Source organism: Centroberyx gerrardi, chromosome 2 (assembly GCF_048128805.1).
Source record: "Centroberyx gerrardi isolate f3 chromosome 2, fCenGer3.hap1.cur.20231027, whole genome shotgun sequence".
NCBI lineage: Eukaryota > Metazoa > Chordata > Actinopteri > Beryciformes > Berycidae > Centroberyx > Centroberyx gerrardi.
The window spans coordinates 29990861-30134045 of record NC_135998.1 but is presented as its reverse complement, the minus strand read 5'-3'; the positions used below and the strand labels follow the sequence as shown (position 1 = coordinate 30134045).

The following is a 143185-nucleotide window of genomic DNA, read 5'->3' as shown; positions in this document are numbered from 1 at the left end:
AGACCTGAACCTGGTGATTGGAAAGCAAACTGAGAGCTTATTGGAGCGTCTCCATCTGGACGAGCCAAATAATTCTAGTGCTATTGCTTTGCAAAAGGAAACGCAATTGTGTACAAAGTGCCACCGATATTCTGTTTTTTCTGAAGGAGTGAAGCAATGTTTACTTTCCGTTGGATGTAGTATCCATCACTCCTACATTGTCACTCAGACATCTGTCTGCCAGACAAAAAAAAAAATACAAATTAAAAAAATTAATAAATAAAATGATGAAAACATTTTCTTTTATAGCCAAAAATAGTTGGTATCTGCACTTTAACTGCACTTTAAAATGACAAGAAATAAACTATAATGAAATCACTATCCAATTAATTTGGGTACAAGTACAATCAAGCTCCTGCAACATGTAGTTTAACTACTAGTGTAATTATATGTAGTGAAGTTACTCCCCAACACTGACTACCAGTACACAGGATCTCATACAACAATTCCTTTTACAATTAAACTGAGTGGATACACTTCCGTTTAAATCCAGCGACTCGGTTTCAATCCACAACTCACCCAAAGAAGTTTTCAGCAGTGAATAAAGTTTTCATTATTCTGATTTAACTATGACCAAAACCTTACCCTGACCAAATTGAAACCTTAACCAAAGTTGCTTTAGTTGCCTAACGTCAGCCGAAGTACCTTTACTTGATTTTTGAGTATTTTGATGAGGTTTTGGCACACTCTCAGTAATAGATAATGTGGCTGGCCATGTGTACGTATACGAATCAAGGAATCATGTTGGGAAATGGCAATGCAACAATAATCAGAGACTAAAGGGACAGCTGACCCTTCAGCCCACTCAACAGTTCAGAACCTGCATTGTACCAACTGTTACAGGCTAAGAGAATGGATGAGGCTTCTTGCTTGATATAGCCCACTCAGCACTTCAGAAACCACACTGTATCAGCAAACAATAGACCTGTATTCTGTACTCATACTTAGTGTTTCCCCCATGATGAAATTTGAAATGGATCTGTCTCTGTCCTTTTAGTTGTTTGAACATTACATGTGATATCTCACACACCACTGATCATAGTTTGATGAAACTTGGGGGAATGATGTATCTCACTATAACATTCCAGTACTTTCAAAATGGCACTGACTGGCCCAAGGGGGATGTTATAATAACAGGTCAAAACAAGGTGACATATTTGCCCAGAGGGGGCTGTATCATTCCTGGGCGCCAACATTTGCTGTTGCCTTGTTTGTGGTTAACACCCAGAGAAGCCTGCTATTCCTGATTTTTGTCAATTAGCCTGTAGCCTAGTTTGCCAACCTTTGGATTATCACGTTAAAGAAAATCTTTCTTTCTACAATGAGGAAGCACATGGGCTTAAAGAGCTGTATGTCTTGTAAATGTGGAATTAGAATTCCTGATGTACGGCTGGGGATTATCTGCTTCTCCACTGCTATTTTATATTTCCACAAAAATCTCTTGACATCTGATGCACTTTTGTATACCTGATAAGAGGACCCTATTAATCCTCTATCACTCCTGCACTTCTTACTGCATTTTCCATCTCTTTCCATTTGAGCTACCTAACATCCATTTGGTGTTCAATTAGTGGGACATCTGCTGGAAGCGTGTTCTTCCCTATCGTTTTTCATTTTTTTCTATGATTCTCTACCCTCCTCAGTGTTATCAAAGGATTCTTCAAGTTTACATTCATGCTTTCATTGATATTTTTTTTCTCATCTTTGGATGCCTTTCTCCATTGCCTTTTGAGCAGCCTCTTCTCCTGCATTTACTGTTCAATTTCTTGCAATGACCTAAATTTCTATGGTTTTGAGAACACCTGCTCCCTTTTTCTACAAAACTCAAAAAATATTTGGACCCCATAGTCATAGGGAATATCCCTATTTACTGATGTCCTACAAACTGTGGTTCACCTTCCATGAAGTACTAGTCTATTACTGAAGTAATAGACTCCCTTTATCAAGCCCCTCTTCTTTCCTTGGTGTATATCAAGGCCCTTTAAAGTTAAATTCTGCCAACCAGAAGAGCAAGACTAAGGCTTCTTTCCACTCACTATTCTACTTGCTACTATCCCAAGTTGTAGACATTTCCATGTTATGTCTGTTGCCATGTTATCTGCCTGTGAATCATCTCCCACCCCTCAAGGGAGTCAAGGGATGTTCTTCCTCTTCCTCTTTAACTATATAATCATCTATCCTCTCAGCTGTCTCTCCAAATTGTCATATGGTTTTTCCCTGGTTATCAGTTGTTCTACTCACAGCAGACAATAGACAAGTCTAACAGCGACATTTACCAGTACACAGGTTCTAATGTAGCTGTCTTGTCCGAGGAAATTGTCTTGTCTTGTCTTGACTGCCCATATATTTGTTTCTTTGGTTAGTTGGTTGGTTGACTCAGGACAGACAGTCGGCATGAACCCTCTACAGAAAACAATGCTGTATTTGAGAGTTAAACTTCCAATGTGAACATCTAAGATAAAATATAATATTTTTACTTTGAGGAGACACTGAGGACTCTGAGGTAGCGAATGAGAGGTATTATAGGCAACTGTCTCAAGTGAATCAGCCCTATTGAACTTGAAGCTAGCAAGAGACAAGACTCTTTTTGCCGGTAGCTAGTAGCTAGTAGCTACCCTTGTGAGCCTTCAGTCTTCAAGTAGCAAGAGTGGCAGTGATGAGGACGAATCGTTTTGGGGATACCTTTTGGTGTAAATGTAAGGCCAAGTGATTTATTTTTAAAGAGGTCTTTACATGTAATTGGCTTTTATTTGTACTGGGTATATATATCTGGTGTTAAGTGCCCATGTCCATACATGCATGCACTGCAGCGATAATACCACCCATCAGTGACCAATATGAAATAGATATGCTGTGAACTTAACTGGGTAAGATGGGAGTGGGAGGCAGGGTTTTTTTGTGGGTGAGAAGGAGGGGGGGGTTGGGATAGCAATTTCATCCAATCAGAGCACTTTGAATAATTAAACTGATCAACTTAATTAGCTCAATTAAGTTGATTTGACCACGGAACATTGCCATATGGCGCAAGGAAACAAAAGAGGGGGGAACTAATTAAAAGTAAAATAATGAGGATTTTAATTAACTGGTTCCCCAGACGTCAGCAAGCGGGGATGTGGAGTTGTAATTAAAAAGTCCTGTAGTGCTGGCAACATTCTCTCCCTCCCTGTTTTAATAACGGCAAGGGCTCCATCCATCTAATTAAATCTGTAAATGAATTAGCAACATTGAGGGTCCCTGCTTGATTTCTACACCCCACCTCTCACACCACAACTTCTAAATAATTCTCGTAATTCTGTAATAATGATAATAAGAAGAATAGTAATAACTAGAGCACTTTTCTCAACAAAGACCCACAAACACACTCACTCGCACACACATGCAAACAGATAAACATTCCCTCTCGCTGACACCCAAACACATGCACACCTTTATATTCCAATGCATTCACTGTTGATGAAGTAGCTGATGAAACAGATCATATCTGATACACTGTCAGAGGGCTTTAGCAGGTACAAATGCATCCTAAAAAAGCTTGGGATGGAGCGGTGCATGCTGGATGATAAAAGGAGTCGAGGTGTTTGTGTGCCTGGAAAGGTTCAGTTTGTTTTCTACCTGGCCATTCCTTCTGTGTTTGAGGAAATTAAAAAACAGCCTGGGTTTTGTGCCAACTCTGCTTCATTATTTTGTATACAGCGGAGAGAGACGAGAAAGATGGGAGAGAAAGAGTCATTGATATGCGACAAAGGCTGCCAGCCAGATTTGAATCTGTGACGTTGCACAAACTCGCAAACATTAAAAAAAAAAATGAAAAGAGTTACATGCCAATGATAGGAGGAAGCCGTTGCTAGATGCAGCCAAGCATTTAGACCTGACACGTGTTTTCTGATTCCCCCAGTGGCTCTGATTTCTTATCCTGTCTCTATCACTTCCTTTTTGCTGAATATCCCCCCAGAGCAAACCTTCTGCCCTATCCTGCCTTGCCAGCTTCATCTGGGGATATGTGGAAATAATTAAGAGAAATCACACCGGCTGACAAGGTAGTCATTTACAAATTAAATGAATTGGCTCTTTGCTCCGTTCTCTGGATAGTTGGCTGTATTGCCAATTAAGAGCTGGAGGGGAGGAGTGTATACACACATTTCCTCTAAGATATGTATATACATATACAGAATAGCTCTAGTCAATAAGTTGTTTTATGCAATGAGATGACATGAGATATACTTTATTAATCCCAAAGAAAAAGAGAAAGAAGTCTCAGAAACATACATGTACATTCAACACAGTAGCAAAAAAGACAGCAACATAGAGAGAACAGAATAGAAGAGATGCATCTGCTTCAATTTATTCCTAGGCAGTTGTGGTTGAATTGTGTTCAAGGCACAGGAGAAATCAATGAATATCACCCTCACTCATTACCCCATATTCTTGAGGTGAGAGTAGGTCTTGCATAGGCACAACAGAATGGCACTTTCCCATCCATGTGGGCCTGGAGGGTGAAATGCATTTGGTCACACTCTGCCTTCCAGAGGTTGGAACTTGTTTCCAGAGGAAAAAGACAACTGGCAGCAGAAAAAAGAAGTCCCAACATTTTTGGGGTGAGGCTGAAACTGTCCCCATGCTCAGGATTTTGAGGGAAATGGATATCATCTGTCCATCAACTGTCCATGTCTCCAGTGATTCTCCTTTGTCCTGTTAATGGGACTTTTCTCCATAGCATGTTAACAGGAATATGAATGGAATGGTTCTATAAGCAACTCATGTAAACAGCTTAATCGGAGTGAGTTTCATCCTGTATCCCTCAATGCCCTCTCCATGACAAACTGGAGTTGCTACGGAGAGATTTTAGCTTGGACCTAGCATGGACCGGGGGCACATTTCATTTCAGTTCCATGTATTAATTGTATGTGGAAGTGTTCTGTTTCTTCAGTAGGGAGGGACAGAGTCAACCACCTCTAGGGGTTCAGAGGGTTGGTTATTTTAGACTCAATGGAGCAGATCTGTGTATTGTAGTGGGCTTTCAGACCAATACATCTGCAAATTGAAGCTGGTTCATTACCAAGACCTCACTTCTGTATCACTTCTGGATGGGATGGTATACCAGTGATTTACACAAAACTTTGTGGAAATGTTGGTCATGGGACAAGGAAGAAGTGATTAGCTTTTCACACTGATTGGTTAGAGGGGGTGTGGCGGTGGGCGTGGCTTCATACCAAAAGGCATATAACTTCCAAACAGATTCACCATCAAACTCGGTGGCCTATCAGCAGATATTTACAGCAGCCATGTGTTGTTCTGATAATTGGCTGAAATACTTAGAAGTGGCAGGAATTTGAACAGGCAGATCTCATGTCACATTTTAGGTCTAGTCATGAAAATGTGTGTATCTCTTAATATGAAACAAGTTGGTAATTTGGCATGGAAGAAAATGGAAGAATTGTGAAGCCAATAAGGAAGTGGCGGCAGGCGATGATTCCCCTAACGTTTGCTAGGGGCCGGCTCCAAAAAGACTCCAAACCGCCCAACTCCATGCAAGTCAATGGGACCACAACCCAACTTCTCACTCAAAATATAAAGTCAATACATTTTTTTCCACAAGAGGTTATGGTCTCAGTAGCTAATTTCACTTCTTCTAATGTGTCCCTATGGCGATTTTCAAAATAATTGTGTCAAACTGGGTAGTTTTCCTAGTGATTGACAGGTCGCCTGTCCAGTGATCGTCAGGTCGCTGATTATGGACCAATAGCAGGCTGAGCTGCGGCTCTGTGGACGACCCTCAGCCTCGTTTTGGCTGCACTGGCTCCAAAAAATGTCAACATGGCAGCAATCGTAAACCCAATCTTTTGGCTTCAAAACGACCCTTCAGAAACCTATGGGTGACGTCACACTCACTACGTCCATCTTTTTTTACAGTCTATGTTTAAGGCCTTTCAAAGTTAGAAATATTGACCGTTAATTCAAGCGTCCCCATTAGGCCAATCAATTTCATTACGTGGGGTCAAATACTTGCATTGGTTCTTAGTTATTTTGTTTACTGTTTTATTCATGGTCTAAAGAATCATACAAACAAAATTATTATTATCACTTACATTTTGACTTACATTGTTATCCATAACAGACTAAAAGGTGTAGCATCTAATGTCCAAATAACAAATTATCTCAACTGAGTATCTGTACTGTGAAAAGATGAATGCAATCCCTCAGCAAATGTGCACTGCATAATTGTGCAATGAATATAAGTAACACACTAGTACACTACTTACAAATCCTGGCTGTGCATTTTGCTCCTCAGGGATTTATGTAGACTAACTTTTTAGAGCACCACACCCTTTCATTGCATGACGACAACTGCAATGCTGTCTTCTGTTGATTTTAGCTACTGGTGGTGACCAGCGAAGTGTTGCAGCATGCTCATTTTCATATGCTGGAGGACAACACAGAAAAGTGGTTTGAGCAACATTGATCATTTGGAGAACATGAATAAAAATGCCTGGAAATTGATTTGGATTCCCTCAGAGATGCATGCTGCTGCAGCCTTACCACCCCCAAACACACACACACACACACACACACACACACAAACGCATGAACAGGTCCTGTGCTCAAACGTATTTCTACAGTGCAGATATAGAGGACGTGAGGTGGAAAAAAGAGTGAAAAGAGGAAGGGGTGATGGGAGGGAGAAGGGGCAGGGGACATAGGGAGGGGCGGAAGGAGACCAGCTCAATCTAATCAAGTTCACATATGGACCCAAACAGTGTGTGTGCGCCTTGGTAGCAGGGGAGTGACAGAAGGAGGGGTTCAGTTTCAAAGCAGAAAGGACGAGCTGAAGAAGCTGAGGGAGACAGAGCTGGATGCAGTGAAATTGAAAGGGAAAATGACACAAATATATAGATATTTGTTCTGTCCATCCGTCCTTTTAAGTCTTCCCCATTGCCTGTTTTACAAGTTTCCATGTGTGTGTTAGTAGAGGACACAAGCTGAACACGGTGTATGAACCAGGGCATAGGTATGTGTCGGTGGTTCCATGTACAGAATGTGCGCATGAGTGTCCGTGTGTATAGGTTCTTGTGTGTGCCGGTGTGTGAGTTGAGCGCCGTGCTGCAAATTGCATCTGTTCCTAATTACAGAGTGCTAATGAAAGTCTGTATTCCTGGCGGGCCTACTGAGAACCAGCTTGGCACCCAGCCTTTGTCACCCAGAAGAGGGGGGGGGGGGGGGGAGGTAGTGACGACACACACACAGAGACACACACATACACTCTCTCTCTCTTCGGAAAAACTGAGTACAGAGAAGTCGATTGATAATGGCAAGGTGTTGTGGTAGGGCAGCTGCCATACTTGCCATACTGCGGCCCTCCGGTCATCATCGCACAGCTCGTCTTCGTCCCGGAACTCTTGGCTGCTCTCCATCATAATTCCAAAATAGAATAGGCTTACCAAGTGCAGCTAGCAACAGCCACATGTATTTCTAGCAGTGTACACAGATACTTGAAAGTCTAGCATGGACAACGAAAGTGTTCTCTACTGTCTCCAAGATCTTATTCAAGCAATTTATGCACATCGGGTTGGTTTGAATTGTGGGGGAGCAGCGTGGTTGCCAAGGCAGAAAGGGCCTTTGGTGCCTTCGGGCTAAAATAATGACACCTGGCCGACGTTGAACAAGGTGGCGGCATGCTTACAATGAAGGCAAACTCGCCCCAAAATGGAACCACAGTCAAACACATCACCTCATAGAAATGTTTGTATACTTGCAATGGCTTCATGTTGTTCAGTTACTGACTCTCCACACCAGTGGGGTGACATGGAGATTAAGATGTAACCATAACCCGTGGAAACCAGAAAAAGCGATGACCAAAACTACGAGAACAACAACAACAATGGCTGCGATGGAAAAGAGTCAAAGGTGGCTGAGGGAATATGAGGATTTATTTTATAGATATTCAGTGTCTTAATCTTAGGGTTAGGGTTAGGGTTAGAAATGCTGAAATTAAATGAAAATGACACGAACATTATTAACATTTGGCAATATTAATAATGTTGTTGTCATTTTAATTGAACAGTACAGGGATAATCAAGACTGGATAATGAACTGCAGCATCTTCAGTTCAAGCTTTGGGTAAGAATGGATAGGCCCACTGATAACAGAGATCGAGGCAAATCAATCCTCTGAGTCTGAACACAAAAACATTGTTTTAGTGATGTTGGTGAAAAAGTGATCTTACACCTACACCTATTTCCTCATTTCCCTTATTGTACAGTTCCTTTTGATCTGTACAATAGCCAACACTGCCATGTTAAACAATCACCTAGTGGCTTACGTAGTTGTCAGAGGACATGAGTAAATTCATCTTTTATTTGCAAGAGGTTGTTGCACATTTACCCTTACACAGGATCTGACATATCTACCCATTGAACATAAACAGGTTAAAGAGATTGCTGACATTTCTGGCTTGAAAGAGTCCGCTTAGGGTCGTAGCTGCTGTAACGCTGCAATTTCCCCTTCAGGATCAATAAAGTACTGTCCTATCCTTCTGTTAGCAGCTCAGAAACTTCTGTCTACCGTCAGAAACGTTTGAGATTACTAACTGTTCTGGCTTGTTCAGCAAGTTACCATAACAGAGTCTAAAGTCCCAACAGTAAGAGTGCAGTGCTTACTTTAGAAACTGGGTGGAAACGCACTCCTTAAGCAGCAGTTCAGCAAGCATATCAGTCATTTAAACAGGGGGATATTGTAGGGCAAGTCAAACAGGGTCATGGAGGCCTTGGTCTTGGCACAAGCAAATCCTCATGGAACAAAGCAACCCCCTTAGAAAAGAGGAAGCTGGCAGTGGAGCAGATATATTGCCGGGAGGAAACGGCGCGATGTGCCAGGGACAATGAGTGAACTGGGGAAGTGCAGACAGGAAGAAGCTCGGTTGGAGAGAGCTGTGGAATATGGAGGCTGGTAGGATGAGATTCATTAGTTTCAGCAGCACTTGATATTCTGCCATCAACCCAAAACCTACTGGCAGAGTTAGTGTTAGTGTAGTTAGTGTTTCTCAAGTGTGTAAACAAGTGTATGTAACTGAGTGTAAACAAACTGAACAAAATGAATTCTTCTATTAGAGGAAACAAACCTATCCGATGAAGTTGTTCCATATTACATCAATCTAGTTAGTCAGTTGTTGCCCCTACAGCTCTGGACCTGGTATCCCATTAGCCTGATGTTAGCCAGTCTACTTTTAATTAGCTATTAGTCTACGGAGACCAGACGTCCCGGTTTGTCCGGGATTGTCCCGGTTTCAAGATGGGTGTCCCGAGTCCCGACAAATATCTGAAAAAAAACACAAAAATGTCCTGGCAACGACATGCTGCGTTCTGCACACACTGCAGTGAGTACATTTTCGGTCGCACGCGGTGGAAATGCTGTCATGGTGGATTTTTGGAGACAAAGGCTGCGGTCAAATAGTCAAAAAAATACGTCCTAACTCCTGTTCCTAACCACTTTTCCTTGACCTCGTTGAAAAACGTCATGAGGTCAAGGAAAGATGTGAAGGAGAATTCATAAGGACTTAGGAAAAGACAACCGCGGTGCTAAGAGAATCCGACTGCACTTACACTAGGCTACGTAATTATGCGACGGCGGATGTTAATGACGTGAGTCTGCCGTGGTGAAACTACAATGTTCCGGAGATGGACTACTAAAAGCGCATCTTCGATACTTCGCCCCGTGCGTTCTTACCGTGTTGTTTCATGCAGGCTATATAAACGTGGACAACCCAGTGAAAAATATTACTTCATCACCAAGGTTGGAATTGAAATAAAAAAGGAATATAGGCTACCAGTCACAAAAGTGAAACAGAATGGTTGCTCACGCTCACCCTCCTGTCCACTCATATTTATCGACATGAATCCCAATTAGTATGATTGTATGAAAATTATTGTTAAATTCATGCAAGATAGGCATAACTTGTTAGGCCTACAAATCTGCTACTGTACATATCATCATTCTTAAGTTTCAAACATGTTGAATTAAAAACATCATCTGGCTAAAAACGTCTCATATCCCTTTTTCTTGAAAGACAGACTTCTGTGTTATGGTTAATATGCTGATTATGATCAGATTATAAGCCTATGCATATAATAGCTTAAGAACCACCACACAACTCAGTAAACCTTGAAATGTTGACTTGATTGTGCTTTGAAGTTGTTATGGCTGATACAGGCCTTTATTAAGGCAAGGGTTTCAGCATCTGTGACTGAAGTAAAATTAATTAATGATATTCCTAAAGGCTGGCAATACAACAACGCTCAGATTGAAGAAATAACTAATGCAAACTGAGCAGGTTACGCTACAACGTTAACTTCACTTTGATCATTTTACGACAGCAGCGTAACGTTCATAGTTCGCCTCTATGGGTTTAACATATTGTTGACAGTTCAAAACATATAAGCATATTAGCAAGTCATGGCATAAGATGGAACATGCTTAATAAGCAACAGTAACTTGCATGATGATCTGCGTCCCTTGTCGGTCATGATCGTTTGTTTTCGTGAACGGCCGAATGGTGCGTGGCTTTAAATGTTGCTGCCGCAAGGAATTGTGGGACGGCATTATCTCCTTTCCTTTCGTAAAGGATGGTCCAGTGTATCCTATGCTAAAGGAGCTAAGTAAGGAAGCATTGCAGCACCTTTCCTTAGCATGTAGAGAATTCGAACAGCTCTTATCATGGCTGCCACTTAGGTACTTCCGGGTCATTTCACTCAGTTAGGAACCTTCCTAAGCAAAAAAGACTATTCGACCGCAGCCAAAACATCATTTTTCGTTTGCTGAGGCGCTGTCCATGGTGTTGAAAGGTGCAGTCACTAGGTGTGCTAAGCGCTGAAATAATTGTCCCCCATCCTGATGAAAACGCCTATGGTGCGTGCATAAGCGCATGTGCACGTGCATGAACGTGCGGTACACTTAAGGGTCCTGGTTTGGGGGTTTGAAAATGTGGTCACCCTATATTAGTCCAACTATTGACCTTATACACGGCAGCCATTTTGAACACTCGAGGTGGGAAACTACTTGGAAGACTGGCATACCGGTAGCTTATATTAAAAAAGTTAGTTAGCTAGCTTACTAGTAACTAAGCTAATAGTTAGCTAAGGCTAGACTCTGGTAGCTAGCGATAATGGACCAAATATATTAAATGTAAACCTGTATCCTGCTGAATTAATTTGTTTCAAATATGTTTTTCAGTGTGGAATCTATGAAGTGATAAATATTCATATGACCCCAAGTGTTCAAAATGGACGCCATGCAATAAGGTCACTTAATTTCCAGTGACAGTGGATTTGTCACTATACTGACTGCCTTTCTTCAGCTAAAGTTGGTGGCAATGGAACATTTCTACTACAGAGCGGTCATTTCAGTATTACAAAAAAAGTAAATTTTGTTTATGCAATCAGTTTGCTGATTGATTTTGCCCTTGTTGTCACAAACATTTAGCCACAGAGGAGTATTTTCTGATTTGAGGTTAGTCTTATATCTCTGCCCAATCTGTCACTTTTTCAGTGGAGCAGATGGGAGATGGTTGAAACTTTCATCAGGGGCAGACATGTAGACGCTGACGCAGACACAGAGCATGGTGAAGCACTTACCATGCCACATAGGCTACGTATTTAAAAAAACTGCAAAAAGAAAGAAATACCTCTCAAAAAAGGACACACTCACTTTCATAGGTAATTGGGTAGGTGTTCAATCACTAGCTGGGTGTTATTGTTAGACAAAGCTTGTGGGTTGGGTGAAACCTATTCTCCTGCTGCTATTTTAAGTTCATATCTACAAGCAGAGCAGGTTCGTTCCATCTTAGTGTTTGTCTTTAGCATTGTTCCTCAAAAAAGACACACAAACACAACTTATCCTCAGTTAATGTACCTGTGTTGAATACGTTCTTATTTGCACTGCAATATACCAGGTCTTCGCTCCTTCTGTGTGTTTGTGTGTGTGTGTGTGTGTGTGTGTGTGTGTGTGTGTGTGTGTGTGTGTGTATGTGTGTATGTGTGTGTGTGTGTGTACATGAACCCTGATGAAAACAGCGGGTGTAATTAGCAGGGATTTTTTCAGCTAATGAGTTTTCTCCTGCAGTCAGGAGTAGGTTTGTCAGGGCGGGCCATGTCCGACATTCCCAAAGCCTGCTGGGAGGTCACATGACCCCAGCACCCAGCCGACTTCCCCTCCCAACTCCGCTTTCCTCCTTTTCCTCTCTCTTACCATCCTCACCTCCTCTCTTACCTCCTCCAGGTTGGAAACTAGGTAGTGGCAAGCAGTGTTGGGAAGGTTACTGTTACACAATACTGATTACCTGCTGCAACATCATAATCTGCAACATGATCTACTGAAAAACTCAAACTCAGCAGCATAGTCTGATTGCTTTAAATTACTTTTGGCTTTTGCCTCCAAGAGCCAAAGAATTCATAGCATTCCCATGATGTCACATGCATTTCCTACCAATAGGGTGCTTTATAATACACACAGCTCATTGGCTGTGGCTGTCTTTTGATTACAATCACCTGTTCATTTATGACAATCACCTGCCAAGATGGCTGTGTGGTGATGTAACAGAATACTATGAATATGCAAATATGCAGACCATCACTTCAATAGTATTAACTATTAACTACAAACTATTATTAGTCATTTCAAGTTGCACAAAAGTATGTTATGTCTATAATCTCACAATCTAAATTTTTTTCCCATGGCTTTTTCCCATTAAATGTGTTTCTCAAATTCTAATTTTTTGTAATTGGAGTACTAAAATTCTTTTGCATGTAATCCATTTCTCCTCAACCATAGAGACAATGCCGTGTCTCAGGATTTGATATATTATTTGAGTTTTATTTACCTTTGCGCTGTACTGTAGTCTGTCTGTCTGTCTGTCTGTCTGTCTGTCTGTCTGCCTGCCTGCCTGTCATCCTCATCTCTCCTTCTATCCACCCCTTCATCCATCCCCCTCTCTCTCCTTCTCTCTCAGGATCAGCTGTCATGCTCCTTTGATCAGGAGCCCCAACCTATTAATGCTGTTATCTTTAGCCTTAATTAGCTGTCAGGGTCACAGTGGCCTCTGGAACCGGCCTGGGACACGATGCGCTGAGCCTCGTCCTCCACCACCGCTGGCTTTGATCCCACACAGGTGGCTGCAGGGTCGCTCACCTTGGGACAGTGGAGGACGCGAGGCTGGTCCCAACGCTCACTGCTGGGAGAACACATGCGTTACTCACACTGATCAAGGATCTCTGAGAGTTCCACAGTCAATCCTAGGCCAGTTTATGATGTCATTCCCTCAGACCTCCATGCCAACATCACCTTCGTCACTGTTCTTCATGACACATCAGCAAGTTGAGCAGTCTTCATCACTGAAGATCTGGTCAAACATGCCCCAACAGTCAGCCCTTTGTCAAAGTCACTGAGATGTCTTCTTCCAAACATTATGGGCAGCTGGTCTACCCAGTAGTTTTATACATGACCCTATAGTATGATGGGATGTTAATTAATTATCTTAGGGACCACACCCAAGTGGAAGTGCCTGCTTTCAATATACTTTGTATCCCTCACTGCAGTTTAAGGTCTTAATTTAGGTAGTTCTAGCAATTTGCGTTCATTCTTCTTCCACTCCTGTGAAACCACATGCACGTAAACTTGTCATTGAATTTGTTGCTGGACTCTGGAGTCATTTTGCTCTTGTTATCTTTTGGAAAGCAGTCTTTGGATCCTCTTATTGAACTGACAGAGCCTGATATTAAAGCCCTGCCTTTTAGTTGGTGTCAAGAAGTGGGATACATTGCCTTTTCCTGTCAAATAACAAGGTAGCAAAAATGACTGTTTAATAAGTAAGTAATAGAAGTGCTTATATATCGTGTGATTGCATGCTCCTAGGCTGCAACCACATTTTTCTTGTGAAATATAGAAAGAAATAGAACGAAAGAGTGAATGTTGTTCCCTGTTAGAGCTTTTCAGCAGTCAGTAACCAATAGTCAAAGGGAAAATATTGATGCATCCCTCATTGCTGTGGGATTGTGTGGAATCTGTACTTGTTGTGTTGTAGCCTAATTATTTCAAAGCAAACAGTAATGAAGCAGCACTGCATTCGCCTGACAATGCAACCAAGAGAGGAGGAGAATCAATTCTTCAGTGGCTTGACTACCATACTTGTGTCAGAATGGATTCCTTCTCCTGTACTGACAACTAATGTGAACCCGAACTAATATTGTGATGGCTTTAGAAATTATATGAAGAAATTGTAATGCAATTATATGCAATAATAGCAGGTGTGGAAAAAGAGACTCCATAGGCCCAATAAGCAATCATAGTAACATGACAACATGTCATGAGGCCTGCAGAGAATGCAAAGTCGACATAAAATATTTTTTCTACAGCCTCTATTTTCAAAAGCAAAGTTTCAAAAGCAAAACTTTAAATGCAAAGACTTTTACAACTCACTTTGACAGTACACTCATGTCTTCAAATGTGGCTTTGATAAGATAATACTTGTCAAGTCAACAATATAACAGCTTTGGGGAGGCTATTGCAATTAAGCAATAGCCTATTATTGCCGATGGGCGTCTATTTAATTAAGCATTTGACAGTATATAGTAATCCAAGATTGGCTGTACATTATTACTTTTTCTGCGAGACCACATAATTGCTTTTGACCTCTCTATTCAGAGACGTCAGTCAAAGTACTTTAACAACCAGTCCACATACACTTAAGACAGCCACCGCAGACACAGAGAAGTGTCTGCTTCAGTTGTTACAGGAAGGGAACAGCTATTGGAGCATATAAATTGCGGGCTGTATTAAAACATTTGGGTTGCAGGGTGATGTAGCGCGCAGGGAGAGCGTTCTTCAATCAGAGGTGCTAGGTTCAAACCCCATGTTGGTGTCAAGTGTCTTTAGTGACAGTGAAGACACTGAATCTGACCTCTGACCTCCCTGTGGAGGGGGGCAAGAGAAAAGACTATTTCCTTTGTATTTGTGGTTTAAAAACGTGAATGCATAAGCACACACAGGGTCCTCAAACTCAGTAGTGTAATGTAATTTCATTATTTTCAATTAAATGTGGGGTTTTTTTTGCCTCCAAATCCAGAGAACATGACATTAAATGGTTAATTTATTAAAACCTAGACTGTAATTTTAGTAGGGTTTTTATCATCATCTACAATATTGATTAATCATTATTTCAAATAGTTTAATGTTAGTATTTTCTGTCTCTAAACAATGATCTTTTTCTCTAAATGTCTTTTTCAAACTTATTACATACTAGTCCAAAAATCTAAAATATATACAGTGTATAGCCTACATGGAGAAGCTATATGGAAAAGCTTTCATGAACTGGCTTAAGATATAAAACCAGTTCATGAAAGCGTTTCCATTTGCTGTTCTAAACACTCAGTGTCTGGTAGCTCTTTCCTGAGAAAAATCCTCTGCCGCACAGGAAGTGATGCGTTTGACATTTCCGGTTTGTTTGGAATAAACTGAAGAAGAAGAAGAACTGGGTAGTTAGCATGAGCAGTGATAGCCACCATGGCTGAACAGACAAAGAAAAGTCCAGTTGCTGTCCAGTCCCACAGCACCTAGCTAGGTGTGCAGTATCAACTGTTGCTGTAGTTGAAGTTACTACAGTCTGGAATAATCAGGAAAACCACATCATTCTCCAATTGGTGAATGATGTGGTGAATGATGTGGTTTTCTAGTATATATTGCTACACTTGATTAGCTGACTTTCAGACTTTCAATAGCCTGTTAGCCAAAATGTTTCGTTAGCTGCCCAAACATAACAAACTCCACTGCTTTGCTAGCTCAGTATAGTTCTAAAATATTCACCACCAAAAAAATACTGTCAGGTCTAGATTAGCCACTGCACTTGCAAAGCTTACACACATTAGTGAGACAGTAACAGCAAGGCGAGCGAGCATCAATACACCATATCAGACGAAACATATTCCTGCAACGGGGCAGGAGCGGGTTCCACTCTTTAGCATTTCACTAGTGGAACCCAATGGAGCCACGATTAGCATCGTAGCAAGACAACAATCATTTTTTTCATCGATGAAAGCTATTCTGAATGTGCAGTGTGAGAACATTGTGTTTACATGGTGCAGTTAAATAGATGTGGTGGGGCACAGTGGAGAGTTCGGGGAATCAAAGGGGGTCAGTGCTTTTCAGGGGGGGCGGGTGCCATCCTAATTGGCATAAAGGGGTTAACACTTCCACAAATTCAGTGTCACAGGGCTGTTAGACTCTTAGTCCTGTTTTAAGAAAGAAACAACTTTTCTGAACGTGTTTGGAAATTGAAAAAAAAAAAAAAAGTTGAGTCTTTTATCTCTGAAGCCCAAAATGTATAATTCACTTTTCACATAAATTTCTCTAACTATTCACACAACCTGGACTGGGCTGGTGTTTCCCTCCCAAACCTTTTTTTTTTTTTTAACAAAAGGCCGTTCCCGGAGCCTGTACCAACATGTCTGTAACCCTACACTCCTGCCCTCTCACTGCTCCCCCGCTGTCCCCCTCAAATCTCCTGATAGTCCAGATAGTCCAGATACAATATCACTAATATCCCTAATTGCCTCATTAAGTTGACATACAAGCCAGGACGAAAGCCAAGCCAAGTACCCTAATTAGACACCTTAAAATAAAGGCAAGGGCACTTTATGGAGGGGCAGGGGCAGTTTGGGGAATGTTTTAATGAGGACACGGTGCTGAGAATAGCATTAGAGTCATTTGTTGACGCAGGAGCTGCACCCGGCGGCCAACACTGCCCAACTCTATTCAGATGTGCGCACACACACACACACACACACACACATCCTGCTTTTAAGACAACAAAGCGGCCCTGGGTCCTTCATCATTTTGCATTTCTATTCTTGCTTTACACTAAAATTAGTATTTAAAAATAAAAGTAGATCCGTTCTCCCAAACAGGAACTATCTCTCCTAAATGGTATCCCTCCGCTATGTTCTCTTCTATCGATAAAAATGCTATTTGCCGAAATGATGTTCTAAAACGTTGGACCAACAGTCAGTTGAAAATCACAGCTTGAATCTGTTCACCAACGTGTTAAGTGTCAGTTTTCAGTCTATTTTCTCATTCAAATGAATGGGAAGTAAAAATCTGAACACTATAAACTCGTCCAACTGCGTCTGATCTTGGTGATTAGTTTATATTCTGGTTTTCATGGTGGTCAAGAGCCGAATAACCCCCATGTTAAAACTAAGTGGAGTATTGCTTTATGTCTGTGTTTTGTTAAGATAAAAAGTGAATCTCAGCTGATCTACATTTCATTCATTTTCATTTATTTATTGATATAGCACTTATTTAGACATAGAACATGAGATATCAAGGTATCAAACTTGATCTAAAGGACAATTACATTTCTCATCTGATCTCTTGAAATACACTTGGCTCTCCCATTACATTCTGAATACCCTTCTAAGTGCAAGGCCTGTGTTACAGACAGGCACTGAAAGAGAGATTTGTTTCCCCTTTAGCATTCAGTGCCCTCATCTGTTGCCATCACCCCGCTTAAAGCATTTGTGGTCGGGTTAGTCCCTCGTTGGCTCTTGGGTGTTCACTGTGGCTCCTGCTACTTTGGACAGCTGTTCCACACAACTTTCTATAAGCAGTGAAGGAGGAATAACTAGTTCTGTCTTTACCTAGCTAGACTCCATTTTGTGGGCAATTCCTCAGACAGAATCCAGGCCTGAACTCAGGATCCTTCAGAGAGCGAGACAGATCCAGTGTGACCGCAGCAGAGCAAGTGGCACAAAGAGCGCATTCACAAAACGGGGACAGGAAACAGACATACATCATGCTTCCTTATGTAACCCTCTAACTCGTCCTGATCCCAGTTCTGCAACATATTTTAAAGTGTAGCCTTGGGATCGCTAATGAAACCAAACCCCTTAATTTTATCCCTGAAATGTCCTTAATTTCTCCATTGCATAAACATTAATACCAAAGTAAGGTTAGTATCATGTGTTTATAAGGGATTTATTCATGGGTTGGTTCACAGAAACACTAGTAATTAAGGGATTTTTCATGCCTTTTGTGCAGGTTTACAGGGTTATTAATAAGTTATTAATGGAAAAGTTCCTGTCTCCCTGAATTTTTCATGAAATTACAAAGTAAGGAGTCAAGATTAAGGGGGTGTTTAAGGAGGTTTTGATCTCCTCCATTAATAACTCCTTTAATTAATTTTAAGGGGATTTTGCATGAATTGTGGGGTGAATTAATGTAAATTCATGAAAATGTAAGGTTATTTTAGGGGATTACTGGTTCGTAGAGGATTGGATTGTACACTAAATCTTACATTTCTCAAACAACTGAATGGTGATGGTACAGGATCGTACAGTACAGCTGTTTTTGTATTCTTTGTATTGTATTGTATTCTGCGCCTTATATATGTATTAATCAAAATATCATACATCGATTCATCCTCACCCACATGGCTTAGTGCTGAATTTCCATGTGACTGCTTATTTGGTGCTAATCTGTTAGTTATTAGTAACCTTTTTCAGCTGAAAACATCTTGTTCGCGAACGCATAGAGTTACACAAATGGTTCCAATTTGTCATATTTAGTGGTGACGCTGCCATGTACGACCCATTCCGGACAGGAAATCACTTCATATCGCATGAAAGCATCGCAAGTTCAAACTCCAAAAGTTCAGGAGTCCAATTTTATACTTAATAAGTCCTCCAAAATACTTTCCATCTTCGCCGCAGCATGTAATTACTGTTACTTAACCTTCAGGCTCAAGTTTAGCGCATTGCCTTTGAAGCCGCGCGACCCGGCCTGACTCTTCTTAAATAAAAGCTATTAAAAATGAGCAAACTTGCATGATCCAAAGAGGTGCGTTTCATATTTCCCCGGGATAAGGCCGCCATCTGTTGAGTAAATAAACCTCTTCATTGGGTGTGAGGTAATGCAATTTGATTTGATGTAATGTGATATTCATCTGTAGGAAATTGCTTGTGAGCATCAAAAGCCACGAAGGCATTATGAGGAAAAGCAGCTGGGTGACCAGATGAGTTTGCAGCTCCAAAAAAAAAAAAAAAAAAAAAAGCATTAAATCCGTATTAAGTATCCCATCTTAGGTTTTTACCAATCAGCAGGGCGAGGCTGTGTACTTCAAGTTTCAAACCTTTTAAAGATTCCTCCGTTTGCCTCAGGTTTCATCAATATTTGAGGCTGTAAAATATTGAAATGAAGGAGCTTTCACATAGATGTCCTCATGTTTTCAATATCCTACAGTTTTGGAGAAGTTATTTTCATAATGTAATGATTTTATTGTTGCAGGAGAGGCTGACTCTGGTTAACTTTATGCTCAGGAGTAGTAAGTGGAGGGCAGAATTCAGAAACCTTCTCGGTAGGCAGGAGTCATGTGGTTAGTGGCTTGTTGTGTTGAAGGCTTGCCAATTCATTTGCTCTCCACCTCGTTCCTGTGCTTTATCATTGCCCTCTTTTTGTTTTCCCACCATACTTGAATTTCTCTGCTGAATCATGGTTTGTTTTTACAGCATATAGGCCCAGCTTTGTACGGAGGTACATGTTCTCTGCAAAATGAATGTAGATTTTCACAGTCTCCTGAAGGTTTTGGAGGCAGGAAATCAGGTTATAATCTGATTGGTCCAGAGGAGCTTGAACCACTGCATGTTATGCATCAGGGTTGAATAACAATTATCTCAGATTTGCAGATTTGGAAAGCAAGGACAAGAGGAATCAGATAACTATGTTTCTATTGCAGATAATTTATTTAAATTACTTTGTAAAATGCACTTTTGTAGACTTATTTGCATGTAATGTCCTGTTCTGTATAACATGATCTCACAGGCTAGTAGTAATAAGTAATGATAGTAGTAGTACCAATTTCAGTAGTAGTAGTAGCAGTAGTATGCTTCATATTCCTGCTAGCTTCATGTAGAGGTGAAAATGTAAGTAATGTCGCCTGTAAGATCTTTGCTAAGAGATTCATTCTTTCTAATGTGACCTTCTCACTGGATGCACCATTGTTGTGCCAAGGATGCTGGGATGTAACACAAGGACTTAGAGTTTAAGTTTAATGCCACTGTCATTAACGTTTTCCACACACATTAAAGAAATATCAGTATTTACTTTGGGAAATGTGTACATTTACCACTCAACTGTAAATGTGCACATTGAATGGTAAATGTGCACATGTACCATTTTCCTACATTTCCCATAAGATTTATAGCCTACAATCCACAGTCATAGTGTAACCTGGATTTCTATACATACATATATCATAATAAAATTAAAAAATAATGCATTTAGCTCAGAAGGTTTTTGTTATGGAAAGCCCAAGTATAGCGAGTTCTAGTGCGAACCTGATTTGAGAAGTTCAACAAACAAACTCGACTCCAGCACATGAGCTATACAGACAATGGAGTTAATCTGCTCTCATAACAAACACTGTCAAGACGTCAGAGCCGTTGAACACACAGAACGCCCCCTCCGCTCAGCACCCAGCCCCGCCGCACTCTGGGCAGGACAGACATGTTGTTTTCCATCGGAGAGAAGCGGACCATCACGGAGGAGAGAAGGAGAAATAAAGGACAAAAGGTAAAATGTGGTGAACCCGGCTTTGCTCGCTCGCCCTTCCCTGACGACAGCTAATCTCTCTCGGTTTTTAAAGCAGTGTCGCCTTTCTTGTGCTTTAAATCTCTCCGACCGACGACTCAGCTAAACCGACCATCGTTATTAGAACCATAAGCATGAAAAACGTTGAGAGAACGTTGGAGAATGCCGTTATTGACTGATTGAAGATTAAAAAAGTTTTGTCGAACAGACAGAGAGCGCTCCTGTGGTTCAGTAAGGGGGGGCAACCAAAAAAAATAAATAAAAATGAATCTGACCATGTGGTTCTAGTTATGGGATGGCACAAAATAAACCAACACAGGCCATTCCAGACACATAAAAACACACGAACAAACATCGAGTCCAGACTCATGGCCATGTAATTATAGACTGATAGCGTCCTGATGAAAAAGCTGGCCTGTAGCCATGTGGCCAGCTGACTCCCTCTAACGGGCCACACACACACACACACACACACACACACACACACACACACACACACACTTCAGGCCACCCTTGGCCTTCTAGCAGTTCACTTCATAAACTCACATTTCCTTCAGCATTTCATCACCAAATTCAATTAAGTTCAAAGATGCTTTATTGGCATGAAACACAAAAGCACTTACTGCCAAAGATTTATGCTCAGTAACCATGACCAATGTGACAAAACTAATGATAAATGGTTCATAAATATCATTCTAATCAATCACAAAATCAATAGACAAGTTTATTTAAAGGACATATGATATGTATCTTTTTTTTCTTCCCTCCTCTCTGAAGTTGTGACAGGTTAACACATATTTTATTGCAAGTGCGGCATGCTCTTTTTCTTCCTAGAATATACTGTAATTTTTAATTTGGGGAAAGGTTTTCAAAATGTACTGCATATTATTTATATAATTCTCTCTCTCTCTCTCTCTCTCTCTCTCTCTCTCTCTCTCTCTCTCTCTCTCACACACACACACACACACACAGACCCACACCCACACACTTATGCATAATTATGTACATGTAACCAGGTGCATGCACACACACACACACACTCCAACTCTGTCAAATGTGTGTCTGTTTTTCATTGCCCCTATATCCTCTCCAACACTTTTTATTTTCCACATCTTGCTTAGACTGATGCTATCTGCTCCCAGTCTCTATGGGACACACACACACACACACACACACACACACACACACACACACACACACTCAGCTGGCCATTGCCCACATAGCATGGAGAAGGAAAAAAGGAACCCAGGAGAAAGCCTCCTTGAGGGAATTTTAAATGAGCATCCCCGAAGGATTTACGCCACGTGTTCTCAGCTTTATACCCACCGTTTTCCCACCGTTTAATAGCCAAGGTGTAAAGTTGATTGAACATGTGTTGAAGGCAGGCCAGTGTCTGTCACACTGAGCCCACCTCTTGCTAAACAACTCTAGTTTGAAGTGAAGTTGTATGTTGCTTAGTTAAAAAATCCCCATTTCATCTCTACAAGTCTCTAAAGTGGAGTTTTCACTTTAAGAAGACAAGGACAGTCCGCTCCCCGCTGCTCGCTGCCAGACCTTGAGACCAGCACAATTTCCAGTTACAGGTTTTCCTCTCTGTGTGGGGCCAGATTGGGTTTTGTATGATTTTGGGGGTCATGCTTTTAAGTAACAGACAAATCTCAAGGCATTAGATTGGGATTACCCCAGCTTCTCTCTTCCTTCTCTCCAAGGTGCCTTCAATGTACTTTTGAGCATGAGGCTGCAGGGCCGGCTCTAAACTGCTGGAGGCCCTGGGCAAAATGTTCTGTGGAGGCCCCCCTTTTAAGACAAATCCCACCCGCCATCAAGCAATAAAGACTGAGGGAAAATGTAGTGTTTGAAGCATTTGTTACCTGTTATAAGATACAGCACATGAATATCAAAATAAAATGTAACAAATACAAAGGTGAATGTGACTCTCTCCACTTGTGTGGACATGAGCTAAAAATGAAGATTTTCAAGGGGGCCTCAGCCAACAAGATCCATCTTTTGCTGGGGGGTGGGCCAGAATTCTCACCAGGGTCGGCATTGCCAAAAATATTAAAATTCTAGGTAAAAAAAAAAAAAAAAATGTGTTTGTGATTAATATCAGTGATCACCTGGCCCTCTCCTGCCAACCAATGTTCAGTATAATACACAGCTGAGGTAATTAACAGTCCTTCGCTCTGCGCACTGAGTCACCAACTTTGACCTTGAGGGGCTTTTCTAATTTATTCCTGGAGCTGAACAATATGGACTCTATTATCAGACATCCACCTGTTAACAATTAGTAGTGCTGCACTCAGTGAACTTCCTACTGTGCTTTGATTTCGCTGTGATGAACGTGGTGCAAAATCATCTGCATATAGAAAAAGTTGTGAACCTACTGAACTTGGGTCATGAAAAGTAAAGACAGTGGTCCAAGAACACTTCAATTAGTAGGCCGTGTGGGTAGGCTGATATTAATTATTAGCTATTAATATGCCTACCAATCGACTTGCAGAATTTGAAAACTCTCTGAAACTAATGTAAGTCCATCAGATGACCAAATTCATCACAATAATATGGCTCATTCATCAGCCATAAGCATTATCAATAATCCCTAGTCAAATGCATTGTAATATACAGTATTGTATTGTATTGTATTTTCAGATATAGCTCTGGTGTTGCCAAATAATTTGTGGAAGAATTAATAATGTAATTTGTAATGTCACCACTTGTGAAGTATTATAGAGACATAACATTATTTTATGTGTGACTGGCAAAGTTGAACTTTTTATTGGCATTTGCATACATCTCACTATACTTGATTACTTTTCTAAACAAATATTCTCACTCCGCCTTGAGTGAAAATTAACTGAACTGAACTGAAATTAATTAATTTGACGTTGCACTCTGGAAGTGAGAAGCTGAATTGCCAACAAATTATTATAATTTCCTTGAAGAAAACCATCAAATAGATTGTGATTTTCCTGGCAGCAGTTTTGTAAAATTTATTTATAAAAAATGTCTGCAGTGCCACCGTTATTAGGACATTTGTGAATCAAAAATGGATTTCACATGGCATGCATTAGGATGCCTTTTATCGTCAGTAGAGCTTTGACTTCCACCAGATCCACAGCAGTGTCCTTGAAGTTACTGAGGAAAACCATCTGCAACATCATCCAATAGAGAGCCTAAGTCCCTCCCCTTCCGCTGTCCCCCATGGGACCTTATTTCGGAAAAAATATGTACGGTAGTCAACGGCGAGAGACAAATAATTGTTTGATCCCGTTTGAATTGTGCCATGAATTACACATATGATGTTTTGTCAATTTAAAAGATAATTTTGCAAGTCAAGAAAGTCGCAGTTTGTCATAAAACAGTAAAGTAACGTTTAGTTTTGTGTGAAACCGCTCAGTGAACTACATCTCTCGTCTCGCACAATATACGTCACCAACACCAACATGGAACGAAACATACGAAACACACAGGCATCGTGTTAACGTTAGCCCCCACTGTACTAAAACTATCCTAAACCAGTTTAAATCCATTCTTACTGTCTACCTTCCAGGTTGTGTATAATACTCCTGCTATCTGAGAGGGACTTAGCTTCAGCGGCTCTGGGTAGCTTGTGGAGAGAGGAAGTTATGACGTCACTTACGCGACTTTTGGGTGTGTAGTCTTTCTAATTACGTATTTTCACAGTCTTATACTTCAACAGTTTTACGACAAACTGCGACTTTCTTGACTTGAAAATTATCTTTTAAATTGACAAAACATCATATGTGTAATTCATGGCACAATTCAAACGGGATCAAACAATTATTTGTCTCTCGCCGTTGACTACCGTACATATTTTTTCTGAAATAAGGTCCCATGGTGGTGAAGGGGAGGGACTTAGGCTCTCTATGGAATGAGAACATCTCCAGTCTAATCAATAAGACCTGACAGAGAGTTTTTTTTCTGTATCAACCTCAGCAATTCATACTAATAACATACTTTTAAATTGTCTTGAAAAATACATTGGTATTTAAGGATCGGCTTTCATGGTTTAGGTCCTATCTATTAGAAAGAACACATTGCGAATGACCGCAGGGTATTCTAACGTGGTCTTTGGTGTACCACAAGGCTCCGTTCTGGGCCCGCTACTATTCTCTATCTACATGCTACTGTTAGGTGAAATTATCCGTACATTTGGCTTTCATTTTCATTGCTGCGCTGATGACCCTGGTGTGATTCTTTCACACGATAACACTGTTTTAAGCCAGTGGGCTAGGAAGAGATGGGTCCCATTAGCCTATTGCTGTTGAGACTGAGGGTGAAGTCAGAAATACTTGCATGTGATGTTTTGAGCAAATGTGAGTGCATTACGTTCAATGTTGTGTAGAAAACAAGTCTGAGTATCTGAGAATTTACTGTTGTTCGTTCATTCATTCATTCATTCATGTTCTCTGCCCACTTATTCCTCTTCAGGGTCACAGGGGGCTGGAGCCTATCCCAGCATGCCTTGGGTGGAAGGCATTGAGACACCCTGGACAGGTTGCCAGTCCATCACAGGGTGAACACAGAGAGACTGAATCCCAATGACTGGACTCTGTGCATGAGTGCAAGAGGGTGAGCGGGCTTGAAATGGTATCAAACAGAGAAATGATGAGAAAGGCTTGATGACATCACACGTTGCCTTGGATACAGAAACGCTGCTGTTTCGTGGAAAGCATCGATCGGATGATGCCACGCTTGATTACATTTTTTGGACGCTTCCCCAGTGTCCTCATTTATCGACGTCACTAGCTGATGCTATGAATTATGGGCAATGCCCTCTGAAAAGTCTGCAGGGTTGCAGACTTGCTGAAAGAACGCATAGAAAGCTCCAACAGTTATAAGTCCATAAAGCCAACACAGTCTCATAAAATGTTATATAATGAGCACGAACTCTGAAACGCAGATTACGTGTTATGGACACAAATTATGTAGCAGAGTAATTGTTATAGTTAGCATATGTTTGCATTCTAATACATCATGCTCATTTCACATTTTGTGGATTGCAAAATCCATACATTAACATTTTCGGTACTACTCAATATTGGAAGATGGCTCCGGTTCATCACTGGCCGCACCATATGTGCATGCACACACACACGCGCACACACACGCACACACACACACACACACACACAGCAGCTGCAGCAGGCTCTAGATAAATGATTCTGAAAGACTGGCCCTGGGCATTTGCTTCTTTAATAATTATCGCTCACTACAATCTAAATGCTGAATTACAGCATCAAAAAATACTTGTTTGAACAAAAATAGCAAACCAACAATATCTCTTGTTGTAGCTGCCCATCCTTCCTCCATGTCTTTTCTATCTAGATGAAAAAGAGAAAGATGATACTATCTTCTTACTCTCTTTTTACCAAATCCTGAACCCAGTGCACAGAAATGTCCACAGATCTTTGGAGGAGTGGATGCTTAATCCATAGAAAGCCCCAACAACCATAAATTTGCTGCGCTTGAGTATCACTGTGTGTAATCAGAAACAATTTCCACATTTTTAACCACGTTAAGCATTGCAGTTGCAGATTGATTTCTGTATTTAAGGGGAGTATAGAGTTAGAAATGCATTTTTTATGTCAACATTTAAAACATACAGTATGTTTCAGTTCTTCAAATGACACAAAACCTCCAAAAGACCTGGAATAATGTCCAGTAAATCTTTTTCAGACTGAGAAATCTACAATCTAAATCATCCACAGATTTCCCAATTTCTCCCAAATAACTCTCTAACATGTAAATGCATGATCCTTGTATACTTGCTTTGAATCAGTAGATCCTGCATATGATATGACTGATTATCCATAAGAAATCATAAGGCCAGAAAGAATTTAATGGTTAAGGCGAGAATAAGAAGAGGGAAATAGGTGAGGTGACTGTGGAGGGTTACGGGTTTAGTTTAGTTTAGTTTATTTGCACATATGAAAACAAACAAGAAGCGAAAAATATGCATAATAATAAAACATAATAATAATACATTAAGAGAATTAAAGAAAGAAAGGGAAAGAAATGTACATGTGCAGGTGAGGTAAAAAGCCCAAGATGAGTTTATATCAAAACCTCACTGAGGTTTATACTAATTAAGTTACAAACAATGAGAGTTAATTTAAAGTAGTTACAATAATGAAAAATACAATTACTGAAATATAGTTACATAATAGTATTTAGTAAACTGGTACAACAAATATGAATGAATATGTGCTCATCCCATAGAGATGTATATAAACCCAAATCAAAGATAAGCTTATCTTACCAACAATACTGAATGCGTACATATTGAGCGTTCAAATGCATTCCCCAAATTCTGGCTCAAACGGTCTGAAAAGTCATGCCCCGACAAAAGGCCAGTCGTCCTGTCGGCTGGCACAGCCGGCCACCAAGGGGGCACTCCGGCCGATAAAAATCTGCACTGACATTTCCCTCACTCTTCTATCTGAAAGAGCCCAGGACTGACATTACAGCCGAGCGTTTCAAAGGCCCCAGTCAAATAGCTCCTCTTTACATTCGGCCGGGCCCCGGCTCTCTCGGGACGCCGGCTTGGGGGAATCGTATAAAGAAGGAGATGACAAGGAGCGTCTGAGACCCAGACGCGTTTCAACAAAAGCGGGGGAAGAGGTCGCAATAAAGAGGGAGCTGCGATATAGAAAAGGCGTGACCTCTGTGAACTTCTTGTAAACTCAATAATCGCAAACCTGTGTCGTTGGATAGGGAACGTCCAAAATAGCCCGAGGTAAAAAGGCTTTTAAAGATTTAAAGTTTGTATTCAGGAGGAGTCGAGTGGCAGAATTCAGAAACCTGGTTAAGCCGTGCCCACAAAGCAATATGTTTGGTCATATTTTCAGCGTGTGTGGCAGAGGCTCTAACCTTGCTGTAATTGGCAATACTGACCTCAACACAAAGCTTTACCTTTACCCACATGACACTCAGACTATAGCAGGCTCTCTCTGTTCTTCTCTGTTTGCTCCATGCTGCTCCCTGCTGGTAGAACACCAAGGAGTCAATCCAACTGAGATCACCATTAAACTTGTCATCGTCCACATGTTCATGTCAGCTATGTATAATCCTAAAAATATATGAGATGTTTGACATAATCAGAAACTGTGGGATCTCTTCGCTCATTTTATATTCAGTGAGTTTAAAAAATATATGTGTTGTTGAGTTTTACGCTTACGTTATCGCTGTTATTGTTCTACTACTTCAGACCCATCTGGACTGTGTCACATATCTAATTCCACATGTATAATTTAAAGTAGCATTAAATCTTATATGCTGTTTATATGATTAGCCATTTGATCATCTATCAAATAACCTGTTGACAGACATCCTGGTCAGTCAACTAATCCATCAAGCAATTCAACTTTGTATAAAATTCCCTTCCATGTTTCTGCCAGGCAATCACTTTTCGATGCATCATCTGTTTTTTGTTGTCATGGCAGATCTGTTTAGTACGGAAGAGGATTAGGGACACGTGAAAAATGGATTTGAGTTGTTAGTTTAAAGTCAGACTTTTTTCGGAGAATTCTGACTTTAAAGTAAGAACTCAAATACATTTTTCACATGTGGCCCTAATCCTCTTCCGTAGATTTAGAAATGTCAAAACTGTCTGATGATTGGCTGTTTGTACAAAATTGAATCATCTGTCCCGCACTTGCCAACTCCCACCAAGACACACTGAGGCCATCGGCCGCAGCCTCGTTGTCAATCTCATTTGGCCTTTACTTCTTACAAGCTGTGATGACTTCTCGGTGTTAACAAAAACAACTTTGTAAACAGCGTGTTAATTCAATTTCTAGTGTTGGTAATTATCTTTGTGATGGCCTGATGCAAAATCTGGACAAAGTTTCAGCTAACTTTATTCAGTTATGGTGGACATGAAATGAGTCACTCCCTACATTCAAAGGGACCCCATTGTAGAAATTCCAATTGTATGGTCCATGTAAGCCATATTTGTTTGAGTGGTTGGATTTAAAGTTATACCATCCATCCATTTTCACAGCCTGTTTCAGATTAGCATAACACTACTGGACTTGGCATTGCTTGGCACCCTTCTCTTCCCTAAACAGCTGCAGACATTTACTCGAAAACATCATGAAGCGCATTATTCATATCCTGAGACCTCATACTTTTGAAAAGAAAAATCATAAAAAGCTAATAATATTGTTTTATGGCACAAAGGGAGATTGCTTTACGGCACAAAACAGAAAGTGGGCGCTGTTCTTCTGGTGCAAACAGATCTAAAGCCTTCAGAGTTCCTGGCAATGGAAAATGGTAGAAGTAGTTAAAGGCGGATGGAAAAATAATTTCCAACATTTAACGTTTATCCTTTTCAGTAAAGCCAGACAGAAAACCTTTGACCAAAGAAGCAATTTTTTTTTTTTGCAACAGGAAACAGCAGGGGTTATGGGAAATGTGGTCTTCATTTTGAAAAACTGACAATGCCACTGGTGTGAGATAGAGGCGACCAATCATCTCCACCATGGTCTCATTTGTTTATGGCAAATATACCAAGATATCACAATTATTATTATGACAATGATAAATTGATGTTTATAATGCTACATGTAGCACCTTTAAGAATAAAGAATATACCACTGCTTTCTACTAATTTATTAGTCTAAGCATTGTGTGTTGGTCAGGTGGAGCGATGGGCTGTGGCCCTCTGACCCCCTCCACACAGAGCAGATGGAGCGCTCAATAAGAGTTTATAACAGCAGGGGGCAGCGCAGGGAGAGAGAGAGGCAAGAGAAGGAGAGGAAAGAGAGAGGTGAGGACAGAGAGAAGCAAGAAAAAGAAAAAAATATGTGAAATATGTTTAACCTAAGAAAACGAAAGAGATTGATTAGTATTACCTTTCCAAGATCAGTCTGAGCATGACAAATCATTTTTGCTATAACATCAATTTAAAAGACGTGGTGTAATATTTCAAATTTGTCTGAAAGGGCAAAGGTGTAAATAATACATAAAATACAAATCATATACAGACAATGTAGGGGAATATACAGTATAGAATAAAGTGGTCAATGACCGAAATATGAAAGAACAGAGCAACGATTGACTAGTGAAGTTAGGGGAGAGCGGGGTCAGATGAGCCAGTGGGTAAGTCGAGCCACACCTGTATCCTGGCAATGGTAAGCAATACAAGAAAATGTTAAGTCATGAAATATTGAGTTGTTGGGTAATATTGTTTACGAAACACATTTGCATTTAGTTTGCAGCAATGTCCATTTCGAAAAAATCTGGCTTTGAATCTTTTATTTTCAAGACTTTTCAAGTAATGTCACATTTAACTCAGGTTGGTTTGCAAGATGACATGCAAGAAGATTTTAATACTGTTCTAGTTCACTATTAATGTTATGAGAAAAATTATTGGAAAAAATGAGCCAAAATAGTTTTAATAAAGATGTTTTAAAGTGACAACATTTTGTTCAATCTCATTTGACATAGAAATCGTTTATTTGTATTTTATCCAGACTCCAACATGAATAATTCAGTGGCTCAATTTACCCCCATTTACCCGCCAAGGGACCACTTTTTTTTTTTTTGTATTTTCATTCTTCTTTCGTTTCGTTTTGTCAACATCCTGAAATATGGGTAGAAGCATTTGTTTTAGTTCTCTCTTAGTTCTCCCATTTTTCAACATTTTAGCAAAAATCTTCTTACCCCACTCTCCCCTATATTGGATTCCAGTTTCTTTAAATAATGTAAAGAGTTATAAGTAATGTTATGAGTTTTTCAGAGTTACTCCATTAAAATACCCTTTTACCTATAATACACTGGTTTGACTGGACTAGTAAGTAAACTGGAAACCAGGGGCAGAGACTGGGACCATATTAAACAAGTCGAGTGTCCCTCTAAGTCTTTGAAGTTTCATGTTAGTTTGATCTAACTTTATCTTTTGAGTTTTAGCATGTCAAACATATAGTGACTTTGCTGTTCAGATATTTCAACTATTATCAAATTCAAGTTTGTACAGTATGTGCTTGTGTGTTTATCTAAATCTGTGTGAGGGACAACTCACACACACACACACACACACACACAGAGAGCGCCCCAGGAATTTGACAGCTCCGGAGTGTCTGGCCTTTGATTGATGAGCCCCGTTCCCAATGTTTTTTCATCCAAATCAGTGGGAGTTTAACTGCCTCGTGCATTTTAATAGCAAACAAAACATTATCCGGAGCAGTCCCATCGCTGACTCCCTCTCCCCTGATTTCATCACTCATCTCTCCGCGGCGCCACATGACTCCAAGAGACACAGAGGGGTAGAGATGGAGGGATGAGAAAGGAGGGAGGGGAACCCAAGGATGGAGGGCAGAGGCCATTAGAGGATGGTAATCTTACACACGGATGCATGGCTGCTGGGAAATTCCCAGGAGTTTTATGGAAACGGTCGTCTTATCTGTTCTTGGGCTAGCATCTCTGAATTTGTCTTGAAGTCTTGACTTTTGGTGTTTAGATTTTGTGTTGTTTCACCTCTGAGTCGCTGTGAAATGGTAACTGATGCAATATTTACCACCAAAATATGAAAAAAATTAAGAAAAATACCCACATAAGGTGTTAATATGGATATAAACTGGAATGTAATAAAGGATAAATCTGCCTAAACTCAGTTTATGCACATTTTTATTTGCAGTTTACCACCTTTTTAAGCCTGACATGAATCTATATCAGATAAACTCATAGTATGCATCTTATTAAGTAGTATCAAACTGATTAGAATATAGATAGAATAAGGTGCTTTAAAGGAACAAAAGCATGAATTAATGCTTTTCACAGGCACAGCTCCAGAATCTCTCAGAAATATTGAATCAATGTAAGCTCTAACTGATTTTTTTCTACAGGCAAAAAAGATAGAAAAGATAATTAACTTGTTCCCTCGTTACCATAATATCTGGCATATTAACCAGTTCTATTTTTGATAGATAACTGTCAGATATTGCTAGGCTGAAACTACTGTCACTCTTTCATTTCTTCAAGTTTTTCCTTTATTTTGGCAGACACCTCATGCTGCGACTCTGTTGGTCGTCTTCTCAACATGGTCTGTCTGTAATATCAAACCAGGGAAGTTCTCTCTAGGATTTCATTAAGTCAGTGGTTCTCAACGTGGGGTCCGGGGACCACCAGGGGTCCTTGAGGGGGTTCCAGGGGGTCCCCAGCAAATTGATGAATTGTTAAACTTCTCCATTATTTCATTTACAAGAAGTTAACACAATTAGAGAATGTAGAAGAATGACTGTTTTGATCATAGTTTCACTGTTATCTCTCTACCTACAATACAGATAGTCATGGAATTCTGGACAAAATCATATCTGACAATAAAAATATTCTCAGATTTGGGTGTGAGAGACAAAATCTCATCAAATGGGGGTCTGTGGCTCTAATGTGGACTAAATTAGAGGTCCTTGATAGTACTAAAAAGCCCTAGGTTTTTGGTATTCATGTGGTTTTTTTTCCGTTGTGGTGAATACACAGATCGCGGTTCACTCTGAAAACCCGTCTCGGCTCGAGTCTCACCGCTCCACTTCAAAGCCAGCCTCTCAAACCCTGCAGAAAGGCGTCCGGGCGAGGACGGCATCAGTAACCGTAAGCTGCCATTAGCTCCCAGCAGCTCTCTCTGCCGCGTGGGGAAGCAGCAGATGAAGTCCGCCCTCAGGAGTGAAAGCAGAGGAGAAAAGGCTGGAGTGCCACTAATGGCTCGATGTGGCCCCCTGACTGTGTTCATTTCAGAGCAACCCGAGCTCATCCTCTCCCTACTGGGCGGCTAATGCAATTACACCCCCGCATCTGCAGGGGGCTCCCTCTGTCTCCATCCCGCTCCCTACGTGACTTCATATGTATTTGTGTGAGCGTGTACAAGTCCATATGCACATGCGTGTCTGCACGGGTGTGTGTGTGTACGTGTGAGTGTGTTGGTGTGCAGAGGGAGAGGTAGGCATTGGGATTGGTAGGTCTTATGCTCACGATTTACGGTTAATCAATCATCGCGCCGCCTTAATGACACCCTGCTGCTTCCCTAATGTCTTCTGGCAGAGGCGGCCCGCCGCTGGCACGGAGCTCACGCAGGCACACATATGGCCGCCTCGAGTGAGTGACAGGACCCCTTTCGCGTGTGGTGCCCCGCGCGCCGGATGCCATCAGCCACATACAGCCGCCGCTGGCTAGGATTAAAAGGGGTGTGGGGGTGGGGAGTGGGGGGAGAAAGAGAGGGAAAAGAGAGTGATGGAGAGAGTACGAGAGTCTCTCCTGCCTGCCAAAAGTGAATTTGTCAAGATTGACGCAAGTAGGATATGTGAAGAAAGTGTTACCATGCTGGCAAACACCTCCTGCCAAAATATAGTGTGAAAGCAAGTTCATTATCTTGTTTCAAAATTAGCATTTGGAATTGGATGCTGTGTTGAATTAGCTGTGTTTCCTGCAAGCATGAGTGACACCTGTACTTGCTGTTTGTGTGTATGGTGGTACAATTATTATTACTCTAAAGCAGTGATTCTCAACCCTTTTCATATCAAGGACCCCTAATTTAGTCCACATTAGAGCCACAGACCCCCATTTGATGAGATTTTGTCTCTCGGACCCAAATCTGAGAATATTTTTATTGTCAGATATGATTTTGTCCAGAATTCCATGACTATCTGTATTGTAGGTAGAGAGATAACAGTGAAACTATGATCAAAACAGTCATTCTTCTACATTCTCTAACTGTGTTAACAAATGAAATAATGGAGAAGTTTAACAATTCATCAATTTGCTGGGGACCCCCTGGAACCCCCTCAAGGACCCCTGGAGGTCCCCGGACCCCTCGTTGAGAACCACTGCTCTAAATGAAGGACGAAACTTTGTGATTTTCAGTTTTCAGAAGCAGGGTTAATTATGACTACAGCATTGAGCACCAACACCTTAACCTACTCCACTAACATCAAAACTGATTACACATGATATTTGTTCATATGTCACTTAAACCTTGGCATATGTTACAGTATATCATAATATGTTGTAGTCAATATCAGTATCAGTCCACTTCAGTAGCGATTATTACCGGTCTAGTTGAGACCAACACTTAAAGGTCCAACCTGTAATTACTTTATGGTAATCTACTACTGGCTTCATTTACATATTTATTTAATGGATTAAAGGCATTTTTCCACTCTAAAATTAATTAGTTGACAATACGTGACAGCAAATGATGGGTTTTACATGAACTTTTAGGCTGCAAAAGTTTTGTTTTCATTTGTAATATTAGTACACACTGGGCTATTGAATGATGATGAGTTACAAAAACATTATTTTCCATGTAAAATACATATTCTTCAAGAACATATTTGAATGTACACGAAATTTAGATGGTCAATAAAGTCCCAAATTGTATTTTAAAGGAGCCTACCTGCAAAACCACAGTTTCATTACATTACATCCTGTGCATAAAAACCATGTGACAACTAGCAAAGACAGCTGACAGAGGGGAATAGATCCCACCTGAGCTATCTAGCAGTAGTATCTGAGGCTGGTCCAGCATGTCGGTTACACCCTCAAATGCTTAGAATAGGCATTAGAGGAAGAAAAGCCCTTAACTTTGAGGGAGCAGGGGTGGAAGACGACTCGCAGGCAGATAACAAGGTAACAACCAGGGAGAGCACATTACTAGAAGGTGGTAGAAGAATAGCGGAGGGGAAGGAGCTCCAGGTGTGATAACAACTTCACAGACAGAAGAGGTGCTTTATCGAAGCCGTGCAGGGACTGGCTTTATCATCTATATTCCCTATTGATTTGCATTGTGAACACGGTTGTGTGACACTCCTGTCCCCTGACCCTACAACGACCTGTGAACACTGTGCGGTACACATGTAGCTGTCACGGAAGCATTGTAACTGTGTGTGTAACCACATCCCATTTGCTCAGAGGCAGGCATTTGCGGTCCGGCCACCAAGGAAACTCCATACCATGACAAAGTGAGGAGTCTTAACTATGATAGCATATCTTTGGTAGCAGAAAAGTCAGTCACCCTAGTAGTGTGTGATTGTTTGTACAGTACAGTTTCTGAACATCTGACCATATGAATGGATGTTTAAATGAACTGATATTCCCCTGTAAGTTTGTTCAGACAAGACTGAATCAAGGACCAACTCTGATCAAAATTTGTCAAACCTTGTAATTGTGGTCATGTTCACTTTATTTGTTTATTTCTTCTATTTTGTGCACAACAAAAGCTGCACTGAATTTCTACCCCTTACAGTTAAAAGGAAAACACACAGTAATGCTAACATTAGTGTCTTCTGTAGCCTGCATGTATGATGATTATTAATAAACTGCAAGTATGATCATCGTCGTGGCATCTGTGTTTCTTTTAAATATCATTACTGTTCCTGGAGTATCTCAATCATTGTCAGTGACATAAAATGAAAAAAATATATTGTTTTAAAGTATGTTTCATACATCAATATCACAACCCATGATATATAGAAATATTAAAACATATAACAGTTAATGAGAAGTAATAGAAATCCACACAGCAGAGCAAAAGCATCAAATGCATCAAAATACAAAAACAGAAAAGTGTGTGTCTGTGTGTGTGTGTGTGTGTGGGTATGACTTAAGTCACTTTCAGGGACACACACCAGACTTAAGACCAGTTGATTGGGGACGGCTTGTGCAACTGGGGACAAAAGCCGTGTCCCCAATTGGTAAAAAGCAGATTTTTGGGTCAGTGGTTAGGGTAGGGTTAAGGTTAGGGTTAGGGTTAGGGTTAGGGTAAGTCTCCAGGAAATGAATGTAAGTCTATGTCAATACCCCAAAAGTGACTTAAGTAAGACTGTGTGTGTGTGTGTGTGTGTGTGTGTAGATCTCAAGTACAAAGAATTGGGGGTGGGGGTTTTGGCTCCACTTTACTCTGCACAAATGCAAAGTATGCGGCAAACTGTTCAGATATAAAAAAAATCACCTTCTACCTAACAGAACTTCACACAACATGGCAGAGATTTTTTTTCATGCCCTGCAATGTCCTAGAGAGGAAATCTAGATTTAGGCCCTTGTGAATCTAAACTGCCGTGGCACTTGATCCTAAACAAACCCTGAGCGCCCCCACCTCAGCCTGTCAAAACCCTGAGCCAGTTCACAACCTCGGCCCAACTTAAACACGCCATCATTTCGCATCTTTGGCCTCTCCTTTGCACAGATAATCAATAGTGCCGTTTCTATGGCGAAGGAGCTGGAAGTCCATTTGCATGCAGGCGGCTGCGACCAGAGGCCCATCTGTCCGCCGGAGCGCTTCCTAATTTATGTTCGTTGTTGTTGTCGTCGTTGTCACCGCACAGCACATCCAGCACCCCCCCCCACCCCCTCTCTCTCTCTCTCCCCCCCCTCCCCCCTCTTCAGTAGAAGTGACAGCAGAGTAGCTCTGGAACTAAAAGAGCAATCCATCATCTGTTTAGAGCTCCAGTTTGACACCGGCACACAGGCTGGGAGGAATAAAACGACGGGCCTGAGGTGATCCATGTGACATACGTGCACTTAACAGATACATGCATATTGACAAATGAGTCTACAAGCCGACTGTTCATATGATTTTCAAATGTTTTCACTGCTGCAGATTTAGTAGGATGGGATAATTAAGGCTTTCTGTTTCATTGCAGCAAGGATTATTCCTTTTCTCTAGTCCGTCATACAAAATACATGATTTGATTAATGCCCCCCTCTCCTTTCTGCTTCTAAAATCAGTTCAATACTCCCTCAAAGTTCCATGAAATTTGGCCATAGTGGCACGTACCTTTAATTAATGCGGTTTCTGTCACGTAGAAGTGGCATTCAGTGTAATTATTTCTCTTTCATGAGTGGGAAGAAGGCAAATCAGCACTAGACGTTTTGTGACTAGTCATTTGTGAATGACAGATGACACACCGCCCCTGAACATGTTTTAAACATTCGCTACGCCTGCTAATAGGGATAAAGAGCTAAAATATGCGGATAGAATGTCTAAAGCTTTTCCCTTCATTTTATTCTTGCTAGAACTCAAGCAGCTATTTTCCTATGAGATTTGTTAAGGGTGTTGACAAGTAGCGATAAGTATGGCTCCTATTTAATAGGATACTGCCATCTACTGGTGGGAGTTCATCAATGTTTCATACACTCCAGAATAGTCTCATGTTGCATCTACAGGGCGTCCAATATACCCACAACAGTGACACGTTTGTCTCTGGCTTCAGTGAAGTTTATTTTCCTATCAGATGTAGAATACAAAAATAGTCGACACCATTATGATCATACAAAGGAAATGTGAAAAAAAAAAAAAAAAAATTCAGCCACATTACAAAACCTCAAGACAGTTTTAACTGACTGTTGTGTAGGGCGCAGTACTTTTCAAAGAATAATTCTAGGTACTTGGTGTTTTAAACTTTTGGACATGTGTCCATGGCGTCCTCAGCTGCATATCAGCAAGCTGGATTTTCCACTGAGTTTTATCAAAATTTAAATATTAGTTTCATTCCCCATTCCAGAGCCAGAACTAACAATCTAAAGTCACTGAACTTGAATCTTGCTTTTACTTTTTAGGATGTGCATCCCATATGCTCCGTTTCATAGTAATCAGAAAAAAACACTATGTGAATGAAGAACAATTTAAAGAACTTATTCCTTCAAATATTCAAAACATTGGTCCAGTGTGCGAGGCTGAAATCACCACTCCATGTTATGCAAATGCAACAGTATTAAATAGAGATGCATCAATGGTTTTTGACTGCTGATGATAATTCTGAGCATTATGGTCAAGTTTTTTATAACATGTTACATGTGTGGGATTTCTGTATTGGGGAAATTCTCAGACCCTTATTTAGTCTGGTTTTATCCCACATCAGTACTGGTATCGGTGTATCCTTCACTTTAAATCCTGTTATATCAATGGATAGAGGATTAGGATGCAGGCTCAGAAAAGAAGCAAAACATTTATTTTCTATATATAGATATATATATATATATATATGATATACACAAGTTTTCTTATATTTTTAGCCTCTGCAGTCAACACTCATGCCTGGCAGGCAGACCTCAGTGTTAACGTAGCAGGTGGGCAAATGGCTAGGCTGAAAACTCATGAATATCAATTCAAGTCAGAATATTCACAACTACTGATTACTGCTTTTTAATAAGGAGCTGGAGTTGAATATTTGTCTCTGCTTCAGTAACTTCTCTAGAACGAAGCAAAGGAGAGTCAGAATGGTATATTTTGGTATGTAGCTGAACAGCAGGGTGGCACAGTGAGTAGGGAGACATCCACCACCCAAAAGTCCCTAGTTCAAACCCCTGTCATCCACCCTGCTGAAGCTTCCTCCAGCAAGACTGAATCCCTACCAGCTCCAGGCTGCTGTCCTGTAGCTGAGCCTGACCTCTGACCTCCCACTGGAGGAGAAATGTGAAGAGAGAATTTCCCTACTGGGTGCAATAAGATATCACATCACTGTTATTATTACCTGCTAGAAAAAAAAGTGTGCATAACACTGAAATACTGACTGCACATGTTGTGCTCCAAATTATATTGTCCTCTCCTTGTTTAACCCCGAGCAACATCCATCCTCTTTCAGACAGGATCGGCCGTGCAAACAAACATACAAGCGGCCAAACAAAAACAAATGAGGGGAACACGCTATTGAAATAGTCCTAAGTCCAAGCTCTACCAGAACACTCTGAGTGGTCAGAGCAACATAACAGTGCAGAGCAAGGTAGGAACAGTGAACAAAAAGCCTGTAGAGACATCCCCGCCTCAACCAGGAATGAACGCCACAGCTCCCCTCCACATCAGGCCGGCTGGATGACGGAGTTTGTCATTTGTGGCGGAGCAAATGTCTGATGAGCCGAACTGTTCGCCCACGTCTTTCCTTACTGTTCCGCTAAAACACGCGATCAAACTCAGTCTGACTTGTGGTGGCCGGGTTTCTGTTCTGATTGGGCTGCTGCTGGGGCATGTGGCCTCTCCGTCGGGGCGGGGCCAGATATTCGAACATGGAGGTGTTGTGGGTGGAGAGCATGTTCTTTAGGTCGGACGGCATGGGGTCGGACCAGAAGAAGTCGTGGTTGAGTGCGTCGTCGCTGTCTGTGCGCTGCGATGGGTCCAGGACCAGGAGCTTGTCGATCAGGTCTAGGGCGTAGGGGTCTTTGACGTAGGCTTTGAGACGATCCTTCACTTTCCGCTTCTGGCCTTTAGGCAACTCCATTTTCTGGTAGAGCTCGTATTTCTTGTCCACACCAGGCCAAACCTTACAGAAGGAGAACACGGTTCAGGATACAGTTAAGAAAGAACAGATTTCAATTTTAAAAAGGATGTTATTTGTAAGCACATAGTCATTTCTAAGGAAAAGTAATGCAACTTCAACTTAAAATTTAGTTTTCGCTTATGACCACATCTTACCTCAGCGGTGATGGAACCACAAAGCTGGCTGATCAGAGTAAGCTGGTGCTGCTCTGTGTTCCCCTGCATGATGGGACTTCTGGTCCACATCTCCGCCATGATACAGCCTGCGCCCCACAGGTCAATGGGGGGACCATAGTCTCGCTCGCCTACCAAAAAAAAAAAAAAAAAACAGGCTTTATTAGGGACCACATTCAAATAAATCTGCACAAGGGTTGATCTAGGCTGCACCAAACCCTAACCCCAAAAATGGGATCTGGGGACTATCTGGGGAGAATATACAGTGGCCAGCAGAAACAAAGTCTGGGAACAGGTAAAGACCAAAGACTGTATGTAAACCAAGGCATTCAAATGTTATAATCTTGAAGTTACTGCCAATTTTACATGCATTTGGAGGTTAGCGTGTGTTAATATCAGACCCTGTTGTAGAAAATACAGCAAAGATTCTGTGTTGATAATCAAGTGGCTCCTTGATTACTCAACTACAATCATTTCTATTCTACAAGTGCAATGGAAAGAGTGGTCAAAGAGATATTCTCCTTGAAATCATTTTGCAACCAGGAAAGACCACAGTGAGCTAACGGACCATGGTGATTCTGCCAGGCTACATGTGAAATTAGCTGCCGGACCGAGTCCAAGTCGTCTCTTACCTAGCAGCAGCTCTGGCGGTCTGTACCAGAGCGTGACCACGCGGTTGGTGTAGCGGTTACCCTGGCTGTTTTTAGCCAGGCTGAAGGCTCGCGCCAAGCCAAAGTCAGCCAGCTTCAGCACACCGTCTCTGGTGATGAGCACGTTGGCTGCCTTCATGTCTCTGTGGAGGATCTGGTCCAAGAGAGAGGCGACAAGTCATTTATTCTGCTTTAAAGAAACTGACACGAGCTCAAATACAAGCGCTGCTTTATGGTGCATCAGGGCTCAAAAGTAGAAGCATCCTGGTGTCCGGGGGATTTTAACCAGTTCTGTGTTAGAAAGTTTAAAATCCTCCATAGAGATGATTTGGGAGCGAGAGGATAACCTGTCTCGTTAAATTTGGGATGCCGACTTGATGTTGAGTAGGAGATGCAGTATGCCACCAAACGGAGCCATATTCTGGCAAATCCCAAATAATTAACACTTATTTCAGTTGTGAGTAAAACAGATGGCATCCTTCTGCACCAATGAGAACAACTGAATAGAGTTCAGCAAGTTCAGTGTGAGCTTTATCCTTGCACAAGCATCAATGCCTTTCTCACTTCAGCGCACTGGTGTACACCGCAGTAGTGTCATATGTATATTGTTGTTGCAAATCTTAAAACTATCAAAGGCCTCAGTGACAAAACAAAACTCATTCCTCCGTCGGTAATGCCTCACCTTGTTTCTGTGGATGTAGTACAGTCCGTTGAGCAGCATCTGCATCACCTTCTTGATCTCTGCCAAGGTGAACTTGACGTTGGCGTTGCTCAGCAGCCCGGCCAGGTCGTGCTCACAGAAGTCAAACACCAGGTAGATGCTGCCTTTGTATCTGTTGAACTGAGTGGCTGGTAGAAGGATAGAGGGGAGATGAATGAATGAACAGGTCTACAGACTAAACTGATGAGAGACATGTACACATTCACGAGTCGAAAGTTACAATACATTTTTTTAAATAGAGAATATATACATGGATAGAATTTATATCAGTGTCTTCAGTGCTGCTACCAGCTCACAGGTGTGAATATCAGTGTGTATAACAGTGTTGGTGCTTAAAGAGTAACTAAACCCCAGAGTTTGCATGGTCGATGAACCGCTGTAAATAAAGGCTGAAAAACAATTTACCTTATTCTGAGGACTGCACACACATACACACACAAATGACACTGTCATAACGTCAATGTTAACACTTCCTTTGTTAGTTTATGCTTATAAATGACCCTTGACAGTGATATGTCTGATGAAGGTCCAAATGACCACAGTGTCACATTTAACTCTAGTAGCACGTCTGCAACAATACATCGGATTGCTTTTGTTATTTCTTGGTTTCTCTGAAAATTAAGAGTGTCAAAAGTTGGAAAAACCATCCTAACATTTTTTGGCACTCAGTTTTGATATTATTTGGTTAAACCTAAAAAGCACAGAATACAAAGACTGAGCTCGGTTCCATTTTTGAATCAGTAGAGCCAAAACTAAGGAGAAAGTAGACTGAAGTGTCTGGTTAAAAAGTAATCTAGTCATTGTGTTTGTGCAACAATGCATAACAGTGTACTTTGATCTAAAAGTTGTACATGGTAAGCAAAATGCATGCAGGTAGGAGGGTGTAGACACACACACACACCAAAAAAAAAAAAAAATCGGTCTGTGCGATGAATGAATTTACCGCAGTAGCACCCGTGCGATACAGTTTTGCGTGTGTGTGTGGAGCCGCTTGTTTGTGTGAAGTGAGGGTTTGTGTGCTTGTTTGTGTGTGAGGTGAATCGATGGCGCATCGCTGTTCTACTTGGTAGTTGTAGTCTATCGTGCGATTAAAAATCATGTCCCCGGCTGCGTAGAGTCCATACATCCAACACCAATTCCCACAATTCCTAGGGAACAATCCCATAATTCCTATGCGGTTGCCTCTACGCCGTTTCCTCCGAGGGCAGTGCAGCACCCGGACAGTCTACAGCGCGCACACGCTAGAGTTATATTGTAGTTCATCTTCAAAAAAGGCAAGCGGTTGCAAACATGTTTTGATCTAATGACTAAATAATTACCTTTGCGAGAAGAACGTGAAGTATATTGTGAACTTTCTACGCCGTCACTCAGAGACTAACGTTAGCAGAGCAGAGCAGCGATCAGCAGTAACAAACGAGACCGGCTGACCAACACACACTGCAGCATTAAACAACTTAAACCAACTCTGAGGTGAAGAAAATAACTCTGTGCTCAGTCTGTTTCACCTCAGAAACCCTGCGCCCGCTCAGCGTCTTGGACAGCGATGGCTTTCCCCGGAGCTAACGGTGCAGCAGAGAGGCTGCTCTCCACTGCTGGAGACATAACGTTAATAACAACACACTCCGCCTCCCCCTCATTTTGTTATTCTCATACAGGCAGGAGACTGTAAGATGCATGCTTTCAAATTAATTTATTCATTAATTAATGCAGTTAACTTTTTAAAATAAAAAGGCTGCCGACTATTTATCTTAATTGCCAGTTATGTTTCATATTGTATTTCAGTGGACTAAGGACACCAGTGAATGGTTTGGCCCACAGTATACTGGAGCAAGAGACTGAAAATAGTGCCCCCTTTTCTATTCATTCAATCGAGAATCGGTTTTGAATCGAGAATCATTTTGAATCGAGAATCGATTCGGACACCCAAGAATCGGAATCAAATCGAATTGTGAGATTCCCAAAGATTCACACCCCTAATTTGAAGCGTAATATATTGATGTTTTGTATACAGTTGTTATGTCCCTGCAATTTACCATTATGGACAAATAAAGAAAATGTTTGTCTGAAAACATTTCTTGTTAAGGTTTGGATTTTGTGTGCCCTGTATGCAACATTAATGTCCTTTGCCAGTCACATACCTGTTTAAGTGATGAACTGCACTACTTGTGGTTGTTTTTAGAGATGGTAACAGACGTTTTATACGCGTGCTACAATTTTGTGGCCTGTGCTACAAAACTATCAACCTCTGTAGCACCAGTGCTATGTGCAAAAAAAGTTAACATACAGCCCTGCACACACACACAAACACACACACAAGTAAAAGCTCCTCGCAAACAAATCACATACAAGTAGGCCAGAGCAGTGATTAAGAAATACAAAGACACACAAATAAATTGACTGCTGTAGCAAAGTCACAGATTGGAGAGTTGTGACACCAACCTTTGGTTCGGCAGATCTCAATCAGATTCACCACATTCTCATGTTTCAGCAGCTGGAGGATCTTGATCTCTCTCAGAGCTGTGATTGGGAACTGGAACAAAACAGCCAGAAGGCAAAGTCAGTGACTATACACTAACACTGATTCACTAACACAAATTCAGCATTTTGTTAACACTTATCCTTGTGCAGCAAGGAAAGACTGAAAGACAAGTCAGCAAAATTAAGTATTGGGATAATTTTCACAGGGTATGGGTGGGGGATGTAACATTGGCAGTAGGGACGCACCAATATGTCACACACTTCTAGAAAAAAAGGTCACAAAAATGCCAGTTCCACAATCTGACGAACATCGGCAGTAAAACTAATATTGGACCTCTGCTGATATTGCTTTTTAAAGCTGATATCTGCCAACACAGATAGTCTGCAGATATGACGGTGCATCCATAATTTGACCATGAGCATTTCTGAATGGTCTCTTACCCCTTCTTTCTCATTTTCCATCAAGACCTTCTTCAATGCCACCTTCTTCCCAGTCTGTCTGTGCTTTGCTTTGAACACTTCCCTGTAGAATACAAAGGACAGAATTGCAACACAAAAGATAGCATTTAATAAAGCACTTAGCCTCTGCCAGGTATTAAGCTAAATATGTCTGTAAATATTCTTATGACTGAGTAGCAGATTTTGAGCATCCACAGTTGGAGAAAAGAAGAAACTATGTAAGCTATAGTGTAAACTACTTAAGTAAACAATTGCTATTTAAACTAATTATGTATATTTCCACTTCGATATATGTTGTATGTGGATTGGAAGTGCTACTGCATTTACACTTTGGTATGAGTGTGGCCAAATGTGTCTCCTAAAGTGGTTTGTGCAATCATACCTTGTACAATGACTTAAGACTATTCAGTCCTCATTTTGACAATGTAATCCACTGAATATGTAATCAAAACTGACCGTCTTGCTTATCAGCAAACATACACACTGGCCACTTTATTAGGTACACCTATCATCTGTTGCTATGGTCCATTTATCATAAGGGCCAACAGCTTGAGTGTTGTGAGATGCCCCTATGCACACCACTGCTTTAAAGAGAGCTTTTAGTGGAGTATTTGTGGCCTGTGGCTATTCTTGTTAACGAGCAGGTGTGCTTAATGACGTGGCCGGTGAGTGTACACTGACTGACGTAACGTTATCTGGGCTAGTTGTGGCCATAAGATTAGGAAGAAGCAACTAGCTAACCAGTTTTATAGGATGAAATGTTACCAAAATAAGTGCTACTTGGTAGTTTAAGTTAGAGCCTAACGATTTGAAAGTATTGAATTATATTTTCTAGGTATTTATGTTCGTGTGTTTAGGTATGTGAGGGGGAAGAGAGATTATGAGAGGATGTGTTTGTCTATGTCTTTGTTTACTTATTCCTCGTTATCAACTATGCTAATGTTAGCTGCAATGAACCCAAACCTAACTAATGCTGGTTGCACGAACACACAACACGCATTCGTGAATATTTTCACACGTTCAGGTGTTTATAAACTGCTCACCCAAAGGTTCCCTGGCCTATTTTGGCCAGTTTTTCGTATTTGGAGAACTCGTCACAGAAAGGAAATTCAACTCCATCGTAGTATTTGGACATTATGGCGGCCTCCCGGTCGGGCCTAAAGAGAAGACACTTTTAAGACTTCATTCGAAACCATGACATTTGCGTGAAATTACGGTTGTATACAGAACAGGACACTAGATGATTAAATCAATGAAAATACACAAGGTTTATAAATATATATGTATATATATTCATACTTTTCAGCCGCGCCGCTGGCGTTGCTAGTTTTCTCTCGCTGCATCCTTGTAGCTCTACACGGTGTGCTGCCTTCACGTGCACCTCTCAAGCCCCTTGACTGGTCGGCGCCTTCAGGTGCTTTTGGTTGAAATACAAAAAAAATAGACCCTGTAACAAAAGTAGTTCTGTGGTGTCATTTTAGAAATAAAGCGGCACAAAGTGTGCTGCAGCACACTGAAAAAGAGAAAATGTGTGTCAGCTATTAAATTGGTGTTTTAATTAATTCAATAAAACAATGTGTAACAACTAGAAGTTCAAACAAAGAGTACAAATAGAAACAGACAACACCAATTATGTATAATATAATAATAATAATAATAATAATAATAATAATAATAACAATAATACATTACTTTTGCCATTAGTTTTTGACAGCTTCTATGTGTCACATCTTGATAACATGTTGTCACAGAAAAGTTCGACTTTCCCATTATTATATCCTATCATTATAATGTTTCCCGGGTGTGTTTACCACTTTGTCGGGTCGTACTTCATAGGTCGTTGGGTCCTACATGTGGGTAAATTACGATACTTACAATAGTTAAGCGTAAATTGTGATATTTCCGACAGCACATGAAGGCAGCAATAACACTCGTGCGAATGATGGAAAACAGAAGAGAGACAGCGCCTCCTGGCGACCCGGAGGAATAATATCAACTACAAAAGTGATCATCATAGGCAAGCAATCACCGATCTAAACAAAATCAGTAATATTTTCAGAAGAAAAAACATCAATTTATGCCTCTTCTATCCTCATATAATACGTCAGTTTTGTACTACTTACTGTGATGTGCACTATGAATTTATCTCATTAGGACTTTCTTTATGTTGATACTAAAAATAGAAGTGCTGATGATACTCTGAAATTATTGTGGGGCAAATATCACATTCAAAAATCTAGAGTAAATATCACACTCAGAATCTAAAGCAAATATCTCATTCATATCTTTCTTATTGGCAGTGTAGGTATAGTGTGTATATTGTATTTTGTAAGCTAACATTAAAAAACAAAAAGTTGAATACCACTTGCCAGAGCCATTGACAGAGGCTCTGCCACTTGCAGGAGGAGGCAGGGAGGAGGCGTGTCGTGACGTCATCACGCCTGTGACAGGAACCGCCCATATTTGGCTGTGCCTTCCCGTTGCAGCACGAGCCCCATGATGGTGTGCTTGGCGCGCGTGTGGCAGCGGGGCTCCGTGTTTGCCGCGCGGCTCCGAAAGCAGGACTGGACACCAAAGCTGAGCAACCTGTCAGTCACATACTACAGTACCAAGACTGCGCCTCAGATACCCGGCATGGAGTACCAGGTACACGACGCTGCTGACTGTCAGCTGCTCCACAGGCTGCTCGGGATGCTAGCGAGCTAGCTAGCCTCCGGTGCTAGTTTGACAAGTTTATAACATAACTCGGAGTCAGTGCACAGTTTCCAGATGGATAGAAACATGGCTGACTGGGCCACATGTCGCTGCACAAACTTCAGTTAGCATTGTCGGCAGGTTGGCTGGTGGTGTCTGGTGTCAAGTGCTATGCTAAGTTAGTTGGTGGGCTGTTACATCAGAAGCCGACTGTATGGACAGTCACATCACACTTGAAGCCCACTTTTCTCCTGGCACGTTATCAAAGTTCAAGTTCAGTCTGTTAACACGTGGTCTGAGAGCTAGTAGGTCAACTAAACCAAAATGTTTCTGAAGTAAAGTTCACCATAGAAGCTTAGAAGCCAAGTCAGGACAACGTAGCAGCTGTCAAATTGGTCTTATTTCTACTATGTTGTCGTGTTTTTCTGTCAGAGTGACAAAGCGCCTCAGATATTGTATAAACTGTTACGTTTGCCTTTTTACGTTATGGGAGTTGTTGGTACGTTAGCAGAATTCGTTTAAGAGCTGGACTTGTATATTACTGTCACGAGACCCTGGCTTTCCTTAACTTCTTACAACTTGTTATTGAACATCCAAATGAAAATGGTAACAGTGCCAGCCTTGTTAATGTTATGTCAAGACTATTAAATTGGTCTCATCTCTTCCGTGTTATTTTTGTTTATCAGAGTGACTTGACCCCACTTCAGTTCTTCCATAACAGATTATCTTTCTGTCAAACCTTATGCGAGTTATTGTTGATGGGCCAAGTAAGTGCAATAATCAGGTAGAACTAGTTCCCAGCAATGAAGCAATTATACTTTCAGACGGCCACAGTCATGTTTGCTGAACATGCAAATGCATGCAAATGAAAATGGTAACAGTGCCTGTCTTGTTAATGTTATGGTTGACTTGTGTGTTGTACAGTAATGTGCCAAAGCCTGTTAAAGTGCGTTCTATTGCAATACCAATCTGTCTGCAGTCATGTTGTAGGTCAAGCATGCTGTGATCCTAAACATTGTACTCTTTGGTTTTGACACAGGATGCAATTTGCACTCTGAACACGCTACAGACCAATGCCAGCGCCCTGGAGCAGGTCCGGCGGGAGCGGGGGCACCCTCAGCTCCAGCTCCAGGCCATGAGGGGCTTCCTCGAGCGAGCCGGCCTCACAGTGAGTTTGTTATGTCAACTGTGATATTTGTTCAAGGATCAGCTATATTACGTAAGAGTATTGCTGGTCACTGTTGTCACAGATGGAGTTGTTATTGTCTTTAGTCTTATCGGAAGTGTGTGTGTGTGTGTGTGTGTGCGCGTGTGTGTGTGTGTGTGTGCCAAAGGTTGAGGAGCTCGATCATCTCAATATTATTCATGTGACGGGAACAAAGGGCAAGGTGAGTGGACTGGACACACAAGTTGCATGTGTGTGTTGTCATATTGTAATAGTGAGCTCCAAGCTCATATTGAGCAAACAATGGCAAAGTATTATGCAAGCATATGTTTAAAGTGTTATAAGTGCTATTGTGATCTTAATTGTCACAGCAGCTATATGAGGGTGGCACCTAAGAATTTGTTGTCGATGTCAATCTTTCAGGGGTCAACATGTGCTTTCACAGAGCAAATTTTGAGAAGTTATGGCTTCCGTACAGGATTTTACAGGTAAAACTGCATTATTATTTGTAGTATTTGTGCAACACATAAAAATGTTCAAGATGCCCCAGATTCTTCAATTTACATGGTGAAATCCAAGTCAAGTTTATTTCCACAACAGTACTGATGATCATTTGTTTAATTTGATAAGCTTAATCGGTTTGATATCGCACTGAAGAATACAGAGAGAAGCTGCAATTTCTGATGTCAGATTTGGGTAAAAAGAGAATAACATTAGTTTTGCACTTGGGATTCATTTTTGGCTTTGACCCAAATGATGAGGGAGAAACAGCCAATTCAGATAAAGGAATATATTACTTTTGTGTTGACAAGAGGTCAAAAGGTAGAACAACTTATCTTCTGCCATATGCTGAACTGGACTATTCAGCAACAGCCACATCACCTGCCTCACAAGTCCAAACCACTCTAGGAAAATAGTTTGTAAGGTATTTGGGAGCCTGGTTATTGATAATCTCATGCACATTGTGGAGCCTAAGTTGGCTCGCTCCGTTTTCCACAGGTTTAGTTCAGTTTTTGGAAATGCCGTTTGCCTACATCTTCTTGAGGGCCAATACCCAACACCACCCTGACCGGTCTATTTTGAGAGGCCGGAAGTTTCTTCTTTAACAGCATAGACAGACCTTCATACCATGACAAACGGGCGTAATCAAAGTGACATCGAGCCAAACTGTTTGCTAGTAGTCTAAGGCAGTCCTTTTCCAACAGATGAGACCTCCTAGCTAAAAACCTTGTTCTGGCATTGACCTTCCCTAGAACCTACATGGCCATACTCTCCAGCCCGTACTCTTCAGTTTCTAGCTGTAATTGTTCTGTCGCCTGTTACCACCCTTAATCCCCCCAAACAGGATTATTGTTGGAGAGCCATGTAATATTTAAGAGCTTATTTCTGTGCAGTCACGTGATTATTTTTATCTTTTATATGAATGCAACATAAGTAAAATGTGGCTAAACAGACCTTTTGTTTTGATTTCTAACAAGTCCTCCTTGTTTGCAGTTCCCCACATTTGGTACAAGTAAGGGAGAGGATTCGAATCAATGGGCAGCCCATTGGGAAAGAGCTCTTCACAAAGTATTTCTGGCAGGTTTACGGGCGGCTGGATGAAACTAAGGTAGGCCATGCGAAAATGCACATGCAATACCTTCTCATTTTTATAATGTTTGTTGTTGCTTTAAATGAAAATGGAAGAAAGTGCTGCATGCTAGGAATTAAACTCATTCACTATACTCACACAGTTAAATGGTTCAATTGAGTCATTTTTTCTAGTCAAAAACAAATGCCAGCCATTCCAAATGGTGATTTCACTGGCATTTTACTTGATCCTCAAACATATTTTCATGAATGGCCTGAATTTAACTCCCCACTGCTGTCTAGTGTCTGTGCCTCAGGTTGTCAGATTGAAGTGTGACCTCCTGTCTGTCATTAGACGGAGCATGTGCCTCATGTGACATTGTTTAAATTACTATCACTCTGTGTCCCTCGTGACCGCTTAAATATTTTGGCCACATTGCTGCTCAGCTGCCTTAATTGTTTGATTAAAACCTTACTGCCACTTTCTAACCTTTGACCTCCTCAGGATGCCCATGGGGGGACGATGCCCGCCTACTTCCGTTTCCTCACCATCTTGGCCTTCCACGTGTTTCTTCAGGAGAAGGTACATCGGCAGGCTTGTGTTGCCTCTGTGTGTTGTGTTGTGATTTTCAATCTTTTGTCACTTACTTCACTGTAGAGCTCGATGTAGCTTCAGGTAACCGGGAGTGCTACTGTCCAATACACACACACACACACACACACACAGGGCCAAAGCTTGAACCCAAAAAGTGATTAAAACACGTCCTTTCAACACAAGAACAAAACAGACAGTTCAGTTCAATACCTTTTATTGTCCCAAAGGGAAACTGGTTATGCAGTCAGGTAAACGCAAAGGTAAAAACAACATGGAACAAACTCTGTATAAAAGCCGAACACCTAAAAAACATTTCACCAGTTGGTCTTATATCTAAAAACCTTTCTGTCTTCCTGTGATTTAGGTAGATTTAGCTGTCATTGAAGTTGGGATCGGTGGAGCGTACGACTGCACTAACATTATAAGGTAAGATTCCTTTAAATGTGGACCCCGATACATTGCTGCTGTCGATTGTTATAATCACTTCCAGACTCACATTGTGAATTAGATTTGTTGTCCTTTATGTTCTTGGTCAGATATTTTATTCAGACTCAGCTTGGACTTGTCCTCAAATGACTTCAGACTCGACTCAGACTCCAGATTAGCGACTTGTGAACAATGAGCATCTGTAAAAGAATGGCATTGATACATAGTATAAAAAAAGACTCTTAACTCCCCACAGATACATGGTCATTTTGTGCTAGTACAGTAAAAGTCTTACTTATTTCCCCTTTAACATACAGGCTTCATCATGTGCTTTACTGTTACTAGTGTGGAGCAGCTGGCTAGACTAAACTGCTAAACCTTGATATTTGGTCTATTTTCCTCTCTTTGTCATTATTCTTTTGCAGGCAAACTAAATGGAACACACATTTTTTATGATTTATAACATTCTTCTACATAATGTATCTGTATTTTTTCCTTATTTATACTTGCATACTGTTCAACCGATGTTAACGCATACTCTTATTTTTGTTACACTGTCGGTTGCTCAGTCCCAAAAATTTCAAAACTTTATTGCAGCATCACCTTCAGTTTAGCTCGTTTGGTAAAGCGCAGGTTTGCCAGGCCAGAGGTTCCAGGTTCTAAAGGCCAATGTCCACCAGACACGTTTTTGATCCAACATTTAGACGTGCATGTCAGAGCCGACACACGGACACAGCAACATTGGATAACCAATGAATGAATGATACCTACTCTCTATAAACTCACTATAGAGTACCATAGACACACTAATAGTAATACTATAGGAATATTATAGTGATTTTTCACACTGTTTTCAGGCTTTATTTTAGCCTGCCTGTTTTTTTCTCTGGGCTTGATTGCTCTGTAGCCTAGTTTCTGTGCCTATGAATGAATATATAGCCTAAAGTAACCTTTTTATTGTGCCAGGAGTTTTTCCTGATTGAAGCCACAGACTGAAATGAAAAAATGTGGTGTGACTGCCACACCTTCTCAAAGTGCCAAGCTAGTCACAGCTTATCACAAATTGCGTGTTGTTTTGCTTGTGCAACTCCAATTAAAATCAACTTCTAGGGCTGGGTATCATTAAATTCTTCAACATTTATATCTTAAAAGGACATCTCATTATGGGATAAAGTATATGATTTTCTTTGTAACATTTATGCACCCTGTTGGCTTTTCTCTATAGAATGAGACCATGCTGAGTTGGTTTCCTCAGTACAAACAAAATTAACAAAAATTACTTTTCATTTTATGAATCTGGCATTCTGAAGCTTTTGATACATTTTGATACCCTAAGATCAATGCTGATACCAAACATCTGCACTGTATCATTTAGTAACTTTTCCTTTCTATCCTATAAGCCTTTAATACATAAACACCATTTAGTGGGTACTTTATCCAAAACAATAACGGGTGTTGGAAATCTGGGCATCTGATCAAGGATCAAACAAGTTATCAGTTTAGCCAAAAGTTTGCTATCCTATTGTACAAATTGAATTACTTGAAGGTTGAAGCTCACGTTAATCAGTTTGCCCACTGAATGCTCCTTTCTCCAACATAATATCCCCATGCTGAGCCCCTTGGCCAAAGTCCAAAACTCTACTGACTACTGTACCGTGCCTAAAACACTTTGAGTTCCACTGCACAAACGCAAACATGTTGAACAGTAACACCATTTTATCCCGCAATGCAGCTCCATTAACAGAGAGAACTCTATTTTTTCTAAAGACTCCCCCAGATTGGTTGTAAGCAGGAAGTTGAGTTGAATGCAAATCTCCAGGGACAACTTATAGGCTTCATAGGCCTGGTGGTAAATTCAGGAGATACTTCTAGGAATATCTTGTTAATACTGGCTGAGGAGCCAGTGTTGCTGTACCAAATGGGGGAAAAGAAGTTAGTTAAATATTATCTGCTCAGGTTAATGTGACACTAAATGAAATGTAGATGCATATAAGTAAATTTGGAGAATCATGATGGAACCTATTTTATTTAAAATAATGGTTGTTAGTCATTAGTGGTTGGTTTTTGATAAACAGAAGAAGAACATCACAGTATTGGACACACTGTTTGATTGACAGGTGATCCCGGAAGTGCAGTGCAGAAACACCACAGCAATGAGCACTGAGTAACAAAGATGGAGACTAAATAAAAAAATAAGAATTTCCACTTTAAATGAAGTATCTAAACTGAAATGTACTGTTGCGTGACCATAACCATGTATAGGGTTTATTACAACCCTTCTAACAATGATTTGTTTATCCCTCTGTCTGTCTGTCACTGGCAGGAGGCCGTGGGTGTGTGGCATCTCATCTCTGGGCATAGACCACACTCAGATTCTTGGGGACACCATTGAAAAGATTGCTTGGCAAAAAGGCGGCATCTTCAAGGTGTGTTGGCAGTGTGTCCAAAAAATACTCCTTGTCAGCCTTTGTATTTATTGCTCTGCTTGTTCAAATTCCTCTGTAAAAGTCTGCCATCTCCTTGGCTGCTAGTCATGTACATTTAAAAAAAAAAAAAAAATTTTTCATTTCACCTTTATTTATTCAGGGAGGGCCAGTTGAGAGCAAGCTCTCTTTTTCAGTGGCGCCCTGATTACAAGAACATATAGCATATAACTACACACAGCTTAAAACAACTTAATGCACACATAAGACACAAGTTACAACTGACAAATAAGACGACAGACATCAGCTCATAGTATCATACAGAGACGTTTAAAACGATCAAATGGAATCAAGCTATTCAATTTTAGCAAGTTCTGCAGGCTATTCCACTTATGTGGGGCATAATAATCAAATGCAATTTTTCCTAATTCTGTGCTGAAATGAGGAATGTTTTGGAAGGAATGTTTACATGTGTTTTCAGCCTGGGGTTCCTGCCTTCACCGTCAAGCAGCCAGAAGGTCCAGTGGCTGTGCTCAAAGAGAGGGCCAAAGAGATAAGGGTGAGTAACCATGCAAATAATAAACTGTTCTCAGTCAGGGATTGCTCTCATAATGACATGGATTAGTTGGATAGACTTGGCTTAATTACAAAGCTTTACCTTTTGAACGTAGCCTCCAGCTACTCTGTATTATTTTAACACCACCTAACCTGTTCTTTCAGTGTCCCCTGTGGGTTTGTCCAGAGCTGGAGGACTACCAGGTGGACTGTGGACCTTTGCGTCTGGGCCTGGCAGGGCAGCATCAGCGCTCCAACGCCACTCTGGCACTCCAGCTGAGTCACACCTGGCTGCAGAGACGATGCCTACCAGGTGGGATGGGAAGGCCTTAACATTTGTACGAGTGGTGCGCTCGTACTTAAAGATACAATATGCAACTTTTTGCCTTGTGGCAGGAAGTGTATTGTTAGACAAAGCCAAAGCTATACTTCTGCATATTGACCAATCTGGCCGAGACACTTCTCCCCTCTGCTCCTCTTTCAAAATGAAAGCGTTCTGAGGAGGCAGCTAGAATGGCACATTGACGCCACGGCCATGTTGACGCCAACACAACATAACTACAAATAAGGCAGTGTCATCATCTTCTCCCAACAGACAAAAGCTTTCCCTCCACCAATGTTGAGAATGCAGCGGTGCCTCAGGCCACTCGCTTCAAGCCGAGCCCCATCATGGTGAAAGGTGAGTCCTGAAGAAGAACGCACACTTAACACACAAACACGTCACTTTAGGAATGTACCGATCAGGTTTTCTGTGGCTGATTAAATAGTACAATTCCAGCGTAGCGCTGTGTTTAACAGATCGTTCTTATGCCTGCATGACAGAGCTGCCTATCCATGTGTAAAAACAAGACCAAGAGTCTAACACCCCGCAACAGAGTTTGCCATGTTTAGATCCCTGTGTTCTTTGTAGTGGGGGTAAGTGGTCGGCTTGTTGTAGTGGGAAAATGTTCACACCAGTGTAAAATCTTCCCAGAAGAACATTTTGAAATGGTAATACTGAGTTTTCCTAGCCGTACACAGTATAGGGTTGCTGTACGTCCCTTAAAATACGGAATCGTTCTCTGTCAGTCTTTTTTTTTTTTTTTTTCAAAAGTCAGTATTTATATCATGATTTTAGTTAGCCTGATATTCAGACTGAATGGCCATTTCGTTCCCACGATTTTCCCCGAACCAAGCACTAGTGACTGACATATCCAGCCACTCTGACGTTATTTTCAGTGACACTGATGCTGGGCGTATTTACCAACGTTACCAAGAATGTTGGTCATTTTTGACAAAAATATCAGTAAAGACAATATGTTGGTTAAGGGGGTGATTTCAACAAATATTATTCTGCCAAAACGCCAATGAAAAACCGTTGCATGAACAGTTCAAACTTTAGTCCCGCCCACAAAGGCTCTGATTGGCTCGATTGTTTCTCCGAGCGAGAACAAGCCGCTGACTAGAGCAACATCGTCAAAATCTGAAGAGTGGGCGGGATGAGATTCAGGAGTCTGGAACCGACCGACCAACATTGCAATCTTTCGAGCCCCGAGTCGTGGGGCTAAAAATCACAGGTTTTATCCAAACATAGTAATTACATGTTAGTGTGTGCTTGATGACTGAAGTGCCTACTGCCTACTCGCCTCCTGCCACTGGTAGCGCATGAAAAACTTCTCATTGCAGCAGCATTGGCTTTGCCTTTTGTGTATATTAAACTGTTCTAATCTCATAGGCTGTGAAATTCAAAACAAAGTCAGAAATGAACTGCCAATGCCAGATGGATGACATGCCTACGCTACTAATGTTCTGCTGCATGATGCAAATTGGCTCAGATTTTTTAGGCATACTTTCGAACGCTTTCTTGATATAGAAGTTGAAACCTTTTTTTTGTTGTTTGTGAAACAGTGACTGGCCGAACACCAATGACATATGTAGAACGTTTATCGGCCGGTTGATCGGTGCATCCCTATTTTTAATGTCCCTTTTAAAATAGCCATGCAATAAAGGCTTTTTCAGTATTTTAATAAGTAATAAGGAAGAAAATTCACTGCTATCGATGTTAAAAAGCTCTCAACCTAATTTTGCTCATGTGGGTATGTTCAGGAAAAGCTTTCCCCACTGCCCGCACTTTGCTTTGAGAAAAACTACCAACACGCTGCCACACTGGTCCACGTACATCCGCCTCATCCAGTAGTTTGTAATACATTTAGAGCCAAGACGCTAGTGGTAATTGAGGTATTTGTGAACCAGGGTTTAGAAAAATATACTGTTTACACATCGTTTCATTTATTGTTATGAAGGTAAATGGGACAATATATTTGTCTTTGGTCTCCAGGGCTGGCGGACACAGAGTGGCCTGGAAGGACCCAGACGCTGAGACACAGTACAGTCACCTACTTCCTGGATGGAGCTCACACCACCCGCAGCATGCAGGCCTGCGTACACTGGTTCAGAGACACCGCAGCACAGCATGAAAGAAAAGCAAAGTAAGTGGCCGCTTTGTCTACACTCTTTGCTGTAATTTACCTTCTCTGGTGTTTATACCTGTACACATGATGAAATAGCTGAATATGAGCATCAGTCCAGACTGTTGTTTGCCCTCGCTTCATTTTCTTATTCTAGGCTTTCCAAGCATTAGGAACTTGCTGGCTGTCAGATGTGACTACTTATGATTTGGATTACGTTCTCTCTCCTAACAAACCGCAGGTCTCAGTCCTCTTGTTAGAGGACTGAGACCTGCATTTTCAAGTGTAAATCGGGCATTTAACGGATATGATTGGTGATGCTAGAGCACTTCCACACTGAATGCTGGCCCTAGCCTTAGCTATCCAAACACTTTTAAAGACGGGACTACACACTCATTGCAATCAGCTAAACAAGCACCCATATACAACTGTTGCGTCTTTCTGTCGTAGTGGACCTGTGGCCAGAGTTTTGCTCTTCAATGCCACAGGAGAGAGAGACTCAGCGGCCATGCTTAAACTACTGGTGGTGAGTATGAAAACTGCTTTCAGCAATAAACAGAAATATGCTATTGTCTGAATAGCTAGTAAGCAAAATCACTGTTGTACCATAGGATGTACTGTGTGATGTACACAGTACACATTTTGCCTCAAGACAAGAATTGTTCTCTTTGCGTTATGCATTAGATTTCCATTTTATGTTTTTCCCTTTTTCAGCCATGCCATTTTGATTTTGCTGTGTTCTGCCCCAACATCACTGAAGCCATTGCGTCATGTAATGCAGGTGAGATTATTGTATCAAACCTGTCGGGTAGGAATGTGCTGCACTAGAAAAAAGTAGGGTTGGACCAATATATGGGGCTGATATTGGCCTTTAATCAAAATCGGACATTGGTTTAGGCAGTGTCATCCAACTCCAATATGATGGATTTTGTCTTTTTTTTAATTTTTATTTTGTAATTTATAAGTTATTAATAGTACACTGGTTGTCTATGGGAAGTCAAATTGAAAACTATTGAATATCAGTACAAAATATTGGCTACTGGCAGCTGCAATCTAAAAATATCAGCCTTCAAAACCCCATATTGGTTGAACCCTACATCAAAGGCTTGTTAAGCCATGCGAATCTGGTCAATAACCTCTTAATGAGCATCTGAATTGTTTGATATGGCATGTCTTTATAAATATAATCCAGACATAAAGGCACTTCAAGTTGTGAATTGTGTATATCAGAGGAGGAATCTTATCTGTGAATCTTATCTGTGATTTCTTGTCTCTGCGATAACAAAGGTGCATTTGTCTTATCACAACAATATTATAAGTCACTGAACTTTGTAACACTCCTAATCTAATTTCTCAACCTCTTCCACACACACACACACCCCTCTCAGACCAGCAGAATTTTAACGTGTCGGTGGAGAACATGCTGACCCGCTGCCTGGACAACGAGAGGAGCTGGCGTCTGCACAACTGCATGGGGGACAAGCCCGGCGCACAGCTGCTCATCCGGGACAGCCTGCCGCTGGTGCCCGAGAGCAAAATGGACACCCTGGTCTTCCCCTGCATCCTTAGCGCCCTCCAGTGGATCACCCAGGGAAGGGACTCTGTCCTGGCGGACCCGGCCAAGAGAGCCATACCGGTCAAACCCAGTGTAACGGCCAAAGCCGCGCCGCTCCGCGAGGCCACCGAGGTTCACGTCCTCATCACCGGAAGCCTCCACCTCGTGGGCGGGGTGCTCAAACACCTCGACCCCTCCTCCGCCAAGTAAACGGACCACAATTTGTGGGTTTGAATGGGTTAGGTAATGGTTGGGTTCTGCGCTTATTTATATGTACACATCTTCCTCGAGGGGAGAAATGCGTATTTCTCCCGGGACAGATCGTTTCTTGTAGTACTTGCTTATTGGACGGTCATCGGTAGCCGTGCCTCCTGGGGAGGGATTTGTTGCTTAACCCCAGGTCTTGGTAGCCTCACTGTTAATGGTTTACGCCAGGATCCAGCTAGTTTAGGCCAAGACGGCTGCAGGGCTTCCGCAGGCCTGCAGCTCCACCCAGAGCCTTACGGACGATCGCACTAACTCATCAAAGTCTTAAGTCTTTACTTGAAGCCAAATCTGTTTACATGAACTGCGGAGTGTACATCAGCGTACCTCCCAGTGTGACCCGAGTGAGCGAATTGAAATTGTGTGTGCTTCAGTAGAGTGCTGTGCTTTAAAAAGGTTTTCCTTGGTTGACAGAAGGCCACAACGACACATCATCGATGCCATTTGATGATGATTAAGATTTACATTTATACAGAAAACGGCAGAGAAATGTGCATCAGTGAATGCTGCATTGACTTCAGATATGCATTTGCTTTGGTTTTTACGTATCAATGTGGAACACTCAACTATTGGAGAACTTTTTTACATGAATTTTTTGTAATGAAAGCCATTTTGCACAGTTTGTACTTTATTTTGTGAGTATATGACAATTTGCTTCATGAATATTTGACAGTATGCTCATCTGTTGGTTGTAGATGTGTAAATATTCTTACACTAAACACTTATGTTAGCATCAGATTCATTTAAAAATTATTTCAATGAATTAAAGTCATGATCTCATTACAGATTTGCACTTCAATTATATTCTATTTAAACGGCCCTGAATTCAAATTTGCATTAACTGCCCTGAATTCAAATTTGCATTAACTGAATGCAATGCATAAACCCAAATTAGCACACTGCTTTTAGTCACAAGTAATGGTAATCCTTGAAAATGAATTCAAATCCCCATACAGTTGTAAAGTGTAGTTTATGTATGAAAGGAAGATGTTGAAAATGTGTAAAAGACACTAAGTCTGTGTTATGTGTGTCAAGGAGTAGGATGCTTATCTGAGTGTTTGTCTTCTCTGCTTGTGAAATATCTTTGTCTTAGTGGTAAATCCAGTGAAGCTAGCAGGAAGTTCCACATAACCTCCATTCACCCTGTAGCCTCAAATTAATAAAAGTACATGTACATTCTTTTCATGTTCATGTGTGTTTGTATTTTGCTACCTATCAAGTCACAAACAGCAGGTCTTTATCAAGTCTGTTGTGACTTCTTACTTTTGTGTTGACACATACTGTAGTCTTGAGATGAGAGATCTTTATCCATCTCAGATCCTATATATAAGGTGCTTTATGAATATAGGCATGTAACGAGTTTCAAGGGAGACATAAGCAAGGTGGTGTTAACAGTATTTTTGGAGCATAAACAATTAGCATATGAAAAAACTGTTTATAGAACGATATAGAGGTGAGGTGCTTTTGAAATTTCCATTTCAAAAAAGCTAAACGTGCGACTGCGAACGGGAAACCCTGTTTCCCTTCACACTACATTCAACTTATCCCCGATACATTCCATTAATAAACTCTATTAAAAAATGGCAGTTTGAAACCTTGCTTACCGGCAAAGGTACATACCCCATAAAATACTACAAAAGACCTTTTCTGAATCTTTAGGAACCACTCTTCAATTCGGCATACATACAACCCACCAAGCAGCGTTTCTTTCGGCAACATTTCAACTTTTAGAATTGTTTGCCTCTTATTCCCACAGTCGTCTTCCACCAAAATACATGAAGGGCGCTAGCGAGCATTGTGAACCACTTTTAAACATTGAGATTTTATTTAAGTAGTATCTGCTTGGTGGATTATATGTATGCCGAATTGAAAAGTGGCGCCTATAGATTCGTAAAAGGCCTCATATCATATACTATCACGTATGTAGGTTTGTCGATACGCGAGGCCATAAATTGATAGATTTTTAAACTTAGTTTGGCGTGACGTTCTCTCTACAACACCCAATTTCAGGTATGCTCATATACTCATTGTTATTCTGACTAGATAATAACTGTACATTTGTGGTGATGGGCATACAACAGTCAAAAAGCCTTACTATCTCTGCTGTAACCTCATATTGGAATCAACCTGCTGGTCAGTGTTGCCAGATCTCGCGAGAGAAACAAGCAACCCTGGAAACAAGCCCAAAAGAAGACACACACACACACACACACACACTCTTTCTCCCACTCTTTGTTGTATTTTTTTTCCGTATTTCGCCCACTTATTAGTCCCTGGCGTTGTTAGCGAAGTAGCTAAAGAAACTTTCCATAATCGCGCGATTTTGTCATTTTGATTGAAATTGAAACGTCTGTCTCACTCATTTTTTCCCCACCCGCATTCCGCGAAGACCCGCTCTAGTCTGCCTCTGATTGGCTAGTACTCGTTGCCATCAGGGTCAGAGCCAATCAGAGGGAGAGTAGAGCGGGTCTTCGCAGAATGCGGGTGGGGAAAAAATAACGCCTCACTGACTGTCACCTGTGTCTATCATGTGTGTATGGGGGAAGGGGAGGAGCGGAGGGAACGGGGTTGTGGACGGATCCTGCAACAGGACAAACTATCGAAAACATCTGCTTGACAACAAGGGAGCAAGCTCAACTAAGCACCTACAGGTTAGAAACAAGCCCAAAAAAACCGCAACCGCGACTACCAAACTTTGTAAGCGAGTTTACAGAAAAACAAGCCCAAAGTAGCTTATAAGAAGCGGACTTGGCAAGTGTGCTGCTGGTAGATCTGAGTTTGGTTTGAGTGAGAGAACGCGTAGTAGGCATGCGCCAGTGTGACGTACACACGGCACGCCCCCGGATGAAACGCAGCGATAGGGCGTCCCGCCGCTCCCAGAGAGCAAGGCGCTGAGTTTAAAGAGTCCCGCTTGGAGCTCTGTAGTGAAAATAGTCATTTGTTTAATTTGTATTTACTTTTATTTACTTTAATTCTGCACTGAACTGGAGGAGATGTCACAAGAAAGGTATGGTTTGGATTGTTTGTCTTTTACCTGGATAGCTTAGAAAGTGCCATCCATGTTGATATGGGACAACACACCACACTACCGACTTCTGTGTTGCGAAATCCATCAGTTAACGTAATCTCTCTAAACCCATTTCCAGTGAATCGCAAATGCATAGTCTTGTAATCGAGATTACAACCCGTCTATTAATCGTTACTGCTGATTACCTGGCGGATTCGTTGAAACTCGACATACAGATTCCGCGCTTTCCTCTGTGGCCTGTGTTTATCTGTATCCCCCTTCCTGGTTCAGTGTAGAGTAAACTACCGAATAAAACTGTTAATCCGACAGCAACCCTGTACGCATTTGTTGTTAGAACTAGAAGTTAAAACGTATATCTATATATTTTTGCAGTTAGAAATTGCGCGGTCACCTCACGAGCGGCTGCGTCAATATGGCGGGCACAGTTGACTAACTAGTTTTGTGGTTCGTGCGTAAGCTTGACGGAAGCTAGCTATCTTCTCAATATTAGCCCAAATAACTGCCTTATTGTTTTGGAGGGAGACAATATCCAATTATTTCGTATACTATAAAGTGTGCGGGTGTTTTTATCGGTGTCTCCTGCACCCAGCAGGCCGCTACAGGAGCTGCCCTGCATCAGTCTCCAGGGCTCCATGTGGTCCCAGTCCCGGAGCATCAAGCGCAAGTCGCGGGGCTGCCTGGGGGAGAGCCTGGCCACGGAGAGCACCCCCACCGAGCTCATCCAGCAGTGGTCCCCGCGACACAAGCACCAGAGAGTGGCCTGCAAGGGGAAAGAGAACGAGGGGGGCCAGTTTGTGCTCGCCAGGCGGTCCAGGAGGAAGAGAGAGGCCATATCAGGTATTCATGAACCAAATGATCATGGTTCACCTCTTTTAAGCAGTGGCAGTCTATTGAATGTACTTTAAGCACTATATTTCTTTGCTGATTTTTTTCCTTGGTGTTTTCCTTGCCAGGCCTGTCGTGGGACCATCTGCCAGATGAGCTGCTTCTCCGGATCCTGTTCTACCTCCCTCTGCAGGACCTCATCAGGATGTCCCTGATTTGCAAGCGCTGGCATCGTTTAGTGTAAGCTTTGAATGACTACACTGCACCGGTTATTTGAACTTGCTTTAAAGGATAGATGATGGCAACAATCTAAAACATCAGCGGTAAACGGCAGGTTTTGGTGTCAGTCCCTCAGAATCAAAGAGCGAGGGCTTCTTTCTAGAGCCGCCATTTTGCACCGAGAGACGTTCAACAATCATACAGGGAGAAATCCATCGTAGAAGAGGAGAGAGATCAGTTTCTCCACTGACAGTAGCTTCAATAGACCAGAATGCAATGCATTCACAAGTGAAGTCGCATGTCAAGTGCAACACCCTCTTCATTTGAACCGCCACATCATGGCATTGTTCTCTCTCCTCTCTCACTTTTTCTCAACTGGAAAAACTGACTACACTATCACTCTCTCCACCTACACATATACAGCACAGAGAACCCTCTTCTCTGGGGGATGTGGAAAGGCATTCTGGGTAATGTAGGAAATCACTAAGAAGTAGAAGTAGACGAGGCAGGTTGAGGGAAAGTGGATACACCGAAAAGTAGATTCTAACACTTCCCACACAAACTGATGATTTATATCAGTGGAGGAGGATTGAAGAATCCTCCTCCACTGATATAAATCATCAGTTTGCAAAGTGTTATTTACAGCAAAGTGTCCCTGACGTTACATGTGGAACCTCACAGTATTAACAGCCACTAGTGATGGCCTTCAGTTTCTCCATTACATTATGCATCTAACAAGCTGCCTGTGTGACTGACAGGTTTGATGAGTCTCTGTGGCACAGTGTGGATCTGGAGGGCTTGACCCACACAGCTCCTGCTCTGGAGCAGCTGCTGGCAGCCGGGGTGCGAAGGCTGCGATGCCCCCGCGCCTTCATCGAAGAGCTGCAGTTTGCAGGCCCAAGGTGAGTCTGGACTACTTTCCACTAGTGATGCTTGGTTCAGGCTTCATTCTGTACGACCCAGGGAATGAACAGGTGAAGTCTTGTGTGCTCTACAAACCAGTAATCTCTTGAAATAACCTTACATTTTCGTTAATTTACATGAATTCACTCCTTAGTTCATGCAAAATCCCCTTGAATGAATTAAGGGAGTTATTAATGGAGGAGACCCCATCGAAACCCCCTTATAAGGGTTTATAATGGATTTATTCATGGGTTGATTCAGAAACACTAGTAATTAAGGGATTTTTCATGCCTTTTGTGCAGGTTTACAGGGTTGTTAATGAGTTATTAATGGAAAGTTCCTGTCTCCCTGAATTTTACATTCAATTAGAAAGTAAGGAGTCAAGATTAAGAGGAAGTTTAAGTAGGTTTCGATGGGATCTCCTCCATTAATAACTCCCTTAATTAATTTGAAGGGGATTCTGTTTGAATTAAGGGGTGAATTAATAAAAATGTAAGGTTATTTTAGGGATTATGTAGCACAATGAAATAAGGAGAAAACAGAAACTTTGACCAAACCACGTGCGTGGAAGTTGTCTTTTACACTGTACAAGAACGGCAGCAAATGAGAACGATCCCTGATCTCTCCGACTCTGTTCTTCCGCTCCCTCGCTCAGCCCGGCGCGGGTCGTTCAGATGGACCTCTCCAGCTGCACCGTCAGAACCTCGACTCTGGAGAGCATCATGAGCCGCTGCACGCTGCTGGAGCGCCTCAGCCTGGAGGGCACGCAGCTCTCGGATCACATCATCCAGTGAGTCTCGCCGTTCGCGGTGTAAATTGTACATACTGCAGGGATTTAGGGGTTTTGAGTTTGAAAAGAAACGCCCTTATTCGTTTGATCTCTGTAACTGATTATTTGTCTGTGTCTCTGTCTGTCCCACAGTTCTCTAGCCAAGAATCCAAACCTGCTGCAGCTGAACCTGAGCGGCTGCTCCGGCTTCTCCGCCGACTCTCTTGGTGAGATGCTCAAATCCCTCTCCCGGTAAGTCGCGATTCTTTTTGGCATGATTACCTGTGGCAATAATCCAGGGTTTTATACATCCCCCCCTCCCATGTCTGGAATGTACTGACACAGAGCATGCTTGTCTCTTGCACAGGATAGAGCAGTTGAACATATCGTGGTGTGACTTCAGCAACGATCATGTGCAGGACGTCGTCGGTAATCTCCACAGCAGTGTGACGCACCTCAACCTCAGCGGTTACAGACAGAACCTCACTCTAGAAGGTGAGTGGGGGTTTTGGTATCAAATCAATTATGATCTTCAATTGTGTCTTGTTTCTAATGTGGAAATGTGTTGTAGGGTGTGCTTATGCATTAGTCGTATTTACAGTTGTAACCGATTTCAGACGACTGACAAAAGCCTATTCACCTCTAGGGACAATATAGTAGGACATGTCATTAGAATCGCCTTATTCTTTAGTGCAATCCCTTTTGGCCTTCTGCAACCAACTGGGAGACGAAACACCTGTGAAATCCATCGTTATGTGTGTGATGTAATGCATTTTCAAAATTGGATAGGTTTTTGTATGTATTCTAGTGTGTCCACAACCTATTAGGGCTGTCAAAATTGGCCAAAAATGACGTTTGATTATTCCTTCTAAAAAAACACATAGGTTCGAACCATTCGAATATCTATTTTTGCGCATTATGTTCATAAGAGGGCAAACCAATACAACGAGAGACATAACTACTTGTATAGGTATATTTATTTCAACATAAACATGTCTTTTAAAAGATCTACATACCTACAACCTATTGTACATTCATCAGCCATAGTTAACACATTAATATTTTAACTGATGGTTTGAAAAAGTCACTTGATTTGTTGCTAGTCGCTTGTGGTAAAGAAAGTCGCCATGAGGATCTGAAAAGTTTCTAAATCTAACAACAAAGCTGCCAGGCTGGCAACAGTGAAGCAAGGGTTAATGTCTTTTGCCACAAGCTGGCGCCAGATAACTCGATTATAAATCAAAATGGACCAGACTTCTTGACTGCCGAGTGATATGATTAGATATTAGTGAAAGAGCGATTTGTTCTAACAGACCTCAGAATGTGTTGATTGGCTAATCAGAAATGAGTATTCAACGGTAATAATTGAGAAACAGTGGGGGGAAGTGGCAGTTCATAAGTCATTATATTGATATAAATACAGGAGAAAAATAAATTGGATTCTCCAAGAGACTCCTGGAAACTTTTTGAGACCAGACAGATCCTCACACAAATCTCTTTGGACGAAGACCATCTTTGGTCTTTATCTGTCCTAAGATTTGCAATTAGGGCCCATCAAATTTGGAACAATTTACCTGAAGAAATATGATTAGCAAATCCATCATTTAAGGTGTGTGAGTGACTAACAAGTGACAGTCATGAAATCAGTGCAACAGCCATGGGCATTCAGTGTGGCTCAACCATGTGGTGTGATAGTACTAAACATGCTGTAGAGAACATAATGTATTTAAACTCAGGCTTTAGGCCGTTCAGACTGCCTTTGTCAGCTCACATCTGTATTGTGATTGATCTGAACAGCCTGACATTGTCTCTTTACAGATGTGACGGTGCTGGTGGCGAGATGCCCTAATATTGAAACTCTGGATTTAAGGTACGTTCCTGTTCGGAGCGCCTCATGAACGTTTGACTAGTTGTTTATCAGAGGTTTTCCCATTGAGATTAAAAGTTTGTCTGACAAACAGAGAGAGTCAGAAACATTCATAAGATGCTTGTAATTACGATTTTATAATGGGTTATAGCTATATTTCATGAGTGTTGATATTATGCATCAGTAAGCCTCATGCATTCTTATAAGCATGGGTATGATGCAGTTTGATCACATATTTATTGTAGAATTGATCAATACACTGGTTGTTTGTTGGAAGACCGTAACTTTAATTGATTCTAATGTGATATTTTCATCAGATTCCACAAAAGTATGCGTGAATATGTTTTTATTATTATCCAGGGTTTCCATGGAGAGTTTCAGTGTCCCATGTTGGTCTAAATGCTGTTTCAGAGGCTTTTCCACCCTGCCGAGAATACAATTCTGGGGAAAACAGTGACTGCTTGAAATCTTTTGTAATTTTTTTTGGCATGAAATTGATCAAATTTAAAGATATTGAAAATTGGTTCATGTGTGTTGCAGTGACAGCGCTCTCCTGATGGCTGACAGTTTCCCCATCATCGCACAACTGAAGAAGCTGCTGCACCTGTCCTTGAGTCGCTGCTACCAGATTCACCCAGCTGCCATCGCGTAAGTTCCTCCCTCGCTGTCCAACACACACCACCCTGCGGACGAGGGTTAGGGCCACGTGAAAATTTTGAATTCTGAGTTTTAAGTCAGAATTCTTACGTTTTTTTTCCCTCCGAATTCTTACTTTTTTCAGAATTCTGACTTTAAACTTTGAACTCAAATCCATTTTTCACATGTGGCCCTAATCCTCTTTTCCGTACCATCTATACCAAAAACAGCGTATCCTTGTTTGCCATTTTTTCCACTTCACCTCTTCACCTAGTACGTCCTATTCTTCTTATTCTCAGTGACTTCAGCGAGACGTTCCCTGCCCTGCGGCTGCTGGACGTGTTCGGGCTCGTGCACGAAACCCACCTGCGCTCGCTGAAGAAGGGCATGCCGCGCATCTCCATCAACTCGCGGCCCTTCTCCGCGGTCGCCCGGCCCACGCCCGCGCCCCACGACCGCCTCGTATACAACGAACGCGCCATGTGGGACGGGAGGTGTCGACTGAGGTTCAAGTCGTAGTTATCGCCGCGGTTTTATCATGAGTTACAAATATCTTGCAGTATTTCATCGTATAGGTTTTCGTGACTGTTGGGCATCGACAGAGACGTGTTTCAGCGACTCCTGCTGCTACCGAAAGATGTTTTATTTTGCGTTGGTTGGCATTAATGGTGCAAAAGGTCCAAGTGGACAGGGCCTTTGTTAAAGTTTTTGAAATTTAAACGCGGATGTTTACGGAAGAGGATTAGGGCCACATGTGGAAAATGTATTTGAGTTCTGAGAATAAAGTAAGAATTATGAGAAGTCAGAATTCTTTGTTTCTCAGAATTCTGACTTTAAACTCAGAACTCAAATACATTTTTCACATGGCCCTAATCCTCTTCCGTAGTTATTTGATGTAGTTCTTGTTGAAATGTATCGACAGAAGCTTTCTGTGGATTGGTGCCGTATTGTAGGTTCTAAAAAATGTGTTAATTTAATTATTTTGTAGGGGGGAAAAAATGGCAGAAACTTGAATTTACCATCTGATGTAAGATGTGTACAGAAATGTGGTGGGACGCTGATAATTCCTCAACACCGATGTGTCACCAATGTTGAACCTTTTAATTATTGTCCTGCATTTCCATAATACTGATAGGAAAATCTGCTGTTCTCAACCATCATCTGTAATAATGGCCTCCCATTAGAGAGATCAGTTAATTTCAATCGATCAGTAATGCTGTTAAGTGGAGCTTTAATGTAAAATGATGTGTCTAAATCTTTGAATTTCCAACCAGGTATAGATATGAATGTTATGCCACATTTTAGATGGTGTGAAAGAGACACTACATTTATGTCAACCAGGCTTAAAAATTGTCAGACTGTGTTGACGTCAGTGGATTAAATTAATCTTTTTAATAGATTAAGGTTGCAGAAATGTATTTCCATCCAGTTTAGGATTATTCAGTGTCAATTTTACCTTGCATACCCCAAGTGGACTAGTACCGTATTGTATTGAAAAATAAGAGTTTCTGTTACAGTGAGATCTATTATGTCAGGGGTTTACATCTGTGAAGTCTCTTGCGTACTGTTCATTTTCCCTTTTAAATAAGTCATTCAGTCTTACTGTACAGCTCTGCATCTTTGAAAGCAAACCATTCACATACGAAAAAAGAAAAATGTTTATATAGGTAGTATCTTCTGTTTATCTCAGCATGTTTTACATTTTCAATCTCTTGCTGTTAAAATCTTTCATATTAACACCATGAACCTGAGACTTGGCACTGATGTTAGCTCACATTCCTGTGTGAAGTTCTTGGAAAATATTGATGTTTTCATTCACTGATGAATTTGTTGTTTATGTTTTATTATTGGACTGTATAACTGCTGTATTAATACATCCAGTGTTGTGTTGTATTACATGTCAAGGAGGTGGAGTAAAAACACAAAAGCATTTCTTTGTGATGCCACTTTTATCTGATCCAAAAACACAAAAAATAGAGCAACATTTGACAGAAAAAGTCGCCACATTAATGGGGGTTTCGTGAGACATCCTCCTTTTGGCACACTGTATATTCCACTTTCTGATCACTTTGTAAACTAGTCCTTGATAAATGAACAGCTTCTGGTTCAGAGTAAAGGGTAGGGGGGTATCAGAGGTGCACCGACACAATGCTTTACTGATTAAGTTCATTACAAATTACAAATCTCTAAAAAATATAATATTGGAGGGAAATTATTTGCCTAGACTGCTAGATCTTATTTTGGCATAACTAAAGAGCATTGCTGAAGCATTTGACTCTTAGTGTTGGCGGGCTTCACTGATTAAGAAATATTTTGGTTTGTTTGTTCATACCACCTACAGCAAAACAGTCTTTGATTTTCCCTGGAGGTCCAAACAAACTGTAGCTTCTGTTATGGGGATATTAGACAGGCCCAGGCACATGCTGATTGGCTTTCAGTAGCACTTCCAAAGCTGTTCTTCCCGTCTTGCAAGACAGACTTAAAACATTTAGCAAAACATTCTTTTGGTATAGAGTTCGCCAGTTTGTAGTGCACGTCATTCTTTCCTCTCCAACTCATCTTTTATTACACTAGAATGGCTCAAAATGCTAGAAAAAATATCATAAGCTATGTTCCAAAAATATTTCACTCAACAAACGGGCTATTACAAATAACAGCCATTGTGCTTTCAGTTCGCCGTCTACATTACTTCCAGAACAAATTGGCACCGTGACGTTATGAATCGTTTACCAATAGCTAGACAGCTGCAGAAACACCATCACCTTCAATCAGTTTCTACAATGATTATATCTCCGAAGAGATGTGCATTGTCAAGGCAAAGTATTCATTTTCATTGGCAGCAGGTCAGTAGAAGTCACTATTCTGACTGAGGGGAACAAAATCTAACCTGAAATGGATACATATTTACAATAACTTAAATATAAATATGCTTTCCATTAATATATCTCTTTTTGCCTGATCTTTCTTCTGCAAAATAGTCACCTACTTTAACTGCAACAAATAGCAACAAATACCATGAAATCTTCCCAAAAAAATAACTTGCATCTCATAACTTGTAAAGTAATACAGCATGGTCATGGTCATAGTCATTAACAAACACATGAGATGCTGCCCAAGCTGTTACATTTCTAATGGAAACAGCAGATAGTGAGATGATAATAATAAGCCCCACAAAAAAAAAAAAAACTATAGTAGTAATACTCATGTGATTTGGAAAATAGCAATGCACAAAGTCAAAACAATGCGAACATCGATACCTTTCGTTCAGGTATATAAAATGTATGAGGAAAATATGCAACAGTCATGGATGCTAAACACATGAGCGCTTCCCTTTTCCCGAATCCCTTTAAACGCGATTGACTAGTGCGGAAACCGATGAATTTTGCCGCAGGTCTGTGCTCAGTTTTCCAGAACGACCGTCCGGAGCTGATCCTCTTCGCTCATGCTGATCGCGGCGATGGCGCCGTCGTTGAACTCGAACGAGGTCCCGCCGTCGACCACCATGCACGCGTCCCAACACCGAGAGCGCACGCACACCCTGCGGGAGCACGACACATTTTAAAAAAAACGGACATCTTCACAGCTGCTGCAACAGGTGTTACGGATATTTTGAATCTTCACTCACTTGGTGGCGAAGCCTCTTTGGCGGCTGCTGGAGAAGACTCTGTTGACGATGGGCTCCCTGACGCTGAAGAACAGCCGTCTGTCTTCCGGACTGAACACCAGAGACTCGTTGTATTCGTCAGTAACTGAACACAGACAGAGATACAGCACATTTTTCCAGCATAAGTTAAAACAAACCCACCTGGAATAAATGCACAAGTCTAAGAAACAACAAAGTAGGATTATGGAACTCACCTTTTTCAATAAATTCACGACTAAGTGGGATATCAAGACCGGTTTGTGCCTTTCCTGAGAGAAGAGATATTTTGTTATTGTCAGTGGTATCAGGTGGCATCTTTAGGAGACAAACTACACCTCAACACCAAACATGACATGGGCAGCCATGTACATACATACCAATTTTTAGAACGTCCTCCACCGCTTGTTCGGCGAGTTTGTTGATATTATACGACCTGTGGGCACCAAGAGGAAAAAGAGGAGTGAGGAAATAGTAACCATCAGGCCTATTGAAGATTTACTGATAAAATAACAGAAGGGATGAAGCTAACTATGACTATGTCCCACTTTGTGTCTATGCTGAGCAAAAACACTTTGCTCAATGGGAATAACATTTAGCTTTTTATATTGATTTTAATATCAAATAATCAAGCAAACTTTTTCCAATCAACCAACCAATTTTCCGATGGCATTATGCCGACTCTGAATCTCTCTCTAAAAAAAAGTGCGCTGAAATCCTTTAAAGATCTACAAGGGTTCTTAAATACATATTTTTCTACGTTCAAGTTTCATCTAGAATTTAGTCAAAGTGATCGGTAAAGACATTATCAATTGACGACACATATCTATTTTGCTTTTTGGCAACACTATCCACAGTTAGTATCCAACACTAAATCACTCAATTCTCTCACAGCTTTGTCAAATTCAAATCAGGCAACCATTATCTAAATGTAGATACACAGACAATAACCTGATTGCTATGATTCTCCCTACTGAGGACAGCTAGTTGCTTGAAATGTAGCCAATCAGGTACAGTTTGCTACAAATTTAGGAATGTAAGAAAAAAAATGTTCTGTCAAACATTCAAAACATTTGCTGCATGTCCTCCCCTCTCTCTCTCCCATACCTTCCTGTCTCTCTCTCACACTGTCTCAATCAATAAAGCATAAAAATACCTAAAATAAATCTTAAAAAAAAACCATTCAAAACATTTTACTATTTAGAAGCGTGGTGTTTATTCTATTCTTTTTGGGAGACCCACAAAGTCTCAAACCTAGCAGACACCCTTGGCATCACATGGCAGGTGGTTGCTGAGACAATCTAGCACTAGTGTAACATTTTTCTCTTCCATATACACAGTGTGTCGTGAGGTGTACCAGGCTTTAGATCCCGTCCCTGTGCAGATGCTGAGGCCTGAGCTCTTCTGCTTCTCCCATGGGCCATCATCCACTGAGATCTCATAGTAGGAAGCCCTATGGAGCGAGAGGGTGAGATGGGGTTTGAAGGGTTTACACTTCACCCTGTGATGGACAGAGATCCGCTGATGAGTGCTGGAAAGATGTGGCAGGGCGGCGGTGAAAAGGGCTGGGGGGGGTTAATGAGGGGTACAACACGCACACACGGACAGGTCAACAGACACAGGTAGGTTTACTTTAGATGGAGTTACGTGCAACGACTTGGTGGATGACAAGGGTACCTGGAGGACAGAGACTCTCCGATGAAGATTTCATTCAGGCTCCTGACAGGGAGCAGGCTAGGCTTGGAGAAGCTGTCGTTTGGTGTTCCTGTCCCTGAGAAACACAACTGAGTTAATAGAAGAACTGGTAGTGAACAAATACATGAATTTACAGATAAGTCAAGTTAAGTGTGTTGGGTCCAGATTAGGGTTCAACAGATATGTGTTTTTAAAGGCCAATACCGATATTTTTGGACTGAAGCTTGCCGAAAGCCAAAACTTTGGCTTTGTAAAAAAAACACTGGGACACTAACTCTCCATTGAACCCCAGGATAACAATAATAATAAAATAAAATAATAAAACTACAAATAATAACTTATTCATGTATACTTGTATAGAATCTAGGCTTGGGCGATATCCGAAATTTAACAGCGCGATACTTTCCCACCAAAATATCACGATATACGATATTATATATATATTTAGATACATTTTTTTCCGTTTTTTTTCCCTATTTATTTTTGATTCATTATTTCATTTTATTTCTTCCAAATTACATCATATTTCTAAGCGATAATAATTATTAACAGCGTAGAAATTTTATCTTACTATTCAAGCATTGGAGGAAAACGGCCATTTGGCATAATATCGAATATCAGCCCAAGCCTAATGGAATCTAAATAATTTCAGGTTAAGGGCTTCCAACAGACAACCAGTGAAGTTTATTGTGTGTAATACTGATCAAATCTACAATAAATATGTAATCAGTCAAACTGTATCGTATCAGAGGTGGACGACACTGACTGAACCGGATCAAATTTCTAAGAAAAGGCCGATATCAGCCCCATATATCGGTCTAACCCTAATCCAGAAACTGCAGCTCAAGCAACAGGAAAACAGACAGGAGGACGGAGACAGACAGAAGGACGGAGACGGCTACACATGACGGGTGCTGCGGGCGTACTCCGCTGGCTGTCCATGGTGGTGATGCGGTGGGCTTGGTTGTGCTGCTCCAGGCTCAGCTGCTGCTCGTGCAGGTCCACCGGAGTGGGGTTGATCCCCGTTCCCTCCAGGTGCAGACGGATCCTCTGGCGCCACAGCCACCTGGACGAGGAGGAGAGGAGAGGAGAGGAGAGGAGAGGAGAGGAGGGGAGAGGAGGGGAGGGGGGGAGAGGAGGGGAGAGGAGAGGAGAGGAGAGGAGAGGAGGGGAGAGGAGAGGAGAGGAGAGGAGGGGAGGGGAGGGGAGAGGAGAGGAGAGGAGGGGGGGAGAGGAGAGGAGAGGAGAGGAGGGGAAGAGAGGAGAGGGAGATGTTCATTAAACTCCCTGGCTTTCTACAGAAAAAAAAAAAAGATAATCCGTGGGTCATCTGTTAAAAAGCCTACAGTGAGAAAAAGAGGGTTTCTACAATATTCTGCAGGCTTATGTAACAAGGTTAAACATATATTTCATGAAATTGTTTTTTTAATGAATCCTCCTATGTTATGTTTTGTTTTTGATGGATCAATCATGTGATTACTGTACAATAACATAAACTATCCTAACATGATCAACTTGTTGCTTTATGTATAGTATAATCTGATATAGATTTTATATATAGATTTTAAAATTGAAAAAACTGAATTTAAGTAGTCATACAATGTAATTCATGTTAATATAAATCAAATATGGCAAACTACATAATACATTTACCCTCAAATGTATTTTAATGCAACTCAAAAGGACCCACTTCTAACTGTAAGCATCAAAGGAACTTTATCCAATAAAATGGAAAAGTGGACATAAAACAGTGAAATAACCTTTAGATCAGCTATAAAACAGCACCATCTATGCTGTACAAATTTCCCTAATATTGATTGTGAATACTGAGTGAAAACAGGACAAGAAGCTCAGATTTCTATCTAGAGCTGGCGATAAAGAATTTTCCGAGCCTTTACTATTTTTCCGTAGTGCGATGCATTTTCAGCGATGCAATCTGTCTTCTGTGGAAAATTATGCAATCGCAGAATCTCAGAAAAGCGAGGGGGTTCATTAACGAGCTGGAAAAGGATCACGGAAGTTAAGCAATTAGAAAAATAAAGAGGCATGTAGAGAGGGAGAGAGAGATAACAGAAACCCAGACATTACTGTTCTCTGAATCAGTTCTTCTTACCTGACAGTTCACCAGCAGGGAGACTAAACTCCACAGGTGGCTTCACGACTCTTTACACATAAACAAGAAGAACTCGCTTTAGTAAAAGGTAAATACGCACCTGAACTCACCACGACAGAGTTTCTCCAGTGCCTCTGGGAAGGCGTGTGTGTAGCGTACAGGCAGGCACAGGTGACCCTCTGACCTGCATGTGAAAGGGAGAAATCTAATGAATTCAGCTGGCTGGAAGAGGGCGTTCAAATCGGAACAATATGGAGCTACAGCAATTCCTGAAATTTCTCCATACGTCCTTCAGCAAAGACACTGCAATGGAATGTAGTCGTAATAATAATGTTTTTTTGTATGGTTCTTTTTAAAAGTTTACAAAGTGCTTTAACGAAACCAAACACTAAACTCATCCAATACATTAAAACAAGAAGGCATCAAAAGATAAAATATAAGTATAAAGGGTAAAAAATAATCTAATAGTAAAAATAATAGGATAAAAGGCATCACATAAAAGCAAGTCTATACAAAGTTTCAAGAAGTGATTTAAAACATGATATAGATATATAAATAAACTATTTTTAGGTTATATAAAACAGCTGCTTACACTTATGACTTACGATTATGAACATATTTTCAAGACGTTTCTGGATGTCTTTGGGCATTTGTCATTTCCAAGACTTTTCCGTGACAGGAGTGCTGACAGATACCTCCCTCATGTTTTTGCCTGCTACTTTGTAAATAGGAAAATCAGGTGATCTATTTGTCCTTTATCTATTTAACCATTCAAGCCCTTCCCCACACAGCATGCAGTGTGTTTTACCTCTCAGGGTCTGTGTTAACTCCAACAACTGGTTTGTCCTTGCTGAAAACCTTACTAGCAACAAGTAGCATTGTCCCGTCACCTGACAAAACAAACTGCAGTTATTGAACTCGTATTGTGCATTTCCATTTGTTGTCTGAAGCTTTTGTTCACGTGACTTTAGGCCCTCTGCATAGAGTGAGGAAGTCCTGCTCATTCTGTACATCATGTCTGCACACAACAGTTAATAAGGACTATTCTTCTGTTATTCATTCAAGGAGTTTTCATGACATAAAATTGTCTTTTTACTGAGCAAGGGAATTGTGATAATAATCCAAAAATACTGATCCTCCCCCTTCTAGGCTACTACAACTAATAATAATTATAATAGCCCATATTCTCAAATACAACTTTTCTTGGTAGTTGGGAGGGACCAGACATGATAGGTCTCATATTTCTAATAAGAGAGATATGAAACAATATCACAAGCAGAAAAGGCTGAAATACAAAAATTAGCAACCCTCAAATTAGCAACAATCTGAACCAGGAATCCCTACCTCCAGCAGAGATAATGGTATCTGCCCATCGCACCACTTCTTCATCATATTCTCCTCTCTTCACGACTCGCACCTCGATGCCTTCTCCCCTGCAAATATAGAACCATAGAATAGTCTTCCACAAACTGTATTCCAGCAGTATGCAAACCTTCCCCCTCAAGCTCTTGGGAATGACTATATCTTACTGCAGGCTCTTCACAATGTGCTCCACATTGCGAGTGTGGATGTTGTGTCTCTCCAGAAGGCCGCTGTAGCTGGAGCCCTTCATAGCGAGCTGCAAAACACACACACACCAAGAACTGACAAATTAGGTTAAAGGGAAAACCAGTGTTTGCTGTTTCTTCAGCCTGGGGGGGAAACAGCCAAACACTAAAGCTAGGAATGGGACACTATATCAAAATTCAATATATCGCAATACAAAAATGTGACAATACGTATCGTGGGGCAGAAAAATGAATTGCGATATTAGCTCCATTTTATTCTGCTGTAGTAATCACAAATGAGACGGCTTGACCATCACAATTTCACAAGCTCTCCATCCAAATTATATTATTTACACTTTGTAATGACATTTTTAAATTGTTGTTTACATTCCTCCAAGCCAATGTCAGCGCTAGAACGATTTGTGTCTCAGAAAAAAACATAATTCTGCACAGTCATACTTTGTTGTTATTGAACTTTTATTTATTAAATCGTATCATGGTTGAATCGAATCGTGAACCGCATATCGTATCGTGAGATAAACATATTGTCCCATTCCTAACTAAAGCCTGTGTGTAGGTGTCACAAGTATGTCTGAAATACTTCTGAAATCTTACCAGCTGTTTTAAATCCTCCTCAGAAAGCCCTGCGTATCGGTACCGCTGCTGTTCAAACTCATATCTTGTCGTCTTTGTCACCACTGCTACTTTCTCTGGTTTGAATCCAGCATCTGGCCGTGATGTAATATTTCGCACTGATGCACGGAGCGGCAGAACGGAGCTTCCATAAAACAGCGAGACCGCTCGACTCCCAAGGCACAGAAAGTTCACCAGGCAGCGACGACTCATTCTTGTAAATAAGGGGCAAAACTATAAAAAATAAATCCGTTGGCTAGTGAGAAGTCTCGGCTGAGGGTCGTTTACGGTGCTCCTGTTATGTAGTTGGCATGTTGGGTTATGTCAGCCGGCTAGCCAGATGCAGTAGGGTCCATTCACTCGACTCGTTGGATCGAGATGCTGCTAGTCACACACCCAGCTGTCAAGGAAGGTCACCAGGTCCACTCACTATTTCCCCTCTCCGGCAAATTATCTATCAATTTACAACTCAGTGGGACTAGTTTCTGTTTGAAGGCCGTGTATTTCCTCGGACGCGTACCAAAACGGCAGGAATAAATTAGCAGTAATCTAACTAGTTGGCAATCCTTACTTGGTTAGGTGAAGAGCTACCAGCTTAGCTTACAAAGCTAAACTTAGCTAGCAGCTTGCTCACAAGTGGTGACTGGCCGAGCCTCCGCCGCTGAACACAATCACATTATCCAACTGGATTTACTCTTTCACCCGTCAAGACGAAACTTAAGTCAAACCTGTCACTTCCCAGTGGGTTTTAAATACAAGGTAAGAGGCATGGGGAGGTAACTCGAAGAATAAACGACAACAAGGGAGTACTGGTTGCACGCATTGGCACGTATCCTTGTTGTACGTAAACGACGTAAGGCACGTATACTCTCATCTGATTGGCTACGTAAAACGTGGCTGTCAACGCGAAGGGGCGGAGCTCTGACGTTTTGTTTTGGCTGGACCTGCAGCATATGCTGCGTTCAGGCACACGCGAAAGACGGGAGATGCCAACTTCTTACTAACAATACTTTTAAAAATGGTAAATACTATATTGGAAATCCCGTTCATCTCAATTGCAAGTGGTAAACACTACTAGAAGTAGTTTATACAAGCTTGCAGTTGCAAGAAATATGAGAGCTCAAAGCCATGGCGTCTGTTGAAGGAAGAACTGGTTGTATACAGTGGTTAAAGGCTACCACAGTCAAATGATGGGACTGCTATAAATGTCAAGGCCTGAATATCACCATCATGTGGGATGTTTTTAAATAGTCTGTCCACATCAAGCGTAACCAATATGGTGTCCTTGGTGAGGGGGTCAAGGGATCCTGTTATGGGAACCATATGGCCTGTACATTTTATATAAGACAGGAGCTGTCCAGATAGAGGTTAATAATATAATCAATAAAATTGGAGATGTAGAGGTCAGCAAATCTATCACGGGCATGCATGAGGATTTGTGAAACTCTTTTAAATCTTAGGAAGAGATCAAAACACGGAAGTCCTTGGACAGCAAAGATTCTTACAGTTTATTCTGTACCTTCACGGTTGTGCAAATAAAAAAAATACAAACATCTGTTTCACATCTCATCTGTGTCTGTTTCACAGTTTGAATAAATAGAAAGATACTCTGTTATTCTATATTTGCTTTGGCAAAAAAGGTTCATGATCATTCCAAGTCACAGTAAGTGGGTATATGGGTATATGTATAAAAATATATATAAAAAATATATATAAAAGAACAATAACTTAATAGTGCTTTGCCTGCCTAATCTTTCGCTCTGTTCGTAAACATTTACCAATACACAGGATCTGATGTTGCAATCCTTTGTGCCATAATCCAAGGTGAACATTCATATAGAAGCCACATTCAAATGTCAAAAGATGCATTGACCCACAGATGGTCACTATAGAGGACATCAGGCTCTGCTGTCATACATCTACAGGATCATCACCATTCACTAGTTAACTAATCTAAATGTTACAGTATTGAGTGTGTGAGTCCCATCACAGATGTTTTGTTGTACACTTAGGTTGATCCCTACTTCCCAAGATTACTCAGTAATTTAAACTCAGTATTGATTTCAGAAAGTTGATGAGAGGCAAAAGAAAGTTCTGGCAAGTTTCTACAGCAGAAAGTAGTAAGAAGACACTCCAATAACCTATAGGCATTAGTCCACCGGCCATTATTATAACCAGTAGTTTCACAAACTAGAACAATTTGCCCTGATCTGGTCCTCATTTTCATTACTTTTTTTTTCTTTTTTGCATTTATTGACAGATTTATGTACAAATAATAAAGCAAGAATAACAAAGCATAATAACTGAGTAAGACACGATTGAAGAAAAATAAATCAATAACAATAATATTAAATACAATAAATTATCATTAAATAAATAAAGAATAATAATAGAATATAACAATAATACATTGGTTATAATAACTTCTGGAGACATAGGCTTGCCTGGCCTCTATTTGAAGAAACATTTTCATTTCATTGTGTCTATTATTTGAAAGTAGTAAAATGACATAAAATATTATTTTATATGCAGTGCCATAAAAACACCCCCAGTCCTCAGCTTTGTTTCTGAGCTTGAAGAAGTCATAATAAACATGTTGAGGTATAATGCGGCAGCAGATATCATATCAATAAAATTACATTTCATGCTTGTTGTTGACTCACTGGTTGCAGATTAATCCGTGCATACATTTTAGCCAGTGATAGTGCTGGTTTATAGCTGTTAACATGGAGGAGAATGACTTGTTCTCACTTTATTCGGCTTTATTCTGCTCAATTTTGGTTTTAAAATAGGTACACGTATAAGGTGTGAATCAGTGTGTATGTGTGTGTGTCTCCTCTCCTGAGTATGAGATGAAGAAGATGGCAGGGCTGGAGCAAGCTGCTTCTCTGAGCATGCTCAGTTAAAGCAGCAGAGATCTTCCACTGTGTTGAATCCAGTATTGTTGAAAAGGGCAAAGGCTTTTTGCAGGCTTTGTGCAAGTATGTATTTACATATAGGAATGGACCTATGTAAGCATGTATGTATACCTACACTGATATGAAACATATATTACTATTCCTTCATATTATTTGTGTGTTATTTGTGTTAACTGTATTGTATCTTCCTTGAAATTAACAGCAATATCTCAGCATTATGTCTGAATGTAAAATATACTGAATCTGAGGTTGTGTTATGTACAGTATCATGTGTGTCAGTAGGCCTATGTGCTGTAACACTGTATTCACCATGTCTGTGCACCATGGTCACCAGGACAAATATCCCTGTACATTTATTGTATTTGATGATGAAAGTGATTCTGATTCTCACAAAATAATCAGTCTTTATATGGCCCAAGGCAGCGCCCCTGTCTTATGGCTCCTTTGAGATATTGAGCCTCTATAGTGCTTTTCTTCATTTTCACCACATAGTGTCAGCAATGTCATTCTGTATACCAGAGGCAACTTTCCTCTTACAGAACACTGCTTCTAGATGGAAGAAAGAATCTCATTCTTTCCTCTTTTTTTTTAGGATTCACCACATGAAACTTGGTGGTCAATAATAATAACATTAACCTATTTTTATTATTATTATTTATTTTTTATTATAGATGTGAAATAGTACATACTGTTTATTACAATAAGATGTAGCTGCACACCACCTCCACAATTGACGCCTTGCATTTATTAAAATATTAGGTTTTTCAACAAATTGAATTAAAGTGAATGGAATATAAAAAAAAGCTATTAACCTCACATTATTTTTAAAAAAAAATATTCCATGAAGACTACTACTACGACCAGTCAGTCTGGAAATCTGACTCTTAGACAAATTAGACAGAGTGGCTTCATTTAGGGAGTTGTAAATAACTTCTGAAAAATAAGAGAGAAATATTTATATTCCAAGGATTTCAAGATAACCAGTGGAGAGTCAGACTTCCATTTAGCCAAAACAAATGAATTTGGGATGTCAAGTTCAGAGGCATCATCCAATGCAAGCTCCACTGTCCTGTAAGGCAGCGTCATTGCTTTTTGATAAATCATGGGAGAAGCTTCAGCCCTTCATGAAGAGAGCCAAGTATTAAGACTGCAGGCCGGGGTGGTGTGCATGGTGTGACCCCAGAGGTTCAGGCCTGTCTCTCTGCAGGGAATACAGTTTACTGGGCATTAGTGGGCCATCAAAACCACCACAGAGGCTGTAGAGAAGGCCTCAGGATGCCACTAGACATATTACTCTGAAGCCAGAGACTGATCAAGCTCAGCCGGGTCTCCTGAGCGAGCTTGTCTGATTTGAAAAGAAACCCCATAATCCCAGGTTACATCACTCATCATGTAAGATAAGATAAGATAAGATAAGATAAGATGAGATAAGATAAGATAAGATAAGATAAAATAAGATAGCACTTTATTGACCCCCTTGGGGAAATTCAGGAATCAGTAATCTCACATAGCCACACCTCTGGCTCAAACAATGGGGATCTGGAGAAATTTCCATATATAAAATAAAATGTGGGACAACAGGACTTTGCTGAGCCAAAGGCAGCAATGATTGGCTCTGAGTTTGAAATAGGATTCTCCCACAACAACCTCAGAAATGACATTTCTGGCTTCATTTTTTGCCTGGGTAGAACTTTTCATCGTTAGCTTAGCTACAACGCTTGCTACTTCGCTGAGTAAATTTGAGTTATTGTATTGTTATTGTAGTGATCAAACGATTAGGATAGTAACTGTCTAGGGATTAATCAAGGCAATAGTTTTCATTTAGAAGACAGAATAGACTATTGCCAGCCGAGGCCCATGCCGGTATCACGTCAATTTTATTTTGCTAGCTAGCTAGAGCAACGTTGTTGTTTGACTGCCCACAGTGTCTCCTTTTCTAACCAACTATTATGTTCAATTTCTCCAGACCTCCATTGTTTGAGCTGGAGGCGTGGCTGGTAGCTGCACTAGTAGTTTTGGTAAGAAAAGACTTGCAATAATCATATACAAATACTTACAACTTATATCAAATCTCATCATGTGGATATAGTGAGTTAGTGTGCATGTGTATTTACTTTACTCGTACTTGCTACGATTCTCAAATCAGCATTTATGAACATTAACAATTTTCCACCAAAGTCGTAAATCAAGACATCAAGATAAATTTGTAATCAGTCTGGTGTTTCTCCATTGGACACTGGGTCTGGACTTAAACAGTAGCCTACTTGTCAGAGTTTTTTAAATTCAAATAAGCTTTATATTACAGTACTATCAATTCTGTATGAGAAAACCTCTCAGAGTGCTCTCACAATTACATTTTCCATCTTTTGCATCTGCGTCCTTGAGCAAGACACTGAACCTGTGCCTGTGTGATCACTGTAAGTCCCTCTGGAAAAAATAAAAATAAAATGTAAACTATCATTGCTGACAGGCCATATTCATTAATATCGCTCACCTTTCATTCACATTGCTCATGCCAAACACCCTTCATATACTGCTGGAAAGATCTGGTGAATGATTGTTCGACAAATGACAGATGGCATTTTGGTCTGAATCATATGATAAAACTTCAAAGAATAGGAAAACTGTTTCAGGATTATTGGTCAGGTAATGTGGCCATGTACAATATATTGACTAAGACAAAAAAGAGACAAATGTTGTTCACATCAGCACTCATATTGTCCTGCAGTCTTTGTGAATACAGGACCTGGCTCTGAAGAATAAACAAAGAGCCTCAAAAAGACCAAACTCACCTGTGATTGGTAGTAGACAGATTCAGATATTTCATATGCACAGATTTTGTGTTGAATGTAACCCTCGTAGTCATTCGTTATTTTTAAGAAGTTTGCAACATTATTTGTAACCTGACATTTTACAATCTGTCAAACTTAAAAGAGCAAGATACTTCTCGGTGTAAAATCTATTTTATACAAGATCATCATTACATAATGTGTATAATTTACATTTTGGGGAATTTGGGTGACATTTTTAAATAGAACCACTAACAATGAGTGTAACACGAGAATAAACTTAAGTTCAGAGCCCTCGTCCCTTGACAGTGGATGTAAAAAAATTATTCCTGTGCCCTAGAATGATCCTGTAAGATAGAAAAAAACGAGAGAGTTTAGAGAGAGGTACAAAGGAAGAAAGAGAAAAGTGGTACAAGAGTGGTGATCAAGATGCTGTAGGGAAAGCGGCCAGTAGTGGCAGAGCACTGGGCATGGGACCACGACCTGGAGCTGTGGGGGTGTATGGGGGTGTAGGACAATGGTCTGAAGGTATATAATAATAATAGATTAAACGTTATTTATATAGCACCTTTCTTAACAGTGTTACAAAGTGCTTCACAAACCAAAAATACAAAATACAGCAGTAAAACTGAATAAAAACACAAAGACGGATCAGAAAACAGAATAAAAAAGTAAAATATAAGCAAAAGAGGACATGAAGTTAACCAGAGTACCATACCATACCAGAGTAAAGTACATTACAATAGGGAAAATAGGGAAAATCATGTACAACAATATTTAAGTCATCAAAAGATAAAAAGAACCAAATTTTTGAGATCTTCTTGAGTTGGAAGAAACAAGACTGAACAACATTCTTAGCTTGATAATTAAAACAGCAGCAAATAACACCCCTAGATTTCTAGCAGCCTACTTAAACCTGGGGTAGGCAACTTTCTTTTTGTATTATTTGGCGAAAATTTCACAACACCTTTTCAGCTATCAGTTATTCAAATGGTCTGAGAGAAGATCAGGGTCTGTGATAGCTCCTGCCTTTGTTTTCAGGCTCCCCAAAATCTCATCGATCCCGGTAGGCCTCAATAGTCATAGCTCAGTCTAGTCCTGACCAGCCTGCAAACAAAAAATAAGAGAAAACAAATATATCCACAGAAGAGATGAGGTGAGACAGCATTAATCCAAACTGAATACTGAGACTGGAATAAACTTGTGTAAGGAAGCCAGTTATTTTTCCCACTGCACAAGACTGTTCATCAGGAAGGAGCCACATTCAGATCAGTGAGACAAACAGTATTAGGTAGCTAAAATGCTATAGCTAGAATGGCTCGCTTGCTGAACCTTGCATCTTCCATAAGCTTAAAGGTGCAGTGCAAGGGTGTCAATAAAATGGAGGTGTATAAGTAGGGAGGAATTTAAAAAAGTAGGTTGTGTTCTGATAGGATTTCCGCTCTTATGTGGGAAAATAGTTTTTAATCCCTCCCCAGCAAAACCGCTTGGCTCAGGAAAAATCAGCTGATAGGCTTGTTTCAGTGTAGAGACGACTTTTTGCAGTTTCATGTTGTTTTTTACACCCATCAATAACTAAAAAAATGTAATGAGAAATACCATATTTTAGTTGGCTATATTATAAGCTATCTTCAACCTGGGCCTTAAAGTGAGCTAGAATACGAGAATTTGTGGGACATACAACTGGGTGTCATCTGTATAACAGTGATAAAGTATAGGCTATCATATCTGCAAATGACATGACCCAAAGGGAACATGTATATTAAGAACAGTAGGGGGCCAAGAATTGACCCTTGAGGAACACCACAAGTAAACTGAGCTATAGAGGATGAGGCATTTAACAACAGGAAAGGTTCTATTAGAGAGGTAGGAACATAATAGATCAAGAGCAGAGCCCTTGAGTCCAACTCATGTTTCAAGATAGAATGGTGTGGCCAACAGTATCAAAAGCAGCACTCAAATCTAACAGGACCATCATTTGGATCATTTGTGTGACCTTAACAAGAGCAGTCTCAGTACTATGGAGAGCTCTGAAACCTGATTGATAATTTGGAGATGGGTCTGTAAGGAGGAGGGGATCTAAATTAGGTTTATACAATAAGGGCTGGACTATGGCATGTTTAAAACAAGAGGGAAAGATGCCGGTGGCCAAGGAACTATTAATAATCTATAAAATACAAGGACTAATGGTTAGTATCCCCTTTAGAAATGTTATAGGAATAATATCCAGTTGGCATACATACTTCACATTTTCTGAGTTAAAACTGGAGGTGTGCAAAGGTGAGCAAATCTAAAGCATGACGTTTGAAACGTGTGGCCCCTTTAACAGACTGAACTAGATTGAATGACTCAATATGATCTAAAAACTCTTGAGAGAGAGGACGAGAAAAACAACAGACATGAATAATGAAATAACCAAGAAAGAGTACTCTATCTATTCTTTATCTAGTACTATCATATTTAGGCCTAACAAGAGACAAGAGCTCAGAAAATTCATGAATGAAATAATTTTGCTTAGGAGGTCTATATAATAGGATTGAGGAGCAGGCACGCAACAAATATAATTTACATTCTTCCTGTTGAGAGCAGACGGTCTAAACAATGAGATCAATGAAAATTTGAGCCACTAACAATAGAAGCAATGAGAGAGGGACCTTCAGTGACTTAAGATGGTGAAATATCAATGTAGAAGACGGCGGGTTTGTCACAAGCTTACTACCTTGGCAGTAGGCACAGGGAGTGAAGCACACTGACAGTGAACAGCAATGAGGTTATTTGGGTTAACAGTGCAAACAGAACAAGCATGACTGTTATTTGAGCAGATTATGACAATTTAAGGGATATAGTAGGGAATGGTAGGAGTTATCTAATAGATTAATTACCTGAAGCTGACGGGATGATGTGCCATTTCCCACACGATACAACTGTCACTGACAAAAACAGAAGGAGTCATGGAAGGAGAACAGTCTCGGTGTGTATGGCTATATGGGAGTGACCTAGGGCTGGACCATGGACTGGAGGTATGGGGGTGTAGGACTGTACCATGGCCTGCCCTGAAGGTATGGAGATGTAGGAATGGAGGTATAGGGGAGTAGGAGTGGACCATGGCCTTGAGGTATGGAGGTGTAGGACTGTACCATGGCCTGCCCTGGAGGTATGGAGGTGTAGGACTGGAGGTATAGAGGTGTAGGACTGGACCATGGACTGGAGGTATGGGGGTGTAGAACTGGAACATGGCCTGCCCTGGAGGTATGGAGGTGTAGGACTGGAGGTATGGAGGTGTAGGACTGGACCATGGCCTGCCCTGGAGGTATGGAGATGTAGGAATGGAGGTATAGGGGAGTAGAAGTGGACCATGGCCTGGAGGTATGGAGGTGTAGGACTGTACCATGGCCTGCCCTGGAGGTATGGAGGTGTAGGACTGGAGGTATAGAGGTGTAGGACTGGACCATGGCCTGCCCTGGAGGTATGGAGATGTAGGAATGGAGGTATAGGGGAGTAGGAGTGGACCATGGCCTGGAGGTATGGAGGTGTAGGACTGTACCATGGCCTGCCCTGGAGGTATGGAGGTGTAGGACTGGAGGTATAGAGGTGTAGGACTGGACCATGGACTGGAGGTATGGGGGTGTAGAACTGGACCCTAACCCTAACCCTAACCCTCTAGAGCAGGGATTGGCAACCATGTGCCATGGAGGGCAGAGAGTCTTAAGGTTTTCATTCCAACCAAACACTACAGCAGGTGATTTCATTGATTAGCACACTTTCAACCAGAGACCATGTTCGGAATGGGATACTACTCGCACTATACACCCTACATGCATCATGTAACTCTATGGCACATGTAGTATGTTTAATATGGTAGTATCCCATTTCGAACACAGCCAGGGAGGAGGAACTAATCAGTGAAGTCACCTGCTGTAGTGTTTGGTTGTAATGGAAATCTGCAGACTCCTGGCCCTCCATGGCACATGGTTGCCTTCCCCTGGTCTAGAGGTATGGGGTGTAAGATTGGACATACATATAATAATTTACAAGCACTAACCCCTGTGGGCATCTCTGAAATTGTCCCACATTAAGCCGATTTGGATCACTAACATAAATCTACGGTTCAATAGAAATATTTCATTCAGTAATCTGACAGTTACCAGGGAATTGTGTTTGTAAGAGGCAATGTGACCTGATTTGTGGGGTATTCTTCACTAATTATATTCCGTTTCACAAGGGAATATTTTTCCATACAGTGAGGTCACTCATTACAGCACAAGTTCTACTTTTTTCAGCTAATTATAATAGTCTTTCTGGTGTGTCATTTACTCTGTGGAATTACCTTGAACTATAACAGATCCCGAGTGAGATGATGTGTATCATTTAACAGCAGTCCAACTCACTACCCAAACCTGGTTGTTGTTACAGGTTAATGCCAGAAACAATTCTTTATCTGTGTATATGCCGTATTTTTTCTAATACAGGCTAATACAAATGGTTGAAAACACAAAACGGGAAAGGGAGGTAGGGAGGCAGGGAGATAGGAGGAGAGAAGATGAGAGCAGAGGAAGACATCACAGTTTGAGCAGATTACTCCTCAATGATATAATCCTATGATGATTTACATAATAACTCGTAAAAAAGTTTTTTGATACATCTGGGCCTCACCTGAAACTGTGTCACAGGGCTAACAACGTTAGTGAGGGAGGACCATTTTCTCATTGCAATGCCCTCCGAGTGTCTGTCTGTCTCTCTCTCTCTCTCTCTCTCTCTCTCTCTCTCTCTCTCTCTCTCTGTATGTCTCACCTCCCTCCCACCTTTTTTTCAATTACAGTAGGTGCAAGAGAGCTTCACTTCAGCTCCGTCTCCCAGTCAGTCGCTCCTCTGAAACTCTCAGCAACTCAAGCATCAGTCCTGTACTTCCTACCTGGACCACTGCTGCTTCATCAGCCTGCCTGACCTACCTCAACCCTGAAGTCCTCCTTATTGATTTTTAAAGGAGAAATACCACCACTGGCAAAAGGTACGTGTAAAACAACCATCATTTATTTTTTTAATGCATTAAATATTTACCAGGGTACTAATTGTTGGCATTGCACTGGGTGTTAAATAAGGAAATTATTTAAAAATCAGATGTTCTATTGCTATGAACTGGATCCATAGGCGTCACATTATCATTATATATGACTATAATTTTGATCATGTGTCTTTTGTCGAGTTTTGCCATAGAAATGAAAAGGAATGTATAGGGCGTCAAGGCGAAAAACACATTTTCTCTATGGATAATCTATGTTTTCCTGTGTGCTGTTATGAATGAGTGCTTTGGTAATCAAGGGTTCCAATGATTTTATAATGTCTACTGGATGAATAAAATATTATAGTCCAGACTAATTTGGCAGGGCATGTTAGATACTCAAGTGCATGGTTTCATGTTTTGGTATTCAGGAGGTTTTCATGTCAGTCCATCATGAAAATTACTTGACAATTTGAGATTGAATCTTAAAAAAGGTTGTTTTTTTTTGGCTCCATAAACACTTATATAATCCAAATGTATTGAAAGAGGACAGTGGGATATGAGTTCAAGTGTGAAAATATATAGTAATTCACAAAAAGAAGTTAACTTTCATACACACACTATATCGTTGTAGCCACCTGTGCACAGCTTTCTTTTTTTTCCATATCACACAAATAAACAGTCAGTATCAGAGTGAATGGCTTTGAGCGTCCAATGTCTCATCTCTTCCCCAGTAACTCTAACCAGATACGACTGAGAGAATTAGGCTGTCAGCAGTCTATGTCCACACATTGCATTTTTCCATTTGCAGTAATGGGTACACTTTGGTTTACAGGATGCAGCGCTTCAGGGAAGGCATCCACATACGCACCATGAAGGCCAAGAGGAAAGTGGAGGAGATCTCCAAAGAAGACGTCCAGGCCTTCCTGAAGAAGAACGCCTTTGTGCTCTTTACAGTAGGGGCAGTTATTGTAGGTGGGTATCCCTCTCTTCGCCAAATAGGGAAGCCTAAGACTTGATTCAGAGCCAATTGTACCTCAAATACCCTGTTGATTGTGGAACATGTTCTTTCTCTGTTTTTAATGTCTTATATTCCCTTCGCAGGTGTTGTCCTGGGGTTTGCGCTGCGCCCCTACAAGATGTCGTACCGAGAGGTGAAGTACTTCTCTTTCCCCGGAGAGCTGTTAATGAGAATGCTTCAGATGCTTGTTCTGCCCTTATTGATTTCCAGTCTTATCACAGGTACGAAATATCATACATGATCATAACTGTAAGCCTATCTGTATATGGATTTCTTATGAAATCTTGTCCTGGGTCCAAGGGTCTCTTTTTGTCCTTTAACAAAAACAGACATAACTTCAAGGGATCTTCTACATGGCAACCGTCATGTGACCTGTGTCATGTGATCTTGAAATGCACAGTACTTTCCTGCTTTTCTATTAATAGTTCAGACTGATCTTCCACTTTTCTACCACCCGCTAACTGCCTCTGCTCCTTGGTAGAGACACATGGGTGACTTGGGGTTCAAGAGAGTTTCATCTCGGCTCTTTTTTGTAACCCTGCTTCAAAGAAACAACTGAGTAATTGAGTAATCTCTTTAGTCCTGTAAAAGTGGATGCACCGGCTCATTTGAGGTTTCTATGGTGACACAGAGATGTACGGAGAGAGAGAGAGAGAGAGAGAAGAGTGAAGGGCGAGAGGGTTTCGTCTCAGAAGGTCCCACAAAGGAGATCAATCAAAGATTCAAACTCTGTAAGACCAACCTTGATTCTTTTTTGTATCTGGCTCAAAATCCCTCTTTCTCATATCAGGCTATATGGACAGATGATGCTAAACCAATTATTTTCCTCTGCAGTGGATTCTACAACATTCAGCCACCAGCTAGTTAAGCTGTAGTGTAGGCCAATGACAGGTAATACATGTAGGGCTTCCTCAGTGCTGGGAAAGAGGGGATCTCTAAGAGTGGTACTGACAGCTCTGTAGACACGGTTCACAGGAAGGTCATCTTAAAAACCCATTCATCTGTGTTGGCTGAGGAGGCCAACTTCACCCCCAGCTTCGTGATGAAGAGAGCCCCACTGTTCCACTAACAGACTAGACGTGTTTCAATTACAGCAAGCACTTCATCTCTGTGGCCTCTGACTGCAGAGGCTCTATTTTCATGATTTGCAGCACTGGGACGTGTCACCTCATATGCTCTTTAAGGCATTAAGGTTTCTAACAAGGACTACTTCCAGAAGAAATGTGATTTTTTATAACAGTGTGATTTTTTTTGTTATATCATACCAATGTCACCACTCACATCTGCCCAACGTCCTGAATCAACATGAACAACTAGATTAGACATTTGAGAATTCAGTTGTTTTCTTGGTGTTCATACCAGAATGTTTCTAAAGGTTATTCAGCTGAAAGTGTGAGTGTTGTACAGATGCTTTTATCAGCTGGATACATCCCATTCATAGTGGTTTCCCATACTGAAAACAGTTTGTCCACTCACATACATGCAGATGACAATTTTGAAATGTTTTATGTCATTTTTGTCTTTTATTTTATTACCCACTTCAAGAGGCCTTTTACCAGCATTTATTCAGAAGGATTTGTTCATGAATTTGTTCAAAATTGATCTGCCCAAAGACTGACTGAAAAGAATAAAAACATAGAAAACAGTCAACCTCACCACATGCACTTAGTGCCACTGACATTGCTTTCTTGTTTGTTAAACCTGCAATAAGTGATATCAGACCTTATAACCAATCCTGAAACTAATGTGTGCTGTGGAGATTTCACTGAGACATAATGATGTTAACCAATATCCACACAGCAGCCAGCTGTGTGGATTCCAGAAGTCCATTCCTGAAAAAATTCTCGTAATGGTGGAATCGATGAAGCGAGTGAGTAAACTTGTTAAACTAGTAAACTTGCTACCTACCTCTTCACATGTAACCCTCAGCGGGAAGAAAATCTGTAAAATGAGACTGGTAACCAGTGACACCTCTATGCTAAACGTACCTGTGTACATTTAGCTGTTAGCATTTATGCACAGTCCTTCGCTAGGTTTGTCCTTTGGGGCCTCCATAGTCCAGTAGCTTTGCTGTGCTTTATTTACAAATGTGTTGCGGTTTCTGTCACCCTCTAGTGGTCGGAAAATCGCTTATTGCAGCTTTAATAATATGTTACTCATTGATTCATGAAGAAATAACTGAGTTTCCACCTTCTATCCATCAGGAATGGCTGCTTTGGACAGTAAGGCCTCAGGAAAGATGGGCATGAGAGCCGTGATTTACTACATGACCACCACCCTCATTGCAGTCTTCATCGGTATCATAATCGTCCTCATCATCCACCCAGGAAAAGGATCTAAGGATGAGTTTGGAAAGCAGCAGAAGATAGAGCAAGTCAGCCCTGCCGATGCCTTCTTAGATCTGATCAGGTAGCCTGCATATGGAAGTAAGGTCACTGTGTGGTGGTGGAACAATGGCAGTCACAAAGTTTAACAGTAAATGGCCAACATCTAGTACCTATCACCCCTCAATCACTGTGCGATTTCTCATTTCAGAAATATGTTTCCACCAAACTTGGTCCAAGCCTGCACGCAGCAGGTGAGCTTCGCAATGAATATTTACAACATTTGCTCTACTTTATATCCATTCATTCTTAACACAGTGAAATAACTATCAGTGTAGAGATTTGTCACACAAACAAATACCGGGCTTTTCCAAATATACAAAGGAATCTGTCTGTCTGTGTGATGATTACAGTAGGAACAGGCTAACTCAGAATGTCAACTAAAAAACTGAGGGAGCCATTTGACTTACACTGGAAAGGATGTAAAGTCTAGTAGCAACAAAGGAGGAATCTTTGGCCTCTTTTCTCAGAGTTGTTGTGGACGAATTGAAGGTCGCGGTGGGGTCTAAGTTGGATTGGCGGGACATTGGCAGGGCAGCGACAGTGGCATGGTGATGGCGGGATAAGAGGGAGAGTCTGGAATCTGAGAGGAGGAGACCTCTAAAGGCAGGACTATACCGAGGCTTGAAAGAACGTTGGACCTTTAGGAAACAGGCATTCAACACAAAGCACCATTATCTGATTCATGAGGTTGAGGTTAGTGCAGTGGTCTGTTTCAGCTCTGTCAAAGGGCACTGGTATAACCTCGATCCCCTAATGCCCTCATCCTCCAGTTCAAAACCAAATATGGAACGCGGGTGGTCCATCTGACGGTGACAGTGAATGACACCATCTTCAACTCAACCAATGCCACCCAGGAGATCATGGAGATCACCCGGGAGGAGGTGATCCCTGTGCCAGGTCAGGTGAACGGGGTCAACGCCCTAGGGCTGGTGGTCTTCTCCATGTGCTTTGGCCTCATAATTGGCAACATGAAGGAGCAGGGCCAGCTCCTCAGGGACTTCTTTGACAGCCTCAACGAGGCGATCATGCGTCTGGTTGCTATCATCATGTGGTAAGAACTTGATTTTCACGGAAGTTGTTTCAAATGTGTCGCGAACGCGCTTACCTTCCCCAGTAATGCGTCGTTCCTCTGCTCCCCTCAGGTATTGTCCTGTTGGCATCCTGTTCCTCATCGCAGGGAAGATTGTGGAGATGGATGATCTGACACAAATGGGCGGCCAGCTGGGCATGTACACCATCACGGTGATCATTGGCTTGCTGATCCACGCCGTTCTTATTCTCCCCACGCTTTACTTTGTCATCACACGGCAGAACCCCTTCATCTTCATCGCCGGGCTTCTGCAAGCTCTGATCACAGCACTGGGGACTTCCTCCAGGTAAACCACATCCAGTCCACATCCATACCACACTTCAGCAACTGAATCACATTGTTCCCTTAAAATGTCCGCTAAACCTGTTTCTGTCCCTTCGTCTCCCAGCTCAGCCACGCTCCCCGTCACATTCAAATGTCTGGAGGAGAACAACAGACTTGATAAGCGAGTCACACGTTTTGTGTTGCCGGTGGGTGCAACCATCAACATGGACGGAACGGCGCTGTACGAAGCGCTGGCGGCCATCTTCATTGCCCAGGTGAACAATATGGAGATGAACTTTGGTCAGATCATCACAATAAGGTACGAATCAAGAGTACAGGGTAATCAATCAATTATTAATAGAAAAAATCCCAACAACAGGCACTGTAACTGTTTAATCGTATGCATGTTTCTCCATCAAAAAGCATTACAGCAACTGCAGCCAGTATCGGAGCTGCAGGCATCCCTCAGGCTGGCCTGGTCACCATGGTGATTGTACTGACCTCTGTTGGACTTCCTACCGATGACATCACTCTCATCATTGCAGTCGATTGGTTCCTGTGAGTCACTCTCTGCGCTGGCGACTTACAGTTCTAATCCTATGATATTATAAACATATGAACAACAGTGTAACGTAATATTCGCACATACATCGATGTGCTGTGAATGCACACTTTGCCATATCTCTGCAACTGTAAGTCAAATCATTATGTGAATCGTCTCTCATTTTAAAGGTCAAACCCACCTTATCTACTACCACCTAGTGACACACTTGTCGTCTCTCCCTGGAGTCTTGTTCCACATCTTCCCTTTTGTATTGAATATTTTTTGCAATGAGTTTTAACATAGAAACATAATTAGGTTTCCCAAATTAATCATTTCAATTAGAATACCCTTCCCAGAAATTACTCAGCTAATTGGGGTAATAAGAAAAAAAACCCTTCTCTCCTTTAACTAGGATGGACCAAATATGAATGTCTGTCAAAGCTTCATGAAGACAGGCACCTTTCCCACTGAACAGAATAAAGTGCAGCCTCGAAGGAATAAAAGCCCACATTTTCCTAAAGATGATAGGAGGAGTTATGAGTATCCCCCCAACATGTCCGCTTATCATCCATGCCTTTTGTTCTCTGTTTTCTTTCCAGGGACCGTCTGCGTACCACAACCAACGTTTTGGGCGATTCCATCGGAGCCGGCATCGTGGAGTTTCTGTCTCGACATGAGCTTCGCAGCAAAGACGTGGAGATGGGAAACTCGGTGCTGGAGGAGAAGGAAAGGAAGAAACCTTACAAGCTCATTTCCCAGGATAGTGATTTTGAAAACGACAAACGCCCACACAGTGAATCCAACATGTAGTGAAGTCCTTAGCATCAGTAACATCCATCAATATCACACAAGGACACACTAATACACACACGCAGACACATACATAAACTTATAACTGCTACTTTTTTTGGGGGGGGGAGGGGGATCATAATTGTGTGATTTTGTTGTCAACATGTTTTCTCCCGCAGATGATTTTCCTTATTGTCGATATTTCATGACACTTTAGGTTCTTTTAAAGCTGCAATAAGCAATTTTCCGATCAGTATAGGGTGACAGAAACTGCAACACATTTGTAAATAAAGCACAGCAAAGCTGCTGGACTACGGAGGCCCCTAAAGACAAAGCTAGCGAAGGACCGTGCATAAAGGCTAACAGCTAAGCTAACCGTACCTACGGAGAAGTGTCGCTGTTACCAGTCTCACTTTGCCAGAACTTTTTCCCACTGAAGGTTACATGTCCCACAATGACAAGTGAAGAGGCAGGTAGCAAGTTTACTAGTTGAACAAGTTTACTCGCTCGCTTCATCGATTCCACCATTACGAGTATGCGAGGGAGGAGACAAGCTAGGTTTAAAAAAATTAAAAGCTACTGAGTGGGCCGGGAGGAGCTTTGTACCGGTACGGATTTTGACAACAAGCTTTAGAAAAGAGGTGAAAGCAGCAACACAGCTGCTGCTGTGTGGATATTGGTTTATATCATTATGTCTCAATGAAATCTCCACATAGCACACATTAGTTTCAGGACTGGTTATAAGGTCGGATATCGCTTATTGCAGGTTTAACCGTGTTTGTTTCTTTATAGTCTTGTCCCAGAGGTGATGAATTTCTTTCTTCATCAAAAATGACAAGCATCAAATCCTTCAATATATGCATCTGCCATTTGTTGCTTCTGTGCTGCAAATAGGCCTGGTAGTTTTTGTTTTCTACGTTGCTTTTCTTAATTAATATTTTAAAGTGTAATATCATATTGGCCTAGATCATTTAGAGGTTGATGTGAAAGTAGGTTTTGACAGGGGATGTAAAGAAGATTTAGAAACTGAGGTGAAAATAAACCACAGAACATATAAGCCCATTAACAAAGCACATGGCATGTTGCTGGTACACAGCCATATAGTCATAGATTGAATGGTATAATGAGGAAATTGATTGGTTTTGAAAGTATTTCAGATAACTTAAGAAATAATGTATTTAGACTTTTACCATTTTGCTACCTAGATATGCATAACTCAACTTTTTGTTAACAAATTTATATATCTATTGTCCCAACATTAGCTGGTTAATATTATGGTTATTACAGGTATATTACACAATATTAAAGTTGAAATATTAAAGTTCATACACTGGTTTCAGTAGTACAGACTCTCTCGCTTTCTGTCTCAAACATACACACTAGTGCTGCACACGTGTACATACACACACATACACACACACACTCACACACACATGTGTGTAACATATATTCAGGGCTCGACTGACATTCATGATTTTTTTTTGTGAAAACAAACAAATAGTTTGAGAGTGAATTAAAACAAACTGATTATCTTTATTATCTTTTCCCTTTCATGTCAGTTGTCAGGGGTCACAGTGGTTTAAATAAACGTGAACTGTTCCATCTATCTTCTTTGCTGTCTTTATTGGAAAAGGTTATCATGTTGTGTCAATGTTGTACAATGAATTGACCATTTGTGTTCTTGTGGGACAACAAATCAAACGCCTCTTTCCTAGACACAGAGCACACACTGCATGAAGGGCCCCAACTCCAATGAAAGGGGCCCTACTGGCCTTAAAATGCATTGTGGTTGGTTAGTTTTCAATCATATGAAGAGATGAACAGAATTGTCCAGTGTCTGCATGGAAAAATAAATAAAAAATAACATAGGCTATTTACAAAAACTAAAAGTTTATATATATATATATAAATCATAAAACTATTTTCTATATTGTAAATCCTAACTGAAAATTCAATTCAAATTATTCACAAATATGCATCCATTTTACAAGCCATTTCATGCTCCTAATAAAAGTATAACCCAATACTATATATTTTAGGAATTAGTCTACAACATAGTACATTTTGTCATTCTTCCCAACTGAATTCTGTGTACAGAAAAGGTTTAGGCTAATGTTTATATCATTATATCATCAATTGACATGATAAGTGAGCAAACACCTCAGAGCTGGAGAACAGGTCGTTATGTATTGATCATGACACCTGGTGGTAAAACATGGTGCTACAACAGGGGTAGAGGTGACATACGGTAATTGTTTCCCGGGGGGATTGGGAATAGCACATAACACCGGGGTCTTTACTAACCCAGGAGAAATGAGACAGATTTGCTTTACATACACTCTGACTTGGTGGTTTGACATTATAAAGCCTGGGACCAAGGCGGCAAACTGCTTCTTGTCTTCACTGGACCCGGGGTGGGGAGATGGGTGTCCTTTATGTGGAGTATCATGGACAAATTGTCCATGTGTTTTTGCAGTGTCAACGGGTTACATGCGTTTTCTTTTTAAAGGATTATTTTGGGGGCATTTTTGCCTTTATTAGATAGACATTAGTAAAGAGAGAGAGAGAAGATTGGGAGAGAGAGAGGAATGACATGTGACAAAAGTCCTGGGCCGGATTCAAACCCAGGACATCACATTTACATGGTACACACCTTAGACCACCGATCCACCAGGACGCCTGAATTAATGCAATAGTTTATATGACACAATTTATCCATAAAAAAATCAGAAATCCAGTTTTGTCATGGATATTTGCCATGTGGTTGTCATACAGTGCAGGCAGTCTTCAGACAGTATAGATTATGAGGATTAAGTTACATACATTTTACAACTTGTAGATCTGTACACACTGAAATCACTAGGCAGCTGTAGGGGAGACCGGGTATAGTTTCAATTCCCAGGCCCACATATGAAAAGAAAAGAAGCTCTGAAGAAAACTGGCAATTTTATAGACACATTTCTGATTGTAATTCATTTTGATTGTAATTTTTTTTATCACATTTTTTTTTTTTTGATAGCACAGTGTGTTTTACTGTCAGAATTATCAAACTTATCTTAGGATAATCAGCAGATTTTGGAGGTTAAAACTATATGGTTAGCTTATGCTAATGTTACACCGTGAAGCTACACTAGCTAGCTGTTTGATGGCTGCTAGGGTTGGGGATAGTTGTAACAGAAAACACACACAAAGTGGCACACTCTGTGCTCATTACATTTGTGTTAAACTCATGCACACATACAGTGTTCTGTCAAAAATGGCAGCTAATTTGAAAGGTTAATATGAGCACAGCAAATTTATAACAATTGTTATTGTTAAAATCTGTTGTTAATGGTATACTAAATACATGTGTTGTTAATGTTAAACGTGCATGTGCACACTTTGTCTCTCTCTCTCGCGCGCGCACATGCACACACACACACACACACACACACACACACACAGAGGTGAAACTGCTACACAACTGTAAGTTGATAGATGATTGTGCCAAAAGGTCAATGCATTCCTTTATTTGTTCACCATGAATGAACAAAGACTTTTAGTTGCAATGGAGTGGTTTTGATCCAGTTTATGATTTTACAAAAGGCGTTACATTTTACCACAAGTGTTGTTACAACTAACCCAGGATGTGGGGTAGAATGTAACATTTCTCTCCCTGTCTTTGAGACAGAATAATTTTTCTGTGCACCATGGAGATGTTGAAACTGCTCAGTTTTGTGACAGACAGATTCACACCAGATTTTGAAAAATCTATCTCAAATGAGCAAGGAGATATGGACAGAAATGCGAAAAGTGTTACAATCATCCCCGGTCTCCCCTATAGTAAATCTGTAGGAACAACAAATTTATACATACAGACCCTCCTTCATTACTTAGGGTAAGAATTGATGAAAAACATGAATATGGAAACCAAAAAATGTATATGTCCATGTCTAATGTTATCAGTCTGTGTTGATGCCAGTGCGATTAACTTCAGCTAACTTGCTCTGTGTGTGGAAATTCCTACTTACATATACCTAGTTGTTTCTCTTCCTATACCCTTATAGCCTACTTATTTACAATGGAGAATTGAACGGTTTAGTGAACTTAAGATCCTCTCTCTATTTAACAGTAATATTTACCAGACTAAACACATGTATTGCCCACATTCCCTTACCCTGACCCATTTTCCGCACTTCTCTTTGTCAGTTTTCCATCAGGTACAGAGGATCATATCTATGGAACAAATGTACTCCCATTTCAAAAGTATCCACTTCTGTTAATAATTAGAAATATAGACTGAGGATCCATCTGATGTCACTATAGTTGCTCAATCATCCACACACTCACATGCACACATGCTCACACACACACACACACACACACACACACACACACACACATATATACACACACACTTTCACACCCACACATCTAGGCCTACATTCATTCACATTTAGTTGGTTTCCTTGTCATTGTATGATTGTCTGTTTTTCTTTTGTTTGTTTTGTTTTCTTCATTTTCTTTTCTTCCTTTTTTTATCATTATTGTCAGATATTGTTTTCATTTTATGGTAATCAGGTGAGATACTATAAGGTTTTTTCTTTTTGCACGTTGCATTTATTTGTTACTATTTTCTTTGTGCGAAATAAATAAAAAAAAATGTTTCTGTTTGTTTCTTTTTGTATCCTTTTGTTCTGTAAGTTTAATGATCTTGGAAGTATTTGAGATGTTCCTTATTTTGTTATGTAGCCTACATTTTCATTGCTTTAAAAACAAACAAACAAACAACGATCTCTATGTGCAGGTTAAGCAAGCTTCCCTTCGCAGTGTTTTGGGGATTTTTGCTGTTTTGGGCGCAGTTTTTTAGTCTGCATTATATTATAGTATTATAGCTATTATAGGCTGTAGCTATATAGTATCATGCCTTGCTCAGGTGGATTGCTTAACACCGGACGTTATTTTGAGTTCATGGGTCCTTTAACGCCGGTTTTAACGTGGTAAAGTGGGTGGAGAGTAAGTCGGGAGGCGTGTCTTCACGGATAAAGCCAGCTCGTGTAGCGGTTGTGTTTAGTCTAATCGATTGGATACAGATTTCCTTTGGATTTCTAACTGTTTGCACAACACGGACTCTGCTCTGGTTTCACTCGCAGGCATCGCAGCCTTTCACCAACATGCAAGCCGACGTGTGTCCCGGGAAAGACCTGGGCCGGGCGCTGTGCATCATCACCGGGGCCTCCAGAGGATTTGGCCGGACGGTATCGAGGGAGATCTCCCGGTTGTTCAAGCCGGGATCGGTGCTCGTCTTGGCGGCCCGCTCCCGCGATGATCTGCGGGCGCTGCAGGCGGACCTGGCCGCGGCGGGGGCGGACGGGACGGGCCTGGTGGTTCAGTGTGTGGTGGCCGATCTGGGGGGGAAGGAAGGGGTGGAGAGTGTCATCAGAGCATCCAAGGAGGCGGCTTCAGTTGATATCGATCACCTGATATTAGTCAACAATGCCGGTAAGAGGGGAAAAGGATACCTGTTGCAGCAGTGGCGCGCGCACACTCTGAAAGGGGCCACGCAGGGACACGGGGGGGGGGTTAATTTCTCCTCCAGGGAGAAATTAAACAAAAACTGATTTACATGTCTTTAACTCTTACACTCCACAAACCAGTAATTCCTTAAAATAACCTTACATTTAATTATTTCATGCAAAATCCCCTTAAAATTAAGTTACTAAGTTATTAATGGAGGAGATCCTATCAAAACCGCCTTAAACAGCCCTTAATGTTTGACTGCTTACTTTCTAATTTAATGTAAGACAGGAACTTTCCATTAATTACTCTTTAATAACCCTGTAAACCTGCACAAAAGGCATGAAAAAACCCTTAATTACTAGTGTCTCCCTTATAAACCCATGATGCTAACCTTACTTTATTAAAGCTGTGTTATGTTTAATGGATAATTATGGACATGGAGAAATTAAGGACATTTCAGGGATAAAACCAAGGGGGTTTGGTTTCGTAGTAGTAGTCCAGTGTAAAAATCTGAGGCATAAAATGAAATGCAATATGAAATTAAACCACTTCAAATCAAATGTATATAGAATCTGAACTTATCAAAGTACATACAGTTTCTTTGTTTAGCAAGGTTCATTTTCCAGAAACTAAGAAAAAAATGTTCCATACAAGATAAGAAAGCACTCAACCAAGTAAGTAGGTCTTTCTAGATTATGTCACTTGGTTTATACAAACTATAGTGTTGGTATTCAGTATACAAACTATAGTGTTGGTATTCAGTATACAAACTATAGTGTTGGTATTCAGTAAATGTCCGTTTTCATCCACAAGTTGCACTGTTCTATCAGTTACAGTCAGTGCCCAACTTTTTTTGCCCTGAAGATTTCCAGGTGAAATTGCATCTGGCTGCTGAAAGTGAAGAGGCATTTTGAGAATCACTTTACTCTACGAACCAGTAATCCCTTAAAATAACCTTTACATTATTCATCCCTTAATTCATGCAAAATCCCCTTAAAATGAGTAAGGGCGTTATTAATGGAGGAGACCCCATCAAAACCTCCTTAAACACCCATTAATCTTGACTCCTTACTTTTTAATTTAATGTAAAATTCAGGGAGACAGGAATCTATGTTATTTTTAATGGATAATTAATGTTTATGTAATGAGAAATGAAGGACATTTCAGGGATAAAATGAAGGGGTTTGGCTTGTTAGTTTGCCATGCTATTTTAAATATTTGCCCCATATTCAGACCAAAAGTAATCATACAGTTAACAGTGTGAAAATCAAGTGAAGTAGTTGTAGGCCTGGGAAGGAGCCAAGGGTCTTATGCTTTCACACAATTATTAGACACACTCAGACTGTCCAACATGCGTCCTGTGTGACCGTAACACCTCCCCTCCCCTCTCCCAGCCTCCCTGGGCGACGTGTCCCGCTACGCCAAGAGCTTCGTCGACATGTCCGAGGTGGACTCCTACTTGTCGCTCAACGTCAGCTCGGCCCTGTGCCTCACCGCCGGCGTGCTGCAGGCGTTCCCGCGGCGCCCGGGCCTGCGCCGCACCATGGTCAACGTCACCTCGCTCTGCGCCCTGCAGCCCTTCCCCTCCTGGGTGCTCTACTGCACCGGCAAGGCCGCCCGCGAGATGATGTTCAGGGTGCTGGCGGAGGAGGAGCCCGACCTCCGGGTGCTGAACTACGCTCCAGGTGGGGGGGGGGGAAATCCTTGAAATACCAGTTTGTGCTCTTTACACCCCAGTCCAAGCAGAACCTGACACTATTGTAGGAAGTGGGTCACTTTCTCCTAATGGATGAAGTGTCTGAGTAAAAGGAGAGGTGCTATAGGATCATCGTTTCAGATAATAATGACATGATCCAAGGTAACTCTCCTAATATGACACTTCTGAAGCCAGTATCACACCACCGAAGAAGACAGAGGGGGAGAATTCCTCTCCTTCAGCCCATGAATGAAAGTGTATTTCCAGAGGAGCTGCGCTAAAGGAAAACTCCACCCTCAGATCCTCTTACACTGTTAGATATCATCAGTTTATGATGTTCAGTGCATTCCATTTTGTGTTGGAATTTACTTTTTCGGTGTATCCACTTTCCCTCACCTGCCTTGTCTTCTTCTACTTAAGTGATTCTCAACCTTTTTCATATCAAGGACCCCTAATTTAGTCCACATTAGGGCCACAGACCCCCATTTGATGAGATTTTGTCTCTCTCAGACCCAAATCTGAGAATATTTTTATTGTCCGATATGGTTTTGTCCAGAATTTCATGACTATCTGTATTGTAGGTAGAGAGATAACAGAGAAACTATGATCAAAACAGTCATTCTTCTACATTCTCTAATTGTGTTAACTTCTTGTAAATGAAACAATGGTGAAGTTTAACAATTCATCAATTTGCTGGGGACCCCCTGGAACCCCCTCAAGGACCCCTGGTGGTCCCCGGACCCCATGTCGAGAACCACTGTTCTACTTGTTATTGATTTCCCACAATGCCACCAGCAAACAGGCGTGAACTTGTTGCATTCAGCTGTGGGTTAGATGGGTAGAGAGCGATAGTGATAGTGATAGTGATGGTAAGAGCAGGTAAGCGAGTTTTTCCGGTTGAGTGAGAGCTCCGCCCCTTATTCAAAACACAACACGTCTTGCGGCTGCATTGCATTGTGGTCTATTGAGGCTGCTGTTGGTGGAGAAACTGCTATCTCTGCTCTCTCTCTCTCTATGATGAATTTTTCCCTGCATGATTGGTTTGCTGATACTAGTGATGTTTTAGATCACTGAAAACACTTTCTGCTATCAAACTCCATTGTAGCTGCAGGAAATATCTTAGTGTGACATAATATTGTCTACGTTTGGCCAGTTATCTACAGGAATAAGAAAAATACACCAACAAACAACATAAGAGTAATGCAAGGTGCATCACCAGTAGCTGTTTTTATGTTTATTTCTAACGTCAGTGGTGAGAATTGTGTCTTACCTATGAAAGCACCTACGGATGAAACAGAGAAAAGTATGAGAAGGTGGAACATGCCTTTTTCATGCTTTTACTTTTTTTTATGCATACTGTATATGCCAATAACTTGACATTTGGCATTCACTATTACCAGTAGGAAACAATTTTGTCTGTCTGCCTTATGCATTTCTGTGTATTTCTGAAATCTGAATGGCTGATTAGTTTTTCTTAGTCTGCCCCAATACATACTCGCCTAGAACAATGATTATCAACCTTTTTTCATATCAAGGACCCCTAATTTAGTCTACATCTACACAGACCCCCATTTGACATTTGGTGAGATTTTGTCTCTCTGACCCAAATCTGACAATATTTTTATTGTCAGATATGATTTTGTCCAGAATTCCATGACTATCTGTATTGTAGGTAGAGAGATAACAGAGAAACTATGATCGAAACAGTCATTCTGCTACATTCATAATGCTGAAGTTTAACAATGGATCAATTTGCTGGAGACCCCCTAGATCCCCCTCAAGGACCCCTGGTGGTCCCCGGGCCCCACGTTGAGAGCCACTGGGCTAGAAGTCTCCTTGATGCCTTATGTCCCATCTTGCATACCTCTGTTTTGGACTAAGTCAACTGGCTGTGGTTATCTTATAAAATTCTTAACACCGTTTTTGAGGATAAGGCGAGGAATGAGGACACACTGGAGGAAAATCGAATCAATATAGACGCCACTTTCTCTCTGACTGACATCATTCTGGCGGCCATCTTAATGTACCTGGACCACTGGAACATTTTGTTTGTTTGTTGTGAAATAAGTCTGTTTTCCTTTCTGTCGTATCATTTATGACACATCAGTCCGTTGACAAATGCTTTTCTACTTCAAGCCCAGTCAATCAAACTTATTGATAAATATAGTTTGCCCGTGTTCAAAATTATATTATGTGTGACTGATATTGGCACCTTAAGTGGAATCATGGTGAAGATGAAAATGGTTGCCTGTTGTGGTAAATGAAACTAAGTTCAAACTTATTTTGTTGGATATACAGTACTGTGCAAAAGTCTTATGGACCCTAGATTTTTATTTTTTATATGAATTTTGTCTCAGATGTTTATTTATTTGTGTTCTGCATTACCGTGTCAGTAGACTGCCCTTATAGGATTTTTTTTTTATATTTAGAAACTTTTTATTTCATTATTTTTGGAAGCATCTTCACTTTACTAGTACTGTAGGTTGCAAATGATATTTTTCACAGTTTAGCACAATATTAGCACTATATTCCATTGCAGCCACTAAAGTGTGTCCTGTGTATGTGTGTGTGTGTGTGTGCGTGTGTATGTGTGTGTGTGTGTACCCAGGGCCTCTAGACACAGCCATGCAGGCGGAGGCCAGATCCAGCACAGCCGACCCCAGCATCAGGCAGTCCTTCTCGGCCATGTTCTCCCAGGGCCAGCTGCTGAGCTGCGAGGCGTCCTGCGCCAAGCTGATGAAGCTGCTGCTGGAGGACGAGTACGCATCCGGAGCCCACCTCGACTTCTACGACCTGTAGGAGGACCGCCAGGATCTGTAGGAACCGGATCAGATTAGTCTTGTTTTAACATTCTCTAGACAGGAGAGAAGACCTCTACGAAATTCATGCAAAATCCGCTTAAAATGAGTTAAGGGAGTTATGAATGAAGGAGACCCCATCAAAACCACCTTAAACACCCCTTAATGTTTGACTGCTTACTTTCTAATTTCATGTAAAATTCAGTCAGACAGGAACTTTCCATTAATAACTCATTAATAACCTGTAAACCTGCACAAAAGGCATATAAAATCCCTTAATTACTAGTGCCTCTGTGAACCAACCCATGAATAAATCCCTTAAAAACCCATGATACTAACCTTACTTTATTAAAGCTATGTTGTCTTTAATGGATAATTAATGTTTATGTAATGGAGAAATGAAAGGGTTTGGTTTCGTAGTCCTAGACAGAAAGATTTTTCAGTGGATCTCACTATTTAAAAATGCTTAATTCAAGATCTATATGTTTGTAATGATTGGAAACTAGAGTTATGATGGGAAAGGTTCATTTCAGTTAATTCAAAATGCAGCGTGAATCTTAATTCCTTTTCAACAAACTCCTTTCTTAGTAGTAACTTTAAAATAAGGCGGCATTAAATGCAACATATTTCAATCAGTCAGGCTTTATGTATATAGTACCATTCTGAAACAAGGTTACAAAGTGCATTACAAGAGATAAAAGAGCAGTAAAAGACCAAACAGTGTCATGGTGCCTTAACTGTCTGTTTGTATGGTGTGTAATGTTTGACTCGTGTATGATGTTGTCTTTTCTGAATTGTTCACATTACTAAACAGTGAATGACACTACTGATGCTGTGCTTAATTGTTTTGACATGTCAGATTTATATATATTCAGTTTTCTTTAATGGAGATGTTCCACTTCATTTTCCACTTAAGGTCCATGTGAAGATTTGTCTGCTCTGTTCAAATGTTTGCTCTTACAGAAACGCTTGTTAAAGATATTTTTCACACATTCCTCCAGAGAATGCTTGCAGCTATTTTTTATACAAACATTATTGGGGAAATTTAGCTTTGTAATGGTTTACCTCAGATTGTTCTCCAAATCAATTTATTTTGTAAGTGTATATTAGAGAAATAAACAAATAAATCCAATTTCTCTGGTTCATTTTGATTTTCTTTTCTGACTTGACTTTAATACATGCTTGTAGTGCATGTTGAATCTGATGAGAATGATCATAATATATAGGTGACACAACAGCAGCAGCTGCTTTACATGTACCAAGCCCTTACGAACCAGCAATCCCTTAAAATAACCTTATATTTTCATAAATTTACATTAATTCACCGCTTAATTTATGCAAAATCCCCTTAAAAATAATTAAGGGAGTTATTAATGGAGGAGTTCCATCGAACTTTTCCATTCATTTCCACTTAATAACCCTGTAAACCTGCACAAAAGGCATGAAAAATCCCTTAATTACTAGTGTCTCTGAGGATCAACCCATGAATAAATCCCGTAAAAACCCATCATACTAACCATACTTTTTTTAAAGCTATATTATTTTTAATGGATAATTAATGTTCATGTAAAGGAGAAATTAAGGACATTTCAGGGAAAAAATGAAGGGGTTTGGTTTCGTAGTGTACTGTCTTTGTTATTTTCTCAAAACCAACTTGCTGTATTCACTCCTGGTCAAATGTCTTGTGTGAGGAGAGAGGATCCACATGTTGTAGTCCAGGAGTTTTGCAATTCTATCAGTGAACTGTCAGGACCAGCAGGACTAATGGGTGTAAATGTAGGCTACTGAAACACAGTCACCAGTTTGTCCTACCTTCACCTTCCCTGAAGCCAACCAAGAACTATGCCATCCCTCCTGACACACACAAGCCTATATTCACACTCGGGTTCCACTGATATGTGTTTTTGAAGCCCAATACAGATACAGATATTTTTGTGCTGATATTTAACGTCATTAAATTTGACTATTTTCATGCCATGTTCAGTGTTTACCCCGGTTTTCTTCTTGTCAGGGGGGAAAAGCCTCTGAAACATCATTTTAGACCATCATGGGACACTGAAACTCTCCACTGAAACTGAAGGCACCACATCTAGTCAATGGTAGGGAGAAGAAGAATTACATTACAAAAACATAATGGGACAACCTCCGTTATATCGGCGGTGGATGCCATGACTGGCTGATATCCAATATTTAATTAAAGGCCAATATCGGCCCGGACTAACCCTAATTCATACAGTTAGGGTTTGTTTTTGCAAAAATTCTTTCACAGTTGCTATAGCCTCTCACCCACCGCTCTTTCCATTCCACCTTCCCTTTCTACCACTTTGTTTGCTGTATCCACTGTATTCGCCTCCTCCTCAGATTGATGTTGTTTTTCTCCGTAATATGAATCATTGTCCATGGAGAAGTGCGTTAAGAATATTTGGTGGGGACTCGAGTCACATGACTTGGACTCCAGTCAGACTCGAATCACAGTTTAAATTGCTTGAGACTTGACTTGACTTGGGTTCTGGTGACTTGGGACTTGACTTTGACTTGTACTCTGATGACTTGAAAAGGTTTCTAAAGTCTTTACTTGAGATCTTGTGTTTGTGTACATGACTTAGATTGAAAGTGATGAGATTTGTTCCAGCAGACGACTGAATTTAAATTCTGTTTTCTGAATTTGTATGGAATGATTGAATTTATTGAAGTTGAAACTGATTATAGAAATCAAACTCATGATGAAGTTTTTATCCTATTAAAACCATATTGCATTGAAAAGTCCTAGATATTTAGTTTTCTTTAAGATATTAAATTGATACTGGACTCTTGATTTGTTCTGACTTGACTTGCTGTTCTACATTTAGACTTGAGACTTGACATTAATGACATGGACTTGACTTGGACTTGACTTGCTGTTCTACATTAGGTTTGGGACTTGACTTGAGACTTGTGCCTCAAGACTTGAGACTGACTTGGGACTCGAGCGATGTTGACCTGGTTACACCTCTGATACTTACATGAACTGAATTCTTGATATGCCAGAGGCCGAATGCTTTGGTGTCAGGATACGGACTGTGCATTCAATGTGCAAGACTTTGCTGTGGTTCTGTGGTTTATCTTTTACTCTTTGGTGCAATATCATGATTTGAATCATACAGCCATCAAGCAGTCAATCATCAATACAGGTTTTCTGAGAGAAAGATAGTAGGAGTGCTTCAGTTTTTGCCACCAAACAACTGACCTTAGAACATGCAGAAGTGATCAGTGTGTTCTGGGATTGACTTTTTGACTTTGAAAGTTGTATAGCCTTTAACTGGGGGGGAGGGGGGGGGGGCTAAGGTGTGAAAACGCACCTATCAGCCTATCGGGGTTACAGTGGGAGGTATAGAGACCATTTCCAATGCACTGTGAAAAAAGATACAGCAGAGAGGGAATGTGTATGTGTGTGAGAGGGAGTTTGAGCAGGTCTGTTTCCTGTCATCTGCCTCTCGCTGTCCTCTGACAGACAGACACAGCTGCCCAGACCAAAATACCCCGGGAGGCCTGAACCAACCCAAACAAGGGGAGGATACCCACCATGGTACCCCTAGACCATCTCTACCCCCCCAATCCCACAGCTCACCCCCCCCCCCCCCACTCAGGGGAGGTGGTACGATCCCTAGAGGGCAAGGCTATTTTTGGGTCAGGCTGAGGAGAGTGGGGGCAGGTGCTATTGAATGTTGGTGAGAATTTAATGATATCTCTCCGGTCGCTGCCTCTGTCGTTCGGTCCGGTCGGTGCTATGACTCTGGGGAACATGGACAACGTCGAGCTGTTCGATGCCGGGAAGAAAGGTCGAGGCCTGAGGGCCACCAAGGAGCTCAGCGCCGGGGAGGTGGTCTTCTCCGAGCCCAGCTTCTCTGCTGTGGTGTTCGACAGGTGAGGAGGCTCTTGGTCGTTGTATAGATGTTTCACTCTTATCTGGTCTTTGCAGGTCTGGCTGACACAATGCCAGTGATGTGTCAGCTGTCCTGTCTACATAAGGCTGAAGACTTCATTGCCTTTATTGATTTTAAATGTCTAGTACTGTGCAAGTCTTAGGCACATGTAAAAATAATGAAATTAAAAGTTTCTAAATGTTAGTTTAGTTTGTTTTAGTTAGTTTTAAAATGGACTATACTGACACACGAATGCAGAAAACAAATAAACACATAAGACAAAATTAATATAAAAAATCTAAGGTGCATAAGACTTTTGCACAGTACTGTATATGTCTATTTCTGTGCTTTGATATTTGTATCATACCTCAGATTATGTGATATTGCTTTCTCTATGCTTTATTTATTTATTGCCAGTTGTTAAACTTTCCATTGCATTATTATGACATAGCAATGGGTAAAATTAATGACAAAGGTCTACCACTTTTGGCGACTATAAGTTGCAGAGCCGACTAGAAAAGATGCAGTATGTTTTCTGCTGTTTTTGGTTCAGCAGTAGGAGAGATTTGTGATGCATGGAGCTGATAAGAATCCATTTCTGTCTGATCTTAAATATATTGATTTAAGATTTGTTTCAACAATATTTTGATGCACATTTGTGTCCCTGTTAATAATATAAAGTCCAGCCCAGGCTCCTGTCTCACCGGCTGTCATGTCTTCAAAATGCTTTTTCCAAAGTGGAATATATTAGAAGTTATTGAGCTGCCATTTTTACATTTTGCACCAAAGGAAGCTCCATATTCTGGTCTTTTCTATAACTTGTGTTTCTCTGGGTGTGAGCTCTGTGGTAAGCCTGGTTTCTATATCAGCTGGAATGCTAGCCACAGATCTGGTAGCTTAGTGTTAGAGCCATATAAGAGCGAGCAGCTACCTTGGCTCAGTGAGGATACACAGCAGGCATGCAGTGGAAGGATCTGCTTAATGTAAGACAGGAGCTGTCCAAAACTCCAGAGAAAAAAGAGCTGCGAGAGAGAGAGAGAGAGAGAGAGAGAGAGAGAGAGTGTGTGTGTGTGTGTGTGTGTATGCTTAGGCAGAGGCTGCACAGATCTTTGCTCATCACAAGCCTGCATGTTCACTTTCCTTTTGGACAGGCTGAGCAGACCCTCCTGAATAAACTGTTTACATACAGAGACACATGCTGCTGTCTGGGGTGAGCTGTCTATTCACTGACAGACTTTGAGTTTTTGTATCTTGTAAGCATTCATTAAAACCGCCGACGTGTGCAAACTGGTAAAAACATGGCTATGAAAGTACCCCAAGAAAATCCCTAGTATCGGCTGCTGCTCTGACTTTGATCTTGCCTATACTTTGGAGATCTGAATTCTCCTTTTTACAGGACATAGCACACCAAGAGAGCTGTGAGAAAAAGGCATGGGAGTATTTTGCAGTATATGAGTATAAACATGCATACTGGCATCAACTTCACTATTTATATTTGTCTAAGAAACACATTTCAAGCATTTAAGCATAAGCCTTTAGATCAAAATGGCTTTAAGAGAATGAAAAACATAGAACATTCAATCAGGTGTGTCCAAACTTCTGACGGACAGTGAGCCTATTGATTAATTGATTGATTGATTGATTCATTGATTTATTGGTCCATTAGGAAATTAATCTTATGACATACAGATGTCAGATAAAAAACACCACCAATAACCTACAATACGACAATACCGACAATACAGTACAGTATTCACACATTCAGGGATGTTTTTGTATTTAATAATATAGATATGCATTATGCATTATAATTGTATTCATTAATATACATGCATGTACATAATTAATTGTTTATATACATACTTCTAGAGAGAGGTCATCATGTTATCCTAATATCAACTCAGAGTAGCCAAGTATGGAACTGCTTTAATACAAGATGTACTGTGGGACAGCAGGAGACCAATATTTATACTGTATATTCAAGGGAAAAGCTAAAGGAAAAGTGACAGATAATAATACATTATCCAAAACTTTAACTCTAAATACATTAACTATTTTTTTAGACTGATCATTGAGGAAATAGTAAAAAGTTTCACTAGGCAAGATGCCAGTCTTATCAGCCTAAATCACAAAGTGGGGCTGCAATAGAGAAGAGCGTCACATCCTCACTTACTGAGACGCTGTAGATTCTCCCTATTTGCCCAAATTAATTTCTGCATGGTGTCGGGTTTGGACACTGGGAAATCTTCTCCACAAATGAAGTGACAATTCGAAACTCAGTGAAATCTAAACAGTCTCCTCAACAGCAGCAGAGAAATCTGGACTCACCGACATTAGATCTTTTCCTCTCTCGTCTCTTTGGTTTCCTTTGGTGTAAAGCGTCACAGAGCAGCTGGAGATGTGCCAGTTCACTGATGACGTCTTCAAAATTCAAACAGTTACCTCTCACTGCCATTGGAACCGCCAACGTGCAAAGTCTCCTAACGCAGCTTTAATGACCGACGTTGACTCTTGACTTTTGCCTGTTTCCTTTCCAGTTTGTCCACTCAGGTGTGCCACAGCTGTTTCCGGCGTCAGGCCAACCTGCACCGCTGTGCCCAGTGTAAGTTCGCCCACTACTGCGACCGGACCTGCCAGACGGCATGCTGGGACGAGCACAAGCAGGAGTGCGGCGCCATCAAGAAGCTTGGCAAGACCCCCAGTGAGAACGTCCGGTAAGGAGGGGGGGGGGGCGAGGAGACAGGAGGTGCACAGACACAAGAGAGAAATGAACTAGGGAGGTTGAGGAAAAAGATTGCGAGGAATCTTTGGTATCATCAGCAGAGCTGGTTTGGTGGCAGTATTCAATATCTTCTATTTGACGAATATCTATCAATATCTATCTATCTGACCATTTTCATGCCAAAAAGAATGTGAACAATTCTAGGTATTCCAGAATTGTATTCTTGTCAGGGTGGAAAAACCTCTGAAACAGCATTTAGACCACCATAACACACTAAAACTCTACTACTATTACTCATAATAAGAATAAGAATAAGAAGAAGAAGAAGAAGAAGAAGAAGAAGAAGAAGAAGAAGAATAACTAGAAAATACATTTCCTGGAGAAATCTGATCAAATGTCGCATTAGGTTCCATCCATTGACAATGAGTGTAGTATTGATGAGTTCTACAACAAATATGTAATCAATCAACCTGCATCATATCCATCATATCAGAGCTGGACCACACTGACTGGAGCAGATCTGAGTCTTTTGACAGTAACGCCTCTCCCACTCCCTCCTCCTTGTCACGTCCCAGCCTGGCGGCTCGTGTGCTGTGGCGTATACAGAAGGACACGGGCATCGTGTCGGACGGCCAGCTGACCTCGGTGGAGCAGCTGCAGGAGCATGTGGCCGACCTGCCCGAAGACGACCTGAAGGAGCTCAAGATGGACGTGCACAACTTCCTCAAGTACTGGCCTCACAGCAGCAGGCAGCACCCCGCTGAGCACATCTCACACATCTTTGGCATTGTATGTATTAAAGTTCTGTTATTGCAGTATTATTCACTAATTCTTCACTAATTACAGCAGCAACCTTGTTCCTCTGTATCTCTACCCCGCTCTCTGTCTCTGTAGATCAGCTGTAATGGCTTCACTCTGAGCGACCAGAGGGGTCTGCAGGCTGTCGGGGTGGGTCTGTTCCCTAACCTGTGTCTGGTGAACCACGACTGCTGGCCCAACTGCACCGTCATCCTCAACCACGGCAGGTAGGTATCTCAGGTACTGCTTCTTTAAAACCACAGCATGGCCCAGTGAGATGGACAACAGCGTGAAAGATGATTGTCTAATCACGTTAGATGTATAAATTAGGGTTCGACCGATGTGGATGTTTTATTTTTTACCATTTTCACATCAACAAATTCCAAGTATTCAGTGTTTCACCCAGTGTTCTTTTCTCATCGGGGTGTAAAAGCTTCTGAAACAGCATTTAGACCATCATGGGACACTAAAGCTCTCCACTGTAACCCAGACTAATGAAATTCACCATTATTGCCCATGAAAAGTCTAAAGCCACCAATGTATTTGCCACTCAGAAACTCCTACTGTCTGTTTACTGAAGGTTTGTCCAGAAGTCATAGGCTTTCTTTGTCAAAAACACATTAAAAACAACTCAGAGACAAACTTCTGCCTTGACTAATGTGATACATCATGTTGAACAATAACTGTATTGTATTTTTTCCTAACATGACTTGACAATCAATCATTGAAAAAATGTAGCAAGAAAATAAAATTTCACTGCAGGTTTTCCAGACAGGGAAAATCTGTCATATCAGTGGACGACACTGACTGGACGATATCTGATATTTAATAAAAGACCGATATCGGCCCCATATAACAGCAAACTCACATATTGGTCTAACCCTAGTACAAATATATAAATGTATTAATTATTTGACTGTCCTCTTTTCTTGCAGCCAGTCTGCTTTGAACCCGGCTCTCCATTCTAAGAGGAGGTGGGTCTTTCTGCCCTTAATTTTATCCCTGAAATGTCCTTCATTTATCATTACATAAACATTAATTATCCATTAAAAATAACATAGCTTTAAAAAAGTAAGGTTAGTATCATGGGTTTATAAGGGATTTATTCATGAGTTGATTCACAGAAAAACTAGTAATTAAGGGATTTTTCATGCCTTTTGTGCCTGTTTACAGAGTTATTAATGGAAACGTCCCTGACTCCCTGAATTTAAGGAGGTTTCGATGGGGTCTCCTCCATTAATAACTCCCTTAACTCATTTTAAGGGGATTTTGCATGAATTAAGAGGTGAATTAATATAAATGTAAGGTTATTTTAAGGGATTACTGGTTCGTTTCATTCGATTCATATCATCTAGATAGTGTAAACTGGCACCAGAATCAGTTCATTATTAGGTCCTGAAAACCAAACCACGTCCTCTTCCCCTCTCCTCCCAGGATCGAGCTTCGCGCCCTGGGGAAAGTGGCGGAGGGTGAGGAGCTGACCGTCGGCTACGTGGATTTCCTCAACCTGTCTGCTGACCGCCAGCGCATTCTGAAGCAGCAGTACCATTTCGACTGCACCTGCCAGCAGTGCAGCCAGCGCAGCAAGGACGACCTGATGATGGCTGCCAAGGAGGGCGAAGGAAACAAAGTGAGGGACGAGAGACATGGGAGTTTTTACGTCCAAAGGGGATTTCAGGGCAAAAGGATAGGAGGTTTTTTAACAAATTTAACAAACAAAACAAGGACAACACCCTGAATCAGTATAAGATCTGTTAGATAGCCTAGTAAATGGTTGATTTGTTATAATGTATGGACTTTGACCACACAGTACCTGGGTCAGCATGACTTTCTCAGAACTCATTGACACATTGTATGTGATGATCAGCCTCATATGGTGAACACAAGCAGCTTTAATCAACACACCTGCATGATGCAACGTTTGTTTCTGTCTTTAATACATCTATAGGCTTAAAGTTTATGGCTTTAGTATCATTTTTATGGTGTTTTTTGTAAACACAAGGCTTGAGTATTTTCTACAGTCATGCTGTAGAAGAGAATCAGATAGAACGGAAACTTCCCGATGCATCCCACTGTAATCTTTGACAAAATTTTGACAATGTTTTCCTAGAAATAGGCATTAATGGGTGGACACAGAATTTGACTCACAGTGTTGAAAAGTTCAACACAGCCGCTAGTGTTATGTTGCCAAACGATGCCCTTAACATGATAGAATCCCAGCTTCCAGAGTCTAATGCATTTTAACAGTTCTAATTTCCAGCACAACAATATAAAAACTGCTATGGTGACCGCTCAAGAATGATAAATAGAAATTCCATTACTCTGTGTGCAGCAGCCTTTACTCAGATATTTGAGGCTGTTTTTGTATTTTTTATTGAACCTTCATTTAACCAGGTTAATAGATTAGGAACCCGCTTTTTCAAGGGAAACCTACGAAGAAAGCAGCATCAAGACAAACACAGAACTTGCAGAACCACAACATACAACAATGTACAACATCAGAATACAGTCACAGTCACATAAAAGACAGAGCAAAGTAAAATGATGTAGAAAATCAAAATAAAATCAAAATCACATCTTTAAAGGCCCCCCAAAGTCCACTAGGCCAATGTTAAACCAGCTTCGCAGGGTCAAACCTGTTTAAATGTTGACTAAAGAAAGCAAAGACAGCTCCTTATTGACTCAAGACCCTTCATTAACAGTAGCAGTGAGTGTGTGTGATGTAATTTATTCCCCTAAATTACTGCCCCATCTTCCAGCTCAGGTTAAAGGTGCTATGTGTAGCATTTTGAACCATCAGTATGTCATTATTAAATGAATTGTGATGTCTTGGTCTAATTAGCATAAACAAATGAGACCATGGTCAAGACGATTGGTCGCCTCTATCTCATGCCAGTGGTTGGTGTAAGTGTTTCTCCAAATTAAGACCACATTTCCCATAAACCCTGTTGCTTCCAGTCAAAAAGAGGATCTCTGCTTCCTTCGGTCAAAGGTTTTCCCTTTGTCTTTAGTGAAGATGATAAAGATGTTGGAAATTATTTTTCTGAAAGCTTTAGCTCTGTTCGCACTGGAAGAACAGCGCCATCTTCCTGTTTTGTGCCGTAAAGCAATCCAGCAGATTTCCCTCCAAAATCCCCTTCCAAAAAAGTCACATGTGAAAACCCACATGTGAATTCAAAGTGCTTGTTGGTTTTCCTACATGAACATGTGAAATTTCCCATTGACATTTTTACCTGTGAATTGTCTCTTTGCATGTCGAATGAAGTTTTCACATGTGAAATGAATATTGACATATCGGCTATATAATGGCAAGTGAAAATGTGAAAAAGTTCACATGTGAACAAAAAAAACACTTCATCTAGACTGAAGTAAAAACTGTCAAGTGATGTCAGAATACAACATAAGAAAATGTGTTCACATGTGAAAACCAACATATCCAGAAAGCACATGTGCTTTAAATTCGCATATGGGTTTTCACATGTGACTTTTTTTGTAAGGAATGGAAATGTGAATTATGAGAATAATTTAATGAATATAATAATATGATTTTTGTTCCCTCTCAGCCCTCTGCCGATCTGGTGAAGGAGGTGACTGCCTTCAGTAAGGAGTGTCTGGAGAAGATTGAGAAGTGCCGCACCGGGGGCAATTTCCATGAGGTACAACTGCCTTCTTTTAACATTTTCAGTGTGTAAGGCTTTATTTTCAGGGTCCACAATTTCCTAATAATTTCCTAGAAAGGAACTGTTAATTTCTTGTTTCCTGGAAAGAACCGTGAAAAGATGTAGTAGTTCTATAGAAAATGTCAGCAGTCTGGTGGAGTTGATAAGATACTGAACATTTCTAAAAGAGTTTCCTGGAAAGAACTGCAAAACTATAAACTATTTACTGGAAAAATAATAGGCAGAGGTCAATCTGGCAACCCAAGTCATTATTTATATAATTATGTAATATAGTTATTTGTTGAATTCCTTCCTCTAATTTCAAATTTTCTATATAACTACTACATAATTTCTACATAAACTCCAGAACAAATTGACGGAACTTACCAACTACCATTAAACTCTTTCTCTATTTTCCCTATAATTAGAACATAATTCCATGGTTCTGTCCAGGAAACTTCCTAAGAAATTAGCAGTTCCTTTATGGGAAATTAATAGGAAATTGCAGACCTGGAAAATAAAGCGTTACCAATTTCTGTTGAATACTGATCTTTCACTATCACCTCAGCAGCTGCTTTTCATCACTTTCTTCTCCCCATTGTCTTTCACTACATTTGCTTCACCTTCTTCTGTCAACTGAGCCTCTTTCTTGTCCTTTTCCCCACTTCAGGTGGTGAAGTTGTGTCGTGAGTGTCTGGAGAAGCAGGACAGCGCCCTGGCTGACACTCATCTCTACAAGCTGCGTGTGCTGAGCATCGCCAGTGAGGTGCTCTCCTACCTGCGGCTCTTCTCCGAGGCGGCAGACTACGCCCGCAAGATGGTGGAGGGATACACGTGAGTAGTGACAGAGCACTTTGTCATGGAGGGATGAAATACGATTGTATAAACTACAGTTCAGCTGATATGTCTTTTTTTTTTAAGTTCAATAAGTTCAATACCAATACAGTTAGACTGATGTCGCTGAGAGTCAATATTGTGTGCCAATATTCAATATCTTTAAATTGGACTATTTTCATGCCATACTTGAAGTGAAAAATTTGTCTTTTTAATTAAAGTGGGTTCCCTTTTCCACAATCAGCCCGTTTTTCTGGAAATAGCAGGAGTGAGCAAATTATACGAAATGGGCATTTGGAAGAAATAAAATAAAATAAAATACCCCCCCCCCCCGAAAGAAAAACAAAAAAAAACGTATCATATCGTATATCGCCATATTTTGGCGGGACAGTATTGCGATATTAAACTTTGGATATCGCTCAAGCCTAATAATTATAAATATCAATGGTAAGTAAACTCAAATAGTAATAAAAATAAATACAATTTCATTGCAGGTGTCACAGACATTGGTCAGGATCATCAGATGACACTGATATCTGATATTTAATAAAAAGCTAATATCAGCCTGATATATCGGTCTAACCCTAGTACAAAGTTGATTTTATATTCCATTTTGGTCCACTAATGATCCGCAAACCTCTCCACTCATTTCCCCCTCTGAACAGGAAGCTGTACCACCCCAACAACGCCCAGCTGGGCATGGCCACCATGCGGGCGGGCGTCACCCACTGGCACGCCGGGCAGATTGAGACGGGCCACGGCATGATCTGCAAGGCCTTCGCCATCCTCATGGTCACCCACGGGCCCAACCATCCCATCACCAGAGACCTGGAGGTACGCTCTGATGAACTTCGGGATTAGTTAAGTTCATATAATGTGGGAACAAGTTGTTTTTTAACTGCATGTATCCTTTGTGTTTCCAGACTATGCGCACGCAGACTGAGGCGGAGCTGCGCATGTTCAAGCAGAACGAGCATGTGTACCACACCATGAGGGAGGCCGCCCTGAAGCACGAGCCCGCCTGCATGATAGACAGCTCCTCCACTGACGAGAAGATCAAGGGCCTCATCCGCAAGCAATAAGCACCTTCAAGACTCATGAAGCCTTGTCCATTTTCTGACTATGTTGTATTGTACATTGACATGTAAATCTGTCCTCTAAAGCACTGCTGTATCTTTCTGACCTGCCAGTTGGTGTGAGCATGCGCTGTATGCTGTTCTGTGTAAAAACCAACATGTGCAGATGTATCACAAGATGTCGCACGTATAATAAAGGTGAAGATGCCACGCGTGTCGTCGTCACTTGCACACAGACGAGAAACAATCCGTAGAACAGACCGTATTTGGATTTTGTTTTTAATTCGAAAAGCAGAGACAAGTCATATGCTCGTGTTTATTTATCCTCTTGAAGGCAGTGCTGCCAAGAGTCGCGGTCTGGGAAGACAAAAGAGGCAGAGCAGCCAGAGTAAACATGAGTTCAGGTCATACACTCAGTGACCGTGATTACCAGCCAGAACAGGGTCAGTGCAAACTAGAGGTGGAATCATTAGCTTGTTGCATGGGTCAAGAAAGAGTGACCTTTGCTCTCTGGCAGTAAGTATTCAGACTGTGTTCTCCAAGCAAGGCACATAGAGGCGAATATCCTTCAGTGATGAAGACTGCTCAACTTGCTGATGTGTCATGAAGAACAGGGACTAAGGTGATGTTGGCATGGAGGTCTGAGGGGAAGACATCATCAGCTAGGGGCAGCAAGGAGGGAAATGCATACTGTACTCTTTGACTGAGAAGCAGCGATCATTCTGACTGATCATGTTCATGCTGTGGAGGATTTCTGTCCTGATCAAACCTGAATCTTCCACCAAGACAATGTCCCCATCCACAGGACAGCAGGTGTCACTGAATGGTTTAACGAGCATGAAAACCACATCAGAGCAATACAAATTAGACTTTTTTAGATATTTTCAGGATTCAAATTTATTGAAGAGTCACAGTTTGAATTGCTTGAGACTTGACTTGATGCATGAAGAGAAGACTTGAGACTTGACTTGACTTGACTTGGGTTCTGGTGACTTGGGACTTGACTTTGACTTGTACTTTGATGACTTGAAAAGGTTTCTAAAGTCTTGACTTGAGATCTTGTGTTTGTGTAAATGACTTAGATTGAAAGTGATGAGATTTGTTCCAGCAGACGACTGAATTTAAATTCTGTTTTCTGAATTTGTATGGAATGATTGAATTTATTGAAGTTGAAACTGATTCTAGAAATCAAACTCATGATGCTCTTACCAAGTTTTTATCCTATTAAAACCATATTGCATTGAAAAGTCCTAGATATTTAGTTTTCTTTAAGATATTAAATTGATACTGGACTCTTGATTTGTTCTGACTTGACTTGCTGTTCTACATTTAGACTTGAGACTTGACATTAATGACATGGACTTGACTTGGTAATCTACATTTAGACTTGGGACTTGACTTGAGACTTGTGCCTCAAGACTTGCGACTGAGTTGGGACTCAAGCAAAGTTGACTTGGTCACACTTCTGATTTATAGGTATTACCCATAGATGTAAGGAGAGACAATTTAATATCTAAGAGAGAAATATAATTATAGCAGCCATACAATCGCAGAAATGGACTTGCACTACACACATATTTAAATGTTATTTAGATAATGTTTACCTTCTTGCATGTAACAATGTGGCCTGACCAGAGCTACTGCCTTTGTAGCTGAAATGGCAAATAAAAACACTTAATTTGTGGTCATTTCACAACTCTTTTACAAGTCACCATGATTCATTTCCACATGAAAATATAGGAAAATAGGACTGTTGGTCTCACAAGTGAGCAGGAATACTTACCAAGATAATAAACAGCACAGTCCTCCGGCCAGATGAAAGTGCACACATGACCTGAACGAATGGGCAAAGTCCACAGTGAAGCGCACTATAATCTATTTTGAAAGCATATTATTTGCTGGTCTGTCTTAATTCTCGCTAACAATTTTATTCTAAATTATTATAATTGCTTGTTTTTTTTAGTCTGGACTGAAACTATACTGAGATGTGGAGAGCACAGCACTTTAATATATATTATTATGTTTATAGCCTAGAATTTTGGAAGAAATAAAATAAAATACCCCCGTGATAATACTGTATATCGCGATATTTTGGCGGGACAGTATCGTGATATTACATTTTGGATATCGCCCAAGCCTATTATCACTCAACTGCCATATTTCAAACATCAACTGTTTGACAAACACACATCTTTTATTTGTTGTTCATATTGACAGACATAGCCTATTAAATAGGGACAATATGTATCCATTTTACACAAAGATTCTTCATTCTTCACGCATTGTTGGAGAGAAAAAGGCAGGATTAAAACACAATACCCAAACTTTATACAAAGAGTATCAAAAAATGGATGTAAAACCATGAAAATAGAAGCTCTGTGCAATGCTGGTATATCCATCGTAGAACACAGTGAGAGCTGTCCATCAGTCCGTCTCTGATTGGGCATCTGCATAGAGATCAAAGGTCATCCAATAACAGTCTCAGTTCATTGAAGTCATGTGTATTGCCGTTTGCTGAGGTCTCCTAGACTTTGACGAAAACTCTACATGATATATTACTGTTTTCCAGTATTAACTTGGTTTTTAAAAGACAGCTCCCAGTGAAAGTCCCCTTTGAAATCACATACCGAATCATTTCATCTCAAATGAGACTTCACAGACAAATAATGGCTTCTAAAAGTAGATTGCTAGATAGTACCAAGCCTCGACAGATCATACAATAAAGCAAGTGACAGGACATTGTTCAGCGTCTTTCTCCTGAGGACATTTTGCATCACTTCTCTACTTTCGTCCGTTCCGCCTCCTCACTGGAGGACGCAGAGCTCGGTGCTGTACTGGTTGCGGGTTTCCCCGGTGCGGTCGGCCTCTCCGTCCTCCGAGTGTCCCTCCTGCTCGTCCGCGTGCGAGTCCAGACTCTGCCTCAGCTCCATCAGCAGCTCCTTGCCTTCGCTCGACGGCAGGTTTCCCAGGTAGTACTGGGGGGTGAGCTCTACAAGCCTGCAGCAGAGAGAGGAAAACCACCAGGAGGGTTAGACCGACAGTTACTGTAGAATTGATCAATACTACACTGGTTGTCTATGGGAAGACCATAACCTGGATTGATCCTAATGTGACATTTTGATTAGATTCCACACAAGTAGGCATGAACTTCTTATGATTATTATTATTATCAGCACAAGATATCGACGATTATTACATGGCTTTGGTAAATACTCAGGTCTGATTGGCCAGAGAACACATTCTAAGGTCTGTTATTTCTAAACAATAGGCCCTTTTCACGTCGTCATGGTAACAGCATCCATATTGAGAAACCGGTGCATTACAACTTCCTGTGGCAACTTTGTAAAGTAATAACATTTGCATAATGTAAATAACATTATGCAAATAGAATAACATTATGCAAATGAGGTGATGACTGCCAAGCGATGACATCGGACAAGGAGAAACTGAAGCTAAAACTCTCCTTCATAATGGAAGAGGGAACTTTAGGTGAAGAACTTGTAGCCTTTCTCTAGTTTAGATCCAGAAGTCAACAAAAATAGTCTTTGTACTTCACCAATATTCATTTTGGGCAGGTTGTGGAGCGATTTGGTGAAGGCCAGAGCTGGCAAGAGGAAGTTGTAATGCACCTGTTTCTCAGTGTGGAAGCTGTTACCATGACGATGTGAAAAGGGCCTATAGAGCACTGTTGCAAGCTGTCACACCTTGGCAGCTTCAATTTAACAATATCTGTAACAGCGTTCAAAAGCGCGTATCAGTCGAATCCTAAGAATCATCTGGCTTAACCGAGGCCTGGTTCATCATAAACAGATGGGACATGTTGGATCTATACGCCACTTCAAGAACGTCACCAACGTCTCAGAGGTGAACTCACATGTGGGGGTGGACTTCGGAGGCGGTGCGGATGCAGTTGTCGCGGGAGATGGTGAAGTCGTGGTAGAGCACCCAGGTGGGCGGGCTGGGGGGGGGCTGCCGACACAGGTAGGAGGAGAAGGGGTGGAGGTGAGCCACGTGGCGGTGGGTTAACAGGAGGTAGTTCCCCGAGCCGTCCACGTCGTGGGCCACCTGGGGGGGGGAGAAGAGGAGGAACACTTCATTTCCAAAGTAAAGACAATGTGGGAAGAGGAAGGAGGGTTGTAACTCGGTAATGAGGGAGGGATGGAGACAGATAAAAGGAGAGAAGAATGGTCGACAAAATGAAAGAACAAATGAGTTTTATATCATGTGAAGAATAAAAAGGGTGTTTACTTTGAGGAAGAAGCCTGAGATGAGCGCACGCTTGATGTTAGTGCAGTTGTCTTGGCACCCGAAAGCAGGAGGCGAGACGGGAAGCTCTATGCGCTGCATCACCTCCAGCAGCTCCGCCCTGATCACCACAGCCAATCGTAAGGCAGCAGGGTTGAGGAAGTTTGTAGTGCACCATGCCTCATCCTGATTATCTGTCATATCAATATCAAACAGACCATATGAATTATTCATGACTATATGTTGATAAGACCAGCATAGTCATTAGTACTAGCCATTACTACAGGGTCCAATTTCTTGACTTTGACTTTCTATAACTATGAACTTGTCTGTGAACGTACGCTCTATGAAGGCATTATAAATATTGATGAGAGTCATGTGGTCTCCCTCTGTGTGCAGTAGAGGGCGCCGGTGAGTGGCAGCAGCCTCCTCTCTGTTGGGTGCAGGGGTCACGAAGCAGGGGGGAGCTGGCAGAAGACAAAGAACAAGTTAATTCAGAAGAAAATGGAAAGAAGTTACTGTAAGTACATAGGCACATGTCTGTATGCGAGCAAGTAAGACAGATATTAATAACTGTTCTAACCCATGATGTGTATCATAGTGTCATGGGCATCAATTGGGTATCATATCTTATAGCCTAAGTGAGCCCGAATAGGTCTTGTAGTTTTTATCATTGTAAAGGCCCTGACACACCAGGCCGACGGTCGGCCAATGTCGGGCCGTCGGTAAGCGTCTGTGTCCCTAGTTTTTGCAGTGTGTCCCGCACCGTCGGCACTAGTTGGACCCTGTCGGCGGCTTTCCGGCCGATTGAGCATGTTGAATCGGCGGCGGAGCCCGTCGTTGAAAGTGATCACTCTGATTGGTAGTTCGTGTTTTGCCTCTGGATGATTGGACTGATAAATTCCTTCAACATGTGGAACTGAACAGGAAAGAGCCGAGCGAATTTTTTTAAATCGGAGGTTTCATTTATCTCCAGCTTTCGACACAGGTTCGGGAAAGCCCCTTGAGTCTGTCGCTGGAGTATCCATGATTTCACCCATTTAGTGCGGTTTCTCCTTATTTTTCGCCTCCGCCTCTTCCTTTCTTCTTCCACAACCAAAAGACCGAGGGCTGACAACGCCAGTGCCATTTGCATCAGACATATGGTATGGAGAGTTATTTCCCCTCACGCAGGCGCAGAACGTACGTGCTAGTTGGCCGTTGGCTGTAGTCTTTGCGGTGTGTTCAAGTGCAACTTTTTGGACCAGACACAGGCGACCCTTCGTCGCCGCTGGTTCTTTGATGTCGGTTTGGTGTGTCAGGGCCTTAACAGAGACCAAAAATCAAGCAAAAATTGCCTAATCTATTTGGAAGTAATATCTAAAATTAAAAAAATCACATTAGGATTCAGGACCAATGTTCCCTCCAAGCTAGTTTTGTGACCTACTTCTAATAATTTTTCACACTGACCAAATACTATCAGTCATTGCTCCACTTGTGAAATGTAATCAATAAGTGGATTTAGAAGTTTTGGTGGTAAGCGATATTAGATTCTGCCCTACCTGTGAGCAAGGCGGCGATGGTGAGCAGCTCGGCAACGCAGTCATACTCGCAGGCGGCGATGAGGGCTTTGGCCAGCGGCGGCTCCAGCGGCAGCTCCGACATGATGATACCGACCTCCGACAGGTTGCCGTCGTCATCCAGCGCCGCCAGGTAGTCCAGGTCCTCCAGGGCCTGCATTAGAGCCTCGGGGGCTGGGAGGGAGGGAGGCATGGAAGACAGACATATGGAGGTAGGAGGGAGGAGGAGGGAGGAAGAGAGAGAGAAGACGGCGACGGGAAGAGGGAAGGACATGGGCTCATAATCAGCTTGTAATGCACCTCAGTGCTTTTCAAATGAAGTCTTACTCGAAGTAATTTAACAAGGTACCTGGTCTGTCCAGGAACTTGCACTGTCCCATGTCGGCAATGTCCAGCCTTTTGAGCAGCAGGACCAAGTGGCTGAGGTTTTCCTCCACCACCCCCGGACAGTGAGCCTCCTCCATCCCCTCCTCATACAGCGACTTGGGGTACAGACGCAGACACAGGCCTGAAGAGCAGGCAGGAGGAGAACAGGAGAAGGAATATCACAGCAAAGCTTTAAACTGGGGACTTTAAGGCACATGAAGTGAAATCAGAGAAAATGTATGAGTCCCAATGTAGTAGCAGCGTTGGACTCTATGAGGCGGTGTCCTTTCTGAGTGGCGGCGATGACCTTTGACCCACCTGGGAGGTGGCTGTTGACCCTCTGAGTTCGCATGTCAGCCTGGTGTTTGCTGATCGGCCTCAGGACCTGCGAGTTTGCTCTGATTTGTGGATTGTAAACCTATGACAGAAAATGAAGGGGAAAAACAATGTCAGTCATGAGAACACCGCTTTGGGTCTTTTAACATAAAATGATACTGAAAATGATAACTTTGGTTTTCTAATCATGACAACTTGTCATTAATGAACCCAGACTCACAGTTTTGAGTTGAAGGCCTGTGTCTATCACATAGCGAACGCCTGGCAGGGAGAAGGACGCCTCTGCCAGGGTGTCGGTGAGGACGACCCTCCGTTTCACCCCCAAACCTCCGGCCCCCTCCAGGCAGTCGGAGCTCTCCGTCTCCCTCAGCAGAGAGGCTTCCGGTTCAGGTTCGTAGACTCGCTGGGTGGCCCCGCCCAGGCCGGCGTGGAGGGGCACCGTCCTGAGAGCGCCCAGCTGAGGACTCAGAGCTACAGACTCCTTCTCCAGCAGGGAGGCACACTCCTCTATTTCCTGGAGAAAAGAGGCGAGAGGGAGAAGACAGAATTCATGTTTTGAATCTTTTGCAACACCTAAACAAGACGAAGAACTTGTTTATGCTGCATTCACATTGTGGCTTAAAAAAAGCCATGCCAGTCAGCACTGTGGGGTCTCAGTTAACCCCAATGAGCAAACCGCTTTCTCATTGCCAAGGTGATTTTGATCAACAGGAGGTTCACCATTCAATGTATACTGATACAATAAAAATGTATCTGTTACATAGTATTCTGACTGTCCTTGGAAAAATCCTTTAGAAATATGATTCTATTTCCTATTCTCATAACTTCTCTTTTCGGTTTTTCAATCCACTCTTTGACACATCCACTCTCTAACCCTCCCTTTTCTCTCCCTCTTGCCCCAGTAATAATACATTGTTTGGGTTTATTTCAGCTGAGACACATGGCAACCCTGACAAGTGGTCCTCGGTGTCCTTGTTTACCTTGTTAGTACACTGTATTTGTGTGTGTGTGTGTGTGTGTGCATGGACTTCCTTTGACCAGATGAGCGTTGCCAGAAAAAGGCCTTTGTCTCACAAACCTAGCATCAGCCAACACATTAATACATGCCAAGGTCTGCCTTGTGAACTGGAAACCAGGACTGGGAGAAAGCCAAGGAGTAAGGGGTGTGGTGATATTGACATAATGGGAGTTTAATGTGTGTGTGTGTGTGTGTGTGTGTGTGAGTGTGTTGTAGGTGTGTGAGCATATGCATGTGTGTGTGAGGACTGTTCAGAGTTTGATATAGGCCAATATGTACCTTTGTGCATGGAAGGAGGATGCATGACAAATAAATTGAGTCTCTGCACCCTTGTATATAGTCTCATTTGCCTTTGAGTGTGCGTGTGTGTGTGTGTGTCAACCAGGACACCGGACACCTGCGAAGCAACAGAAGCCTCTCAGGTTAAAGCGTACCTGTTTCACTACCCCACAACACAAAAGGAGAGATATTAGACTACGCACCGAAGAATGAACATTTGTTTGACCATTTTTTAACTAGATAAAAAGAGTTCCTGTAAAGTTATTATTCTTGAAATCTGAAGGAACAGTATCAGTGAAAGTGGAGCACCAGAACCGTTCAGATGAGTTGAAGAGTTACTTGGCAAAACCAATAGTTGCAGTTTCATATTAGCTTGTCTTCCTGACAAGTTAGTCGAGCTCCTCCCTCCTAAAAGGCGTATTAGGAGAGAGGAAACAGCCTGGTTAAGTTAACTATCGAACACAAGCGTAGGTTACAGATGAACAGCAGAGGTTTCCATGTAAACAGTGTGGATTTCACTATAGTCAGTGCTGGAATAACTTAGCCCGCCTTTTTACCAGCATGTCATCTTTACACAGAATTTTTAGCTGCTAAAACTCTGATGAGCTATTAGGCTTCTCTAAAACTAGGGTGCGGTTTAAATACAGGGCATCTTTTGTGCATATAGTGCATTTACTTGGCAATGCAAACAACAATGTGCACACACGTTAGCTAGCTTAACAGCACTGAAACACTGAGGACTAGCTGTTGTCTGTTATGGCAAACGCAAGTTTTGATGTGCAGGAAAAACTGGATGCAGTGTTGCAACCTACATGTTGCAACCAACATGTTGCTGAAGCACAACTGTTTAAAGATCAGTTTTGAAGATTTTTGAATGGAGTTAGACGCGCCATTCTCTCCACAGAAGAGACAGCAGCATGCCTCTGGGCCGGTATGAACAAGTTTAAACCTCCGCACCTGTGCACTGGCCAGAAACACCATCACGTCCCCTTCCTCTCCCCTCCGATGTAGATCCAGCACCATGTGACAGGCAGCGGCCATAGGTTCCCTCCCAGACGGAGGCTCCCGGTACACCGTCTCCACCTCGCCCGATTCCCCCGCCCTCCTTTCCTCCGTCCTGCCATCCTCCACCACCACCTCCTCCTCCTCCTCCTCCTGGCTTTTGGCGGGGGAGTCGCTGAGCGGGGCGTCCAGGGTGAGCAGAGGGACAGCGGGCCCCAGGAAGGCGGCGAGCCGGGGCGCCAGGGTCGGGTGAGTGACGAGGACCACCCGGAGGTTGTCGGGCCTCTGGCGGCAGACGTCGCACAGCAGGCCCAGCAGCACGTCGGTGGGCACGGTGCGCTCCTGGAGCTCGTCCAGCACCAGGACGCCGTACTGACGCAGCAGAGGGTCCGACATCATCTCCTCCAGCAGGAGAGAGTCATTGACGAACCTGAAGAGAGAGTGAGGGGAAGAGGGAAAGAGAGATGAGGAAATCACCAGTATCCTTTGGCCAAATGTAAAACAGAGATTTGTCAGTAGCACTTTATTTTATTTTTATCTTAGTCTGAACAGAAAGAGAGGGAGAGAGTGGGGGAAAGGACACAAGGATCACCTTTCAGTTAAATTACACTGCGATAACACTTTTACTGCCAGCCTGGACTGTAAACTACAAGCAACAAAGACTAAGGAATTGAAGGTGTGGCTGCGCTGAGAGAAAGAAAGACCATGTAACAGTATCATACAGAGACTGGTGAAATCCCATGACGCCATCTACTTTATGCCTGGGGAGGAGGAGATTACATATAATAAGGATCGGTGTTGGGCTCAGTACTCAAAAAAGTCATAAATTACTCATTATTCATTTCAAAAGTAATCTTATTACATTATTGTCATTATATTATATTCCTTCCTACATTCAGAAATGAGGATAACTCAATTACCTCTCCTGTGAATGATCAAGGGGACCAAAGAGAATTCATGACCAATGTTTTTTTTCATCTTCATTTTCATTTCATCTCCATTTTTTTCAATTTCTGCTTGAAAAAAATCAAAGTAGTAGGAATTCTTCCACCCAGACAATGTCAGCTTTCCTGCCTTTTCTCACCTACACTGTCTTCTGACTTTGGATCATTCAATATGATATTTAGGGGGTAATAACCTGAGCAGGGTGTCGGGTGTGCAGCTGTCGTCGTGAGGCACCCTGTAGCCCACCTCCAGACCCAGGCTGAGGTCCATCTCGTCGGCCACGCGAAGGGCCAGGCTCCCCGCTGCCACGGAGTAGGGCTGGGAGCAACACACCAGGCCCTGGGAGAAGTCGTGGGACAACGCGTACTCTACACACCACTGGGGCACCTGGGGGGAGAAGAGGAGGAAGAGGACGAGAGAAGAAAGAAAGATGACTGTTTTAATTGCTTTTTGGGTTGAACTGTTGGAGAGTGTTTGCTGTGTGTGTGTATTGGACAGCAGCATTCGCGGCTAACTTAATCAATCGTCATGATGGAAAAAAACAGGAAAATAAGGCCCAGGTTGACAATAACCGGAATTATCCTTTAAGGATGAGAGGAACTCTGCTATGATTATTATGGAAAGTTATCGAGCTGGTTTTATTTCAAAATCTAGGAAAATTTAATCAACATAATTATCGCTATTGTTTCATCGCCCAGCACTACAAGCAACCAAACGGCCATCCATAGGACTACCGGAGAGAACAAATCGAGGGCTTGGAGCCAAAAGGGCGTAAGTGCGTTATAGTAGATTTGACAGGAGAGCCAAAACAAATTTTGATCAAACTTGGATCAGCTGCCGTTACCACATACTAAGCACAATATTTTAACTTTTTGTGTTATCAGATTGAGCATTACTATAAAAACTATACTGCTACAGTTTAAGTTGAATTATATTTGTTAACTTTTTTAAAAATGGCAAAAGAGTGAAATACGCCTTTTTGGCACAAACATTGTCCCAATACAGCCATGCAGGATATGGGCGTATGTAAGTAAACAATTGTAAAACACATTCATTTTAATACAAATCTAGCAATTACACTTCAATCAACACTGAAATATAAAACAAGATCAGAATGAATATCTTCATCTTGAAGTAATGCTCAGCAACTTTCTGCCTTTAAAATTGTAGCTACATGGAACATATCGAATTGATTGATACATTTTTTTCTGTTAAAAACTTTTAACAAACCTTTTTAATAAACCTCTATAGACATAAGAAAATACTTTTGATTCTAAACTACTACTTTTTTTTTCTTTTGCTAGTATAATACATTTTTGTATGTGTCCCAGGACACATCACTTATTGATGTGTCCTGGGACACATTCAAAGACCTGTAAAACTCCTCATAACACTGAGGGAGAACTTCAGCTACCAGCAGTCTTACTATCAGAGCTCATCTTGACCAGTTCACACTCCTAACATTATAAAATAACATTTTGAATCTATAGGCCTAAGTATTTCATGGGAATATTAACATATTTACATTAATCTAATATTGACCTAGAATATTAATTAGGATATGAATAGGATACTAAAAATGATGTGATCATGCTGCCATGCTAGCATTACTTACGTCAGCATGCATTTTGAGTTGACCTAAGTGCTGTTAGAATCCTCTACCCACAATGCTTGTTCAGTGTCAAAAGTGGGGTTTTGCTTAGTGTCAAAAGGGAGTAAGTGCAGTTACGCAGCAAACTTTTGGCAGCAAACAAAACCCTACTTTTACTGTTACGGCTTTCAGTTTTTGTTTAATTAAAACTTATGGGTCATGATTTCAGTTGTGTCCTTTTGGCACTGAAAAGATCTCACTGAGACCTTTCAATTGATATATAATACTCATATTCGCACTTACGCCCCGCCCCTTTGGCTCCAAGCCCTCGAAATAAACATGTCCAAACAATGGACCCTAAATAAATATTTAATCAAACCCTACATTAGGTCTAATAACAGTGAGAGATACAGGCTGAAGTCTCAGAGACAGATAAGGTGGAGGCTGCTAATCCAGACCCATCAAAGAAGTATTTTTTTGAAGTATTTAACTTTAACATTACATTATTACATTTGCATTACATTTTAGGAATATACCTGATGCTCCTATCCAGCTCACAGTGAGAGCAAAGGTAGAATAAATCATCAACATTAGAGGCAACCATAAGGAGTGCAAAGGTCACAGTGGCCAGACAATAGATGTAATGAGTATTCCCGTCACCAGAACAATCACACACGATAAGGAAGCGCTAGGTAAATAAACAAGGAAAAAGGTTTAAGTAGAGGAGGAGGGTACTGGAGTGGGGAACGCAAAGTCTTTCTGGATGAATTGAGTGTTCAGGTTACAACAGGAGGGAGTAATGCCGCTGTCCTAACTGGGCTGTGGGAAGGTAATTTAATTATTGGGAAACCAGGAAGGAGAAGAGCTGAGGCCAAGTCACCACAGGCAAAGCCCCTAGTGATTATTGTGGACAGCCTGGCTACTGTTGATGAAAATTTAAATCTACAGCAAAATTCCTGAATTCTGTCCTGTAGTTTTTCCTGTGCTGTTTTGCTTGCCTGTGCAAGGTTTCCTCCCTGTAAATCATGCATCAGACAGACTGCTGGTGATAGATACATGGTATACACTCCTATTTGTTTCTGTTCACCAAGGTTTTTCCAACAGCCGTGCAGGCGGGTGTTCCTAGGACAATCTAGGACAAGCAGATAAACCTTCTTTTCCCCAAGTGTCTATTAGAGACTCCCATTTACTTTTTGAAATATGACACGTGTGACACCTCAAAAGAGGCTACACTCTAAAAAAAGACAAAGTCATTTTCTGTGTCTAGTTTGGAAAAACACATTTGTGTTAATTTTCAATATGTTAATGTGTTGTTAGTAGCAAATGCTAGGTTGAAAAGTAACACAAATAAAAAAAAATATTATATTGGCAACTGTTTTTAATGGCACAGGTAATATAGTATTTTCCACTTATCCTGGAAATTAAATTATCCTGTGTCGTGTTCCTAATCCTAGCTTTGTACTACCTAGATTTTAAAAATGGATTCTCTTTGCAGAGAAAACTTTGGCTAGGTTTACATACACAGAGAATGACTTTCCAAACTCAGTTACTCAAATAAATAAATGTCATAACTGGGTAGAGTAAACTGGTTCAGCTCATACTGAACCAGTTTAGTATGAGCTGATGAGAAACCCAGCCTGGTTTACTCCCATATTAAACAGGTTACTATGGCATGGAAACATCTTACTGCTTTCATTTTTCATTTTCGGCATCAGTGCAAACTCGCACAGCATGGGAATATTTTGATATCAACGAAAACATGGCAGCAAGTAGTATTTACTATTACTATTACTGTTGGGATCATGTTTTCTTTCTCCTATATTAGAAGTAATCTACTTTTGCTCAGTAAAAGAGGGAGTAACCAGAGTATGTTATAGCCATGTTACTACAGGCATATGAAGTTAGCCTTTGAGTGTGTTGGTCCCTTGTTACCTGGGTGCTTTTTCCAGTTCCACTGGGTGCACTGAGCAGCACCATGCTGTGGCTCTCCAGCTGCTCCAGTAGCCTGTGTTTAATCCTCCATATGGGCAACTGCCGCCTCTCTTCCAGCAGGGCGTAGTAGCGCGAGGAAAAGGGCAAACCGTCGTACGGGTTCACCTCCAGGTCTCCAAGCCCTTCCTCCTCCCCTCCTCCATCCCCATCATCCTCTAAATCCCCGGAGAGGAGGGAAGAGACGGAGAGAGAGTCCAGGGCCGTGCGGGGCCGCAGCTGGGACCCAGGGGAGGGGAAGGAGGCAGAGGGATTAGCTGGTGGTGATGACATCATCACCAGGGGACGGGGATGAGGAGGGAGGAAGGGGCTGGTTCACAAAGGAGCCTGAGATTACCTGCAGAGAGGCAAAGAGGGACAGAAAAGAACAGTGAGAGACGACTACATGGAGGGAAGGATACAGTCAAATGAGTGTTACTGTAATAAAACTTTCAACTTTCATTTGTTGAAAGCACAACGCTGCTAAAAGGGAACAAGATGCTAGGCTATATTGACTGTTTCAGACTGACTTATAGACTCAAATAGACACCCCTTAGGCCTCTCAGACCCTCATTTGATAAGATTTTGTGGTTGATTTAGTGTAGAATTGTATAGCTGTATTGTTCTTCTCGTTTCAAGTCAACCTTTGTTTTGCATTATTAGTTGGCTAAATAATAGATACTGCAGGATGCCAACCAGTGCCAGGACAAACAAGATGCCTAGGCTAACATAAACGTCAGCTACAAAATGGCAGGATGCCGGCTCTTGGTCCCGCCCCTGCTTCATTCTTATAGGTTCGTGGAGTTCTGAAGTGGCATTGATGAGCGGTGTGCTTAGGACAAAGTTGAAATTGTTTCAACTTGAGAACAGGTCCAACGCTAATGCCGCTAAGCGCTAAAAAGAGGTGAGGTACCTGTTTTGGGTCGTACCAACTTTTCCATAGGAAATAACAGAAAAACACTGCCAGTGCTTTTTTCACAGTCTTTGGTGGACACACCCCTTGGAAACCCCTCAAGGACCTCTGGGGCTCCCCAAACCCCACTTTCACAACCACTGACCTAACTCACAAGCAAATGTTAAGGGCCTCCTAGGCCTGTGCATAGGCTATTTATCGGCAATATCCACAGCTTAATGGGAAAAACACAGCAAGACAGATCATTTTGCTTCAGTCATAGGAGCAGCAATGTCTCATGAGTTCTAGGTCTTATGAGCTGCCTGCAGGGCTAGTTAGATGATGACTTTTAGCTGGCAGTGAAGTCAGAGGAGACACTAAGTCATATAGCGACTGAGAGGAGGGTGAAGCAGAGAGGTTTCTCTCAGCCTCTATTTCCAGGTACCAAACATCGTTGTGAAGTGCGGTGGGAAGGAAAATTGCAGACTAATCCGATCTCAATAAATTGACATCAGTGGAAAAGATATCTTCTGTTTTTTGGCTTGAGAATGAGGGGTTTTAGCCTTCATAGCTGAAATGGCCTGCGATGCTGGTAGCTCGCTTGTAGCAACGACCTCCATCATTGAGCAGTTGAAAATGCCAGTAGTTAAGGGGGAGGAGATTGGGAATGTCTTGAAAGTGTCTTGTAGGCTATGCTGTTGGCAAAGAAAAAATGGATGAGGGTGTATACTGTCATTAGTTTCCGAAGATCTCAAGGCTAAAGAATTTTGTAAATTGTTTGGCAGCACTTCCTGACCGTGTTGAAGATTTCCCCCATTCTCCCAGATGGGCCCTGCGGAGATACAGTACCTATAGCATGTTTGGAATTTACCTCTGGAATGCCTGCCTCCACCCTGTGGTCATGTACACTAAACACTACAACACAACACTGAGATGCCACTGACTGTGTCTGACAGCAGGCCTAGACGTAGACTTCAATCTGTTTAGGCAAATGTTATTGTTTAGGGGACAACTGCTGTGCAAGTACAGCTGTCATACTGTATTCACTGAATGATGGGCAAAGTTAGTGACAGTAAGGCCTGCTGGCACAACACTGGCTTGCTGGGTCATCGTTGTTTAGAAAAGCTTTGTCAATTGCCTTATTCATGTGGAGGCCATATTTGATTTACATCATACTCAGGGTGGGAAACCCTACCAGGAAGACAGAACGCAGATGAAAACAAAGGCAAACTCAACTGGTCTTTGGACAATATATATATAGATATATATATATATATCATATATATATGTACACGCCAAAACTATACTTCAACATCGTCCAGAGGTGACATTATGGAACATCCATAATGTTAATCCATAACGTTAGCCAATGTTAGCAATCAGCTACTTCATGTTCTGACTGAACAAAAATCAAAAGTTGCTCAACAACAATACTTACTATAAACAAGAACATAGGAAGAAATGGGAAACTTCAATGTCATATCAGAGTAAAGAATTCATAGAATGAAAACATAACATTTAGGTGACAAAATATACTACCAGGACACACTTCTACTACAGCCTGATAATGATAATGTCTGTAATGTTGTGAACTATGGACCTTTCATTTCCCGTCTTCTCCGTGAGGTTTCGATATTCTGACAATATTGTCACTGTGCTTTACTTTCACCCTTGCTTACAAATTTGTACGCTATTTAGACTTTAACATTTAGCATCGTTTGCGTAACATATCCAACTGGGAGGTACACAGGATTGTGCAGACATTATGAGTAGCACAAGATCACACCGATCACACTTGGCTGACGACAAATGCCACGGTAATAAATAGTAACAGCAGTTGGTTTAGAGACAGAGCTACAGGATGGTAACTTCCAAGAGTGTGTATGCACTGACACAGAGGGACATGCTATCTTAGCACTCTTCCAACAGAAATGATACCAGTACCAGCAGTATTCAAATGAGCTATTCAGGTGAGGGATAATGCAAAGTCTGACTCACAACAGTGAGAGTCTTTGTCCCTCGTGACAGAAGCTTCATAAGCCACATGTCAATAAGTCCATGTCAATAGGCCTACTTTACAAATACGTGGGGATCTTCTAAGATGCCAAGTACACTTAGAGTGTTCAACAAGGTTAGAATCAATTTAGGCTAAAGTCTTCCACTGACAACCAGTTTAGTATTGATCAATTCCACAACAAATATGTAATCAATCAAGCTGCATGATATCCATCATATCAGAGGTGGACCACACTGATTGGAGCAGATCTGCTTTTTCATAAAAGGTCAACATCAGCCCCATATATCACCAAACCAATATATATGTCTAACCCTACTGTGAACACATGAAAGGTAACATTATACAGTCTGCATCCCTGGAGTGATAGGGATTATCACATTATATTTATTCATATTTAAAACAGGTACAGTTAGACACCTCTTGAGACCAGATAAGACCACTAAACAGACTCACATGTATCAGGGTTTCAAGTGTAAAGAGCACAGTAGCTAACAGCACTTTTTCCAAGTCCAGAATTGACTCTATAGGAACCTGAAGCATGAGGTTGTTGGAAGAACGAGTCTGGTAGGGCCCAGTGCTCCAGATTAAGAGATTTGAAATATAAGGAGGTAATCTCCCAATCTGGGCCTTATAAATAAATATGTGCCAGTGCTCATCCTGCCTCAAAGAAAGGGAAGGCCAGCCTGCATTTCTATATAAAACACAATGATGCGTTCCATGAGGATCACCAGTAATAAAAAAAAAAAAATATGAATCGCCCATGGGTGGAGCCATAATGCCAGTTTATGTACAGCTTACTGTACACAAAAAGGAAGCATGTTGTGAATTACATCAGCAAAGATGACCCATTGCTTTACATTACAAACAGCTTTTTTTCCGTTAGTGAAAAAATGTGTTGTAAATATATGTATTGTGTGTAACATTGTGAGAGCAAATGTGAGCCAAGTCTATAGGCCAGAATAGCTCCGTATCATTACTGTCTGCCCTAGCTAATAACAGTCTATCTAGGTGGAGGACACTTGTATTGTTCCTGTCTTTCACAACACCTACCGCCTATTCTCCCCATTCCTTATCTCTTGGGCTGCCATTCAGACCTGCCAGGAGCGACGTGTCAGCTGACACCCACACAGGCGTATAAGGCAATAATAAAACACACACAAATACAAAATTAAAGTAAAAACATCTCTTACCTCTGAAACATATCGGCAGAAGAGGCACAAATTAAGCAGAAACAGCCCGCTGTCAGACGACTGTTGTGTCAGTTTACTGTTGTATTCTAACGTTGGTGTCTACTGTGTGGCACAAAAAACCGCTTTCACATATCGGATAACGACTGGATAAAAACCGGGAAAGGTGAATAATGGTCGACAACCGTTCACAGTCTCTTTCCGTGATTCCTTAAAAGCCCAGGTTAATTCGGGACTGCTGACATTGATGATAAAAACTGAAGGTGTTGTCAGGTTCATCTAGCTACCAGCCGCCATGTTTGGCCGTCTGACTGGAGTCAACAGTCAGGGGGGAGGAGCTGTCAAACCCCGTGCTGCGTTCAGGGCTGCTCGTAAAACTATATTTTATGTTTTAAAAGATTAACAAGTGACAGCTAGTTTACGGTAATACTGGTTTCATGCCAGTTAAATAATTTTGGCCAGGGTGTAATTTGGTCCAAACATTAGCTTTTTTGACAGAACATATCTGCAACAGAAGGTCACATCTAGGAACTTCTCCATTAACACAAATTTATTGAGAGTAGATTCTAGTCTTGTCTTTCAGAAAATTCCACCTTTCCCCATTCTTATTTACCACTTTGTTGAGCGCTCAGTTTGTAATTGCGATATTTCCGACAGCACATGAAGGTAACATTAAAGATCCAGTCGGATTTTTTCAGACCTAAATCCCATTTTTTATGCGCAAAATTAATCTCAAATTGAATGATTTATGATATTGCATTTAATGATGATTAATGATGATTTTGTATTTAATCTACGATATCCATAGTTATCTTTAGCAGGGAAAACGCTGTATTATTCTAATGTCCCACAACGTTGTGTACACCACGCCTACCGACCCTTGGTCCGCCAGTGAACGAGACAAATGCACCTGCACTCAGTGTCATGCACCGTCTAAATCAGGGGATCTCAAACATTTCAGGTTAAGGCCCCCAAATAGACACAATTTAGGCCACGGACCCTGATTTAAAATGTTGTCAAATTCCTTTATCATTCTCTCACTGCCCTAACTTTGGACTACTGATCTAAAACAAAACAAATAGCCAATCTAAACACATATCAGGCATGTGATTGACAAAAAGCAGGAAAATATACGGAGCGCAGAGCACTGCGCGGCAGCCACACACACACATACTCCTGCCATTGCCCTTAACCAAGGCACTGGCCTCAGTATTGGAGTTGGTCCCTGGGCACTGCATTGTGGCTGCCCACTGCTCCTAAGTAGTTAGGATGGGTCAAAGACAGAGGACAACTTAACGTGACTTTAACGTAAATGGCTTACACATTTCTTGATTAGGCTAAATGATATCTTAGTGCCATGAAGAGGGATGAAATGGGGGATGGCAGTTTTACAAAGGGGATGGTTTTTGACAATTGTTATTTCAAGGGGGATGGCATCCCCCCTCAAATCGACTACTGAGTATGACCCATGACAAGAACTTATTGTTGTATCACACACCCACAGTGAAATGAAGAAACTTCAGTTTGACATCTGTTCCAAGATGTCACTCCATGAGCAGTCCGTATATTATTTTATTAGAACGCTATGTAATATTTTCCATAAATGCCACCAGTAATACCTACATTAAAATAAAAAATAACTAACGTGAAGGTCTGGGTCGTTAGAGCAGTGAGTGTGGGTGGCGGTAATGCACCTTTTAAATTGTTTATCAACCGCCGTTAAACAAAACTGAAGAAGAAAAAGAGCGGTGAGTGTGCAGTCGGGAGTGTTCGGCTTGTTGATTCCTCGCCTGACTGCACTCGGCTACTCTCGTCTGTTTTCCAGGCGTGCAGGTCGTCATCTCAAACGAGCCTACTGACGCACGAGCGCGACTGGGGTACGTAGGTGTGGAATTGGGCATGTTGAGCTCGAGCTGAACGCAAACAAACATCCTCGTGGATACTTGGAAAGGAAAAAAAATCTTCACGCACTTCAGCCTATAGATGTCCTCAAATCCTCTTCCATTTCACTCGGGCAGCTCGGGCTGTATTTTTTATCAAAGGCAGGTAGAAATGGAGAGTATGGTCAGTGTTACATGAGCCAAGTTAGTATGGATAGTAAAGGGACGTTCAGGCACTTTATAAAAAAATAAATTAACAACCTATGTGTTATGACAACTTGTATTTGATCATTTCTTTGCTTTAATTCAGCCACTTGTATTTGGGAAAAAACAATCCTAAATCAACGCTTCAGATGGCCAATTCTAAAAGTCTATTATTTACTTCCTATCAAAAATAACTTTGCCTCCAAATGCTATAGCAATTTTTATGAGAAAATATTCTCACTTTTTTTAATCAACATATTACTAACTAGACGGTCACATTATTTTTTATCTACTGTAAAGCCTATCACAGTTACACTCCTGGCAATAGTGCTGCACTCACATCAACTAGCCAAATTAAAGATGCTAAAGCAAATGATATAGGCTATTTCTCAGCTACCAATAACATAATCCCAGGTTCTTATTCAACACTATTGATTAATACTGTTGATTGCCTTGTGAACTGGTGTCTCCGTTTTCTCAAATGTGGACTGTGAAAAGTTTCTAACCTTTATTAAGTTTAAGGATATTAGGTCTGGAATTTCCCACCCTGTTTTCTTCACTGGTGTGTCCTGTTCTTATCGAGACAGACTAGTTTGAGTCAGTTTAGGCTGATCTCTTTTAAGGAACTTATGGACACGTGGTGTGCCTCAAGGCTCGATTCTTAGACCAATTCTTTTTCCCTTTGCTTCCTCTGAGTGACATAGTCAGACGGCATGGCATCTCCTTCCGTTGTTATGCCGATGATACACAGCTGAACCTCAAGTTGGCCTCTCTGCACAACTGTTTAATGGATCTTGAGTATGTCAAATATTTTTACAATCAAATTTAGACAAAACAGAAGTCCTTGTGATAAGCTCTGAGAGTGTTTCCAGCCAAATTCGACCTAAATCAACGTATTCAGCGTGCCTCCAAGACCTTAGGAGTGCTATTGGACCCTTAATTTTGAGCAAAATACTAAAAACGCTTGTCCAGTTATGCTTTTTCCATGTCAGGAACATTGAAAAAAAAGAGCATTATAGGCCTACATGCTTTTATTTCATCTCACTTTGACCTCTGTAATGCCCTGTTTACCTGCCTTAACCAAAGAATAAAACTCTAAAAATCTATATATATACGTATATAAATAAAAAATATCTCTCCCATTTTGGCTCTCTTCACTGGCTGCCTGTTGGTTTTACAACTGACTTTAAGGCTTTATTGATAACTTTAAAGGCTTTGCATGGCCTGGCCCCGAGTTATCTGTCTGAGCTTTTGATCTCATGAGATCCTCAGGCAGGAACCTCCTGGCTGTTCCTGTGTCCAGGTTAAAGACTATAATAGGTCACTATCCCTATTTGTTTTATCCATATGGCTGATGTACTTATTTGACCTTATTTTATTTCTTTATATATTTGTTTAATTCTCTGTTTTTCTAATTTCTATTACTGCTTTACCTCATTGATCTTTCTATTTTATTCTATTAGTCTTTTTATGTGAAACACTTTGTAACTGTTTTGAAAAGTGCTATATAAATAAAGACTATTATTAATAGAGATTGTTATTACAGCCTACAGTCTTATGTAATCGCCTATAGGTTAAATGATGTCCAAGCTTTATGTGAGCTGAGCGCCATCTAATGGCAGAAACCTGTAATTACACACATTGCACCCTTGGTAGGCGTGGCTAACAAAGGGAAGTGTCAGTTTTACCTGGAATGGATGTTTTGTATTAGAACACAACAGATAAATAAACGGTGTGGTAAAACGTGGCTCGATGGACACAGAGCTCTTATTCCATTTCTGTTCCCTGCACTTCGCTTCTACATGATGGTTTTATGATCACAGGAATACTGTAAGGACACTAAGGCCCTGACCTTTGCACTCTGTATTTTTTGGTTGCTTGTTGCTTCTAGTGATCTGGGAAATTAAGCTTAACATTGCAGTCAGTGTAAGTTCCTCTGGATAAGAGCCTCAGCTAAAAAAGTAGCCTGAAAAGTAAATGTAAATTAATTATAGACTTAAACACTTAAAATGGTGTGTCAAGTTTGCACTGAAAGAATTAAACTGTATAGAAAACTGCTACTTTTTATTCATTAGCCTAAATTTACATTTGTGTTCCACAAGCTATTGTAGGAGAAATGAAACATTGGGAATGGTTTTTGATTGTTTTGAGTTGTATTATCTCATTGTAAATAAAAGGTGAGTCATATGGCAGCACGCTGAGACCAAAGTCCATGGGGCAATGAAAGGCTTTTTCCACCAACAGTCCAGATAAGAAACGCCATGGACCAAGGACAAACTAACACAATGTCACCTAACCCATAAACAGCATTTAGAAATACAAATTACTGATTCAATTAATGTTTGTCAGTAAAATCAATCTCTGAAATTACATTGTTTAGGGTTGCTCTTATACTGCCTTATACACTAATGACTACACAAAAAGATGAAATCATAACTCTTACTGATGAACAGATTTGAAAATCTTCTCTCAGGATTTCAGAATTGAAATGAAATATATATGATAATATCGTTTACAATCAGCTGTAGTAAGTTACTCTGTGTTCCCTCGCTGAGCTTATAGACTGGATGGTCTCTCTCAGTCTGTCTTCCCAGTCTTTGCTCCAGTTCAGGCTTCTGTCCAGGTTCTGGTAACGGGTGGCCATCTTGTCCAGCGCCCGCACCGCCTCGGGCGGGTCAAAGGTCAGCCCCGCCCTCTGCACCGCTGCCTCAAACTTGGCTGGAGATGCTGTGGCTACATAACACCTGCAAAAAGAAGATGAGTAAGTACTTATTTAGGTATTGTGTAAATAGAAGTCTAGGGCACATATCATACACAAGGAAACTCAATGTGTTTTTACATTCAATTACATAAAAAATATATACTTCTAGTGTCAAGGAAGTATATAAACCCAGGATTCAGGCACAACTGTGATTTTTCCATTTCTCTATTTTCTAGTCAAAGGTGTTTTTAACCTGTTAAGCCGCGGGCTGTGAGGACAGCGGTAGTGGTGCCACACAGCCACAGCTGTATGGGGACACAGCAGATACTGGTTTTCCTCCCAGCATCTCCTCATGGTCTCCAGGATCCCTTCATCAGTCACCATTCCTGTGGACAAAACCTGGGACAACTAGACATGGAAAAGAGAGAGAGAGAGAAAGATAACGAAAACAGAGAGAGGAAGGGTGAAGTGTGGTGTTAACAGAGCCACTGGAACAGGTGAGTGAGAAGAAAGCGTGAGCGGTTGCTACCAGTTTGTGGAGGTTTCCAGGCAGAGTGTGTCTGTGCGAATGCTGGAACTCCTCCATCATGCTCTTCACTAAGGCGCCGTCTCGTCCCGACAGCAGCCAGAACACACGCTCCATGTTGTACGGGTCCTACGGGCCACAAATCAAACAGCATGGTTCTCAAACTGGGATCTGGGGAAGCCCAAGGGTCCGTGACGGGGTTCCATGGGTGCAAAATCATTCACTATATATAACTGTAGTACCTGGATGTCGATGGCGGGGGCCAGAGTTTGCATGACGTTAGCTGCCATGGAGAAGTCACCAGTCTGCACCGTCCGATGCACGATGTCATTGGCGTTCACCATCGCTACAAGCTGCAGCGGTAACCCCATCTGCTTCACAATACAGCCGGCTGAGAGAGAGAGAGAGAGAGAGAGACAGAGACAGAGAGAGAGAGAGAGAGAGAGAGAGACAGAGAGAGACCGAGAGACAGAGAGAGAGAGAGAGACAGAGAGAAACAAATAAAACAAAAAAAATAAATCACTTTCTTGCCGAGAAGGTGAAAACTTTCTTTACATTTAAAAAACTGACACCTGTTCTAAGATAGATAGATAGATAGATAGATAGATAGATAGATAGATAGATAGATAAATAGATAGATAGATAGATAGATAGATAGATAGATAGATAGATAGATAATTAGGCAGCCTAAGTCCTTGGATAAGAAAACAATAATGCTTTTATAGACTGGATCCTCTATATTTTAGAAATCATGAACTTCAGGTAATAATTTCCTGAAAACCACAGATAAAGACATGCTGAGGAAAATACTTAATGTGTGAATCTTCTGTACTTTTTTCAGATTTCCTTCCTCATCTCACCTGCGATATTCCCCGCCCCCCCGGTGGGCACCACCACCTGCAGGACAGGCAGGGGTCTTCCGGCAGCCTCGGCCCGGTCCAGGCCGCTCATCTGAAGGTAAGCGTAGATGAAGTGTGCCAGCTGTATCATGACTCTGGACCAGTTGACGGAGTTGAGGCTCATCAGGCCGTGGCTGCTGACCAGCTGCCGGTCGGCGAACAGGCGCCGCAGCGGCTGGTCGATGTCGTCCGAGCTGCCGTCCGCTGAGGGGAGAGGAGAGGAAGAGACGGGACAGTTTTGTTAGAGCAACCTGTCGACTGGATTTGGGTGTTTTCTCAGTCTATGCAGGGATGTAATGGAGGGTAAAACAACCAAAACTCAATGTATCCACCTTTTTATCTGCAGTCACCTTTTTAGGCTGACATACATCTTTATGCTATAAATCTAGTATCAAACTGATGAAAGCTACATTATCATAGAGTTCTCTAAGGAAAAAACATGAATTGATATTTGTTCATATTGGTGGTTTGTTGCCTTGATGATCACCAACTGGATGTGACAGTGTACTAACATTTTTAGCTTTTTTTTTTTCTGTTACGCAAATTCAGTGAAAATCAGGATGATAAATAATTAATAGTATTTGGAGAGACAAACATCATGCAACTTGATGTGTATCTAAAATGCCATAGCACTACTACGACTAGAACTACTGTGACTGCTACTAATAATAATGATATAAGTTATGGGACCTTCTGCACTCTCCCCTGATTCCCTCCCAACTAATTTATTGCTTTTGTGCTTCCATATATGACTTGATTGCTAGGAAAATACTCTAAGAGCAAATTGGTGGCTATTCAGATAAAGAAAGGACACCATTTTAGTCTATTAAAGTCACTGTTTTGGTCTCTACATGGCCTCTTTTAGTTCACCTGCAAACACATGGACATTATCCTCCAGGCAGGTGATCATCTGTTTCTCCTGGACCGGGGTGACACGTCCTCGGGGGTAAACCACCACCACATCCAGCCCACCGAGACCTTTGGCGCTATGGATGGCAGAGCCACCGGTGTCCCCAGAGGTACCTGGAGAAGAAGGCCATAAGAGGATTTATTCAGAATTTTTGAAAGTAGAGAGAGACAGGAAAGATTGGGAGAAAGAGGGGATATGTGACAAAGGTCCTGGGTCAGATTCAAACCCAGGACATCGCGTTTACATGGTATGTGCCTTAGACCACTGATTCTCAACCTTTTTCATATCAAGGACCCTAATTTAGTCCACATTAGAGCCACAGACCCCCATATGATGAGATTTTGTCTCTCTGACCCAAATCTGAGAATATTTTTTATTGTTAGATATGATTTTGTCCAGAATTCCATGACTATCTGTATTGTAGGTAGAGAGATAACGGTGAAACTATGATCAAAACAGTCATTCTTCTACATTCTCTAATTGTGTTCACTTCTTATAAATGAAATAATGCTGAAGTTTAACAATTCATCAATTTGCTGGGGACCCCCTGGAACCCCCCTCAAGGACCCCTGGTGGTCCCCGGACCCCTCATTGAAAACCACTGTCTAAGTCATCAGGATGCCCAGATTTATCACAAGTAATATCGACTATATTATATGTTTTTGTCCACAACAAGAATGAAAAAACCTTTCAGAAGGAGCTAAGACATGTACACTTGTTGAAAACAATCAAAAAAATCTTAGCAGCAAAATAGAGAACCTTATATGAATATGTATAAGCCTAAGTATGAGCCTAAACTGTATAAACAAATGAGTTCAGCCCTGTACAGAATCTAGTCTCTAGGCTTTACTGAAGCTCTTTTAAATCTCACATTACATGGCAGGTATCAGTTTCTTACCCACAAGAACAGTAGCTCTGCGTCTCTCTTTCTGCAGGAAATAGTCGAGGAAGCGCACGGTGCAAGTCATAGCCAAGTCCTTGAAGGCCATGGTGTCTCCGTGGAAGAGCTCCAGCACCGACAGACCCTCCTTCAGCCTGGCGATGTGGACGACCTCGGGCACCGAGAAACCAGACAGGGCTGCCGACACCAGGGCTGAGACGGGGAAACGGATGGAGAGAGGGGAAAGAAGAGCTTAAAATAAAATAGATACATGTCAGGATACAACAAGAGCAATAGAAAGGGGTTAAAGTCTATATTTTGAAGCCCTGGTGTTTGCGGCTCTGTTGATATGGAATAGCTTTCATTCGTTCTTTTATTTTGAAAATACTTTTTCTTCTATTTGAGTCACTATGTCTTCAACTGTTGTTTAAAGTTTAATCCTAATGACCTTGTTTTTGAAAATGCTGTACAACTTAAATGATTATTGTTTATTTGGGGAGACATACACTACCCGTCAAAAGTCTGGACACACCTAATTGAATGTTCTATGTTTTTCATTCTCTTAAAGCCATTTTGATCTAAAGGCTTCTGCTTAAATGCTTGAAATTAGTTTCTTAGACAAATATAAATAGTGAAGTTGATCCTATGTATGAATTTCTTTCCAAAGCCTTTGCCTTTCCATCAAGGCAAAGGGCGGCTACTTTAAAGAATCTAAAATATAAGATAGTTTTGATTTGTTTAACACTTTTTTGGTCACTGCATAATTCAATTTGTGTTATTTCATAGTTTTGATGTCTTTACTATTATTCTAAAATGTGGAAAATAGTAAAAATAAAGAAAAATGTGGTGTGTCCAAACTATACAGTAGCATACTGTAATGATAGCCAACACTTCCAGATCAGTCTCATATGTCCCATCCCTACCGTCTCACCCTCCAGATCCTCTCTGGGGATCAGCTGAGTGGGGACGAACAGCGATGCCACCTCCACCACCAGTTTGGGGTAGGGCAGCCCGCTCCAGCACCTCAGGGTGTCGGGGCTCAGCGCCGGCAGGCTCTCGGGCATGAACATCCCCCCGTCCGGAGCGTAGCCTGAAAACAGCACGTCCCGGAAGTCCCGTCCGTGGACACCGCCCCGAGTGCTGCAGTACCGCATCGTGCAAATCTGTGAATGGAGATATGAAATACACAGGGAAAAATCCTCTTACACTGTTAGACACCATCAATCTGATGTTCAATGTTTTCCAGGAGTTACTTTTTTGGGTGTATCCACTTTCCCTCAGCCTGCCTCGTCTACTTCTACCTCAGTTAGTGATTTCCTACATTTCCCAGAATGCCTTTCAGCAACCTCCAGAGAACAGGCGTGAACTTGTTGCTTTCAATCAAAGGTGGGTGTTTGGGGAAATGCAAACCACATCGCCAATAGCTGTTTTTGAACAGTATTTAAGTGTTTCAGGTTGGATTTCTCCTTTAATGACTGAATGGAAGGCGTTGTGTCCCATTATTTCTCCTCAGCCACACAGCTTCATGTTTTAGGTTAGGTGCTGGATTCCTCAAAAATAATGATATAGAAAGATCCAGGAAAGCACTCTTTTTATTTTTTCATTTATTGATCTACCAGGCAGAGAAACCTGTCAATTATGAAAATATCATATTCAGGTATAGGTAGTTAAAGAAACTGTGATGTCAGATAGCAGAAAGGAGGCACTGGTGGAGAATTTTGTGATGAGTATGGCAAACCATTATAATGGTATAAAATCTATTGCTAATAGGCATGGTTGACTTATTTCAAGTTATATTAAAAATTGATTGGTGTTAGGCACTTCAACTAACAACCTCAATGTCTATGACAAAATGAGCAGCATGTTTTCAATGAGACTCTCCCTTATAAGGTCTATAGTATCAGGTATCATGTGTGCTGAGGCTGGGACTCTGGCCCAAATATGATGTAACAAAATAGTGATTCAACCTATAGCCAGTTCATGAAAGCTTTTATGTTTGCTGTTTCCTGGGAAAAATCCTCTAGTCACAGTTCTGGACACACTGTTTGATTGACAGGTGATCTGTGGGATGACACCACAGCAATGAGCTAAGCAAGAGTCTCTCAGTCTCTCAGAAAGAGACAAAATAAAAATAAAAAACAGGATTTTCATCAAATAACATTCAGACTACTCACCACTAGGAAGAATGCTGAAGATTCAAACTTTCTCCCAAAGACACTAGTTCAAACTAATTTATAAATGGTTTGGCCTCGGTTTATATTACTAAGCTTTTAACGCCCCATGTACAGAGGCATAGTAGATCTACAAACAGACTCAGTTGACTGCTGGGTTAAAGAAAAAAATGTTCCTGAACTTTGGAACAACCTGCCAGAGGAAATATGATTAGCAAACTCTGTACCTTCTTTAAGACACGACTGAAAAGTCATGTTTAGAAACACACACAGGTGTGTTCACAGGTCACTTCACAGGTCAGAATAACCAGCTCTCCATTATGGCTTCAATTTGATGGTTTACTTAACGGCTGCTTAACTGCTCAGTGGACATGCAGACTGATATTGATATTAACTGATACTCAGTTATTAATATATATATTTTTTTTATGTATACTTGAATTGTAGTGATAATAGTACTGTTACATAGTCTTGGAAACAATAGTGCAAGTCTTCATTTTCTTCTTATTACAATATTATTACAGTATGATAATAATAATAATACTAATAATAATAGGGGTCATTTTCTGAGAAAAAAACTCATAAATTCGTCACAAAAAAAAAACAGTCTGAGTTTTTTTCTCGCAAATTTCTGAGTTTTTTTTCCTCTCACAAATTTCTGACTTTAATATCAGAAATTGCTGAGGACTGGACCTACCTTGCCGTCACTCGGTACCGCCGTCGCCAGCACAGTCTCTACTGAAGTCCAAAGTCCGGAATTGGCGTCTTGGTGGCTCAGTGGAGAACGCGAGAGTGCATTACTTACAGTTACAATAATACAAAACGACACACTAACTAGCGACTAG

At 41.3% G+C, this 143185-nt stretch overlaps 9 protein-coding genes across 11 annotated transcripts in view; 5 read left to right on the top strand and 4 right to left on the bottom strand.

Moving 5' to 3' along the window:
• Nucleotides 1–36827: 36827 nt before the first annotated feature.
• On the bottom strand, nucleotides 36828–44778 carry cdk9 (cyclin-dependent kinase 9 (CDC2-related kinase)). Its single transcript, XM_071906909.2, has 8 exons — nucleotides 44711–44778; nucleotides 44455–44568; nucleotides 43394–43475; nucleotides 42914–43004; nucleotides 40436–40602; nucleotides 39736–39907; nucleotides 39086–39234; nucleotides 36828–38933 (listed from the first exon to the last, which is right to left on the bottom strand). The coding sequence occupies exons 1-8, from the start codon at nucleotides 44752–44754 to the stop codon at nucleotides 38568–38570; spliced, it is 1185 nt and encodes a 394-aa protein (XP_071763010.1). The 5' UTR covers nucleotides 44755–44778; the 3' UTR covers nucleotides 36828–38567.
• A 1129-nt stretch (nucleotides 44779–45907) lies between these two features.
• LOC139917718 (folylpolyglutamate synthase, mitochondrial) lies at nucleotides 45908–58283 on the top strand. The gene is made up of 15 exons (XM_071906898.2): nucleotides 45908–46057; nucleotides 47145–47273; nucleotides 47440–47493; nucleotides 47694–47758; nucleotides 48765–48879; nucleotides 49345–49422; nucleotides 49799–49860; nucleotides 52184–52286; nucleotides 52765–52842; nucleotides 53004–53151; nucleotides 53434–53517; nucleotides 55156–55306; nucleotides 55736–55811; nucleotides 56000–56066; nucleotides 56674–58283. Exons 1-15 carry the CDS (start codon nucleotides 45908–45910, stop codon nucleotides 57048–57050), a joined length of 1737 nt encoding a protein of 578 aa, XP_071762999.1. The 3' UTR covers nucleotides 57051–58283.
• Nucleotides 58284–59981: 1698 nt separating this feature from the next.
• Nucleotides 59982–66097, top strand: skp2 (S-phase kinase-associated protein 2, E3 ubiquitin protein ligase). Of its 2 annotated transcripts, none has more exons than XM_071906900.2 (10): nucleotides 59982–60111; nucleotides 60725–60969; nucleotides 61086–61197; nucleotides 61935–62078; nucleotides 62735–62869; nucleotides 63002–63100; nucleotides 63216–63343; nucleotides 64667–64718; nucleotides 65256–65363; nucleotides 65651–66097. In XM_071906900.2, the coding sequence occupies exons 1-10, from the start codon at nucleotides 60098–60100 to the stop codon at nucleotides 65868–65870; spliced, it is 1257 nt and encodes a 418-aa protein (XP_071763001.1). In that variant the 5' UTR covers nucleotides 59982–60097; the 3' UTR covers nucleotides 65871–66097. The 2 variants fall into 2 exon arrangements, with proteins under 2 accessions (XP_071763001.1, XP_071763000.1); XM_071906899.2 differs by having other exon boundaries at nucleotides 60004–60111; nucleotides 60722–60969.
• A 1184-nt stretch (nucleotides 66098–67281) lies between these two features.
• nadk2 (NAD kinase 2, mitochondrial) lies at nucleotides 67282–75779 on the bottom strand. 2 transcript variants are annotated; one of them, XM_078288737.1, is made up of 12 exons: nucleotides 74962–75779; nucleotides 74329–74417; nucleotides 74144–74232; nucleotides 73608–73689; nucleotides 72900–72983; nucleotides 71613–71752; nucleotides 70669–70762; nucleotides 70349–70492; nucleotides 69372–69427; nucleotides 69210–69263; nucleotides 68977–69100; nucleotides 67282–68889 (listed from the first exon to the last, which is right to left on the bottom strand). In XM_078288737.1, the coding sequence occupies exons 1-12, from the start codon at nucleotides 75190–75192 to the stop codon at nucleotides 68751–68753; spliced, it is 1326 nt and encodes a 441-aa protein (XP_078144863.1). In that variant the 5' UTR covers nucleotides 75193–75779; the 3' UTR covers nucleotides 67282–68750. The 2 variants fall into 2 exon arrangements, with proteins under 2 accessions (XP_078144863.1, XP_078144865.1); XM_078288739.1 differs by having other exon boundaries at nucleotides 70349–70444; nucleotides 74962–75778.
• Nucleotides 75780–86521: 10742 nt separating this feature from the next.
• Nucleotides 86522–91801, top strand: LOC139917711 (excitatory amino acid transporter 1-like). The gene is made up of 9 exons (XM_071906887.2): nucleotides 86522–86660; nucleotides 86790–86927; nucleotides 88911–89115; nucleotides 89242–89284; nucleotides 89864–90144; nucleotides 90236–90469; nucleotides 90572–90766; nucleotides 90871–91005; nucleotides 91591–91801. Exons 1-9 carry the CDS (start codon nucleotides 86522–86524, stop codon nucleotides 91799–91801), a joined length of 1581 nt encoding a protein of 526 aa, XP_071762988.1.
• Nucleotides 91802–96933: 5132 nt separating this feature from the next.
• spra (sepiapterin reductase a) lies at nucleotides 96934–101774 on the top strand. Its single transcript, XM_071906913.2, has 3 exons — nucleotides 96934–97261; nucleotides 98674–98964; nucleotides 101584–101774. The coding sequence occupies exons 1-3, from the start codon at nucleotides 96934–96936 to the stop codon at nucleotides 101772–101774; spliced, it is 810 nt and encodes a 269-aa protein (XP_071763014.2).
• Nucleotides 101775–105516: 3742 nt separating this feature from the next.
• Nucleotides 105517–114946, top strand: smyd1a (SET and MYND domain containing 1a). Its single transcript, XM_071906907.2, has 10 exons — nucleotides 105517–105676; nucleotides 108213–108389; nucleotides 108973–109186; nucleotides 109292–109422; nucleotides 110131–110169; nucleotides 110630–110825; nucleotides 112759–112851; nucleotides 113525–113688; nucleotides 114354–114522; nucleotides 114612–114946. The coding sequence occupies exons 1-10, from the start codon at nucleotides 105540–105542 to the stop codon at nucleotides 114768–114770; spliced, it is 1479 nt and encodes a 492-aa protein (XP_071763008.2). The 5' UTR covers nucleotides 105517–105539; the 3' UTR covers nucleotides 114771–114946.
• Nucleotides 114947–116961: 2015 nt separating this feature from the next.
• Nucleotides 116962–132465, bottom strand: dqx1 (DEAQ box RNA-dependent ATPase 1). Its single transcript, XM_071906888.2, has 12 exons — nucleotides 132173–132465; nucleotides 128038–128431; nucleotides 124708–124901; nucleotides 123525–123999; nucleotides 121491–121784; nucleotides 121253–121352; nucleotides 120918–121076; nucleotides 120551–120742; nucleotides 119351–119476; nucleotides 119013–119203; nucleotides 118639–118829; nucleotides 116962–117761 (listed from the first exon to the last, which is right to left on the bottom strand). Exons 2-12 carry the CDS (start codon nucleotides 128368–128370, stop codon nucleotides 117569–117571), a joined length of 2448 nt encoding a protein of 815 aa, XP_071762989.1. The 5' UTR covers nucleotides 128371–128431; nucleotides 132173–132465; the 3' UTR covers nucleotides 116962–117568.
• Nucleotides 132466–136363: 3898 nt separating this feature from the next.
• Nucleotides 136364–143185, bottom strand: part of thnsl2 (threonine synthase-like 2) — a 6918-nt gene continuing 96 nt past the window's right edge. Inside the window, exons 1-9 of the mRNA XM_071906889.2 lie at nucleotides 143038–143185; nucleotides 141101–141332; nucleotides 140188–140382; nucleotides 139250–139402; nucleotides 138341–138583; nucleotides 137723–137871; nucleotides 137484–137609; nucleotides 137208–137362; nucleotides 136364–136997 (exon numbers count right to left, since the gene is read on the bottom strand). The exon at nucleotides 143038–143185 is cut by the window's right edge and continues 96 nt beyond it. Of these exons, the coding sequence (XP_071762990.2) occupies nucleotides 136772–136997; nucleotides 137208–137362; nucleotides 137484–137609; nucleotides 137723–137871; nucleotides 138341–138583; nucleotides 139250–139402; nucleotides 140188–140382; nucleotides 141101–141323 (1470 nt within the window). The 5' untranslated portion in view covers nucleotides 141324–141332; nucleotides 143038–143185 and the 3' untranslated portion in view covers nucleotides 136364–136771. The remainder of the gene's footprint in view (nucleotides 136998–137207; nucleotides 137363–137483; nucleotides 137610–137722; nucleotides 137872–138340; nucleotides 138584–139249; nucleotides 139403–140187; nucleotides 140383–141100; nucleotides 141333–143037) is intronic.

Bases quoted from the DNA above. Each gene is read 5' to 3' on its own strand.
- cdk9 (XM_071906909.2), bottom strand. From the start codon at position 44,754: ATGCAGCGAGAGAAAACTAGCAACGCCAGCGGCGCGGCTGAAAA. The intron at 39,908-40,435 runs GTGAGGCATTAC...CTCTTGGACCAG, and splicing joins ACTACATCCACAGAAACAAG to ATCCTCCACAGAGACATGAA. The intron at 38,934-39,085 runs GTAAGATGTGGT...TCCTTCTGTAAG, and splicing joins GTGGTTCCATCACCGCTGAG to GTTTGGCCTGGTGTGGACAA.
- LOC139917711 (XM_071906887.2), top strand. From the start codon at position 86,522: ATGCAGCGCTTCAGGGAAGGCATCCACATACGCACCATGAAGGCCAAG. The intron at 89,116-89,241 runs GTAGCCTGCATA...TTCTCATTTCAG, and splicing joins GCCTTCTTAGATCTGATCAG to AAATATGTTTCCACCAAACT. The intron at 90,767-90,870 runs GTACGAATCAAG...TCCATCAAAAAG, and splicing joins GGTCAGATCATCACAATAAG to CATTACAGCAACTGCAGCCA.
- skp2 (XM_071906899.2), top strand. The intron at 60,970-61,085 runs GTATTCATGAAC...TTTCCTTGCCAG, and splicing joins GAAGAGAGAGGCCATATCAG to GCCTGTCGTGGGACCATCTG. The intron at 64,719-65,255 runs GTACGTTCCTGT...TGTGTGTTGCAG, and splicing joins ATTGAAACTCTGGATTTAAG to TGACAGCGCTCTCCTGATGG.
- dqx1 (XM_071906888.2), bottom strand. From the start codon at position 128,370: ATGATGTCATCACCACCAGCTAATCCCTCTGCCTCCTTCCCCTCCCCT. The intron at 121,785-123,524 runs GTGCGGAGGTTT...TCTTTTCTCCAG, and splicing joins TGTTTCTGGCCAGTGCACAG to GAAATAGAGGAGTGTGCCTC. The intron at 119,204-119,350 runs GTACGTTCACAG...TTGATATGACAG, and splicing joins TTATAATGCCTTCATAGAGC to ATAATCAGGATGAGGCATGG.
- nadk2 (XM_078288737.1), bottom strand. From the start codon at position 75,192: ATGAGTCGTCGCTGCCTGGTGAACTTTCTGTGCCTTGGGAGTCGAGCG. The intron at 74,418-74,961 runs GTAAGATTTCAG...TGTGTTTTGCAG, and splicing joins AGGAGGATTTAAAACAGCTG to CTCGCTATGAAGGGCTCCAG. The intron at 69,101-69,209 runs GTGAGTTCCATA...GTCTGTGTTCAG, and splicing joins TCGTGAATTTATTGAAAAAG to TTACTGACGAATACAACGAG.
- smyd1a (XM_071906907.2), top strand. From the start codon at position 105,540: ATGACTCTGGGGAACATGGACAACGTCGAGCTGTTCGATGCCGGGAAG. The intron at 105,677-108,212 runs GTGAGGAGGCTC...TTTCCTTTCCAG, and splicing joins TCTGCTGTGGTGTTCGACAG to TTTGTCCACTCAGGTGTGCC. The intron at 109,187-109,291 runs GTATGTATTAAA...CTGTCTCTGTAG, and splicing joins TCTCACACATCTTTGGCATT to ATCAGCTGTAATGGCTTCAC.
- LOC139917718 (XM_071906898.2), top strand. From the start codon at position 45,908: ATGATGGTGTGCTTGGCGCGCGTGTGGCAGCGGGGCTCCGTGTTTGCC. The intron at 46,058-47,144 runs GTACACGACGCT...GTTTTGACACAG, and splicing joins TACCCGGCATGGAGTACCAG to GATGCAATTTGCACTCTGAA. The intron at 48,880-49,344 runs GTAGGCCATGCG...TGACCTCCTCAG, and splicing joins GGCGGCTGGATGAAACTAAG to GATGCCCATGGGGGGACGAT.
- spra (XM_071906913.2), top strand. From the start codon at position 96,934: ATGCAAGCCGACGTGTGTCCCGGGAAAGACCTGGGCCGGGCGCTGTGC. The intron at 97,262-98,673 runs GTAAGAGGGGAA...CCCCTCTCCCAG, and splicing joins GATATTAGTCAACAATGCCG to CCTCCCTGGGCGACGTGTCC. The intron at 98,965-101,583 runs GTGGGGGGGGGG...GTGTGTACCCAG, and splicing joins GGTGCTGAACTACGCTCCAG to GGCCTCTAGACACAGCCATG.